The following is a 121896-nucleotide window of genomic DNA, read 5'->3' as shown; positions in this document are numbered from 1 at the left end:
CCTCTGCCACGCTTTGTGTGTCTAATGATACTGATACCACAGACACTGTTAATAACCAACACATAACAATAAACATTGCATCCTGTATCCATTTCCTGTTTCCCATGCTCTGTGTTAAAACAGTTTTACGATCACGTTAATATCAACTAGTTTATTTCTTATGACAGCAATAGTGCACATTCTTTGAGTATTACATGGTGTCTGTACTACTATGTAAAGACTAGGATGTAATATATCCTAATCTACAGTTTGCTATACATGGCACAACATATGCTAGATGTTATGAATGTAATGTTCTGGGTTTTTACCATATAACCGAAGACCTTTCCAGCCTAAACATTTGTCAAAATGATTTGTAAACCTTGTCCCTTTTTTTCTCCAAAGTCAGAAAACTATCACTTGAAAGTGACAAGGTGAAAAATACATTGCCAAGACTTGTTTACATTGGTGTGTATGTGTGTGAGTTTGTGTGCAAGCTCCTCTGTAAGTGTGTGTGTGTGTGTGTGTGTGTGTGTGTGTGTGTGTGTGTGTGTGTGTGTGTGTGTGTGTGTGTGTGTGTGTGTGTGTGTGTGTGTGTGTGTGTGTGTGTGTGTGTGTGTGTGTGTGTGTGTGTGTGTGTGTGTGTGTGTGTGTGTGTGTGTGTGTGTGTGTGTGTGTGTGTGTGTGTGTGTGTGTGTGTGTATATATGTGTGTGTGTGTGTGTGTGTGTGTGCGTGAAGTGCCTCAGCCTGTGCCAAAGTGCTCACCTCCACAGACGTACAGACAGACGTGCAGGCAGACGCTGTGTTTACACAGACACAGGCCCAGGGTATGATAATGGAGAGAGCGAACGCTCCTGCACGCCCAAACATTGCCTTTTAAGGTCCCCTCTCATTTCTCCCCATCTCCTTAAATCATCTAGACAGGAAGCGTGAGGAGGGTGGGGGAGGCCTCCCCCTCTCTCTCTCTCTCTCCCTCATTCCTTCTTTTCTACTCTCAATCCCTTCCTCTCTCTCTCTCTCTCCTCTGCCTGCTCTCTCTGTATACCACGGTAGATGAATCAGATGTGTAGTTGATGAAGCCCAGGCCTTTCTAGTACCGCTGAGCTACAACACTGACTCAGCCTCTCTCTATCTCGCTCGCTTTCTCTCTCTCTCTCTCTCTCTCTCTCACTGATGTGGCGAGGCAAAGACCAGAGGAGACAGAGTAAGAAATGAATGTCATAGCAGAGGTTAATGAGTCGTCGTGGTAAACCTTCACGTGGGTCTTACTTTGTTAAACATACAATGAGACATTATGGTCAGAGTAGTATTTGACAGCTCTTAGGAGGAGCAGAAATTTATGGGAGAAACTTTACAACTTGCATCCCTGAATAACTCTAAGAGTCCATCCTTTCGTGCCAAAACCATCCAGAGGCTTATTAACTGTATAATGAATGCACTGATGACTAAGCTACAGTCAAATAAGCTGTGAAATCAAAGGCTGTCAGTCTGTCGCTTACATAATTGAACTTTCTACTAAAAGATCATTTCTACCTTTGGGGCCCGGCCTTGTTTGGACAGTACATGCCCCATCTTCACCAGGGTAAGTCTAGATCAAAGCGTCTGTGTGCTGTGGCTCTAATCCTATCACAGATCCAGGACAGCAGAGATCCGTGGAACCCCCTCAGGGCACCCCACGCCTGATCCCACAACGCTCCCTCCGAGATGCCTTCCATAAACATAGGATTCCCAGCACTTTTGGAATTTGGGCTGGATGTGTTTCTCAGGATCAAGAGATCGTTTCTGAGAAAGAATGCGTCTCTTATCCCAACGGGCCAAGGACGGTTGTGTGAGTGTGAGTGTGTGTGTGTGTTGGCATGTGTGTAGGCTCGATAGTGAACTGTACATTCTTTTTGGAATAGCCAGAAAATAAAACTAAGAGGGCCAAGAACTATAATGAATGAACCCTTAAAAACACTTCTAACGAATAATACATTTACTGATTTATAACCGTTCTTCTTACACTGAGGCTGAATTTGCTGCTGATACTCTTTAGTCATATCATTGACGAACAAATTCAGCAATAATTGAGCAATTTCTTCTACCAGGTGTCAAAGGTTATGAATAAAAGACACACGAGGAAATAACAGAACGAAGTAACGAACAGTGAGCATGAAATTGTCAGTCTTTTTCTAAAATGTATGTTGCAGTCATAACGGACAAGATGGATCAGAGTTTTCTAAAAGACACAAATTAGCATTTCTTTTTATGAGTCAGATAAGACCAGCTGGAGCATTTTCTTTACAACCCGGAGAGGAAGTGACAAAACGGCTGAAGCATTCCCAGAACGCTGAGAGAGAGAGATGGAATCTGGAATGTGAGGCTGTAGCTACGGAAACTTAGCTTGCACCACTATAGCAGCCAAAGGATCATGAGACAAAGTGTGGGGAGAAATTCACCCATCTATAAGGACATATAATATACTAGAGAGCCAAACAAACTCTATTGTGTGTGTATTTGTGCATGCATGCATGTGTGTTCCAGAGAGAGAGAGAGAGAGAGAGAGAGAGAGAGAGAGAGAGAGAGAGAGAGAGAGAGAGAGAGAGAGAGAGAGAGAGAGAGAGAGAGAGAGAGAGAGAGAGAGAGAGAGAGAGAGAGAGAGAGAGAGAGAGAGAGAGAGAGAGAGAGAGAGAGAGAGAGAGTGTATGTATCTATGATCAGGGCCCTCAGCGGGCTGTCTGTCCTCCTTTGGCCATGTGAACAGAGGACTATATCAGTCTCTGAGGAGTTAACTCCCCCTTTCCCCTCCCCTCCCCTCCCACCCCGACCCCCACCCCACCCTACCCTACCCTGGCGTTCATGTGGAAGTGACCCTGGGAACGGGGGTCCCTTGGGCACTGGGGAGGAGGAGAGTGACGCAAAGGACAGGCCAGAGAGCCAGGGCCACCAAAGGGTCATGTGAAAAGGCTTCGCGGTTTGATAGCTTCCAAACTTTTCACTCCTTTCAAAATAAATACAGCGTTTCCTCTCCCTCCACCTCTGTCTCCATCCCCATAACTCTCCCCTCCATCCCTCCTCATTTAATCTATCCATACCATCCATCCAATCATCCATCCATCCACTGATATGATGTACTGCGTTATTAATACACTCGAAGGACACTGACAAGACATGGTCAAAAATACCAAGAGAAACATACAAGAAATGATTAACCACATAACTAAAACTAAAAAGAGTAGAGGCCCAAATCTGAATGTGAAATATATTGTATCTTCAAGTTAAGATGTGAAGGAAGGTCCTGACAGCTGATGCCATGATGATTCATAATGTATGATGATGTACATGTGTCAACTCATATGGACTGCAGGCCTTGCTGTTTCCTCTGAATGAACACTGCACTTGTACTAGGTGCATTTATGATCTCTGGACTCATAGCTGATCATTCCCAATCAACTCTCATGAGAAAACCACAATTTTGCAAGAGAGAGAGATTTTTCGTATTAAAGGTTGGTGTGTGTGCGTGGTGGGGCACGTCCATACCCGCGCACGAGGTAGCCAACACTGACCCCGAGGCACCCAACAGCTGGCTACATCTGCTGCCTCTTTGTTTGTTAGAAGGCTCTGCTGTTAGTGGTAGGAAGAGGAGAGGAGAAGAAGAGGCAGGGAAGGAACACGAGACAAAGAGGGAAAGTGGGTGGGGGGATGGGTGTGTGTTCACATTTCCCATGTCATACCCTGATGAAATATAACTTGAAGCAGCTAGAGCATTGTATTTATTTGTGCAAACATTTTGTAAAATGTCACAGTGTTAATGACTATCATCCCTGTTTATTGAACTGCTTGGCTGCTTATGACCCCTAAGTGCTGTGTGGATCCGTCATTGTGCTGTCTATTTGCGTAATGTCCAAAAACCTAACCAACATGATGAAATGCTACGTCAATCGAGATCTTTCACACAGTGTATCAAAGTAAAAGGAGCAACAGAGGAGAGCAACAGATACATCTTGAACTAAATTTGGAATTTCTAAGCAAGCTGAGGTAATATGAAGCAGAAAACACATAATTTCTAGTTTCCGTGGTGAGTTAGATTTAGGCTGTATAGCGAGCCACTTTGATGTAAAGCAATAGAGTTAAGCAACTGTCACAGCAGCAGAAAGGGACTGCCATTGCTGACTCTCAGGTGATGGTACTTTATGACATCAGCCCTCAACCTTGACCTCTCTCTCTCTCTCTCTCTCTCTCTCTCTCTCTCTCTCAAGCAGACACATAATTGAAATAGCAGAGGTGAAAAGTGATTACACGTTTCCATGACCCAAGCAAAAGGAAAACAGATACTGTAAATAATGCTTGTTTAGCCTGAAATGATTACGATGAAGAATTGCGGGACAAATCTGATCAACAACCAAAATAGCACTGTTGCAGGAATCATAGGCAATCTATACGTATGTACAGTGGCAGAATTTACACAAGATCAACATGTACAGAATGTAGAAATGTCATCATTCATTGTTAGCAGTGCTTGTCTGTCTCCATTACGTTCAGATGAGTTGCTGTGTCACTATATGCAAATGTGGGTGGGATGAGCTTAGAAAAAGTAGTCAATGAAGAAGCCTAATGCAATCCTGCCCCACACTAACTCAACAAACCATTGTCTTGCTGGCAGCAGCACCAAGGTTCAAACACCTACTAGGAGTAACACTGGAGTGACACTGCTCTGTGTCCCAGTGAGAGCCGTCATCTCATCTGCAGCCTGCCCATCAGCTCAGTGTCACCCTGGCCTGCTGTCTGTCTGTCTACCGTCAATGACACACTAGACATATCTCCGCCGCCACGGACGTGCTCGGCAGACAAATACACCCTGACCCCAGGTCAGCCAGACCTCAGCCTCCAGCACAGACAGGCGAAGATGACGGATGACAATGCACTCTTTATTAGTCACCATCAACCCTGTACTCTGTCGACCGACTGCCTGCCCACCACAACAAGCCTACCTACGAGCAAATATTAGGGTTTAAAATGACCAAAGTATATTACATTACAGTTCACAGATGGCTGGTATAATTTCCACTTTGGGTGAGTGAACCCTGTCAATTGACGAGTGTGAAATCTCTAACGATGTATGTAAGGGTGTGTAGCGGAGGCATACATACCTGTGTGCTGCTATCTCTGTGGCCTTGGTCCTCGGTGGCTCCTATGTTGCTGTCTGTGCGGGCCTCGGCCCCGCGGCTGGCTGCCGGCTGGCTGGGATGATGCTGGCAGCGCTGAGTGGTGAGGTCTGGGTAGGGGGTGGGCAGTGGTCATGTGGGGTGGGGTGAGGTGGGGGGCTCCTCAACACTGCTACCATGACCGCTCTCTGTATGAGCCCTAATGTCTGAAGGGGGTTCCCGGTGCAAAGCTCCCTTTTGAAGCACAGCTGGCTTAGGAAGCAAAGTCTTTTCTTTTACCTTATATGAGCCGAGGGGCCGGCCCAACGCGAGAGCGGCATGTGAGGGAAAGCCCCCCGAGCTCTGTGATTGGCTAGCATGAGGGCCCCCGTGACCTCAGCCTGTGACCTGCAGCGTCTGAGGAGGAGAATCTCTGGGGGAGGGAGGGGTCAGGGTGGAGGGGGGGCTGGGCCTGTCTCCCTTGCAAAGGAAGCCGCATTATACCATTTTCATATTTCTTCTAAATTTGGAGTTTTCTGCCCGTGCTGGAGGCTTGGCCGCCCACTCCAGAGTTCCATGTGGAAACCATTAAGGAGGAGAGAGGGCTCCTTGCCATTCCTGCCTGCTCTAACCGGGCTGGGCCTGGGAACATGGGGCCTCAGACACAGTTATTTGGAATAATTATCTTCCTCTCAAAAAGGGCTCACTGCCCCATATGGGAAAGCATTCACTGAATGCAAGCTGGGAATCCTATACTGAAAGGTCACGGAAAAAAGAGGAGGGAATACGAAAGAACAGAGGGGAAATACGTTTTGTTTGCTTTTATAAGAGGGTAGTGGGAGAAGAGTGGGGATGGAGATGAATTTCTCAGAGATCATACTACACTCTTACCTAGTGACTAATTCTCTCTCACACACAATCTAACCTACACATAAGCCAGCGGACGGACGGACGGACCCCCCCCCACACACACACACACATACACACACACACACAGAATGAAGCTAAGCATCGGGGTAAGATTACTGTAAAGAGAGCTCACTTGAGAGAGGCAGAGTTAGATGAAGACAATTTATAAAAACCGACCACATGTACTGAAAAATCCAGGCAGGTTTGGCTCGTGTCAAATGATGGCGGTGAGGTAAGGAGGACGTTCCAGTTTATTTTTTATCTCTTTGGTACTATTTTTTAAAGCTCTTAGTACAAAACTCCAAATTCCTAATACAAAAATCCAAACTCCAAATTGGTAACACTTCAAAACTTTTCATTGTGCATTCATTTTGTTTGTAGACATCTTTCACCACACAACCATTGATCCAAAATATAAGTTTACTGTGAAATATAATGATTTAATTACCAAAACACAACATAATGATATCTTCTCAGTTTAGTTATTTTAAAAACCAGTTAATCCAATAACAAAACATGTAAGATACATGTTTCAACATTTCCGTTTCAATGTAGTATGCTACAGTACTGTAAATTACAGTACATTACACTGTTTTCACATTAGGCAATACACTTGCACTACCCGTTTTTTAAATTGATTTGACCTTAATTTCAACAGTCCCGTTGAGACCAAAATCTCTTTTACAAGGGAGCCCTGCATTTGATCATTTACACATTTTATAGAACACAAGCAACAGTTAAAATACACCAAAAAATCTAAAATACAATCATAAATAAAATCTACATCTCTCAGATACTAGGTCTTCAATCAATACCCTTAACTGTCAGAGCGGCACCAGAACATCCCCTTTCAATGAGATCTGCCGATTGTTCCAGCGGCGGGGCGCATCAAAACTAAAAGCGGATCGATCTACCCGATTTGGTGGAGATCCGAGGAACCTCGACGACGTGTTTGGTAACTCACGTCTTTATGCTTCATGGAAGCTTGCGCAGTAGAGCTTCAAATTGACTGAACGTCACATTTCCATCATTTCCATCCCGTGTGATTATAGGTGTGGTCATTGAAGAGATCTTTCAAGATGTAATCAAATTAAAGAAATTAAAGTAACAATGTTTAGCAAGCACTCGATTGCATCAAGCCGGACTTGGCCATAGGTTCCCATCGAAATTGCAGTAAATGTCCTCCATTGTTCATGCAAAAACATTTTGGCATGGCAAATCCAAGCCTGACAGGTCTGGATTGAAATCATTGCATGCCTCATCCATGGCCTGAAGGTGGGTGGCACTCCTTATGGGGATGGCAGTCATACATTTTCCACCTGTATTGTAATCGTGTATTGTATTTTACAGTATTGTATTTTACATATGTATTGTAGTGGTCCTGTATGTGGCTAAGTTCATAAGAGCATGGCAGTAGCAACACCAGAGTCGTGGGTTCAATTCCCACTGGGGTCACACACCAAAATGTGTCTGCTACGTAAATGGCATGTAGTACAATATTGCTGTACTGTATTGTCCAACGGCAACACGTTGTTTACGCTATAGGGGATGCATTTCTTTCTTGTTTTGGACTTTCTGGATGATTTGCATATTGGTATTGTATTGTATACAAATATTTGCACCTGGTGTAAAATCTGTGTACATGACCAACAAACTTTGATTCGATTTTTTAAAAACGTACTGTGAAGTAAAATCATCATCATAGTAGTACGTACATTCGAGTACATGTCATACTTTTTATGTTTCTACTTTACAGACATACATTTTCATGATGTAGTTCTCAGAAACTGTAGCAGACAAACCTGTTGACATGTAAAATCTATAGGTTTACCAAATGTTTAAGTGATCATCTAAAACAAAAGAAAATCACATCAAAAGTATTTTCAGCATTGCTTTTTGAAATGTAATTACTTTATATGAAAATGTATTGCAATGTGAAACATGTATTTCTAGATGAAACACTAAGTTTGGTGAAAAAGTGACTGCAAGATTTTGTGTGTTGTACTTTTAGTCAATTAAAAATGTGCTTAGAGTTTTGAAACAACTGCCTTTTTGATGATCTGTTCTAAGTTTTGTACTAAGAGTTGATCAAATGTACAACATACTGGTGAGAATTGCACCAAAGCGATAAAAAAAACGGTAAATGACAGAACGCTATGGGAGCTGCATGGGAGCAAGAGCAACAGGAAGTGTGACTGGCCAAGAGATCAGCTCATCAAGGTAATTGACTACAGAGAGTACATCGCATATCCTGTGGCTGCTGAGAGAGAGAGAGAGAAGGAGAGAGATATATGGAGAAAGAGATTGAGAGAGAGAGAGCGAGAGAGAGAGATGAGACATGCCAAAGCAGCTGGTGTTACTCCGATATGAGAAGACACAGTGAGTGGTGAGTGAGACTAGCAATCATCTTCTAACTTATGTCACTGTTTGTAGGGGAGGCCATGGTGAGGAGCTTTGGGTGCAAGTTAGGGACCTGTGGGTTACGCAAGCCCTCACCTCAGACGCCATCAGAATCCCCTTTATTCGCCAAGTTAATTTACACATACTCAGAATTGTACTTGGTGATATGGTTCTGCTAGTGATTGCCACCATTTAGAGACAGAATACAGACAGCTGAGTTTAAACAAAGTTGAAACGTTATACACAACCAAGTATAGTGAGCATAGAGCTATAAGAGAATAAGCAAATATACAAATATACAGTGGGTATACGGTTGATGTACAGTGGATGTACAAATTTACTGTATCAGTATGAATATACCTAAATGCAGGGAGATGAACAGAGTGAAAATGCAGCATAGTGCAGTTATTTTGTGTAGAATTCAGAGATTTCTTCATACGGTGTGCAGCATAAAGTGAGTGCATAGTCCTTTATTCAGTAGTGGAAAAAGTACCCATTTTCATACTTGAGTAAAAGTAAGGATACCTTAATAGAAAATGACTCAAGTAAAAGTAAAAGTCACCCAGTAAAATCCTATTTGAGTAAAAGTCAAAAAGTATTTGGTTTTAAATATAGTTAAATATCAAAAGTAAATGTAATTGCTAAAATATACTTAAAAGTATCAAAAGTAAATATAAAAGTATACATTGTTTCAAATTCCTTATATCAAGCAAACCAGACGGCACAGTTTTCTTGTTTTTTTTAATTTACGGAAAGCCAGGGGCACACTCAAACACTCAGACATAATTGACAAACTAAGCATTTGTGTTTAGTGAGTCCGCCAGATCAGATGCAGTAAGGATGACCAGGGATTTTCACTTTAAGTGTGTGAATTAGATCATTTTCCTGTCCTGCTAAGCATTCAAAATGTAACGAGTACTTTTGGGTGCTCAGTTTTTCACAATTCCTGACATTTAATCCTAGTAAAGATTCCCTGTTTTAGGTCAGTTAGGATCACCACTTTATTTTAAGAATGTGAAATGTCAGAATAATAGTAGAGAGAATTATTTATTTCAGCTTTTAATTCTTTCAAAACATTCGCAGTGGGTCAGAAGTTTACATACACTCAATTAGTATTTGGTAGCATTGCCTTTAAATTGTTTAACTTGGGTCGAACGTTTTGGGTAGCCTTCTACAAGCTTACCACAATAAGTTGGTTGAATTTTGGCCCATTCCTCCTGACAGAGCTGGTGTAACTGAGTCAGGTTTGTAGGCCTCCTTGCTCGCACACGCTTTTTCAGTTCTGCCCACAAATGTTCTATAGGATTGAGGTCAGGGCTTTGTGATGGCCACTCCAATACCTTGACTTTGTTGTCCTTAAGCCATTTTGCCACAACTTCAGAAGTATGCTTGGGGTCATTGTCCATTTGGAAGACCCATTTCCGACCAAGCTTTAACTTCCCGACTGATGTCTTGAGATGTTGCTTCAATATATCCACATCATTTTCCTCCCTCATGATGCCATGTATTTTGTGAAGTGCACCAGTCCCTCCTGCAGCAAAGCACCCCCACCACATGACGCTGCCACCCCCGTGCTTCACGGTTGGGATGGTGTTCTTCGGCTTAGAAGCCTCCCCCTTTTTTCTCCAAACATAACAATGGTTATTATGGCCAAACAGTTATATTTTTGTTTCGTCAGACCAGAGGAGATTTCTCCAAAAAGTACGATCTTTGTCCCCATGTGCAGTTGCAAACCGTTGCCTGGCTTTTTTATGGCGGTTTTGGAGCAGTGGCTTCTTCCTTGCTGAGCGGCCTTTCAGGTTATGTCGATATAGGACTCGTTTTACTGTGGATATAGATACTTTTGTGCCCGTTTCCTCCAGCATCTTCACAAGGTCCTTTGCTGTTGTTCTGGGATTGATTTGCACTTATCGCACAAAAGTAAGTTCATCTCTAGGAGACAGAACGCGTCTCCTTCCTGAGCGGTATGACGGCTGCGTGGTCCCATGGTGTTTATACTTGCGTACTATTGTTTGTACAGATGAACGTGATACCGTCAGGCGTTTGGAAATTGCTACCAAGGATGAACCAGACTTGTGGAGGTCTTGGCTGATTTCTTTTGATTTTCCAATGATGTCAAGCAAAGAGGCACTGAGTTTGAAGGTTGGCCTTGAAATACATCCACAGGTACACCTCCATTTGACTCAAATTATGTCAATTAGCCGATCAGAAGCTTCTAAAGCCATGACATCATTTAATGAAATTTTCCAAGCTGTTTAAAGGCACAGTCAACTTAGCGTATCTAAACTTCTGACCCACTGGAATTGTGATACAGTGAGTTATAAGTGAAATAATCTGTCTGTAAACAATTGTTGGGAAAAAATGAATTGTGTCATGCACAAAGTAGATGTCCTAATCGACTTGCCAAAACTATAGTTTGTTAACAAGACATTTGTGGAGTGGTTGAAAAATGAGTTTTAATGACTCCAACCTAAGTGTGTGTAAATTTCCGACTTCAACTGTAAGTACCTTACACCATTGCCTTTAGTCTCTATGGAACAGATGGTTGCCGCGTTCAAAGCCAATCCCTTAGCAGCACTTCATGACAACTTCTTCAACTGATGTGTATACAAAATTGCATCCATACAGTAAATATGCACTAAATCCTACTTTCAGGAACATTTAGCTATACCTTCAACACTGTCATATACAGTGGGGAGAACAAGTATTTGATACACTGCCGATTTTGCAGGTTTTCCTACTTACAAAGCATGTAGAGGTCTGTAATTTTTATCATAGGTACACTTCAACTGTGAGAGACGGAATCTAAAACAAAAATCCCGAAAATCACATTGTATGATTTTTAAGTAATTAATTAGCATTTTATTGCAAGACATAAGTATTTGATACATCAGAAAAGCAGAACTTAATATTTGGTACTGAATCCTTTGTTTGCAATTACAGAGATCATACGTTTCCTGTAGTTCTTGACCAGGTTTGCACACACTGCAGCAGGGATTTTGGCCCACTCCTCCATACAGACCTTCTCCAGATCCTTCAGGTTTCGGGGCTGTCGCTGGGCAATACGGACTTTCAGCTCCCTCCAAAGATTTTTTATTGGGTTCAGGTCTGGAGACTGGCTAGGCCACTCCAGGACCTTGAGATACTTCTTACGGAGCCACTCCTTAGTTGCCCTGGCTGTGTGTTTCGGGTCGTTGTCATGCTGGAAGACCCAGCCACGACCCATCATCAATGCTCTTACTGAGGGAAGGAGGTTGTTGGCTAAGATCTCGCAATACATGGCCCCATCCATCCTCCCCTCAATACGGTGCAGTCGTCCTGTTCCCTTTGCAGAAAAGCATCCCCAAAGAATGATGTTTCCACCTCCATGCTTCACGGTTGGGATGGTGTTCTTGGGGTTGTACTCATCCTTCTTCTTCCTCCAAACACGGCGAGTGGAGTTTAGACCAAAAAGCTCTATTTTTGAATCATCAGACCACATGACCTTCTCCCATTCCTCCTCTGGATCATCCAGATGGTCATTGGCAAACTTCAGACGGGCCTGGACATGCGCCTGCTTGAGCAGGGGGACCTTGTGTGCGCTGCAGGATTTTAATCCATGACGGCGTAGTGTGTTACTAATGGTTTTCTTTGAGACTGTGGTCCCAGCTCTCTTCAGGTCATTGACCAGGTCCTGCCATGTAGTTCTGGGCTGATCCCTCACCTTCCTCATGATCATTGATGCCCCACGAGGTGAGATCTTGCATGGAGCCCCAGACCGAGGGTGATTGACCATCATCTTGAACTTCTTCTATTTTCTTCTATTTTCTAATAATTGCGCCAACAGTTGTTGCCTTCTCACCAAGCTGCTTGCCTATTGTCCTGTAGCCCATCCCAGCCTTGTGCAGGTCTACAATTTTATCCTTGATGTCCTTACACAGCTCTCTGGTCTTGGCCATTGTGGAGAGGTTGGAGTCTGTTTGATTGAGTGTGTGGACAGGTGTCTTTTATACAGGTAACGAGTTCAAACAGGTGCAGTTAATACAGGTAATGAGTGGAGAACAGGAGGGCTTCTTAAAGAAAAACTAACAGGTCTATGAGAGCCGGAATTCTTACTGGTTGGTAGGTGATCAAATACTTATGTCATGCAATAAAATGCAAATTAATTACTTAAAAATCATACAATGTGATTTTCTGGATTTTTGTTTTAGATTCCGTCTCTCACAGTTGAAGTGTACCTATGATAAAAATTACAGACCTCTACATGCTTTGTAAGTAGGAAAACCTGCAAAATCGGCAGTGTATCAAATACTTGTTCTCCCCACTGTATTGTGGTGACCGGACATTCTGCTCAACAAGCCGAGTCAGCCGACATCTAAGTAGACTGATCAGTGTATAGAAGAACTGGGGCACAAAGCCATGACCTTGTTGCTCACACCCTGCCAGATAAATGTTCCTCCTGGGCGCCTACAGCTGTGGGGGTCAAATAAACAGAATAGACAGCGGTCTCGTGGGGGTGGGGGGAGTGCCCCGCCATGTCTGTGAAATGTCACTCATTCTGGGTAAACCACTCCGCACTGACCCCTCGACTCGCATCCCCCACCCTCCAGGCCCTCAGAACCTGGGTGCTGCTGTCGCCTCCTGAGGTACTGCCTGGCTGGAAAAGACTACATTTAGACAGAGGGGGGACTGCCCTGGAGGGGAACAAACTGAAAACAGTAAAACAAATGAGGGAATGTTGGTTGGCACTCTGGCTGGGGGGGGGCGGACCCTTCATTAGGGTAGTGAAGTGCAGAGAGCTAGGGTCACCCCCGTGCCTGCTCCCTTCCAGAGAGGCCTTAAAAAGGCAATGTTTGGAGAAGATCCTGTGTTTACATCTGGAGAAACGGGGGCCATTAAAGACGGCAGCCAACCAGTGCCTCACGGCTTGGCAGCTCCAAACCCTAATAGCCCGGGCCGATATGGCCCTTTTTTTCTTCTTGTAAATCGCATGCTTCATGTGTGTGCACCTTTTCCCTCATATGGAGAGGACCAATGACTTATGGGCTCCCCCCTAAAGAATTGTATATATGGTGTCTTGCCATATAGCGTAGTGATTTTACCCCAAGAATAGAAAGTACTTTTATGCTAAAATATTATATTTTTCTTATACAGATCCATCTTTCTCCAGAGGCCCAAATGTGTTTTTTTATGTTCTTTTAATTAATTTATTTTCAACTGAGCTAAGTTCAAATAATTGATGGATATGATTAAGACAACTTTGAGGAAATAGAGACCCAAATGAACTGTGATAAACACCAAAAGGGGTGATACATTATCCGCTTTACTCAGACCTTGACACATTCTACAGCTTGTGAAGATTTGCAGCATACATATACAGAGATATACACTTTTACACACCCCACTTTGCCTCCAGAACAGCCTGAATTCTTAGGGGCAAGGAAACTTTGCTCAACTGGTATCAAGGGACCTAACGTGTGCCAGGAAAACATTCCCCACACCATTATCCACCGCGACCAGCATGTACCACTGACGCCAGGCAGGATGGGACGATGGACTGACTCATGACGCAACAGGTACAGGGATACATAGGACCAGACAATATTTTTCCACTCCTCAATTGTCCAGTGTTGGTGATTGAGTACCCAATGGAGCCTCTTCTTCTTGTTTTTAGCTGATAGGAGTGGAACCCGGTGTGGACCTCTGATACTATAGCCCATCCGTGACAAAAATCGACGAGTTTTGCATTCTGAGATTCCATTCTGCACACCACTGTTGTACTTCACCGTTATTTGCCTGTTTGTGGCCCGCTTGTTAGCTTGCACGATTCTTGCCATTCTCTTTCGACCTCTCATCAACTAGCTGCTTTCGGCCACAGGACTGAGACTGCTGGCACCGACAATCAGACCACGCTAAAAGTCGCTTAGGTCACTCGTTTCACCCATGCTAACATTAAATTGAACCGTAACTAAATGCCTCAATGCCTGTCTGCCTGCTTTATATAGCAAGCCAATGCCATGTGACTCACTGCCACGTGACTCACGTGACTCACGTGGTAGGAGCGAACCATTTTTGTGAATGGGGTGGTGTACCTAATAAACTGGCCACTAAGTGTGTATGAGTAGCACTGTAGACAAACATTCACCTTTATTCAAATAACCCACTGGGCACAGACGTCAATTCAACGTAAATTCCATGTTGGTTCAACATATTTTCAATGTGTATTCAACAAGTGTGTGCCCAGTGGGAACCTGTGTCAAGAAACTTAGAAAATCTATGTCTTTTGATCCCATTGTCCATTCAGTACCTCTAAAACTCAGGTTTGTGGTGTTTTACCTTTCTATCTCTCTCAAACTGTTATTTCACACCACTCAGTTATGTGTGTGAATTGGAGTCTGACAATTGGCATCCTGAATCCATCTTAATGGAATAGGGAGCAGAAGCACAGGAAGAAACACAAGAAATACTATGTTTCTCAGTTTTCTGTATTTCATTTGAATCCAAACATTTGTCCTTGAAGGGATATTTAGTAGCAGTGAGATGCTGGGTCATTAATAGGGAATTTTGTATAAGTCTAAGTCTAGGAGGGTGCTTGTGTTGTTAATGACTTAAATGTCTTCAGCATTACAGTGAGGGAAAAAAGTATTTGATCCCCTGCTGATTTTGTTCGTTTGCCCACTGACAATGAAATGATCAGTCTGTAATTTTAATGGTATGTTTATTTGAACAGTGAGAGACAGAATATCAACAAAAAAATCCAGAAAAACGCATGTCAAAAATGTTATAAATTGATTTGCATTTTAATGAGGGAAATAAGTATTTGACCCCTCTGCAAAACATGACTTAGTACTTGGTGGCAAAACCCTTGTTGGCAATCACAGAGGTCAGATGTTTCTTGTAGTTGGCCACCAGGTTTGCACACATCTCAGGAGGGATTTTGTCCCAATCCTCTTTGCAGATCTTCTTCAAGTCATTAAGATTTCGAGGCTGACGTTTGGCAACTCGAACCTTCAGCTCCCTCCACAGATTTTCTATGGGATTAAGGTCTGGAGACTGGCTAGGCCACTCCAGGACCTTAATGTGCTTTTTCTTGAGCCACTCCTTTGTTGCCTTGGCCGTGTGTTTTGGGTCATTGTCATGCTGGAATACCCATCCACGACCCATTTTCAATGCCCTGGCTGAGGGAAGGAGGTTTTCACCCAAGATTTGACGGTACATGGCCCCGTCCATCGTCCCTTTGATGCGGTGAAGTTGTCCTGTCCCCTTAGCAGAAAAACACCCCCAAAGCATAATGTTTCCACCTCCATGTTTGACGGTGGGGATGGTTTCTTGGGGTCATAGGCAGCATTCCTCCTCCTCCAAATACGGCAAGTTGAGTTGATGCCAAAGAACTCCACTTTGGTCTCGTCTGACCACAACACGTTCACCCAGTTGTCCTCTGAATCATTCAGATGTTCATTGGCAAACTTCAGACGGGTATGTATATGAGCTTTCTTGAGCAGGGGGACCTTGCGGGCGCTGCAGGATTTCAGTCCTTCACGGCGTAGTGTGTTACCAATTGTTTTCTTGGTGACTATGGTCCCAGCTGCCTTGAGATCATTGACAAGATCCTCCTGTTTAGTTCTGGGCAGATTCCTCACCATTCTCATGATCATTGCAACTCCACGAGGTGAGATCTTGCATGGAGCCCTAGGCCAAGGGAGTTTGACAGTTGTTTTTTTTTCTTCCATTTGCGAATAATCGCACCAACTGTTGTCACCTTCTCACCAAGCTGCTTGGCAATGGTCTTGTAGCCCATTCCAGCCTTGTGTAGATCTACAATCTTGTCCCTGACATCCTTGGAGAGCTCTTTGGTCTTGGCCATGGTGGAGAGTTTGGAATCTGATTGATTGATTGCTTCTGTGGACAGGTGTCTTTTATACAGGTAAGAAACTGAGATTAGGAGCACTCCCTTTAAGAGTGTGCTCCTAATCTCAGCTCGTTACCTGTATGAAAGACACCTGGGAGCCAGAAATCTTTCTGATTGAGAGGGGGTCAAATACTTATTTCCCTCATTAAAATGCAAATCAATTTATAACATTTTTGACATGCGTTTTTCTGGATATTTTTGTTGTTATTCTGTCTCTCACTGTTCAAATAAACCTACCATTAAAATTATAGACTGATCATTTCTTTGTCAGTGGGCAAACGTACAAAATCAGCAGGGGATCAAATACTTTTTTCCCTCACTGTATGTAATACCCAGTGATGTAGCACAGTTTCGTAGGGCCCCCCACAAGGTAGAGCAACCCCTCAAAAAAGTAGTATTTTGATTGTTTAATTCTAACATAAGATCAATGTGGTACTGGTACTCCCTGTATATACAGTAGCTCCTTTCTTGTGTATTTTATTTTATTCCTATTGCTATTTTATTTGTAATATGATTTTTACACCGGTTCTATTCGGTGCATGTAACAAATACATTTTGATTTGAGATTATTTAAATATGTAATACAAATCTCCAAACATTTTGTTTTGTTTTATAGCACTATTAATTGCTCTAGGGCTAATTTATTTAGCATTTTGTCATGTTTTTCTAGATTTAGAACATAAAACAACATTTATAAAGCAAAGATTATTCCTTAGGTCTAGCACAGCAAATACTTCAATTGTTTAAGCATATGTTGCTGAACATAAATATATTTTCAGAACATTGTAAAAATAAATTGGTCTTAAGGGGGTTAGCCATCAGCGACGGAGTTGACCAGCCACTGACAGAGTTGACAACAGATACTGAAAACAGACATATTTTTGACTCTAAAAATCTAAGTTCAATACAAACATTTGTAAAATATGTAAAATTATTCATTTCAAAATCCTCAATAAAAACATATCCATTCTATCAGATCTTTCAGCCCTCTGACGGAGTTGACGTTGTACAAAAGTAATAGAGTTTTTGTTTTATGGAGTTGACAAAAATCACATTTTCTTCTTCATTCAAGTGCAATACACAGTAGCAATTCTTTTTTCTTCTCAATTGCTTTATGAGTCTAAATTGTAATTAAATGTAACATATTGTATTTGAACCAAAATTCATATTCTATCTTAATCTATCAGGCAGATGGAGTTGACAGTTTATGGTTGTGATGGTGATTCCAACATTGTTTGTTTAAATCTATCAAAAGTAGATAACTTTACAGACCATGGGGTGGTCTTGTTACACTACATGTAATGAGGACATGAATAAGGGGTCCTTATGGTATAGCTGACCCTGCTCATTCCTGATTAATTTAGGATTTTAGACAAATCTGACAGAATTAACCAAATCTCCTGACACATCTTTTAGGAATCACAGTTTTGAGATAAATATTCTTTGAAGTCACAGGGGGCTATTGCAAGAAATGACATAAGATAATATTTCAGTTAATATCCATTATTGCCATTTTTTTAAACATTTTAAACACTTTTTGGGAGAGTTTGAAATTGCAATCCTTTGCTTCGGACGAGGACATATCCAGGCATAGAGACATGGAAATAATATTGAAAGTATTTTGAAAATTCCAAAAACAAATATATATTTTCTTTATAAAAATTCCCCTAAAGTACATTTAAGCAAAAATATGCAAAAAGTATAAGTATAAAGTTTCCCTGCCGGACAAGGATTGTTCCGATGTTCAAGAATCCCTGAGCTAATTTCGTCTATTCTTCAGATTTTGCCATGACGCTGAAAGAAAATGTAGCAGTTTCAAGGTAATTTCCTGTAATTAGTAAAAATAAATTATGACGTGTTCATATGCTTTCTGGGGGGGCCGACCTCCGGGGGGACCCCAACCCTGCGGGGGTGCGTGCTACGGCAGTGGTAATACCCCTGGGCTTAGAGATTTTTTTCCACATGCAACACAAATACATAAAACACACAAACCAATGGGAATTCCCACCAAGTCCCTCATTCACTGTATCAATGTATGTCACCAACCAACCCTCTCTAGACGCAATAACAGTATGCTGTTATTGGAAGGATTGAGTCATTTCAACAGAGAAGTGATCTTAAAAACACAAAGGGTTTGGGTAATAGGAGAAATACACTTGAATGACCTTGGTTACTATAGTATGGTTTGACAAGAAGCAGATTTGTGTCTCTACATTCAAAGAAATATAGCTATATATCCTAATCCTCTACCTTTATGTACTGAGCAGGGAGGTGAGCCAATGTGCTAAAGATATAACTTTGGCCTGTCATGTCAGAATAAGTTTCTACCACAACAGGATCCACTCCGCGCACAGTCTGCCTGCCTGGGGGAGGGATGACAGAAACCATACAGCCCAGGCAGGAGGATATAGCAGCAACAGAAGATGGAGAGGAGAAAGGCACAGATCCTGTTTGGCTGACAGTCCGAACTCTGGATGTATGAGTGAGACAAGTAGTGGGAAGGTGGGTGGGGGTATGGGTGGTTGTGAACTTAGTAGCCATTCCTTACCCATTGCATTTATGGAACCAAACGGGTCCTTCAATTTGGGAGTCTTGAGTCTTCACTGCTGCTGGAACAAAGAGATGGCAGGACTATATAAGGAAGTGGTTTTCAAAATCAACACTGACGGCCCTTGTTCATTTGCCTTTCTCTGAATTAGCTCTCTTTACCAGCCTAGCGCTTCGGCTGTCTTGCACAACTACCAGTGTGTTCCAAAGATAAAAGAAATGTAGAAAGGAGAATTGCATCATTTCCTTCAGCCAGTCAGACCAATTACAGCTGAAGAATGTAGGGAGAGAAAAAGGGAGTAAAAACACAAACAGGGGACAATAATAATTAACATGACTGGGATTCAGCAGAAAGACAACAGGGTCTCAGCCAGGAAACGACAGTCATGGACACTGGAATGGCTAGGGCACCTTCATCACTCTTACTGGTTTGAGTCACCCCTCTTTCAACTATCTACACATCACACGGATAGTGAGCCTGTTAGCCATTCAAATTAAATATAGCCTTGCCTCCGACATAGCTTGCCTGTTTTGGTCATATTTGTTTGAAAAGCCTGAAAATATCTAGCGTCTACACTCTGCTGTGTCTACGTCTGAAAAGTATCAACAATAGGAAATTATGTTTATACATCATGAACAAAGTGAGGAGACATTTCACAACGGGTCAATTATAACACAATAATTTGTTCTGGTGGAAATTAAGATATGAATAATGGAGCGGAGCGCTAACATAGATAACACTAATAGCCTAGGGTTGAGGAGGCGGATGCAGAAAGGGTCTTGCAAGATGTGTGCATCCCAAATGGTGCCCTATTCCCTTCATAGTGGAGTACTTACTTACTTAATAGGGTGCCATTTGGGATGCATACATGGTATACATGTGTGTGGATTGTCGTTTTTCACAGACACAGGCAGCTTTGGACACATCAACAGGAAAGAGTCAGGATGTGAGGCTTGGTAATTAGGAAGGTGGGTGTGGGCACCAGATCCTGCTCAGGGACATACTTCACCTTGTTTTCTGTATGCCAGGCCTACCCCCACTAAAGTATTTAATATGCAATCTGGGCACAATTAAAGGAGTGTGTGTGAGGTGTTCTGTTGAACATGTTGCTGTACCAGACTTAATACATCTTCAATTACACATCAGTACTTTATTACATTAGGTTGTTACTATTTCAGTGTACAACATTCTTAAACCTTTTGCTAAATTGAAGAATGATCAACAAATCCTAGCTCTTTTTGGGAATGGTATATGGATGTGAATTTGGCCAAAGCTCTGTCACACAGACATACTGCAGGTCCAACATCCCCTCCACAGGAACCAGAGTAGATTATTACACTATCTCCACAAATCTTCTCCTCTTCCTGCTTAGACAAGGGAAACGGGGACAACTGGCCTAGAACATTACACACCTATTCTGTGTCAGAACATATAAATAGTGTGACAAAGACTTACTCCAGACCAGCCACACAACCTTTCTTACAGGACTTGTCTTGAGTCCACTTAAACTATACTTTTTTTTACTGCAGCAAGGAAATGGATTATCCAGATGTAGAGCAGCATTACACTTTCTAATTGAAAAGCTGGCAATCTAACTCCACTTGGAAGACATCTGCTCATCTCTGCAAAACCAGGTGTTTTAGGCCTCTTAATGAAAAAACACCTTAACCCCCATTTAGTGCACTACTTTTGAACAGGGCACTATATAGGGATCAGGGTGCCATTTGGGAGGCACACTCACAATATATAGTCTCTTTTTAGATCTCACAATTTACGGTGAACTGGTCGGTCTCAATAAAAGAGAAGAGGCTTCAGTCCATTATCTGTGCACCCCACACACACTAAAAAAAAATGTTCACACCTGCATATGACATCACTGCCAGACAAAGCATGACACACACACACACAGTGGTGCTCCACTTGATTCAGTTCTCCCTTTTTATTATGTGAAATAGTTTTTTTTATATAAACATATAAAACAAATCTTGGAAGATCCATTAAATACAGCACATCTGTACACGGGTTTTTGTACACAGGTTTTCTGCAGAGCTTAGCGTGTTTCTAGATTAACTTCACAAGCATTAGTAGCCTGGCTTTGGAAGAGGAGGGTGGAGGGAGTCACCCAGACAAGAGAAAAAAGTAGAGCAGCAAGAAGGGGGTTATCACACTTTAAAAGGCTTTTTTTTTTTATCCGACTCTTAAAGTGCCCTTCAAAAATGTATTTCCTCGACTAACAGGAACACTGGGTTCTTTCACAGTTAACAGATTCAGCATTGCGTGCGTAGTTAAGACAAAATGCGTGTTTGTTTGCATACACCATCTGACTTCCTGTCGAAGAGCCTGTGTGAAACTCAAACATCCAAAGGGTAGGAGAGACTAGGGAACATCGAAGTGTCTTATTCACTAATCCAGAGACCTAGAAAATAAGCCTCAGAACATATGGTACATTCCTTGTACTGTTCTTTCTCCTACTTCCTTCTGTGTTCCAGTGTGATGCACATACATGAACAAAACTTGGTTGTGCTTCCTAAAGAGAAGTATTCTTATACCACATAAGACACACTGCGGTGCTCATGTGTTGAAGGTCATCTTGCTTGGATACTGTCTGCATGCTTGCAGTCATCTAGAGATGAACGAGGCATGCTTTTACGACCCTCACTAGCCATGACCCATATTCAAAACAACCAGCCAGTGCCATTCTTGAAGTCTCTAGAAATGTGGGTTCAATTAGAGGTGGGGAGAATTCTTAAATTATTGTATGCATGAAAGATGCTTAACAATGAATGCCATTTATTTTTTTCTTTAGGAACCGCTTACAGGAGAATTGGCGGGGGGAATTAATTGGTAACAAATTTCTTTTGATACCGCCGCAGTTCTCTCTCGCTCTCGTTTTACCAAGTCGTGAGGTAAACAGAACTTAGCAAGACACAGACCAGTCATAATGCACACCTACTGAACCTACCACCCCCCCCCCCAACAACAACAGACCTCAGGAACAGAGGTGAAGGACTAAAACATAGAAAATACAAATTAAAACAAAGCATAAATAAATTAGCCAAAAAACTATTGGGAAACCGAAGCTTTTTTTTCTTTTTTTTAACAAACAAATCTAAGGGCACTTCTAGCATCTAGCTTGAGGGTGCTTCTCTAAAGCTTGTGTCTTAGTCAGCACCAGAGGTAGGTGAAAACACCAAACTCACGAAAACTGATATTCCTCCATTCCAGTGGAAATCTTGACAAAAACACAAAAAAGGGAATTCAAACCCTCAAGAAAAATAACATCTTGGTGAAAACAGAATACTAAGCGCTGCCCTTTCAATTCTCCAAGCTCAGGTACGTGGTTCTCTCTCGGTGCAGATCTCAGATTTATACAATAACATAGGCATACACACTTCCCTGGGTGCTTTAACATATACGCCGGTCCCCACACATAGTTTCAACATCACCTATACGGCGAGGTAGTGCATGGAAAGATCAACATAGCGTATCTATGAGTACGAATGGCAGGCAAGAGCAGAGCTTTAACTCCTCTAAGGTCAAGGAGCTGTCATTCCCCCACTGAGAAAAACCCTAAGCAATGGCTGTGAGAAGATAACCAACCCACTGAGCAGCCTCTCGCTCTCCCTTCATGTAAGGTCAGAAAATACAAAACAAGGCAACTCGAGACAGACACTCCAGTACCCCCTCCCTGGAGCTCCATTGAAAAATCTGTCAAGCACTGGTTCTCAACATTGGGTGGGTGGGTGCAATGGTCACAGTAGGAGCCTGGCAGGCAGACACCAGGGGTGCTGGGTCTCCACTCCAGACCTCCTCCCCTCCCTCTCAGGTCTCTCCCCAAGTCCAGGACAAAACAGGAGGCACTAGATGTAGTCATCGTCCACAGGTTCACCCCGTACGTCACAGTAGTGGATGAAGACCACCACCACACGCTGGAAGACCCCGCGCCGCGTCTGGCGCCGCTCCGAGATCTCCTCACCGATGGTCTCCATGCAGATGTCTGCCGAGAGCTGGCCCTTCCTCCGCGGGGCGTAGATGGTGGCTGCAGGAGAGACACGGGAGAGGATGGTTGGTACCATAGCAATTGAATGAGTAGAACGGGCTAGAAACCTTTCACCATGGCAATTTGACTGGTAAACTCATGGGTACACTCAAAATGGATGCCAGTCCACCCATTATGGCATCATTGAATGTGGCTAGCACCTTATGATTGACAAACAGACTCAAGAGTGCTACCGAGAAGGTACCTATCAGGGAAGTAGGCCCTAAAAACTGCATTCCATTCTATTCATTTTAATGCCTCAAGAGACAGATCACAGTTCTCATTACACAACTGACAATGATCCTAGAAATAAGGGAGCAGGTTTGCTAGTCACTGCGGCCAGGTTGAGCACATGTGTATAGCAGGTAGGTAAAGATGGTGACAACTGGACAGGAGAGATGGTCACTCACTGCTCTCGTCATCCTCAAAGTCATAGCGTGCGTAGCTGTTGGGATCAGCTGTCCGTAGGGTACGGAGCCAGGGGAAGTCTGTGATCATGGAGTAGGGCGCTTCATCTACCAGTCCTACAGATAGTAAGCACACACACACACGAGAGACAGAGAAAGAGCGACAAGCTACATCAGACAGGGAAGAGTAGCTACCACCCCAAAATTGCAAGGGTAAAGTGAAGAAACACAATGTAGGTCTTGAATCATGAAAGCCAGAGGGGGACAATGAATGAAGCATGGAAAAACACTAAAGCCGGTTGTACACTACGCAAGTTTGAGATCGGAGACAAAAATCCCCATGTTGTTGCCTACTTGGAGCCGACGCACGTTTAATGCGAGTGGGTCGGAGACGCAATTTGAGGGCTACCGATCCAGTCTTCGAGCAGTCCCAGACGTCCCGATATTTTCAAACGTTTGATTTTATCGGCACAAAATCTGCAACGCTCTGGTAGCGGTAGATATGCAATGACAAGATTTGAAAACGGTGATCAGCAATAGCCAATAAAAGCTCTCCAGAGGAGCAGCCAGTGAGATGATGACGTATCACATCACCCAGAATGTGTACTCTCGAGCAGGAGCGATGACTACTACTAGCATGCGTATACTTGTAACCGTGAACGTCTGACTGAAAACGTTTATGAGGCTGCTTTGAGCCATCAGCTCGTCCTAGCTATCGTATCACATTCTTGTTTTAGCGAGACAGGGTGGTATCGAGAATCCTCATGACCAAGTGAAGAATCATTTATTGTGTGACTCCACAGCTGGCCTTAATTGGACTGTAGAGATCCCAGTAGACCAGCACTATTCACATGGTTTATTAATAGAACTGATGTAGAATAGAGTGACTGTAGAGAAGGATGTAGCTATGCTGTGAAGAGACCGAGACCCAGTCTCAAAGGGTTTTAGACAGGACTTCCTCTCACCCTCCAAGGTGTAAATGTCTCGGCCCCAGGGGTAGCTGGGATACTTCTTTATATCCTCTTCCGTCCGCGTAGCTTCGGGGAAGAACTCGTACTTGATGAGTTCCCTGTTGATTAAATGAAAGTGGTTATTCATGTTGGGTTTTTAGATGAAGGAAGGAAATGGGCATTGGTCCTTGATCACCAGCCCAACAGTCTAGTACAGTATGGCTGAATAGGGTCAGGAGAGAATCAACAGCGCCGCCTGCTGGCTGTAGTGAGAATGACACCAGGCCATCTATTGGAGGAAACAGACTGGCAGCAACCCACTAAATATTCTACTGGATTACATCGAAAAACTATTAGAAATTGAAACATCTAAAAGATATTATCAAGAAATATCTGTGACTCACTGGCTGATGTTGGCGATGGTGTCCATCCAGCTGCGTACTCTGACCTTGTTCCTGACATTAGGAGGGTTGCTGAACTCGTGGATGATGGCAATGTGGTAGGGGTACGGCCCACGGAACAGCTTCCTCTCCAGGGCCAGAGAGTCAATCTAGGACAAGGTCAGAGTAGGACAAGGTTTACAAACCATATCGGCAGGTAGCCTAGTGGTTAGAGCGTTGGACTAGTAACCGAAAGGTTGCAAGATCGAATCCCCGAGCTGACAAGGTAAAAATCTGTCGTTCTACCCCTGAACAAGGCAGTTAACCCACTGTTCCTCGGCCGTCATTGAAAATAAGAATTTGTTCTTAACTGACTTGCTTAGTTAAATAAAAGGTACATTTTTTAAATTTAAACTGGGGATACTTCTGCTAGGATTTAGTGAGAAATCATGCTCACATTTCCTGTGGAAGTCATACCTATTGTGCAGAATAACTGTAGTCAGACATATCTGAACTAGGTTAAATGTTTTTAATCCAGTGTAAATTTCATTTGGAAATGAACAGGTTCCAGATAGGAAGTCTGTGGTTCTGACTGACCTGCTGCATGGGGCGCATGTAGATGATGCGGTTTCTCTCCGGGGGCATCCGGAGGATCTGATCCAGGACCTGCTCCATGTCCAGCTTCTTACACTGGGCGTAGTCAAAGCGGTTCACTATGGGGGCACTCTCCACTTTCAGGTGCTTCAGCACTCTGCAGCGCGTGGCTGGAGGGACACATAGAGAGGGACGGCAGAGGGCAATTTAAATGGCCAAATAGGGCCATTTGGGATTTAGCCTCTGTATGACAGAACGGCCCACTAATTATGTTCATTATCAAGCCTTGATCATATATCGAGGGAGAATATAGAAGGGAAACCTACCATGAACAAACATCATCTTGGGGCAGTCCTTCAGCACCAGGTCAGTGATGCCACAGTTTGTAAGGGTGATTCCCACTAGGTTTTTGGACTTCAGCGTCAGCACCTGGACGGCAATAGGGAGGGATAAACAAAGGAAGGATGCTGCATTTAATAGAGATTCATAAATTTTACCATGAACGGCTTCGTTCCAAAATGGCAACCTGGCCTATTTCCTATGTACTGGTAATAAGGTGTCCGATCTATTTCTGTGCCGCTTTGCTCAGGAACAGTGGGTCTCGTCCCAGTATGTGTAGTGGTCCTACCTGTACATGGTCGTCCTCAGTGACCGGGTCGCTGGTGCTGGTGGACTTGTCTGCTGTGCGTTTCCTCTTTACAGTGACCCGAGGCTTGGAATTGGACAACTCTGCATGACAAAACAATAGGAACTCTATGAGAAACTCATTTTTCACAGGCTTTCCTACACCATCAAAGCCATGACAATATGGCCTACATTTCAAATGATCAGCATCACAATGCGTTTCATGCTCTGACAGAGGGAGTGCTTATCCCCTGTCTAACCTGACTCAGACACCAGAGGTACAGCTGACAGTCTGCTGCGGGCGCGGGTGACAGGTCGCCTGGGGAAGCCATCTCTTAACCCTCTGGGCTGGGGCTCTACGCTGGCCTCCCTGGAGCTCTGACCCAACATCCTCTCACCACGGTGACCCTCAGGCACGCCCCTCGCCAGGCTCTCTTCAGCAGGGTCCCTGGCCTCCAGCCCCTCTGCGCCTGCTCCCTCCCCCAGATCCTGCCTCCTCTCTGGGGTTCTGTCCCCTCCTCCTGCCCCTCCAGAGGCTGGGTGGATGGGCCCACTTCGAGTCCTTCCCTCTGGGCCGGGGCGAGCCCTACTGCAGGTGCAGCGAGTCCTGACTGTCCCCTCGTCCCCTGCTCGGGCTCTGGACTGTTCCTCCTGGTTAGCAGAGTCTTCTCTCCAGTGGACAGAGCAGACACAGCCCCCCGTGGTACAGCCTGCCCCCCCAGCAGCAGGCTCCTTGGAGTTCTTGTCTTTGTCAGGGACCTCAGTGGCAGCCTTCATGTCAGCTTTGATCTGCTCACTGGTGACCTGGCAACCCTTCTCACAGCTGGGCTCCTGCAGGGGTGGCCCTCGTCGACGCAGGGGCGTCTTCCCTTTATCTGCAACACATAAACACAGCACAGAACTCACAATAAAATGTAAATATAAGCCTTAGAAGCCATTTTGAGTTTTATGGCAAGGATAGAAAGTTACTTTTCATCGTCAGCAATCAGGTTCTTATGATCTCTTACAACCCATCATAATTGAAAGAGCTTATTTTTGATGTGTGGAGTAGGGATGAGCATTTGAAATGATTTCACTATTCAAATAATATCCTGAAATTCTTTCAGATATCCAGATAATCCAAATAAAATAAAACAATTGCTTGATGAATCAGAATGGCACAATTGCAGAGGGCAGAGATACCACAACAGTGGACAGGCTGCTATTCTCCTGTATTTTTAGCTAACAACAACAGTGAAAGAGAAGTATGATGCTCGCCATGATAGAAGAGATTCTGTTTCAAGACAGTATTCTGGTAAGTGTTTTGCATTGATCTGTGCCAGGTCTCGTGAAACCTCCCTTAGGTGTGCTTGTCATCGCTATTTGAAGAGGGGAAAATAGAATACCGTTGTCAGGGCTGATTGGAGGGCTAAACACACAGCAGTAGCTCAACTATATTTAAAAAAAGTTTGTTTAAAAAAGAATTTTAAATGTCATGGTATGTCCTTGTATGTAACAATGTCACATAGATCATTTAATTTAGACAACTTTTACATTATAATTTTTTTGGCCTATATTAACAATCTAAAATTGAAAACTCACAACTTAAAACACCACCGTCAGTTCAGATATTTTGAATAACCGTTCCCATCTCTACATTTGAGAGACTCACTAATGTGTGTGGCTGCCTCCTCAGCAGTGGCAGTCTTGCCAGTGGGCTGCGGTGGTTCAGGAGGATAAGTGGTCAATTGTTGCTGCTGCTGCTGCTGGGGCTGGCCTGGAACCTGGGTTCTGGCAGGGCCCTCCTCATCCTCACTGTCCGAGTCGAAAATCACCACCGGAGGTTTCTTCACCACACACTGAACACCACTGGGACCTACAGGGGGACGGGGGGGGGGACGGAGAGAGATAGGGTGCGGTGGAGAAAGACAGAAAAAAAAGAACGGGGGGCAAGATTGTCTGTTTATCTCTGACTGAGGAAACGAGCAATAGAGAAAATAGTGGAGAGAAAAATATATAAAAATGAGAAAACTCGCTGAAATATGTGCCACTGTAGTGGAGTTAGTTCCGTCCAGACCTGCTTGCTCCTCGTCTGCGTTGTCTGGCCGAGGGTTGGCAGCAGGCTGACTGGGACCAGGGGGTTGCATCTCGTCTGCAGGCCAGGCCTGGACCACGGCCTCAGCCTCAATGTTCTCATCCTGCAACATCCCGTTCACCTCAGGAAGCTCTGGAGGAGTGGAACAGTAGTAAGGTCATGAGTTTGTACACTAGAGGTACATTACGCAGCTAAGATCCCCCATGTCAGCAATAGTAGCAATGTTGACGATGTCATTACAACTTTGTAACAATAATGTAGCAATGTTATAACACTGTCATGTAGTAACGTTGTAACAATGCGAGCAGCAGGGTACCCTCAGCCCTGTGTTGTGGTTGAGGCACGACAGCTGCACCCTCCTCGTTGTCATTGTTGTGCGGTGGGATGTTGGGTGCATCGTTGTTGTTGTTCTGGTGGTTGTTGTTGTTGTTATTGTCATTGTTAGAGTTCTGGTTGCTGACCAGGGCAGAGGAGACTCCTATCCCAGTGCCAGCACTCAGACCCACACGAGCACAGCCCTGAGGGAGAAACAGAGGGAACACACTAAATGTATTGGGTAAAGTGTTATAGAATGTCATGTAATATTTAGCATTTTATGTAACTGCCTTAATGTTGCTGGACCCCAGTAAGTGTAGTAATGGGGATACTTAATAAATACAAAAAAGATCAAAGACCATTATGACCGATTATTTCTTGAGCAGATGGTCAGGGGGCCGGGAACATAATTACAAATAATTTGTAGACTGCAAATTGACCACAAGAAGCCCAAACAGATACTTCCTAAAACATAATTTCAAACCTTGTTTACATTTGTATAAACTCACATACACTGAGTATACAAAACATTAGGAACACCATCCTAATATTGAGTTGCATCCCCTTTTGCCCTGAAAAAAAGCCTAAATTCTACAAGGTGTCAAAAGCGTTTCACAGGGATGTTGGCCCAAGTTGACTCCAATGCTTCCCACAGTTGTGTCAAGTTGGCTGGATGTTTTTTGGGTGGTGGACCATTCTTGATACACACGTGAAACTGTTGAGCATGACAAACTCAGCAGCGATGCAGTTCTTGACACACTCAAACCAGTGTGCCTGGCACCTACTACCATACCTCGTTCAAAGGCACTTAAATCTTTTGTCTTGCCCATTCACCCTCTGAATGGCACACAGACAATTGAGACATGGATTGCGTATAAAGGCCTCTTTAACCTGTCACCTCCCCTTCATCTGCACCAATTGAAGTGGATTTACAAGTCACATTAATAAGGGATCATAGCTTTCACTTGGATAGTCGGTCATGGAAAGAGCAGGTGTTCCTAATGTTTAGTACACTGTGTATATCGCTTTATTAGGCATGGGAATACTTTGGAACAGATTTCCAAAATTAAAATCACATGGAGCTAATTTGCTGGTGTTTTTAATGTCTTTCATGACCAACAATACAATTAAAATAAATAATGTTTTGGGGGAACCCTGACCTATGAGGTGTTAACATTATAGTCCAGTCTGGACTAAGCATAGAACTTCATATTGAGTCACAATCCCTGTGTTGTTAGATCACTTCCAAGGTGGTTAATATTATATATCTGGTCCTCTAGTCTATAGCTCATTTGGTAGCGCATGGCTTGCAACGCCAGGATAGTGGGGTTTGATTTCAAACACCCGTATGAAAGAAAAATGTACACATGCATCACATAGTCGCTTTATAGAAAACCGACTGCTAAATGGCATAATTAGGGCAAAATACCTGGCTATAGGGTCTATGCCAGGGATGGGAAACTGGCAGCATGCATTTTGAAAGCCTCCGGATAAATTTCCCAAAATATCAGGTGGGATCTCAACTTACTGTTTGTTGCAAGCTGCACCTTGTGTAGATTTCGAAATGTTGTTTTGCATCAGCAGTTTTCTTGTTATGTCAGTCACTTAGCCCATGTCAGGTAACATTCTTTAAATTATTAAATTAGTTTAGCGGCCAGCTATCTAAACTTGTTATCATGGTCGAATTACTGGCCGGGGGTCCCCACTGATTTTGTTAGTCAGTCTCACATAGATATATTAAAAACTACAAACATTTATCTACATCCCATGGAAAATGTATAGAATTCCAGTAAATTAGCTGTAAAACAGCTCATTTTCCTCTCCAACCCATGGCAAAACGTGTAGAAATGCACAAAATGAACTCAAAAACGTAAACATTTTCTCTCCGCTGTCATGAGGGGGCCCCGGTGCAGTGGACTTACCTTGGGTGGCTCTCTGAACATCTGGTCCAGGGAGATGAACTCCAGGCTGGGAAGCAGCTCAATGAACTGGCTGAATGACTCCAGCTTGATGGCATGGCAACGCACCAGAGTCAGGTCCACCAAGCGACTCCACCGCGAGTGGTCTGATGACAACACAGACACAGTTCTCAGGGTCCTCTAAGCTTTCAATGTTCATGAGCCTGCCATAGTCATTTAAGTAAAAACCATAAAATTATCTGTTTCATCAAAGCTAAGAATGCATACTGCTTCAGGCAAGATACTAAAAAGGTAAAAAAAAACAAGACTTTAAAAACCGCAAACAGATGATTTGGTCCGTTACCTGTAATCCACTTGTGTGGGTTGTGGAGGTGGGGGCAGTTGTATATGACCAGATACTTGATGGAGGAGAACACCTCGTTGACAGCCTTCATCCCGATGTCTGTGATGATACCTGGGTTTTCAATGACGTCAGCCAGGCCATACTTCACTAGCTCAGAGTGACTCATTTTACCTAACCAAGAAAATACATTACAATCAATACATCTTATGTAATAGCGTAACCATCACCTACAGTTAAAAGGCTAGACTTTTTATTTTTTTGGAGCATCGTCCTACTTAGCTACATATTTTTTATTTAAACAGTTTCAGAAAGTAGATTATGGGGTACAGTAGTAGAGGGGAGGAAAGCAGGAAAGTGTAAGGGGTGGTATTCATATCCTTTGCCCATAGACAATGTGTTTTGTAGGCAGGTTTCCGCAAAATTGGCTATATCCGAAAAGTTCACGAGAGGAAAAAAAAACATTGGTTTTTGGTCTTAATTTAAGGTTAGGCATTAGGGTTAGTGATATGGTTACGGTTAGGTTTAAAAATCTGATTTTAGGACTGTTGCCATACCAGCTAGTGACCACTCCGCAGAGCGTTTTGCACTTCCTAACGTTTAATCGAACAGTAACTGAATACCGATGCCTGCTTTATATAGCAAGCCATGGCCACATGACTCACTGTCTGTAGGAGCGAACCATTTTCGTGAACGGGGTGGTGTACCTAATAAACTGGCCACAGTGTATATAACTATAAAATATGATACGTTTTATATAACAACTTAGGCCTTAACTGACTCACACTGCAATAGGAACTCATCGACGTATCCGAGGTGCAAAGTCTCAAACTGGGGAAACTCCAGTTCAGCCATCTTCAGTGCAGAGAACACCCCGTCTTTGGTTAGGGAAGGCTGGATTCGAACTTCATGTAATCTAGATAAATGAAAAATAAATAAAGCACTAGCTAAATCTCACTATTCATCACGTTTATCCATTTGCTTAACTCAATCGGTGAGTTCTTTGCTTACCTGCGTGCAGCAGTGATGATGAGGTAGCCCAGGTCAACTTCAAGTGCATTCTTACAGGCACCAAATACAATAGTGTGCAAATTGCGAAATCCACCTGGGGCACAAAGGGTAGGTATAGCAATTTCATCTAGCATGTTCATGGAATGCATTTTGATGTGCAACATGTCAAAAAAGGATCCAGAATAATCCAATATATTTTTGGCTCTAGAGATTAATTTGCCTGCATGTTTATTTATATTTTTGCATATTGGCCTAAGCTATGCTTGGAAACTCAGAACACATTAGTACCTCTTTGAGGGGTGACCTAGCTAGCTAGCTACTGTTTGTACGTTAGCCGATGATGGCGGTTGCCTGAAGCATGATTCTATCATGACCAGATTAGCAAAATAATGCTGTTTTATTGACAGTAACCTGGTAACGTTACTTGCTCATGTCTAATAGGTCCTTGGGACGTCCAACTGATGTCACCCCATTTTACTTTCAAATTTTAGTCTTTAAAATTGTCAGAAAAACGCTACCTTCGTGTACCACCTGAGAAAGTGGGAACTCAAAACACATTAGCTAGATTGCTAACTCTAAATATGACATTGTTGCTAGCCATGGAATTGATCTAACAGTAAATGTAATGTCCTACAAAAACTTTCCATTGGTTGGCCTATGTAGGCTACTTGATGCAATCATCGCAAATGGCGCATCATCTCAATTACATACTCCGCTTGTAAAGTGGTGTTATTTCTTCTATTGACAGTTGAGAAATAATTGTTATGCTCGCAAAGTTGAGACTCCTGTTTTTTAACAGTAACGGTAGTTGTTTTAATTGTTTCCTGCAATTAGCCTACATTTTCAAAATGTTGCTCGACTGTCAGTATGCTTGCGCTTATCAAAATGCATCTTTCCCTTCACTCCGTGTGCAAAATGAAGGAGCAGGAGTGCGAGCCAGCAGCGAAACAGGAACAGGGCAAATACTTTCATTGCAGGAAGCAGGTTAATGCACATTACTGTTGACTAAATAATGGTTTTAGAACACAAACATCTGCAGGGACGTTGTATAGCCTAATCACTGACATAAGCAAAATTGCGTCGGTAAGAGGAAGGCAATGTCGGTGTCTGTAATTTTCGGTTTATTGTCCCAGGTCTAGTTAGTGTTGTCGTCTATCAAATTGTATAAGCTACCTAACTTGCTCTCTCCTCTGGCAACGGCACGAATCGCACTGGCACACGCACAGAGCCGCACATGTGGTTGGATAACTAACATCTTTAAAGTTTTTTTTAGCCGCAGTGGCAACAATTAGGCAGCGGCACAATATAATGGAAAAACTGTAGTCATCGTCACATTTTTTAAGACCTTTGAGAACTGAATTTAAGACATTTTAAGACTCAGGGCCTTTAAATCAGATAAATTAATGTAAGACGTTAAGGAACCGTGGACACCCTGATACTTATTGGACTGGTTTCCCAGACACAGATTTAGCCTAGTGCTGGACTAAAAATACCTGCTATTAAGGTCCCCTATTGACCATGTTTTTAGTCCTGACTAGTCTTAATCTGGGTCAGGGAAACTGGCCCATTGAGCATGACACACACACCTCCAGATGTACTGAATTAAATATAATTATGATGGTCCATCCTTCCTTACCTGACCTCCAGCTGTCCTCCACCACATGCTGGATGAGCCCCCCCAGGAAGGGCACTCTGACCAACTCCAGCTGCTCCAGGTTGCGGGCCGAGGCAAGGCCCGTCACCAGGGGCACGTACTTCAGAGAGTTGGTGGGGCCAGCGCAGTTCCTCATCACAAAGGTCCGCAGGCTGACACACAGGAAGTCTTTGAAGGGCTGGGGCTTGGTGAGGCGAACCCACTTCAGGTACAGGTGTCTTAGCATGGAGACGCACGGGATCTCTGGCACATTCACTCCTGGGATGTAAGAGAGGAGTACATTGAGTTAGTACACTGTGGATAGTGTCGTTAGTCTGGTAATTATTAATTATGCCATTGAGCACAACAGAGGAGTTGGCGAATGCCCACACAGATCTGCTACCAGTCTAGGGTGCCATGACCTAAACATATTAGGAGATATATGCCTAGTCCTTGATACACTCACCGACAAGATGCAGGGTTTGTATTTTGGCTGCGATTGGGATGGTGAGCTTGTTTTCAGGGGGAATGGGGAACGCCCCGTTGCGGTTGCGGAACTTCCCCAGGATGTGGACCTGAGGCATGTAGTTCCAGATTGCCTCCACCAACTCCAGATGAGACGTCTCCACTCCCTGCAGATAGACAAAGACATCTTAGTGTAGACAAACCTAGCAAAACATCTTTAGGAGTAATACAGTATCATAGCAATGGTATAACTCAAAATGGATCACATCAATATAAAGATATTTATGTCAACCTAAAAGGCTTTCAAGATCACCTCACCTATTTTCTGAATTGAAAAACATGACAGTCACAATTGTTCCTGGCCCGGTCTGTTAGACCCAGACTCACCAGCAGGTTGGGGCAGGCCTGAAGAGCCTCCAGTACTCCTGGGATACTGAAGGCCTCGTAGCCCCGGACTCTGCGGCGCTCCAGGTAGCGGGGGTGAAGCCCATACAGCTGCTCCAGGTCTGGCATCTTCTTCAGCAGCATGAGGAAACTGCAGTCTGTGAATCCTGCTCCATGGCACCAGGCCAAAACAGTTTCAGAGGGTTAACTAAAGAGTGCATTGACACTTTTCTGTAAGCCCACAATCATTCAATATCACAGAGTATGTACATATTACCTACAATCTTAGCTGCTTTAGACTTTAAGGTTCATTTATGTTTGACAGTGCTTCAAAATCGAAGATCACCTATTCTGTACCCTAAAGGTTGATATGCATCATCAATATCCTCCTGCTAATTTCCAAACATGCCATGTACCTCTCTGCCTACCTGAGGGCATGTACTCCCACCAACGGCTAGCACACAGGTCCACCACCTTCACCACCCGCAGGTACAGTGTCACCGCTTCACGAAGCTTCCGAGACAGGCACTCCATACACATGATGTCCTGCATGGGCAGATACCTGCATGGAGGGGGGATAAAGGAGGGAAATATTTACAGCTACCCTATCCTGGTCATTGTGGCAGAGTATCACCTTTGAGGCTCAAAAAAATCAAATATTAAATTGTAAAATAATCCGATTTTGTAAAAGCACATTGAGATTTACAGTCCAAGCAAGGACCAATGATGACATCACATTGTTATGTCAGAGGGTGAACAGCAACAAAGAACCCTTATGTCCCAAATCGCACCATATTCCCTATATAGTGCTCTACTTTTGATCATATGGGTCCTGGTCAAAGTGAGTGCACTATAAAGGGAATGGGGTGCCTTTTGGGGGACACCCCCATTGAATTATGTTCTTTGACACTCACTGACCGGAATATGTGGCAGAGGACCTCATGGGAGAGTTCATTGATGTAGTCCTTGGGCTCCTCCAGTCTGAAAGGATTGGCAGCTCCCCCACTGGCGAGCTGTGTCTTGGTGGACTTCCGCCTCGGGCCCATCATGTCCAGGGCAGTGAGATATTCACCCAGAGAAGGTAACAAACTCACTCCCTCTCACGCGGGCCCTGTTATTCAGGCATGCACACACAAGGACACGCAAACTCTCTCACTGATGACACTTCTGCAAGAGAACATTTTTTTTCCTCAGTCTGGGATAAAGATGCTGTACATTGTGGACCAAAAGTGAAAGATACTCAAGTCACCAAGCATTACTTGAACAAAAATATAGTAATAAGTAAACATGACAAAGTTTGCTGACTCAACGATTTACGATGGAGTTAATTGGCGACTAGTTTGGGCTGACTGGAGCACTGACGTCACATAAAAGTTTGTATAAATGCGGGCTATTCTTTGGGTGCTGAAATACAGAGTTTAAGATAAAAATATATTTGACATCGGAACTCCAGTCCACCCACACTAGTCACTGCCATCTTAAATCATGGAGTTAAGTTTAGGTGGCTATAGCAGCCTGGTTTCATAGACTAGATGTAACATAGTAAATGTAAATCTGAGACACTCAAATTAGTATGATGTGTTACATTTGGTATGGTTGGTCGGGGTGGATGTGTGGGCATATAATGTGAAAGTCTAGCAAGCCAAAGCTTGTGAGTTCGAATCTCATCACGGACAACTTTAGAAAATGTTCAATTACTTTCCACTTAGCATGTTACTTAACCCTTCCCCTAACCCTTTTACCTAACTCTTAAGCTTAACCCTAACCCCTAGCCTAGCTAACGAAATGGGTGATGGACATCCATAAACTTAATACACACCATACGAAACGTAACATATCATACTAAATGGAGTGTCTTGGATTTACGTGCCGAATAATACGAAATGCTCTGAGACCAGGTTGGCTATAGGGACCCATGACTGACAAGCCATCTGTCAGGAATGAGCTCATACTAACTTTTTCATGTCAAATGCTAGCTACATATAGCTCACATGCAATAAGCTTTTCACTTAGCCACATGCGATCTATTGAAGAGTTATTGTAATTTCATAATGAGATCGTCACTACAGCAATACAACTAGCCAATCAGTGAACCAGAATCTGGCCTTACAGGAGATGTTGCATATGGCGATTCTCCTTTATTAAGCACAGGAAGATTGTTATCCAATCTGGCTAGTTGAATGGCTGCTTCCTGGGCTAAAAGGAGAGTCGCCATATTCAACGTCTCATGTAAAGCCAGATTCTGGTTCAGACAATCAGTAGCTTAACTATTGAGTTCATTCAACAGAGTACCACAGTATGAGTCACAATACCCATAAAACCTAGAGGTCAAACAGGGAGATAGTTCCAATAATTTTTTCCACCATAGGGGATTTTAGAAAAACCTTAAAATAAGTGCTGTTTCTCATGTACATCGCATGACGTTTTGATAACCGTGTAAATATCTCTAGGACAAGGTGACTTTTATCAATATATTCGCCTGCAATTATCCCAAAATTAATTAGTTGCTAATGTGGCTATTATAAAGAACTACAAATGCCATGAGGCTCTGGATGAGACTCATGAGGCAAAGGTGTTAAGAATCTCTGGATTAACTATCCAATGTTAGCCAAATGTAATAAACTGGCTACATTTATTTAAAATGGACAATTCTGTGAACTGTCTTGTGTAAGTTTTAAATTGACACAATACCTGGTAGCAAAGGTGTCCACTAGAGATGACATGCAGGAGCTTGCAGGGATTTGTAGTTTTGCATTTGTCTACTTTGATGCTTATTAGCATTTTAGAATCAGTAAATAGAGCAGAATATACTGATAAAAGTCACCTTGTCCTAGAGAGATTTACATGGTTATCAAAAAGTCATTCCAGGGTAAGCCTACATGAAACACAGCCCTTATTTTAAGTGTCTAAAAATTCCTAATGGGAAAAATGAATGGTGGAAAAACGGTTGGAACCATTTCCCTGTTGGACTACTAGGTTTTATGGGTATTATGACACCTCCACTGTGGGGCTCTATAGGCTGCTTAACACACCAATTAACACAATAGCCAGGTAGCTAATGCTAACTTAACTAGCTAGCAAGCTACTGTGTTCATTACAGTATTTCTGCATAAACTGAAAGCCAAAAAAAGCCACCAAGGCTTCCTATTACATGACAGCATTTTAGAAGACTAAATACATCTCCAGCAAACGAACGAAACCCACTAAAAAGTGAGACAATGGACATAAATAACGCAAAGTAACAATTAACAAACACGGGCCACCCCAAAACACAAACAGTTAGCAATGACTAGCTATTGCCAGCTAGCTTTGTAGCATGTTTTGCTAAGTAACATTCACCTTTCAGGCTAGTGAGAATTCACGAAGAGAGGGCTGAGGAACATTTGATTCTTCCCAAGTTCTATACAGGTTTTCGTCAGTTGGCTTGCAAGCAAGTTGACTCTTCTTTGAAGCTTTCAATCGCTCAATACAGGTTGACTCAGACAGCTGGCTGGCTAGCTAGCTGGCTGGCTAACAACATCCCCACCCGACACCCGTGGAAGTAACTTAAAGCCTTTTGCGGCAGTGGCAAGCACTGAAAAACAGTTTTAGTTATCCGGTGGTTCTATCTGAACCAACCCTTGTCTGAGGACTTGGACCGGGCCTCTCTGTCTGTCTCCAGGAGGTCCGATAAACACAGCATATGAAAGATGAACTCGCACCTCGATATCTGCGCTCAGATCAGAGACGTACTTCCGCCATACACGCGTACCTCGATTTCTGCGCTCAGATCAGAGACGTGCTTCCGCCATACAAAACGCTCCGCCCTACGGTGAATGTACACTAGATAGCGGAAAATTGCCGCGTGCGGCTAAGGCCGCCCATTGTGACTCGCTTGTGGGCGTGCTGGCAGCATATGGCAGCATATAGCAGCATGTTCGATTGTGCGTCAATAATTCAGCATAGCAAGTTTGTATGAAGGTCTAGTTATTAATTAGTACATAGTTCAATAGTAATATCCTCGAAAACGCTCTGGTGACAAACAAACTTTGCTGCCCTGTTTCCAATTGTCCACATGGCTGGACAATTCAAGTAAGTAAATACATTTCGAAAATAAAAAACGATGTATTATTAGCTACTAACTACAGTGCAGGCTAACTCAAATGAGCTATCTAGATGAGCTAACTTCACATACTGTATAGATAGCTAACTAAGTGAATGAAATATCACCATCTACCTAACTTCATATTAGCTAGCTATCTTGATGCATTTATCACTGTAAAAAAACAAACTCCAAATTAATTTGTAGGTAGCTAGCTAACAGCCATGGAGGTGATAGGATAGCTGCCCCAACTGTGAGTAGGCTATTCTGGATAGGGCAGGTACTTTTGTGTAGTTCCTGTCTCTAGAAGTGAGGATGGAGATAATAGTAACATAATATTCAGTGCGGTGTAATTTGACTATAATGAAGTCTGTTTCTTGTGAGGTTTTCTGTCCTCAGATAGAGGGCTATGAAAGCCTGTCTACATATGAAGTGCAGTGGATCTCAGTCCTGGTCCTGGGGACTTAAAGGGGTGCACATTTTTGTTTTTGCCTTAACACTGAGCAGCTGATTCAAATAATCAACTTATCAAGCTTCAAGTGGTATTTATGTATTCATTTGTGATGCTATCCTTGATATGGTCCTGTTATTGTCACATGCACATGTGTGCCCATGCATCTATCAATCCAATCTTATAATAATTTATCAGGGATATTATACTTTTGTAATCCACAATGACCTGGTGATGTAAAAGTCTAATAATTACATTGTCTTCCATATTCCTACAGATACCTTGTAACTGGAGATTCCTTCAAAATGAGTGCCTACAGTTAAAGTGTAGGGCAATGCAAGGTTGGGTGACCAGGAGGGCCATCTGGGACTGCCTCCTGGAGGAATTCAGGTGTGTGTGAAGGCTACCTGTGTCCTGCATAACTTCATAAGGATGGACACGAGGACCGGGAGGGGATCTGCAGCTCGCTGCCGTCTGCCAGAGGAGAAGTCTGCTGCTCTGCAGGATGTTTCAAGGATGGGGTCCAACAATGGAGCAAGAGGCAATCCATGTGCGGGAGATCTTCACCTCCTACTTCTTCAAAGAGGGTGCTGTTCCCTGGCAATACCATAGACTACACGATGCACAACCAAAGGCTCTTTTAAGAGTCATTCACATTGCAATAAGAATATTCTTCCATGTCAACTGCAGTTATTCAATTCCCAGTTTCTCTCCCTTTGATTTCTACTTCTCAGGTGAGGGTGCTGTTATTAAGGTAAGTGTGTGATGTCTGTACAAAAACAAAACAGGCTATTTTAAATCACCCATATAGAAAAAATTTAGAACAATTAGACACCTTATAACCCACACATTCATGTATCAATCTGATTAATGGATTGTGTTGTGCAGTAAGCAGGCTCAGGTGTATAACTGTGGCTCCTTCCACCTTCAAAGAATAGGCAAGAGGGCCAACCATGGAGAATAGTAAGACACTTCATTATTTCTATAACTACGCTATATTGTTTTTCCACGTGTGTCCGTTCATGTTTTTCAGCATAAAGTACTCTGCTGCCACTTAGTGTGGTGTGGACACCAGGTGAGGCCACACACACAGATTCCTGTTGAACAATGTGTCTAACTACCTTAATTTCTCAATAAGTCTCTCTCCTTCACTTCATCCCTCTCTCCTCTTCTCCCTAAATCCTCTAGGTTATATCAGCTGTGTTGGTGAACCCCTCCCTCATCTGAACTGGCTACATGGAGGGCACAGCATGATCATAGATGAGAGGTCACTTGGTCAGGTCAACAGGAAGTATTATTAAAGAGATGCTTTACATTGAAATACAGATAGAGATGCAGTAGTCCCAGAGTTAATGATCCAAGGTCAGTTTTGCATTTCACCTCCTGATTAGTATAATGACTAACAAGGTTAGAATAAAACATTTAAACACAAGGCTTAAACATGCATCTGTCTCTAGTCTGCAGATATGTTTTGACGTGAGAGAGGATGCTAACCCCCAGTCCCACCATTGCCACCTCACCCGCTTTAAGATAACCTTTGGACTGACTAGTTTCACTATTATGTAATTGTGATGAACTGAGAGAATATTTGGGTTGCACTGTGATTCATTAGTCATATGCTGCCTTCCCTGCCCCTATGTCTTAACTCTTTCCCTTTCTGTCTTTTACACCTCTCTCGCCACCTCTTTCTTCCTGTTTTTATAATGTACAACAGATGTGCATTGAAGTACAGATTGAACTTGTATTTATAATATGACAATTATATTTATAATGCATGTATTTATAACACTTGGATAATGAACTTCTTTCAATAAAGTGTTTCACATTCTCTACTGGTTGAAATTAAGTCTCCCATTTGATGAAATACTACACATATCCTGTATATCAGGTCAATGCAGATGAAGGGCATTGAGATGAACTGGTTTTCGAGTATTTACATGATGCATAGAAAGTGTACTGTTTAAAAATATATATATGAATTACAAATCAATCTTTAACTAGTTAAATCCTGTTTCTAGTCTTAGTTACAATGTGTAACCATTGATGTCCCAGGACCAAGATTGGTAAACACTGTTGAAGTGTATAATTGTAATACATGCATGCAGATACAGCATCTTTCAAAGCCTGGAATTTGATACTTCTGGTATTGGATATGACTGAAAAATTATCTCGAAGACATTCATACCTGACCTGCACCTTTATTTGCCAAGGTAGAGTACATGATCAGTGAATATATTAAATGTACAGGCTACAATGTGGGGATCTTATGGATGGTAATAACTACATGTATATACGACTTGCATCCTTGGCAAAGTTATATTCTACTCAATCCATAGGCTTCATTAATGTAATTCAGACTGTTTTGAAGTTGATACAACTGGCTATGATAGCTGAGATTCATAACTAGGTTCTGAACTAATTTGTATACCAAACGTTGGGGTCCATACACAGATGGGGCTAGAGAGCTAGCTACACATCCATAGGCATACAGGTATTTTTATCCTCCACTGCACAATATGCAAAGACGAATAACGTAGCGGCAAATATCAGCTAGGGAAGCGTACAGAATTGTACATTCAATTTGCAGTAAATGCTTTAGCTAGCTAGATTCTTTACACCCACTGTTTCACAAGACGACAGCCTGGTTTGCTGGTTGTTTCAGGAGTCCCTAAAACATTAAACAACCATAATTACAATTTCATACTCATGTCACAACACCCATAAAGCTAGCTGGCTAATGTTAGCTAGTCAGCTAGCGTGCTAAATCGCTATTTTCGTAAATTAACTTTATTATTTAAAAAATGCATAATCGTTTGTCTTTACATGAACTAACATATTCCTGTCAACTGTAAATTTTTCCATTGTTATTTTATAATCACTTACATTTGCTTCCAACCTAGTATTTTTGTCAGCCATCTTTGCAGAAGAAATTTTCCAGCCTTGGATCGCATAGCGTCAAATTCGTCATGGGAACCACTCGATATGATTGGTCATCCCCCAGCGGTCGCCGCTGGTGATTTACATAAAGTTGGGAAAAGTTTATCTTCTTCACCGCCTCCCACGCCACAGCCGCACCGCCCAAAGGTCCCCCGCCCTCTGCGCTTCTCACCGCTTTCCTTCCATTGAAATTAATGGGAAGCGGTGTTCCACCGCGCGGCAACCTGTGCTAGTGTGTCATGACGGTTCCTACCTCACGCTCATCTCCAGGGAGGAGGAGTCATTGGGAGGGGTTACAAAGGCACTTTGCGGAGGTTGCATTGCTTTGTAGTAAAACTGTGTAATAGTGTAAAAACAACACAGCATATCACGTTATGACACTAGATTAGAGCTCGTGCATTCATTACACTGCAATCATATCAGGGAATGTACATGTATCATCATGTACATTTGAAATGTTGGATGTTTTTCTGTTCAATCTATGGCGCTAGTATACCACTAGATGGCGGAAAAAAAAAACACAATTTGAGGATTTTATGCATGGTGTGAAACAGCCAAACTCCTTGGCCTTTTCATTGAAGCTATATAGATAGATACATTGATTTAATCGGTAACCCGAATATGTTAATTCACTAAAATAATGTTTTGTGACCATTTCGTCATCTTAGAGAGAGAAAAAATACAACCAACAAACTAACTGGGCAGGTAGCCTAACGGTTAAGTGCATTGGGAAGGTAACCAAATGGTTGCTAGTTTAAATCCCCAAGATGACTATGTAAAATAATTATGTTCATGTTCCCTTGAACAAGGCACTTAACCCTAAATGTTCCTTTCAATCTCGCTGGATTAGAGTGTCTGCTAAATTATTAAAATATAGTGGAAGGAAGTGACATAAGGTAACTGGGTTTGACCAGTGGTGTAAAAATACTTTAAATTATTACTTAAGTCGTTTTTGGGGGTATCTGTACATTACATCACTATTTATATTTTTAACAACTTTTACTATTACTTCACTACATTCCCAAAGAAAATAATGTACTTTTTACTCCATACATTTTCCCTCGCACATATCAAGAGAACATCTCTGGTCATCCCTACTGTTTCTGATCTGGCTGACTCACTAAACACAAATGCTTAATTTGTAAATTATGTCTGAGTGTTGCCCCTGGCAGCTGTAATATATATATATATTTTTTAATAACATATTTGTGCAGTCTGGTTTGCTTTTAATAAGGAATTTGAAATTATGTATACTTTTACTTTTGATACTTAAGTATATTTTAGCAATTACATTGACTTTTGATACTTTCACTTGTACTTTTACTCAAGTATGACAATTGAGTACTTTTCCAACACTGGGTTTCACAAATGTCTGGTGTTCCAGTGATGATTTGCAGTTACAGTCTTCCAGCGAGAAACTGAGGAAGTAGCCCTGTGCACTGTGTCTGTGTAACCCTACCCTCATATTAATACGTATCAAATCTTATTAGGAATATTTATTTCCTGGCCTGGTGTTGAACGCACAACTTGATTTTCCCAAAGCATTCCAGAGGATGTTAAACTAACAGTGGATGGAGGCCTTTCTGGGGAGTGTAAAGTAGCAAGTCAACATGGACCAGAATGGCACTCTGTTTAAATTTTTTAATAAAAACACATTTCATATGTAAACGTCCTCATCGAAATAGATTTTGCAAACACTACACGAAAAGTATAGAAACCATTTTTATTACAAAAATATTATTGTACAGTACTAAATTTACATGAGCACCAGTGTGAGTTTGCATCATGCAATGTTTCAGAGTAATTGCATAAGATTAACGTGGCAATTGTAAAACACTTGGGTACTAGATTTATGACTACTTGAGGGTAGGGTGAATGACTGAAATATATAAAGCATATGGTCAGGTTCTTAATAAAATATGAGACAACTAGGCCAGTAAAATCTGTAATTCAACTTAACAATACAATCAACACTTGTCATATTTTTGTCTAAATGACCCAATCCAATCTGGAATAAGAATATAAGCCATTTAGGAGACACTTTTATCCAAAGCAACTTACAGTCATGCGTGTATACATTTTACATATGGGTAGTCCCAAGAATCAAACCCAATAGCCTGGCGTTACAAGCGTCATGCGCTACCTACTGAGCTACAGAAGAGTAATGTAGGTTACGAATAAATATAGAACAATAAAATAAAAACACAGCTAAATAGCTTTTTTGTGAGTTTTAAAACCATTAGACAAAAGGTACAGTACAATACTTGTCCTACCTTATACAACAATATACCTCACAAGAATTGTAAGTAATATACACATCTATAGCGCTGCAAAAGAACTTGGCATCTGACAGACACTGTACAGAGTAAATAATAGTATTACTGCATTTTTCAGGCACAGTTGGATACATATTATACAATATCTGAATAAAAAAAATACTTTTTTTCACCTCATCCATTCATCCATCCATCTAATTTCCCTGATGAGTTGTACTTTCCTACATGAAACACACACATTACAAAACCTCTTTAAAAAAATACAAATAATACCACTTATTTCAAAACAGAGGACACCACAGTTTGTGTTAATATTATGAGAATATAAAAGCTCGGAACACATTGTAAACATTTTGGCTAGATTTTGATTTGTCACAGTTACATTTTCAATTTTTTTAAAAAGCTTATAAATCTTGAATTTTCCAATTTAGACCAGCTTAAAAGTTCCTCATATTACTTTATGCTTTGAAAGTTTGGACACAGGTACATATTTAGATGAGTGTTAATTATTGTTTTGAATAGGGTTGGGGTCAATTCTATTAGAAACGCTAATTTGTGTAAATTGGATGTCCTTTACCTAAATTGAACCTAACCCTGATACTTCTCCCATTAACTAATGAATGATTTCTCCAGGGCTACGTGCATCCAAACATACATCTAAATATTTATGTTTTAAATTGAGTGCTCTGCATTTGGTTGTTTATATAGACATTATCATTTGTCCATTCCTTTCCATCCTTTAAAATACAATTCGCGTTTAATCTTAGTTGTCTGATATTTTGTCTGATATTTATAGTTGTCTGATAAAAATAAAATAAAATACTCGATAGCAAACATGGGAGGGTTTCCCTGCCCTGAGACATCTCAATGAAGCGGTATTAGCAGGCAGCTTAGTAACATTTGTCCATGCCTATCCCAGGATCCAACCCGGTAGGGCTTCTGCCACTGTATGGTGTGTTAACACTGCTTATCATGGGAGGTGTAGTTCATATGAACTACAAGCCTTTCCTTGGTTCCATCTACCCGGCTCATTGTCCCTTGCTCATAGTCCATTGTTGGGTCAGAATAGCAGCAGTGGCTAGGAGACAAGGCCGTAGGTATGGGGTGGGATGAGAAGGGGCTGGTTAGCACTGGTAGTGGAAGTGCTGGTGTTGATGGACCTTACCATCCACATGGGCGTGTGTGTGTGTGTGCGTGTGCATGTCTGTGTAAACCTTGGAGTAGATCTTAGGGGGCCCACTGAGGCCGGGGGTTCCCAGGCCCACCAGTCTCTGGCTGGGGTAGTCAGGGCTAGTCAGGGCACTACAGGGGGTGGTGGTGCTGGGCTCTTTGTCCGAGATGTGGTGGTCTCTGTGGACTACAGGTATGTGCCGGGGAGCCAGGGTGTTGTGGAGCCGACGGCTGTGGCACAGCCAGAGTACGATAGTGCCTACGATGAGGAGGGCTGCTGCAGGGATGCCGATGATCAGAGGCCAGGGCAGGCCGGAGCTCAGGTGGGGAGGCGTCACTGTGTTCTCCACCTGAGGGTCTGGACAGAGAGACAAATCACAGTGATATGAGAGACAGCTCTACAGATGTAAGCCTCCATCCCATCCCGTGAATGGCTGTACTCACCTGGTAGCACAGTAAGGTAAGCACTGCGAAAGCTGTAGCCCATAGTGTTGGCTCCCAGGCAGATGTACATGCCAGCATCCTCATCGCGGGCCTTGACAATAGCCAACTTGTTGAGGTAGGAGCCGTCAGGCCGGGACCACACATCCCCTGTGGGCAGAACCACAAAATGCTGCCCTCCGACCTCCAAGGTGGAGTTATAGCGGTCCTGTGTGCCTGGGTCCACCCTCTTCAGCCACTGGACCACAGGCTTCACGTCACTGTGGACCTTACACTGGAAGGAGGCGGTGCCGCCATACTCCACGGTGGTGTTGACCGGGTGGGTGCCGGTCAGAACAGGCTTGCAATGAGAGCGCTCTGTAGGGAGAAGGACAGGAGTTTATAAGCATGTGAATCATAATGACAATAACACAATTCATTTGGCAACATATGGGAGGTCTGGGTATAAATGAAATTGGAGTGTGATGGAGGAAACTGAAAAATTATTTGTTGTGGTGTCGGTGGTGTTACCGATGACATCCAGCTTGTAGGTGGCATTGATGTGCCCTGCTGGGTTAGAGACGTGGCAAGTGTACTTGGCACTGTCCTGGGGCTGCAGGTTCTTCAGGGTGAGGGTCCACCGCGGGCGCTTGCCCTGGCGCGGGGGTGGCAGAGGGGTCTGGTCTTTCCACCAGGTAAAGACAGGGGGAGGGGTGCCCGTGGCCTGGCACTTGAGCCTCACCGAGCTGCCCACCGGCTTGTACAGCACCCGCCTTCGCATCTTAGTGGGCTGGCTGAACCGAGGCTTCACTGCAGAGATAATACATCATGGAGGTTAGGTAACACAGATGTCAATAGCATTTAGATGACAACGTGTAGGAGTATTATAATGTAGTGAAGTGAAGCAGTGTGCTGCTCACCCCAGGGCTCTCTTGTAGGGTCAGGCTGGGTGAGCTCAGCGTTGGGTTCCAATACGGCAGGTGGAGCGTCAGTCTGGGTCGCTGCAGTGTCATCTGAAAAACACAAAAGTCATTGACTGAGGGTTAGCCTCTGTCACTCACAAACACACCCATGCAGGGAGTATGAAGATTGTTTCATAGTAACCCGACCCGTTTCATTTCCACCCAACTTTTCACCTAAATCCAATGAAATGGTGACATTTTTTGTTGGTTTCACATTGAAGTCAACCAAACGTAAATCCAAATTAGACGTTGAACTGACGTCTGTGCCCAGAGAGAAGTCTGATCGTAGGACTGTGAAAGACGATGCATTACTCTAGTATCTAAAAAACAACATCAAAGCAAAAAAGGTTAGGGTTTATGTAGTCTTTCAAAAAACGGAATATTGCAGAAAGATGATGTACTCTCACGCTACAGAGCAAAGACAATATAAAACCAATGGGTCAAAGAAAAGGGAGTTCTCCTACCCCCTGCCATTACTACAAAGTATCGTTTAGATATTGCCACATAAATCTAGCGGTCAGTTATCGTTTCAGTGATGTGAGGTATTTCACCCAAGACCCAAGTCTTAATGTCTGAAAATGGCGTCATGTAAATCACACGGGGGTCTAGGGATGAGTGCAAACTGCTGAAGGATCTCTCAGATTTATTTGCCTTGCTTTGAGCTCCAACAGGACCCCTCTGTGTGACGCAGGATGAATGATTCTGCTTGGGAGATCAGTGGACTGTGAGGTGTGTAAAACGACTGCGTGTTTTGCTTTCAGAGCGTATGAAGTTTTACAACTCTATGGGAACGATAACCAGGCAAAACGCTGGTATTATTCTAACTGGCTCTGTGAGGCAGGGGTGAGCAAACAGTGCCATATTATTGTTGCTTCTCTCAAGTTTCCACACTGTTTAAAACAAGACGGCATGTTGACTTAACCCTGAGCTGGAAACCAATTAGCTGCCTTTAACCTAAACTGTGCAGGCAGGTCAGCAGGCAGGCAGTCAGACAGGCAGACGGACAGGGCTGAAAGAAAGTGCTGCTTTGTTTGGGCACGACCCACAGGAATGCACAGAGAACCTATTCTAACCCTGAGTCCACTGCTGACTGAGCTAACACACACACACACACACACACACACACACACACACACACACACACACACACACACACACACACACACACACACACACACACACACACACACACACACACACACACACACACACACACACACACACACACACACACGAGTACCAGTCAAAACTTTGGACACCTACTCATTCAATGGTTTTTCTTTATTTTTACTATTTTCTACATTGTAGAATAATAGTGAAGATATCAAAACTATGAAATAACACATATGGAATCATGTAGTAACCAAAAAAGTGTTCTTCAAAGTAGCCACCCTTGATGACAGCTTCGCACACTCTTGGCATTCTCTCAACCAGCTTCACCTGGAATGCTTTCCCAACAGTCTTGAAGGAGTTCCCACATATGCTGAGCACTTGTTGGCTGCTTTTCCTTCACTCTGCGGTCCAACTCATCCCAAACCATCTCAATTAGGTTGAGGTCAGGTGATTGTGGAGGCCAGGTCATCTGATGCAGCACTCCATCACTCTCCTTCTTGGTCAAATAGCCCTTACACAGCCTGGAGGTGGTGTTGAGTCATTGTTCTGTTGAAAAACAAATGATAGTACCACTAAGTGCAAACCAGATGGGCTGGCGTATCTCTGCAGAATGCTGTGGTAGTCATGCTGGTTAAGTGTGCCTTGAATTCTAGAGTTCCTCAGTGGAGATGGGAGAACCTTCCAGAAGGACAATCATCCCTGCAGCACTCCACCAATCAGGCCTTTATGGTAGACTGGCCAGACAGAAGCCACTCCTCAGTAAAAGGCACACGACAGACCACTTGGAGTTTGCCAAAAGGCACCTAAAGGACTCGCAGCGCCGTAAGAAACAAGATTCTCTGGTCTGTGTACTAAGCTGATTGTCCACAATGTCTGCTCTGCCTAGCCGTGTCTTATGCCAACATCACTGTTGCCTGATGGAACCTCAGGTCACCAGGTATGAAGGGTCAAAGTCAGGTGTGTGTGCGCTTGTGTGTGTGTGGATACTGTTCTTTGTCCTGATTTAATCCTGGTGTTCTTGTCCAGAGGGCCATATGACAGCCAGAGGGCCGCGCCCTGCTTAACACTGCGTAGTGAGGTACAGGAGAGCCCAAAGCCAGCACCAAGTGTTTTTTTGCTAGCCCCCATTGTTGCTATTGGCCCAGGGTTCTGGGAGAGTAAGCCTGGGTGTAGCAACGGTTCCCTCTGGCACGGGAGAGGTGGCTATTCAGCAACACCGAGGTGGAATTAGGGGGGCATTATCTTTTCGAAAGAGGTCTTAGCCAGGGCTCATTCCTTTACTCTCTGTGTGCTGATGTTCTCTCGAAACAGGTGCAGAGGGACAGAACAGAGGTTTCCCTTATGCAGCATTATTAGGAGAACATTGGACCATTTTCTATGTACTGGATATGAAATTTTTCTGATACTATCTCTATACATTAAATATACATGATGCAATCTCTGACCAGTTTAAATTATTCGTTGGAAAAGTGACTGGTTGATAAAGATTATCCAGTTCAAGAAAGTACGTCATACTTTCAGGCAGCTGTCAGTGGAATGGCCTGATGTAATGACTGAGGTAAAGCATGGCTTTACCTTACGGCTGGGCAAACTGTGCCAGCTCTGGCTCCTGTGTGTAGTGAAGCAGTGGAAAGGAAAGTGGTGCTGGACTGGTGTAGCGCTAGGCTGAAGGACAGGGGACCCCTTTTCCTCTGCTCCAGTCCAGAACCACAGAAACACACACAGAGGGGCAGTGAGGGAGGGCGGAGGTGGAAACGGCAGGTCTGGGCGAGAGAGAGGGCGAAGGAGGGCAGCCCCAGTCCCAGCCCTGAAGCTCCCCTAACCCTAACACTCTTCATGTGGAAGGCGTGTTTATAAGGTCCCATATTATTCTTTCCTACTGGGAGAACTTTAAAGGGTCACCCCTCAAAAAGGCCCATTCTTCATTCCTACCGGGTACCCGTGTTCAAACATACGTGCCACTGTGTCTCAGGGAGCACTCTCCATCTGAACACGGGCCCATATCGAATGCAAAACAAACATGGTTTCACAGTGATTTTCATTAGTGACGGCACAGCTGACTTTTGAAGATGACGGAACAGTTAGTCGTTCAATTGATCTTAGAAATTGAAAGAATAGAGTATTACGTGGCAGTTCCATTTCACACACCATGGTGGTGGTGAACTATTACCAAAACAATAATGTTAATGAAGAGAAAATGAAGCAGAGGTGTTTTACCTTCCTTTCACAGGTCATAAGATTTCAGCAGTGATATGGACCTGAATGACATATACATTAGTTCAACTTGAGCAAAGCAATTCACAGACTAGAAAATAATCATAGAACTTGTCAAGAACATTAAAAGCAGTTCGGAAGTTCAGAAGATTTGAGGTTCAGATTTTAAATATAACAAAGCTTATTGTTCGATGTACAGTGCATTCGGAAAGTATTCAGACCCCTTGACTTTTTCCAAATTTTGTTACGTTACAGCCTTATTTTAAAATTGATTAAAATAAAAAATTTCCTCATCAATCTACACACAATACCCCAGAATGACAAAGCAAAAACAGGTTTATAGAAATTTTATCAAATGAATTAAACATAAAAAACAGAATTACCTTATTTACATAAGTATTCAGACCCTTTGCTATGAGACTCAAAATTGAGCTCAAGTGCATCCTGTTTCCCGTGGTCTGTGGTAAATTCAATTGATTGGACATGATTTGAAAAGGCACACATCTGTCTATATAAGGTCCCACAGTTGACAGCACATGTCAGAGCAAAAGCCAAGCCATGAGGTTGGGTCAGTCTGTTATATCTGGAGTATTTTGCCTGTCTTATCCGGTGTCCTGTGTGAATTTAAGTATGCTCTCTCTAATTCTCTCTCTTTCTTTCTTTCTCTTTCTTTCTCTTTCTCTCGGAGGACCTGAGCCCTAGGACCATGCCTCAGGACTACCTGACTCCTTACTGTCCCCAGTCCACCTGGTCGTGCTGCTGCTCCAGTTTCAACTGTTCTGTCTGCGGCTATGGAACCCTGACCTGTTCACCGGACGTGCTACCTGTCTCAGACCTGCTGTTTTCAACTATCTAGAGACAGCAGGAGCGGTAGAGCTACTTTGAATGATCGGCTATGAAAAGCCAACTGACATTTACTCCTGAAGTGCTGACCTGTTGCACCCTCTACAACCACTGATTATTATTTGACCCTGCTGGTCATCTATGAACATTTGAACATCTTGGCTATGTTCTGTTATAATCTCCACCCGGCACAGCCAGAAGAGGACTGGCCACCCCTCATAACCTGGTTCCTCTCTAGGTTTCTTCCTAGGTTCTGGCCTTTCTAGGGAGTTTTTCCTAGCCACCGTGCTTCTACACCTGCATTGCTTGCTGTTTGGGATTTTAGGCTGGGTTTCTGTACAGCACTTTGTGACATCAGCTGATGTCACAAATTTGATTGAAATTTGATGAGTTTGATGGAATTGTCCGTAGAGCTCCAGAACATGATTGTGTTGAGGCACAGATCTGGGGAAGGGTACCAAAAAATATCTGCAGCATTGAAGGTCCTCAAAAACACAGTGGACTCCATCATTCTTAAATGGAGGAAGTTTGGAACCACCAAGACTCTTCCTAGAGCTGGCCACCTGGCCAAACTGAGCAATTGGGGGAGAAGGGCCTTGGTCAGGGAGGTGACCAAGAACCCGATGGTCACTCTGACAGAGCTCTAGAGTTCCTCTGTGGAGATGGGAAAACCTTCCAGAAGGACAACCCTCTCTGCAGCACTCCACCAACCAGGCCTTTATGGTGGAGTGGCCAGATAAAAGCCACTCCGCAGTAAAAAGCAAATGACAGCCTGCTTGGAGTTTGCCAAAAGGCATCTAAAGACTCTCAGACCATGACAAACAAGATTCTCTGGTCTGATGAAACCAAGATTGAACTCTTTGGGCCTGAATGCCAAGCGTCACGTCTGGAGGAAACCTGGCACCATCCTTACTGTGAAGCATGGTGGTGGCAGCATCATGCTGTGGGGATGTTTTTCAGCGGCAGGGACTGGGAGACTAGTCAGGATCGAGGGAAAGATGAACGGAGCAAAGTACAGAGAGATCCTTGATGAGATCCTCCCTGCTTTATAGCACTCAGGACCTCAGACTGGGGTGAAGGTTCAACTTCCAACAGGACAACGACCCTAAGCACACGGCCAAGACAATGCCGGAGTGGCTTTGGGACAAGTCTCTGAATGTCCTTTAGTGCCCACCCAGAGCCCGGAATTGAACCCGATCGAACATCTCTAGAGAGACCTGAAAATAGCTGTACAGCGACGCTCCCCATCCAACCTGACAGAGCTTGAGAGGATCTGCAGAGAAGAATGGGAGAAATTTCCCAAATACAGGTGTGCCAAGCTTGTAGTGTCATACCCAAGAAGACTCGAGGCTGTAATCAAAGGTGCTCCAACAAAGTACTGAGTAAAGGGTCTGAATATTTCACATTTACATTTTTTATAAATTGGCAAACATTTCTAAAAACCTGTTTTTGCTTTGTCATTTATGGGGTATTCTGTGTAGACTGAAAAAAAACAATTGAATCCATTTTAGAAAAAGGCTGTACAGTAACAAAATGTGGAAAAAGTAAGGGGTCTGAATACTTTCTGAATGCACTGTATGACTCTCAAGTTCATCAATTATCAAGACTCAATTACAAATCTCATTGAGCCATGTTTCTTTCAACGTGAAATTGACATACAGTATTTAGGTGCGAGTGTAACGGATGTGAAATGCCTAGCTAGTTAGCGGGTACGCGCTAGTAGCGTTTCAATCAGTTACGTCACTTGCTCTGAAACCTAGAAGTAGTGTTGCACCTTGCTCTGCAAGGGCCGTGGCCTTTGTGGAGCGATGGGTAACGATGCTTCGTGGGCGACCGTTGTTGATGTGTGCAGAGGGTCCCTGGTTCGCGCCCGTGTCAGGGCGAGGGGACGGTCTAAAGTTATACTGTTACACGAATACCTATCTCCAGCAGGACACCGAGTGTCTGTTCTGGCTCACGTCAATTGAAACCAGAGAGTTAGAGAGGCAAGCAGAACGGCAGTCAGGCAAATTAGAAAGCATCGTCAGCGTCCCTCCACACAGCATGAGAGGAAAGGCTAATTAGAAGTCTCCTGGTATCTTTTATAGAGCTATAAGCGTTTTGCAGCAGCAGGCGCATGGCGACTCCATAGGAAATTACCCCCACCTAATGTGCCTTTTCTTTTCTTCTCTGTTGTGCCTGGCTGATGGGCGAGGTGGGGCGTGGAGGGGGAGAAGGGGCGGGCCCCGGTGCATCCTGCCTGTTAAGGTCCCAGCCCAGGCCCCCAGTGAGTCAACCACCATGAAAATCTGGATGAAAGCTGCTTTAATGTGGCGACCCCGTCAAGGTGGCTAATTTGCATCCTTCCAGTTTAATTAAACCCTTGGATCAAACCCTTGGATCTAACAGTAGAGAAGCAGAGGCTGGCAGGGTTCTGTTGGGTCATGGAGGGCCTAGCTAGCCACCCAGGGCCTGGGGGATGTGGGGGAGGCTTGAGGCCCACTGGTTAGAGATTAGGGGACAAGGGTCTGAAAGTGAGGGGTTATATTGGAGTAATGTTGACTTTAAGCTGAAACGCTACACTTGTAAGCAGAATGATTATGGATCTGGACAGCATCTGTTCTGAGCTGTTCTCACTAACATTAAATGAAAACAGATAACAGTGTAAGGGTGTCTTTGGTACAGAGAGCACATTAATGGTCGCACAATGATAAGTGCACCATATTACGTATTGTACTGGATCTCCCCCCCAAAAAAGTAACTTTTACATTATCGTGCAGTTTATCAATAAAATGGTCCGACGGTCATATATTCTGAAAGAAAGGATCTCACTACAATACATTTTAATAGAAAGTTAGCCAAATAAAATAAGATTGTGCTACCATGGAAAGGACAACACCGATCTATTTGTGGTAAATCACCATGATTAATTATTTTGTCATATCCCTGTTTATTTATTTACTCATGGCCCCGCCTACACTTAACGACTTGTTTTTTTAAATTATATGAGCAAAAAATATTCCACTTTATTTGGAAAGGCAAGGCAAACAAAATTAAATGAGCCTGTTTATATGATGAATATTAATTTGGAGAGCAGAAATTATTAAATATTAAAGCATTGGACCTCTCACTAAAGGCTTCAATCATACAAAAAATATACTTAAATCCGAACTGGTTCTCTAGTAGATCAGTAAGAATGTCTCACCCAGGGTTAAAAAAATTGCCTTTTCCCCTTCATTCAGATTACAACCTCTCACTTTCGGTTACTTGAAAATGAAATAATCTCCAATACATCGCCAGTTCTAAAACAAGCAATAGAAAGCTGGTTGCAATTTCAATTTAATCCACCAGAAAAGACAGAACAAATATAACAACAAATATTATGCATTTTGGTACTGTCCATATGTAGCTTGTTAAGGTCGCAGGTTCAGAATGGCTGAAATAAATTCAACATTTACTTGGAGCCAACTCTCCATATAGCACTGCTGGGTGATTTGATAAATCATAGTCAATCGATCAATAATCTAATAATACACCAAGCAAAGTTGTTTATCTTTAATTTACAATCTGTAGGAACTATGAGAATAGAAAGGTTCAGAATTTTTGTGAAACTGTATGGCAGCTAGAAATCAAAACTGGATGGTCTTCAGAGATAGATTGGAGGGAATCTGAAGGCTAGGACTAAAACAAACAAAAGATAACTAATGTAAAATATACTGTCTGTGAAATGTATAAACTGGAAGTGGAAGCCTAATTATTGTTTGATCACTCCAATAAGGGGATTTTTTTTACCTTTATTTAACTAGGCAAGTTAGTAAAGAACAAATTCTTATTTTCAATGATGGCCTAGGAACAGTGGGTTAACTGCCTTGTTCAGGGGCAGAATGACAGATATTTTCCTTGTTAGCTTGGGGATTTGATCTTGCAACCTTTTGGTTACTAGTCCAATGCTCTAACCACTAGGCTACCTGCCACCCCAGGTTAGTAGGGTTAGTGGAAAAAAATAAAGGAAAATATATTTTTAAAATATATATATTTCAAATATTATATATGAGGGATTGGAAATGATGCAGACAATTACATTGATAGAAGCCACAATCTGCAATATTAAAGCTGATCTTTTTAAATTATTGCACAATGAAAATTCCTTGTATTGCAAATTGCAATTAAAATGTGGTATTGTTTTGACTAATACTAATGTTAACCTTGACCATGAACCCTTCTGGCTCTCAGCCAAACCCTCTCCTAGCCTTACTATTAACCTTTAACGTATTTACATACTTAACCTAAACCTCACCCACATCCTGGCACTATCTTTAACCCTAACCTCCCTATGGCATTTGCCCTTGCCCTAGGTCTCAAAAGTCTAGACAGAACTGACTCCCTCACTGCTTGTCCTGCTACCCACACTTATTTACAACGGAGAACTCTTTCTCTGTGTCTCTCTTTGTTCAGCTTAATTTCATATGAGACCAAATGGTTTCAATTTCATCAAACATCCTTTAATCTTTCCCCCTTTTTTTGCCCCAACAAAGGCCTTTCTTCCACTACTCACAAGCATGGATTCATTTGTGTCCATATGTGTTTGTGCTTTGAACTTGCCTCAACTTCCCTACAATGAATGAGGGAAAAAACAAACATGTTCTAGGAGGCCCGGGTGGGTCGGGTTGTCGTGGGGTTCGGTGTTACACTAGCAGTAATCACAATTAGAAATTAGATCATTGTCACGTCAGTGGAAACATGATCAAAGGGGCGACCCTCTCCCTCACGCGCATATTTCACTGTTCGGATGAGTTAATGTAACGCCTCCAGTTTCAACTGTAGCACTGAAACCACTACTCACTGTCAAGAGCTTTTTATCTCTCAACATGTTAACAACTCACAAATCTTACCTCACCGATAGTTCACGGGCCGTTAAGAGAGACAAGAAACAGGGAGCTGCCTGGAAAAATACGTGTAAATCATTCTCTCTCCAAATATTGCCTGGCTTGGAAAGAACAGGGAGGGAAAAGAGAGAAAAGCCGTAGATTTAAAAGGCAACGGATAGGGGTTTGTGGTGGTAACTGTTGAGTCACTCTATTTCCAGGAGTATGGTCAGTTAGGTGGAGGGAGGAAACTGGTGGAGGGTGTGTTCAGTTTTAACCACACTGAGTAATTTATTAACACTGGTGGCTGTGACTCCTGGCAACTAACCCCCCTTTTTCCTTTTACATGGCACAACCCAAAGTGTGCCTGCATTTCTGACAAACTTCACTGTGGCCGCAGCAGACTGAACCACCCCGCCTGCCTAATACCCCCCCCCCTGCCGTCCGTTCGTCTCGTAAAGCATTCTAGAGCTGGGCCTGCCAGTATAATTTCGATACAATTATCCATTTAGGTGAGGGAGGCGTGGGCTAAACTGCAACACATGTAACTCACCGCCTGCAAACAAAGAACAAAAGGTCTGGGGCTGGAGCTGCTCCACCAGGCCCTCTATAAAACCTTCAGCCCTAACTCACTGACCGACTGTCAGACCGCACTCGCCTCCCGTCTGACCAGAATCCAGTCTCATAGTCATAGAATAGAATGCCTCTCTCTCTCCTACCATGTGTGGTTGTTTGGAGTCAACATTTACACAGGGCATATATAGAACAGCAAGGTCATGCAAGCCAAATAGACTAATCTGCCTAGTATCGAACTCTACATGACTGCTCTTCCATTTCTGTTTCAGTGGGTCTGGTAGACCTCCGTTGCCTCTTGTATTGGTATGGTATGTGACCCAGAACTGGGGCAACAACTGTTACCGACTCCATCCCTGATTTACAACTGTCGAGGGAGAGCTTCAGTCCTTTCCTGCAGAATTCCCAAGCGAGGCACTAGTGCTGAGCATTAACAATGTTGGCTGCGTGCGGCCTGGCCCTAAAACAACAGGGTTACACAGCAGGGGACTGTATTCCTGCAGACTAAGGGACCACCAAGGCTACAGCCAGGGGTGCAGCCAGTGGTAGGCTACAGCTAGGAATAGGGGTACAGCCAGTGATAGGGGTACAGCCAGCCAGGCCCTGGGGGAGATGGAGGGGCCTTGGGGCCTGGGTGCTGTGAGTGGGACACTGGGGACTAGGGAGGGAAATGGAGTGATGAAGGATTTGTCCCCCTGCCGGACAGGATATCCAGAGTGAGTGGTGGGAAGGTCACTAGAGGTCAGGGTCAAGCTTTACCTCTCCTGAACTCTGACAGCTTCCAAATGTTTTAAACATCCCCTGACAACATAACACTTTTACTACCATGGAGGTAAAAAGAGGGAGACATTGTAAATCCTTGTTTTTGCAAAGGAGCAGCACATAACGCAGCAGCAACAACCCAGCAGTACTTACCCAGCAGTGTGAGATTGGACCTGTGTTTACGATGCCATTAAAACATATCATGCAGCTGCAAAAATGCAGGTCAAGAGCACAACTAATACCTATGGGGTAATTTCCTGCTGCCACTATTGTGGGAAAAACATGTTTCTATTTACACTTGTGTGCAGAAAAGCACAAAGAAAAAGTACTTCAGTGAGAACTGTGGTCTATGTGTTAAAAAATAGTTTTAAAATTACTGTTACCTCACTCGGGTTTACAGCCAAATTATCACACCGAGGCATCAAGAGCCAAGAACAGAATATCAGCTACAGGGATAAAATTACATTTTTATGACAAGTATACTCTACTCAGTGTGTTGCAGGATTGCAGCAGTCATTAAAAAAAAGGGATGGGAACTTGAGGTTAGACTTGCCTCTCTGGCCGTGCTTGCTATGAGGAGGAGTTGATAAGATTGGAGACATGTTGACAACAAGTGTTATTAAATGTCACCAAATACACTATATACAAATGTATGAAGACACCCTTTCAAATTAGTGGATTCGGCTATTTCAGCCACACCCGTTGCTGACAGGTGCATAGAATTGAGCTCACAGCCATTCAATCTCCATAGACAAACATTGGCAATAGAATGGCCTTACTGAAGAGCTCAGTGACTTTCAACATGGCACCGTCATAGGTTTCCAACAAGTCAGTTCATCAAATTTCTGCCCAGCTGGAGCTGCCCCGGTCAACTGTAAGTGCCACTATTGTGAAGTGGAAACGTCTAGGAGCAACAACGGCTCATCCGCAAAGTGGTAGGCCACACAAACTCACAGAACGGGACCGCTGAGTGCTGAAGGTTGTAACACTCACTACCGAGTTCCAAATCTGGAAGCAATGTCAGCACAATAACTGTTTGTTGGGAGCTTCATTAAAAGGGTTTCCAAGGCTGAGCAGCTGCACACAAGCCAAAGATCACCACGTCAGCTGGAGTGGTGTAAAGCTAGCCGCCATTGGACTCTGGAGCAGTGGAAACGTGTTCTCTGGAGTGATGAATCCCACTTCACCATCTGGCAGTCCAACGGATAAATCTGGGTTTGGCAGATGCCAGGACAACGCTACCTGCCTGAGTGCATAGTGCCAACTGTAAAGTTTGGTGGAGGAATAACGGTCTGGGGCTGTTTTTCATGGTTCGGGCTAAGCCCCTTAGTTCCAGTGAAGGGAAATCTTAACGCTACAGCATACAATAACATTCTAGACGATTCTGTGCTTCCAACTTTGTGGAAGGACTTTTCCTGTTTCAGCAGAACAATGATCCCCATGCACAAAGCGAGGTCCATACAGAAATGGTTTGTCGAGATCGGTGGAAGAACTTGACTGGCCTGCACAGAGCCCTAACCTCAACCATAAGACTCCTGAACAGGTGTCCCGCCACCTGCCAACCCCCTCTTTTACACTGCTGCTACTCTGGCTATGCATAGACGATAAACACTTTAACTATACCTACATGTACATATTACCCCAATTAGCCCGACTAACCCGTGCCCCCGCACATTGACTTTGTACCACCTGTATATAGCCTCGCTACTGTCATTTTACTGTTCTTTTTATTTTGTATTTCTTTACTTATCTATTGTTTACCTAATGCCTACTTTTTACTTAACAATTGCACTGTTGGTTAGTGCTTGTAAGTAAGTATTTCACTGTAAGGTCTACACCCGTTGTATTCGGGGCATGTGACAAACTTTGATTTGAACCCCATCGAACACCTTTGGGATGAATTGGAATGCCGACAGCGAGCGAGGCCTAATCGCCCAACATCAGTGCCCGACCTCACTAATGCTCGTGGCTAAATGGAAGCAAGTCCCAGCAGCATTGTTCCAACATCTAGTGGAAAGCCTTCCTAGAAGAGTGGAGGCAGTTAAAGCAGCAAAGGGGGGACCAACTCCATATTATTGCCCATGATTTTTTACTTTTGGTCATATAGTGTACCTCTGTGTTGAATACTTAAATGGGAAGTGCACACACTGATTTAGACTCGTTCTTTGGCATGCTCCTCAAGAAATGCTGGCGGCCATGACAGAAGCCAAACACGAGTTGGCTTAGAGGTGTGGCTTGATGTGGTTATTTCTTGGGTGTGCCCTTGTCACCACCAAGACACACCCATCTGTCAGAACCTTGCCTACAGCCATTTCCCCTTCTTCGATGAGGTTTAACAGCGGTTGGCATCCAATAAATGTTGCATTGCTGCCACCAACTAGACTGGAATATAACTCCCTTATACCTTGCTTGAAAAAGTAAATCAACAAATGCCCTACCATCTAACCCTACACTCATTAAAAACCCACCACCCTACTCCACTATTTAAACCTATCTAGTCCTACCTCAGGCCAACAGTCTGAAAGGACGGGACACCACCACTCAACACACCCTGTAAGTCTTCTGATGTCAAATCTTGTACACCCAAATATTTCTCTGCAGTTGCCACCACTACCTCTATTTTCTGCAATTTAAGTTCCATCCCTACAGTACAGTTGATAACCATTGCTATGAATGCTAAATAGCCAATCACATATCACTCTTTGGCCTTTCCCTCTGTACTGATACAGATCTAGTACACACACGACTCCCCCTAGAACCATCTTCTTCAACTTTCTTCACTGCCTCAGCATACGACACCCCCTGCCTTACTCTAACCCTGGTATCCTCAACCTGCCTCTCTCGCAGCGGACACTTCAGATTCACAACCCTACAGGCACCCCTACAATTAACACATACCGCTTCTTTCCCCAATGCTACACATTCGTTTGTCTCCCTTCTGCACACCTTGGAACCTCCCTCCTGCACACTGCTGCCACATTCCCATAAGCTTGACACCTGTAACAATGTAATGTATTTGGCACATAAGCTTGTACGGGATAACTGAAATATCCAAACATTAATTTTGTCGGGCAGGGACTCAACATCAAAACTCAATGACTCTTGTGTTTCACCACTCATGCCACCCTTTCTGTGTCACACCAAATTACAAGCATCACAAACACTGGGAATCTTCCCCTTCAGTTGATCCACTTTCACAGTAATCACTCCTTTCAATTTGCTCGAGAGCGAAACAAGTCACATCTCTTGTCCCAATTAACACCAAACCACTTCAGGTTACCTTCACTGATTCCATAGCACCCAATCGTTTTCACCCACCCTGAAATCACAAAAGGCAGGGGTCCACCTTCTACAAAAATGTCACAGACTCATCTTTATCCTCTGAGGATTTCACCACACCTGCTACCTCCGATAATCCGCCCTCAATTCCATTTCTCCTCCAGACCTCGATCCGGAATTCGACTCATTCTGCTTACACTTTCTACCATTCTTCTTCGACAAACGATCTGCCTTTTTTCTAAAAATGTTACCCGACTCAAGCTCACCCTCTTCCTCCCTCTCTTCGACTTCCTCTGCCTATATGTCTCCTTATGATAATATTGTACTTCTCCTAACATACATTTCATTTTTGCCCTCTCAAGGGACACCATTTCAGCTGTTTTCCCCCACTCAACCACAACAAACAAACCTCCTGCACGTTGAGTTCAATAACTACAGGCAGATAGATGTATGGTGAGATGTCAGAGGAAGCTTTGAATAGGTCAGTAGCCCACAGAGTAATATGAGAATGCAATTGCTGAATAAACAACCCTTTACATAATACAATAGTAGCAGTGTTCAGCTAATGTAACAATGTGCACCTTTCATTGTCATTCCCAGCTGATACAGATACTGTTCCATCTCCCTCCCCATATTGACAGATACCATTCAATTCTATAATACAAAAGACAATACAAGTCAAAGTTGTGTCTAGTAAACATTTTATGCCAAGTGCAAGGTCTCTCTCCATTTACAGACATCAGTTTCAAGCCCGTCTGTCAGTCTGGACATCACATCATCTTGCAAGTCTCCATGTGTTGGCTCCATAGACGTTTCTGTGAACACATAGTCACTGTTCTATTAACAGTGGTAGTTAGGATAGGCAATATCTGACACACAAACAGGTACTATGTTGAAGTTTGAACAGGTCAGACTAAACATACCTCATTATGGTCTCCCCATCACGATGGTTGGTGAGCAGGCAAGAGGTGAGGCCTTTGCCAGTGCCCCATTGATGGGCATGGCAGCGCAGATCAGCTCCTGGCCCCTCATCAAAGATACTGGTCGGTCACACACACAGAGCACTGATTACGTTATTAATGGTTGTTATGATTAGCCTGGTGGAACCAACCTGATCACTGCATTCACCTTTGGTGAATGCAGCGATCCGGTTGGTTCCAACAGGCTAGATTATGAAGGTGAATTGGGAAAAAACTCGAAACTGTTTTGACCTTCGACCAGGTCAAATTTCACCAACCTGATTCAATTTATAGGAAAGCGCACAGCGAGGGCATGTCTACGTGATGCTGAGAGTTCCCTTGCTGGACTTTTCTATGTTGCATGTTCGGCTGCAAACTGGACATCTCTCGAACAACTGCAGCAGGCAAACCTTTTAAACACCACCTCATCTTATGAGGTGGTGTTGACTGGGAGGGCCTGTGACATGGGGACAGCCAAGTGCAAAGGTTTTTTGATAATGCACTTCACTACCAAAATGACTCTACAATTTGTATCTGCTTGGCTGGGCAATTAACCTACTAGTTCATCAAACCAGGTATTTTCTCACACAACACACATTAACATTGTTGACGAAGCCGTCTGTGTCATCAGGGCAGTAACTCGGGTCAAGCTAATTCTAGGTCGTCACTAGTTACCACAGCCACAAAGTCCCAAAGCCTGCCTATTTCTACAATTTCTCTTCTTAAAATGTGATTTTAAACCTAACCATATTTACCCTATCCTTAGTCAGACTGCTAAAATTATGCCTAACCCTAACCTTAAATTAGGGGTATCAAACATACGCCCCGCGAGGGTGTCCAATCCAGCCTGCGGGTGGTTTGAATTATTATAAAAAATGACAATGTAGAATAATAGTGAAGACAAAAAAACTATGAAATAATACATATGGAATCATGTAGTAACCACAACAAGTGTTCTCCAAAGTAGCCACCCTTTGCCTTGATGACAGCTTTGCACTCTTGGCATTCTCTCAACCAGCTTCACCTGGAATGCTTTTCCAACAGTCTTGAAGGAGTTCCCACATATGCTGAGCCCTTGTTGGCTGCTTTTCCTTCACTCTGCCTTAAATTAAGACCAAAAAACAAATTTTGTATAAAACTTTGACGATATAGCCAATTTTGAGTTTGTGGCTGTGGTAACTAGTGGGCACGCTAATTGTATGCTTTACAGGTGTAGACTGACTAGCTCCAGATTGGATTAGATACAGGCCGGTGACGCCATTACGGTTTGTTGCTCCTAGTTCACTGTATTAGTCAGACGCAGTCATGAGTTAGTTACCATCATAGCTGCATCGATTATTTCGTTTTGCCCGATACAATACAAAATGTACTTGTATGAGTTACGAATTAACTTGCAAATCCGACTTGTAGGATAACGTTAGCTAGCATTATAACATTTTAACGTCACATAACCAGCAGTATCTACACAAATGTATGAGCTACGACCTAATTAAATTGTAATGAGTACGCCCACTACTCATTCTCGCTTTATTAAAAGATAGCTACTTACATAAATCAGCAATAACGTTAGCAAAATTATACCAGAGAGGTCATTATATTCCAGTATCTCTGGCTATACTCACCACCACCGGTCGTTGCACACCAAACTAGCGTTACTGGTGCGGACTTGGGGACCGACGAACTCCAAGCACATATTCCACATACTAGGGTTCTTCGGCCGGGCATGCATACCATAAAACTTTGGCAGTGAAGGCATGTTCAATCCGTATAGGTTCCGTGATCCTTTGAAAGCGTTGGGGGTGATGAAACAATTATGCCCCATTCAATGAAGGGAAGCGGAGGGGCGATTTGCACGTGGAGCTTGGCAAAAGGGGGCATGAATTGTTGACAATTGTAATCCAAACTCATCCTTAATTTACTCGTTGTGACGCACTGAGGTTCCAAACTCAGTTTTACACTGTATTACCAAAATTATCCTATTTCCACTTTGTAGTCAATTTTGACCCCAAAAAAGAAATGTTTCTGACTTATATCGATGCCACATATACCATTTTCAAAGGGAGTAGTTGCTTTTTAGGGGCAGTTGCTCTTTAAATCTGGCTTGAGTTGCCCTTTCGGTCTGTCTGTCTGTCGTACTACAGCCTGACATGCAGTACCAGTCAAAAGTTTGGACACATTTACTCATTCCAGAGTTTTCCTTAATTTTTTTTACATTTTCTACATTGTAGAATAATAGCGAAGACTTCAAAACTATGAAATAACACATGTAGTAACCAAAAAAGTGTTAAACAAATCAACATATATTTTATATTTGAGATTCTTCAAAGTAGCCACCCTTTGCCTTGATGACAGCTTTGCACACTCTTGGCATTCTCTCAACCAGCTTCATGAGTTAGTCATCTGGAATGCATTTCAATTAACAGGTGTGCCTTGTTAAAAGTTAATTTGTGGAATTTCTTTCTTTCTTAATGTGTTTGAGCCAATCAGTTGTGTTGTGACAAGGTAGGGGTGGTATACAGAAGATAGCCCTATTTGGTAAAAGACCAAGTCCATATCATGGCAAGAACAGCTCAAGTAACAGACACATCTCCACATCAACTGTTCAGAGGAGACTGAATCAGGCCTTCATGGTCGAATTACTACAAAGAAACCACTACTAAAGGACACCAATAATAATAAGAGACTTGCTTGGGCCAAGAAACATGAGGAATGGACATTACACCGGTGGAGTCCAAATTTGAGATTTTTGGTTGCAACCGCCATGTCTTTGTGAGACTCAGAGTAGGTGAACGGATGATCTTTACATGTGTGGTTCCCACCGTGAAGCATGGAGGAGGTGTGATGGTGTGGGGGTGCTTTGCTGGTGACACTGTCAGTGATTTATTTAGAATTCAAGGCACACTTAACCAGCATGGCTACCACAGCATTCTGCAGCGATACGCCATCCAATCTGGTTTGGGCTTAGTGGGACTATCAGGACAATGACACAACACACCTCCAGGCTGTGTAAGGGCTATTTGACCAAGAAGGAGAGTGATGGAGTGCTGCATCAGATGACCTGGCCTCCACAATCACTCAACCTCAACCCGATGGTTTGGGATGAGTTGGACCGCAGAGTGAAGGAAAAGCAGCCATCAAGTGCTCAGCATATGTGGGAACTCCTTTAAGATTGTTGGAAAAGCATTCCAGGTGAAGCTGGTTGAGAGAATGCCAAGAGTGTGCAAAGCTGTCATCAAGGCAAAGGGTGGCTACTTTTAAGAATATAAAATATATTTTGATTTGTTTAACACGTTTTTGGTTACTACATGATTCCAGATATGTTATTTTGTAGTTTTGAGGTCTTCACTATTATTGTACAATGTAGGAAATAGTAAAAATAAAGAAAAAAAGTAGGTGTCCAAACTTTTGACTGGTACTGTATCTCTGCATCAGTGGAGTCTCCTCAGAGGAGGAAAGGGAGGACCATTCTCCTCAGTGAATTTCATAAAACTATAAATAGTAAAACATTTAAAAAGTTGTCCTTTTTAGATAAAACTATACTAAACATATTCACGTGACCAAATAATTGATTTAAACACACTGTTTTACAATGAAGGTCTACAGTAGTCTCAACAGCACTCTATAGGATAGCACCATAGTGTAGCCGGAGGACAGCTAGCTTCCGTCCTCCTCTGGGAATATTGACTTCAATACAAAACCTTGGAGGCTCATGGTTCTCACTCCCCTTCCATTGACTTACACAGTAATTATGACAGCTTCCGGAGGACGTCCTCCAACCTATCAGAGATCTTGCAGCATGAACTGACATGTTATCCACCCAATCAAAGGATCAGAGAATGAATCTAGTACTGAAAGCATAAGCTACAGCTATATACAGTGGGGAGAACAAGTATTTGATACACTGCCGATTTTGCAGGTTTTCCTACTTACAAAGCATGTAGAGGTCTGTAATTTTTATCATAGGTACACTTCAACTGTGAGAGACGGAATCTAAAACAAAAATCCAGAAAATCACATTGTATGATTTTTAAGTAATTAATTTGCATTTTATTGCATGACATAAGTATTTGATCACCTACCAACCAGTAAGAATTCCGGCTCTCACAGACCTGTTAGTTTTACTTTAAGAAGCCCTCCTGTTCTCCACTCATTACCTGTATTAACTGCACCTGTTTGAACTCATTACCTGTATAAAAGACACCTGTCCACACACTCAATCAAACAGACTCCAACCTCTCCACAATGGCCAAGACCAGAAAGCTGTGTAAGGACATCAGGGATAAAATTGTAGACCTGCACAAGGCTGGGATGGGCTACAGGACAATAGGCAAGCAGCTTGGTGAGAAGGCAACAACTGTTGGCACAATTATTAGAAAATGGAAGAAGTTCAAGATGACGGTCAATCACCCTCGGTCTGGGGCTCCATGCAAGATCTCACCTCGTGGGGCATCAATGATCATGAGGAAGGTGAGGGATCAGCCCAGAACTACACGGCAGGACCTGGTCAATGACCTGAAGAGAGCTGGGACCACAGTCTCAAAGAAAACCATTAGTAACACATTACGCCGTCATGGATTAAAATACTGCAGCGCACGCAAGGTCCCCCTGCTCAAGCCAGCGCATGTCCAGGCCCGTCTGAAGTTTGCCAATGACCATCTGGATGATCCAGAGGAGGAATGGGTGAAGGTCATGTGGTCTGATGAGACAAAAATAGAGCTTTTTGGTCTAAACTCCACTCGCCGTGTTTGGAGGAAGAAGAAGGATGAGTACAGCCCCAAGAACACCATCCCAATCGTGAAGCATGGAGGTGGAAACATCATTCTTTGGGGATGCTTTTCTGCAAAGGGGACAGGACGACTGCACCGTATTGAGGGGAGGATGGATGGGGCCATGTATCGCGAGATCTTGGCCAACAACCTCCTTCCCTCAGTAAGAGCATTGAAGATGGGTCGTGGCTGGGTCTTCCAGCATGACAACGACCCGCAACACACAGCCAGGGCAACTAAGGAGAAGCATCTCAAGGTCCCGGAGTGGCCTAGCCAGTCTCCAGACCTGAACCCAATAGAAAATCTTTGGAGGGAGCTGAAAGTCCGTATTGCCCAGCGACAGCCCCGAAACCTGAAGGATCTGGAGAAGGTCTGTATGGAGGAGTGGGCCAAAATCCCTGCTGCAGTGTGTGCAAACCTGGTCAAGAACTACAGGAAACGTATGATCTCTGTAATTGCAAACAAAGGTTTCTGTACTAAATATTAAGTTCTGCTTTTCTGATGTATCAAATACTTATGTCATGCAATAAAATGCTAATTAATTACTTAAAAATCATACAATGTGATTTTCTGGATTTTTGTTTTAGATTCCGTCTCTCACAGTTGAAGTGTACCTATGATAAAAATTACAGACCTCTACATGCTTTGTAAGTAGGAAAACCTGCAATATCGGCAGTGTATCAAATACTTGTTCTCCCCACTGTAGCACTGCAGTGCATACAATATGGTGAGTAGTTGACTCAAAGAGAGAGAAAGACAGTAGTTTAACAGTTTTGAACAAATTAACTTCTTCAAAAATGAAGGAAAAGCAAGAGAGAGATAGCTATATTTCATAATTTTTTCACTTTCACTTACTTTGCCACCAAATGCAGCTAGCTGGTTTAGCCTACTCAAACACCCGGCTCAAACAGAGGGAAGCTATGTTAGCTAGCTGGCTATGACTATCCAACACAACACTGGAACTCTTCCAAGTCAAGGTAAGCTTTTGTTTTACTAATTTATTGCCACCGGGACCTGCCGGTGTAACTGCTAAAGTGCTTACTGAACTGCTTACTGATTGTACACTGTAACGTTACTCCATGATTGTAGCGGGTTTACTAACGCGTTAGTTATATTAGCTATGAAGATGTGGATGTCACTTAAGGCAGCCCTCTGTACCTTTCTGATTCAGAGGGGTTGGGTTAAATGCGGAAGACACATTTCAGTTGAATGCAGTTGTACAACTGACTAGGAATCCCCCTTTCTTTCTTTCTTTCTTTCTTTCTTTCTTTAGCTAATATGGTGACAACGATGTAGGCTGTGTGTAGCGGTTATGATATGATTTGGCATGGAAAGTTTTTTTTCTCGCCTGCTCACACACAGCTGATGTGTTGTGCATTGAAGTCCACAAGTGGAAGGAAAAGGTGAGAGGAGGTGAGTGCATAGATGAGAGAAGGAATGCAATGTGGCTGTTATGAAAGTGAACTGTGTTTACGTGTGATCAGGGGTGTATTCAATCCGCCGATTCTGTTGAAAAACCTTTCTTAAACGGAAGCAAACGAAACGGGGATAAACATACCTGAATTTGTCCAATATAAACTCTCGTTTGCAACTGTTGGACTAATGATTACACCCTAGATCAGCTAGATGCAGGCAAGAGTGTGCAAGGCAGTATTGAATGTGTCACTATCTGTCCATGTGTCACTGTCTGTTACCTCATATTTTTCTCTCGACCTGTGTGCACCTACGTTCTAAACTTTCATTCGTAGGCTAGTTGTAGCAACCTCATGATGGGTATAGTGAAAATTTGAGTATCATTTAGTAGCCTAAACCTATCGATGTTACATTGAACTGGGTGAATGGAATATGAATGACAGTCATTCAATATGATGTAATAGAAATAAAGCCATGCTCATAAAAAATAATGTGGGTTCTCCCTCATCTTAAACGGCAGCGACCGCCACTGATCTGATCAGTGTTTTTTGTTGCAGGGGAGGCCCTGAGTGGTACCAGTCAGGGACCTCGGAAGGGTCACTAGAGTTTTTTCATACCCCGTTTAAACTTAATTCAACAGATCGAATTTGGCAAAGTCACAACCCTTGCTTTGTGTCACAAACTTACAACAATCATAAACCATCAGCCCATATCCTTCACAAATTGCCCTGAGCCTCTGTATTAAACACAGACTGAAACTACATATTTTAGCCTGTTTTGTTCCAGGGCTGTTCTAGGGCTATTGTTAGTTAATGACTTCAGTAAGACTTCAGCACAGTGAGTCCCAGAGAGAGCAAGGCCACTATAACTCACAGTTCCACATTACTCCAGGGGACCAAACAGGAAAGCAGCAGGCTACCTTCACTCCCCACGCAGGGAGGCTGGAGGGAGGGGAGGCCCTGTTCAGAGTTCTAACATGACGAGGAGGACACAGAGGACGAGGTCCGTGGAGGTCGATCAGGGCCAGTTCAGCCACCTCAGTCATCAACAGAGTAATTACCCTCCCTCCTCCTCTATATCCTCCACACACACACACACACACAAACACACACACACACACACACACACACACACACACACACACACACACACACACACACACACCAAGGCCAGCACAGGAAGGGCTGGGGGCTCCGTCCCGCTCAGCGCTCCTCACAACTTCTCAGTCTTTCAGCATCACTGGACCGGAGCAGATTTATAGTGGTGCAGGCGGCAGGACGTCTATTTCAGCGGTCTCCTTGACGAGTGCTTTGGCAGAGAATGCCCGGTCTACAGTCCCCCAGCAGCCATCCCTCCTCAATCTCAACCAGAACTATTTCGCAAAAGCTACACTGCCAAAACCCTCTACCCCCCCCCCCCCCCCCCCCCTCCAACCACCTTCCAGACAGAGTTCATTCTTTTACCACACAACCTCACACACTGATACACACACGCAACATTAATTTCTCATTGTGTCAGAGGGGGGTGAAACCCCCGACAGTGTGTGTAAAATAAGGAACACTGGATTAAATTACCGGCACCATAAACAAGCACCAGGGTGTAGTGTGACAGGAGCAGCCGGTAAAGAATCCTCTCTTTGTTCTCCTGAGGTTTGATATGAAACCTGACAGAAGAGCTGCTGGGGTTCTGTAATGCTAACAAGTCATAAATTGGCATTGTTACAATGCTCACTTGTACATTTTCATTTTGCATCGGTTACGTAAATGAAACCATATTCTTTTAATAACGCCAGGGCTGCCAGTCATGTCGGTTCTGTCAAATATAATCACATCTAGGGGCTAACGTGGGGCCAGTAGGCCTCCTGTATTACAATCCCTCTTAATGTGAACTGTGACTGTAGAATCAAGGCTAGGTCACACTACTAGACCAAGGTACTGGGGAAATGTTGCCGTCATTTTATATGGACACGTCTTAGTAACATTTCAGGGAGTATGTCTGATATGGGACAGGTTTGGAGTTATTCAGTTAACTGACTAAGGTATGAGAGAATATAGAGAGGTACGTATTCATTAAAGGAGTCAAAAGAGAATTAAAGCATAAGGCATGTGTGTATGTAATGTGTGTTTACATGATGTGTATGAAATGTAAGTGTGTGGACATTGACTAGGGATGAGATCAGACGCTCCTTGGCCCTACCGATGACGATGAGGGTGTAGTTGAGGGCAATGCTTCCGAAGCCGTTTGTGACACGGCACATATACACCCCCGCGTCCCCCAGCTCCACCTCTTTGATCTTCAGGCTCTGTTTCAGCACCCGGTAGCGGCTCCAGCCCGGGTGTACGTTACGCCCGTCCTTCACCCACAGGATCAGAGGAGGAGGGTCACCCTCTACGGGGCACGCCAGCCGCACCGTCTGCCCCAACCTCGCTGTCTGGCGCTCCTCCACCTGACGACTCACCCACGGGGGACCTGAGAGAGGGGCAGACAACGATCACATCATTTTTTTCCTCTACAGCTTTTTTATTCAAAAATATCCGAATCAGAATCATCTTTATTCGCCAAGTTCATTTACACATACTCCGAATTTTACTTGGTGATACGGTGCTGCTAGTGATAGGCAAGGTACGGTGAACATAGAGCTGTAAGAGAATGAGCAGTGGATAAACAAATATACAGTTTTAGCTCCAGTATCAATATACATCAATCTAATTGCAGAGAGAGGAACAGAGTGCAAATGGAGTATAGTGCCGTTATTTTGTGTACAGTACACCCTTTGTCACGTTGGATCATGACGTCGTGGTGTATAATCACAGACACAAATGATAGTTTCTCCTACAGGTACATTGTTTTGTGGATTACTTATTCAGAGGAGTTAGTCGCCAGACCTGGGCATCTGGTAAGACATACTAACGTTCTGCTAAGGAAAATAGCCTGCAGTGGACGAGGGTCCATGTTTGAATCATGCTCCAATGGCCTTGATGCTGGACAAGCAGTTCAATTCATACAGCAAAGATTGTCATTGGAATCATAGCATAGTTTCCTTTCATAATTCCCTACATTTTTCATTACATTTCCATGTTATTCTATCAATGGGCCTTGCATAGCCTATTTGCTGGTTAAATCATTTAAATGAACTGACTATAATTCCACCATTCAAGAATATTCAGTACTGTATGTTTCATTTGCAGTTTAATTCAAACTCACATTGATGTTTTTCTGCACCTTGTAAATAAAACACCTTCGTCTATCATATGACACATTCTATTCATTCTGTTGCTGCTGGCGACACAGGGTCTAATGACCTTGGGCAGGTGAGCCAGATGAACCATGGAAAATAAAATGGAATTAGAGAGGCAGACCGGAGACCTGCTTCCCCCTAACTAACACTAAGCCTGTCTCTGAGTCAACTACTGTCTGACTCGGTGAGGGGGGCCCTGTGTCAACTTCACTCCACACACATGCATGCACGCACCCACACACACACTGTACGTGCCCAGGCCCTCAGACACAGATGTGTAAGTAGGTGTGTATAGAACCGGGTTAGGCTACCCCAAGGGATCTTTCCTATCAGCAAAACAAACCAACTTGTGTACGCCTAAAGTCCACTCAAAAACATAAACCTTCTCAAGAAGAGCGAGGGGCAACTTTGGGGGCTTTTACTCAACTATTTGAGGGGGATTCTCTTTTTTTTTTTATACGGTCCTTGCGTGCACAAGGCTCTTTTCATCCTGTTCATTCAGACCTCCGAGACTCCCATGAGAGCTCCCTTTCCATTTCCTCTGGCCCTCCTGAGCTGCCTCAGCACTGGGGCCCGGGTGTGTGTGTGTTGGACGGCAGTGGGCCGGGGTGTGTGTGTGTGTTGGACGGCAGTTAGCCGGTGTGTGTGCGTGTCTGTGTGTATGTAAGCGTGTGTGTGCGTTGGACGGCACCGCTCATTCATGCCTGGTACTGTCACATCCTGTAGCAGTACCAGCAGCTGCTGTGAGAACTGCCAAGATTATAGGAATCTAAAAACAAAACTCCCTCCTCCAAAATAAAGTATCTCTCTCTTTCTCTCTCTTTCTCTCTCTTTCTCTCTCTCTCTGCGCTACACATCTCTGTGGAGGAGTGAAGTGTTTTCACCTGGTGTCTACTGGTTGCCATCCAGGAAAGTGCCAGAAGAAAAAGCGGCAGAAAAAGTAAAGATTGTTTTGGTGCTGGAATTAAATTACAGCACATTCCATAACGTTAGGCCGAGATGGTTTCACTGACTGCACCAAGTATGGAATAAAATTCCTCCGTCTCCATGAATAGAACATAAAGGTAGAGCATAAAGACCTATTCCAGCCGGTTTGAATGTTAACACAGCATTCTCTCATAAACGGATCATTACATTGACCTTCGCTAATTCACCTCACTGGGAAAAATGTTGGCTTCAAGGCATTCATACTGTATGTGAGATTTGGCTTAGTATTGGCAGTCTAAACGCAGGTTGGGTGGATCCATGGAGGCCTCATTGAAACAGCCTGGCTGCCAGTAAGTCAGCACCAGATGAGTGAGACAGAGAGGCTGAAGTAAAGAGCCTCCTTCTCCCCAATCTCACCCACCAGGCTGCTCCCTCGGACGTGGCGCACCTCACTCACAGTCACATATAACCGGGGAGAGGTGGAATGAAAGACAGGAGAGGAGGAGGAGAGTAGAGGGGGTACACAAAAGCATGACTGTCTGTTTGTCAGTTAGGCTGGTTGGTGCTGTTGTGGAGGTGTCTGGTTGTCACACAAGTTGGCTCAGAGACTGGCGGATCGGCGTTGAAGTGGCCTGGGGAGCTGAGAGAACGGTGGAGAGTGGCGTTGGGCCGCTCTTGGGTGCTAACACACACTACACCCCACTGTAGACACACCGAGGCTGGGGAATGGATGGGGGATGGAGGGGTGGACAGACAGAGACCCCTACTACCACTCTGTGAGCCTCACACACACACACACACACACACACACACACACACACACACACACACACACACACACACACACACACACACACACACACACACACACACACACACACACACACACACACACACACACACACACACACTGCTGGGTGCTGAGAGAGATCAGAGACAAGTGCTCTAATGTAACAGGCCTGGGGGGATCGTAGGGCAGTGTGGGAGTGATATGACTGTCTGAGACTTGGGCAGGGCCCCCCTAATGTGTTGTGTGTGTGTGTGTGTGTGTGTGTGTGTGTGTGTGTGTGTGTGTGTGTGTGTGTGTGTGTGTGTGTGTGTGTGTGTGTGTGTGTGTGTGTGTGTGTGTGTGTGTGTGTGTGTGTGTGAGAGAGAGAGAGAAAGAGAACAAGAGAGAGAAAGAGAGAACCTCCACTAATACGCCCACCCAAGTCCCATCCTGCAACCTAAGAGGCATTCACCAGATGCTCAGCATGCTCTGCTTAAACCTAATGGTCTGAGCCTAAACCACACGGATAACAACAGTGAACACTATGGAACACAAAGCTTTGACTATCTCATGCTGGAATATACAAGGTCTGAGGTCATCTGTCTTTGGCCTAAAGAGCAGAAACCCAGACCACCAAAATACAGACATTGTCATCCTACAAGAAACATGGTATATAGGTTGCCCTCTAGTTTACAAGGAGTAGGTAGTCCCATCCACCAAACTACTAGGTGTGAAACAGGGTAGAGACTGAGACTGTTAATTTGGTATAGAGCAGACCTAACCCACTCTATTAAATTAAACAAAACAGGAGCATTTTACATCTGGTTAGAAATAAATAAGGAAATGATCTCAAAATAGAAAAATGTAGCCATGTGTGCTATCTACATCCCCCCAAAAGAATCCCCATACATTAACGATGACAGCTTCTCCATCTTAGAGGGGGAGATCAACCACTTCCAGGCCCAGGGACATGTACTAGTCTGTGGCGACCTAAATGCCAGAACTGGACAAGAAACTGACACTGTCAGCACTCAGGGGGACAAACACCTACCTGGAGCCACAACTCCTGTAGCTCTGTCGCATGCTGGGTCTGTACATAGTCAATGGTAGTCTTTGAGGGGACAGCTACGGTAGGTACACCTACAGCTCATCCCTTGGCAGTAGTACTGTAGATTACTTTATCACCAACCTCAACCCAGAGTCTCTCAGAGCATTCACTGTCAGCCCACTGAGACCCCTATTAGATCACAACAAAATCACAGTCTTCTTGAACAGAGAAATACTGAATCATGAGGCATCAAAGCCGAACAAACTGCATACTATTAAGAAATGCTATACATGGAAGCAAAGTAGAGTAGAAACATACCAAAAAACTATTGGGCAACAACAATTTCAATCCCTTTCAGACAACTTCCTGGACAGAAAGTTTCACTGCAATAGTGAAGGTGTAAACTTGGCAGTAGAAAGCCAAAACAGTATATATGACCTTTCAGCTTCCCTATCAAATGTAAAAATGTCAAACAGACAACCTCAGAAAATGAACAACAATGAAAAATGGTTTGATGAAGAATGTAAAAACCTAAGAAAGAAATTGAGAAACCTATCCAACCAAAAACACAGAGACCAAGAAAACCTGAGCCTTCACTATGGTGAAACACTAAAACAGTACAGAAATACATTAAGAAAAAAGAAGAAACAGCACTTCAGAAACCAGCTCAATGTAATCCATAGAATCTAACCACTTATGGGAAAAGTGGAACACACTAACCAAACAACAACACAAAGAGCTAACTATTCAAAATTTAGATGTATGGATAAACCACTTCTCCAATCGTTGTGGCCCTATAAAAAAGAACAAACAGCAAAAACATGATCAATTACAAATCAGTTATTAACACTACCAAAACCCACTGGATTCTCCAATTACATTGAATGAACTATAGGACAAAATACAAACATTTTGATGGTATCCTAAATTAAATTATAAAATATCCAGACCACAAATTCCAATTGGAATTAAACTCTTTAACATTTTCCTCAGCTCTGGCATTTTCCCCAATATTTGGAACCAAGGACTGATCACCCTAATCCACAAAAGTGGAAACAAATTTGACCCCAATAACTACCGTGGGATCTGCGTCAACAGCAATCTCTGGAAAATTCTGGTAGTTTACTCCTCTGTAAATTGGTCATCTCTGTATACCCGTTGCAAGACCCACTGGTTGATGCTCATTTATAAAACCCTCTTAGGCCTCACTCCCCCCTATCTCAGATACCTACTGCAGTCCTCATCCTCCACATACTACACCCAGCTGTCAGTCACATTCTGTTAAAGGTCCCCAAAACACACAGATCCCTGGGTCGCTCGTCTTTTCAGTTCGCTGCAGCTAGCGACTGGAACGAGCTGCAGAAAAACACTCAAACTGGACTGATTTATCTCTTCATTCAAAGACTCAATCATGGACACTCTTACTGACAGTTGTGGCTGCTTCGCGTGATGTAATGTTGTCTCTACCTTCTTGCCCTTTGTGCCCAATAATGTTTGTACCATGTTGTGCTGCTGCCATGTTGTGTTGCTACCATGTTGTTGTCATGTTGTGTTGCTGCAATGCTGTGTTTTCATGTGTTGCTGCCATGCTATGTTGTTGTCTTAGGTCTCTCTGTAAGTAGTGTTCTGGTGTCTCTCTATTTTATATTTGATCCCAGTCCCCGTCCCCGCAGGAGGGCTTTTGCTTTTTGGTAGGCCGTAATTGTAAATAATATTTTTTTCTTTACTGACTTGCCTAGTTAAATAAATGTTGAATAAAATTTAAATAAACAGCAGACTCCTACATTCCGTCAGTGAAAATGACATCCTGAGCAAATATAAATGTTGCTTTCTATCAAATGAGGGCCTACAGCATCACCTAGATCTTCTGCACAGATTGTCAGACCTGGGCCCTGACAGTGAATCTCAGTAGGACAAAAATAATGGTGTTCCAAAAAAGGTCCAGTTGCCAGGACCACAAATACAAATTCCAACTAGACATTGTTACCCTAGAGCACACAAAAAACTAGACCTACCTCAGCCTACATATCAGCACCACAGGTAACTTCCACAAAGCTGTTAACAATCTAAGAGACAGGGCAAGAAGGGCCTTCTACGCCATCAAAAGGAACATAAAATTCTACATCCCAATTAGAATCTGGCAGAAAATACTTGAATCGGTAATAAAACCCATTGCCCTCTACACTTGTGAGGTCTGGGGTCCACTCACCAATCAAGAATTCACAAAATGGGACAAACACAAAATGTTTACTCTGCATGCAGAATTCTACAAAACCATCTTCCGTGTACAGCGTAAAACACCAAATAATGCATGTAGAGCAGAATTAGGTCAATACCCACTACTGATTAAAATCAAGAAAAGATACGTTAAATTCTATAACCACCTAAAAGGAAGTTATTCACAAACCTTCCATAACAAAGCCATTACTGGGGTGCCTTGTGAGAATTAGCCAGCGAGTAGGTAAACCACCACTACCCTCCATATTATTGGCCAATGTGCAATCATTGGAAAATAAACTGGACGATCTACGATTAAGACTATCCTACCAACGGGACATAAAAAAATGTAATATCTTATGTTTCACCGAGACGTGGCTGAACGACGACATGGATGATATAGAGCTGGCTGGGTTTTCCGTGCATCGGCAGGATAGAGAAGCTACGTCTGGTAAGACGAGGGGCAGGGGTGTGTGTCTATTTGTCAATAATTGCTGGTGCGCGATGTCCAATATTAAAGAAGTCTCGAGGTATTGCTCGCCTGAGGTAGAATACTTCATGGTAAGATGTAGATCACACTATCTACTAAGGGAGTTCTCATCTATATTATTTGTAGCCGTCTATTTACCACCACAAACCGATGCTGGCACTAAGACCGCACTCAACGAGCTGTATAAGGCCATAAGCAAAGAAGAAAATGCTCATACAGAAGTGGCGCTCCTAGTGGCCGGATACTTTAATGCAGGCAAACTTATTCCAATCAGAAGCCATGGATTACAGGCAACATCCGCACCGAGATAAAGGCTAGAGTTGCCGCTTTCAAGGAGCAGGACACTAATCCGGACGCTTATAAGAAATCCCACGATGCCCTCAGACAAACCATCAAAAAGGCAAAGTGTCAATACAGGACTAAGATTGAATCGAACTACATCGGTTCTGACACTCATCGGATGGGGTAGGGCTTGCAAACTATTATGGACTACAAAAGGAAACCCCGCCGCGAGCTGCCCAGTGACGCGAGCCTACCAGATGAGCTAAATGCCTTTTATGCTCACTTCGAGGCAAGCAACACTGAAGCATGTATCAGACCACCAAGCTGTTCCGGAAGTTAACATACACTAAGTTGACTGTGCCTTTAAACAGCTTGGAAAATTCCAGAAAATGATGTCATGGCTTTAGAAGCTTCTGATAGGCTAATTGACATCATTTGAGTCAAGTGGAGATGTACCTGTGGATGTATTTCAAGTCCTACCTTCAAACTCAGTGCCTCTTTGCTTGACATCATGGGAAAATCAAAAGAAATCATCCAAGACCTCAGAAAAAAAATTGTACACCTCCACAAGTCAGGTTCATCCTTGGGAGCAATTTCCAAACACCTGAAGGTACCATGTTCATCTGTACAAACAATGGTACGCAAGTATAAACACCATGGGACCACGTAGCCGTCATACCGGTCAGGAAAGAGACGCGTTCTGTCTCCTAGAGATGAACGTACTTTGGTGCTAAAAGTGCAAATCAATCCCAGAACAACAGCAAAGGACCTTGTGAAGATGCTGGAGGAAACAGGTCCAAAAGTATCTATATCCACAGTAAAAACGAGTCCTATATCGACAACCTGAAAGGCCGCTCAGCAAGGAAGAGGCCACTGCTCCAAAACCGCCATAAAAAAACCAGACTACATGGGGACAAGATCGTACTTTTTGGAGAAATGTCCTCTGGTCTGATGAAACAAAAATAGAACTGTTTGGTCATAATGACCATCGCCATGTTTGGAAGAATGAGGGGGAGGCTTGCAAGCTGAAGAACACCATCCCAACCGTGAAGCACGGGGGTGGCAGCATCATGTTGTGGGGGTGCTTTGCTGCAGGAGGGACTGGTGCACTTCACAAAATAGATGGCATCATGAGGTAGGAAAATTATGTGGATATATTGAAGCAACATCTCAAGACATCAGTCAAGAAGTTAAAGCTTGGTCGCAAATGGGTCTTCCAAATGGACAATGACCCCAAGCATACTTCCAAAGTTGTGGAAAAATGGCTTAAGGACAACAAAGTCAAGGTATTGGAGTGGCCATCACAAAGCCCTGACCTCAATCCTATAGAACATTTGTGGGCAGAACTGAAAAAGCGTGTGCGAGCAAGGAGGCCTACAAACCTGACTCAGTTACACCAGCTCTGTCAGGAGGAATGGGCCAAAATTCACCCAAATTATTGTGGTAAGCTTGTGAAAGGCTACCCGAATAGTTTGACCCAAGTTAAACAATTTAAAGGCAATGCTACCAAATACTAATTGAGTGTATGTACATTTCTGACCCACTGGGAATGTGATGAAAGAAATAAAAGCTGAAATAAATCATTCTCTCTACTATTATTCTGACATTTCACATTCTTAAAATAAAGTGGTGATCCTAACTGACCTAAGACAGAGAATTGTTACTAGGATTAAATGTCAGGAATTGTGAAAAACTGAGTTTAAATGTATTTGGCTAAGGTGTATGTAAACTTCCGACTTGAACTGTATATACTAGGCGGTGTCATAGGAAGGCCCAAAAAATTGTCGAAGACTCCAGTCACCCAAGTCATAGTAAGCATTTCACACCTGTTATATTCAGCGCATGTGACAAATACAATTCGATTAACTTAGAGAAGAGTCCCCTCAAGCAAGCTGGTCCTGGGGCTCTGTTCACAAACACAAACATATCCCACAGAGCTCAGGACAGAAACGCAATTAGACCCACACAAATCATGAGAGAACTGGACACATTTCAAAGAACAAACCAAAAAACAAAAAAAATGTAAACCTGTTTCCCCTGCGGATAAAGCCTTTTGAATTGAATTGAGCTAGAGAATGGGGGGGGGGGGGGGGGGAGCAACCCGTTTACTGAGATAAGGAATAAGGGCAGTGTGGTGTGTGAGAGGAGGGGATGTTGTCTTTTTTACACATATACACATTTGCCATACTTTTAAAATTATGTTTCACATAAATTCTGAACCTGTCTAATCGCATAGTATCTACAGTTGTAAGTTAAATCTTTTTACTAAAAGTATTTTTATATTGTTGATTGATTGACTATGCTTTACCAAATCTCCAGTGCTATCTTTATGGCAAATTTTTTAGATAAATGTTGTGATTTTTCAGCCATTCCTGAACCTGTGACCAGGAAGACGCTCCATAGAGGCAATACCAAAATAATTGATCTAATGATTCTGTCTCTTCATAGCAAAATCTGCAGAGCTGACATGGTTGTATGCCCCATAGACATAATGTTCTGTTTGTGGCACCAATTTTGTATAATAATTTAAATTGAAAAACTCTTAAGTTTTGAATCAAGTGTTGTTTTGCATATCAGTTCATAAACCACGTGCCACGGAATCGGCACATCGAAAATCTCTTCCCAACTATTTTGCAACCTGTATTGTGCCGCGGTCAACATTTTGGTCCTCAAGTAAAACTGATATATTTTTTTATTTATGAAAAGAATATTGTTGTCAATTTTGGTCTTTAATAAAGGGCAAACAAGTTCCCTACCTTCTCCCCTTTCCACTTGCCTCCTCCATTTTTGCGGTAATGCTGCAATCAGTTGGTTGTAATTTTGGATAGAGCAAACATTTCCATATACTATATGTTTGTTAACTGCACGTGACATAACTCCACCTTTTCTATTCATAATATCATTAACAAAGATAATTCCCCCCCAAAAAAGAATAAATTACTATATTTGAATTTAACCATATTATTTGTTCTTGTAACGCTCGTCGGAAGAAGTGGACCAAGGTGCAGCGTTGTACGTGTTCATGCTTCTTTATTAAATCCGAACACCAAACAAAACAACAACAAACGTCACGTTCTGAAGGCTACACAGAGCTAACAAAAAAAAACGACCGTGAAGCTTAACAGGGCTATAGTGCCACTAACAAAGATAACTACCCACAAACACCAAAGGAAAAAAGTCTGCCTAAGTATGATTCCCAATCAGAGACAACGATAGACCGCTGTCCCTGATTGAGAACCATACCCGGCCAAAATAGAAATTGAATATTTCATAGAAATAAAGAAACTAGAATGCCCACCCTAGTCACACTGTCTTTTCTGGAGGATGAAACTGGAATTTCAACCAGCTTTGTATGGCTTGTTTTATAAAAGAGCTGTAAGGGGTGCGTACTGGCGGCAGAGAAGTCAGGCGCAGGAGAGCAAAAACTGTGTTTACAACGGAGCAGTTTCATTTTTTTTAAACACCGGAATCAGAACAAACAATCAATGGGTACAAAACCCGTCGCACACCAGATAAACGTGCCGGACAAGAAACAATTCTGGACAAGGACATGGGGGGAACAGAGGGTTAAATACACAACATGTAATGATGGAATTGAAACCAGGTGTGTGGGAAGACAAGACAAAACAAATGGAAAATGAAAAGTGGATCGATGATGGCTAGAAGACCGGCGACGCCGACTGCCGAACGCCGCCTGAACAAGGAGAGGAACCAACTTTGGCGGAAGTCATGACAAGGGCGATATTTTGAAAAAGTTTTCAATTAACTGAAAGTGAGAGGTTGTAATCTGGATAAAGGGAAAAAGGCCATTTTTGAACAAGGGATGAGCAATTTTGATTAATCTACTGGAGAACCAGTTTGGGTTTAAGTATAACTTTTGTATGACTGATGCTTTTATTGAGAGGTTTAATGCTTTAATATTTAATAATTTTAGCCCCCCGAACTCATATTCAATATATAAATAAGCACATTTTATTTTGTCTGGCTTGCCATTCCAAATAAAGTTAAATCGTTTTTGCACAAATAATTTCAAATGCAAATAGTTCTTCATGGCAGGGCAATAAGTAAATAGGTAAACTGGGATATGACTAAAGAATTAATCAGGGTGATTTTTCCACAAATAGACAGTATTTACCTTTCCATGGTAGCAAGATTGTATCTATTTTTGCTAACTTTCTGTAAAAAAAAATTGTAGTAGGTTTCTTTATTGCTCCAGCTGGACTGAGACTCAGAGAGTGACCTGACTGACCACTGGCTCCTTCCTTCTATAGAGCCCTGCTCCTAGACCCCTGCTCATAGAACCATGTTCCTAGACCCCTGCTTATAGACTCCTGCTCCTAGACCACTGCTCATAGAGCCCTGTTCCTAGACCCCTGCTCCAGCTCTGGAAATAATATAAACAGTCCACTTCTTGCTTTCTGAACTTAAACACACTGCAGGGTGTTCTCTGTCCAGGGCAGTGTAAGCGTGGAAGGAGCATGGAGTGACACACACACACAGACACACACAAACACACACTCACACAGATGCGTAGCAGCATTGATCTGAAATTAATGTCAGGCTTGACCTCTCTCTTCTTTCCTCATTTGTCTTGTTAAATTTCCTCTGAAAGTCTTCCCCGGTTGCTTTAATCTAAGTTTAAGGGATCCACAGACGGACCTGTATATGCTGGTTGTTGAGCTGACGAGCTGAGAACCCTAACTCCAACCGCAGATGGGACTTTGAATGGCAAATGCCCTGACAGACAGACCTCCCAGTGCCACGACCTACAGCATACAACAGCATATTATTCCAAACAAGTAACGGCATCAATAAAAACAAAGGCGATTTCAATTTATATTTTACATTGACATTTTAGTCATTTAGCAGACGCTCTTATACAGAGCGACTTACAGTTAGTGCATTCATCTTAAGATAGCTAGGTGGGACAACCACATATCACAGGCATAGAAAGTATTTTTCCTCAATAAAGTAGCTATCGGTAGAGTCAGAGCTAGGGGGGATCAAGTGCAATTTTTTGGGGGGGGGTTGGGGAGTCGAGGGGAGTCAGATTATTTAAGATACTCTTTGAAGAGATAGGGTTTTAGATGTTTTCAGAAGATGGGCAGGGACCCTGCTGTCCTAGCTTCTGGGGGAAGCTGGTTCCACCATTGGAGTGCCAGGACAGAGAAGAGCTTAGACTGGGTGAGCGGCAGCTGCCCTCCCATAGGGGTGGGAGGGCCAAGGGACCTGAGGTGGCAGAATGGAGTGCTCGGGTTGGGGTGTAGGGTTAGAGCATAGACTAAAGGTAGGGAGGGGAAGTTCCGTAGGTAAGCACCATGGTCTTGTAGTGCAGTTCAGGGGAATCTAATCACAACAGCTGGAACCATCCAAGACATTTAACCTATGTAAGACAGAGGGAGGACCCCTAACCTATGGATAACCAGGGATCACTGTAAAGCGTCGCTGTGCTTGTCCGCTCGTGGCCCACTCTGTTTTAGACATCTTGATAGAGGTTTTTGATTTCAAGGAGGATTTATGGGGAAGGGTGTCCTCCCCAGAACCGCAGCCCCAGAAGAGCTTTGAAGCTGAGGCAGCCTCGCCAGAGTCACGAGGAACAGTGCTGGGCTGGTGTCGTACGGAGAGCTTCAAACGGACCTTGACAGCGCTCTGCCTAGATAAATTATTATGGTAAAATAAGTAGCAGAGCTTTGAGATGAGGGGGAGAGAGAGAGAGAGAGAGAGAGAGAGAGAGAGAGAGAGAGAGAGAGAGAGAGAGAGAGAGAGAGAGAGAGAGAGAGAGAGAGAGACACAGAGAGAGAAAGAGAGAGAGAGAGGACACACTAAAACAGAAATACACTAAGAAAAAAGAAGGAACAGCATGTCAGAAAACAGCTCAATGTGATTGAAGAATCCATAGAATCAAATCACTTCTGGGAAAATTGGAACACACTAAACAAACCACAAGGCAGTCGTCAGTGAACAGGGAGTAGAGGAGCGGACTAAGCACACACCCCTGAGGGGCCCCAGTGTTGATAGTCAGCGTGGCGGATGTGTTGTTGCCTACCCTCACCACCTGGGGCCGGCCCATCAGGAAGTCCAGGATCCAGTTGCAGAGGGAGGTGTTCAGTCCGAAGGTCCTAAGCTTGGTGATGAGCTTGGAGGGAACTATGTTGTTGAATGCTGAGCTGTAGTCAATGAACAGCATTCTTACATACGTATTCCCTTTGTCCAGGTGGGTGAGGTCAGTGTGGAGTGCAATACAGATTGCATCAGCTGTGGATCTGTTGGGACGGTATGCGGATTGGAGTGGGTCCAGGGTGTCTGGGAGAATGGTGTTGATGAAAGCATTTCATGGCTATAGATGTGTGTGCTATTGGGCGATAGTCATTTAGGCAGGTTAACTTGGCATTCTTGGGCACAGGGACTATGGTGGTCTGCTTAAAACAAGTTGGTATTACAGAACGGGTCAAGGATAGGTTGAAAATGTCAGTGAAGGCTGGGCCTCCCGAGAGGCGCAGCAGTCTAAGGCACTGCACCGCAATGCTAGAGGCGTCACTACAGACCCGGGTTCGATCCCGGGCTGTATCACAACCGTCTGTGTTCAGGAGTCCTATTGTGCGGCCCACATATGGCCCAGCGTCGTCCGGGTTAAGGGAAGGTTTGGCCGGGGGGCTTTACTTGGCTCATAGTGCTCTAGCGACACCTTGTGTCGGGCCGAGCACCTGCGGGCTGAACTCGGTCGTCAGGTGAACAGTGTTTCCTCCGACATATTGGTGCGGCTTACTTCCGGGTTAAGCGGTCGGGTGTTAAGAAGCGTGGTTTTGGCGGGTCATGTTTCGGAGGACGCATGACTCGACCTTTGCCTCCCGAGCCCGTTGGGGAGTTGCAGAAATGAAACAAGATTGAAATTGGGGAGGAAAAGGAGGTAAATAAAAAAAATAAAAAAAATAATGTCAGTGAAGACACTTGCCAGCTGGTCAGTGAATGCTCTGAGCACTCATCCTGGTATTCCGTCTTGAACTCAAATAAGTTCCTGCCAAGGTGCCCTCCATCTTGAGTTTGATCTGTAGCTATTAACTAATTCAGAGAGCAACCCTGCTTATCTCTGTACTCATATCCTGGCATGGCAGGGGGGGGGGGGGCGTTAGACCAAACAATGCCAGATCTCGGTCTAGTGTGTGGAATTCAGGTTCCTTATCACCAATGAGAGATTACGCAGTTGGAGTCAGATGAGACAAGAGGAGGGCTTGGTAAACAGAGCTAAGTAAACAATCCCCCTGTTTACCTCTGGTTTACCCCAGTGTTTCTCACTCCCACTCTTCTCAATCAAACACCCACCCAGTGACTCGTCACTAGTAGTGACCCCTGCATGCATTCCTGCTGTCCTCCTACCTAACTCTTAATCAGGCTATTCATGACGTTAAGGTCCCATATCCACTTCCCATAGGTCTTCTTCAGTCACTCTGATAACTTTCTCATCTCTATTGAGTGACATCTACCTGAATACTTCTTCAATCCTACACTTGGCGAAAAGGGTCAATATCAGGGGATCTATATATTTCCGGATATCTGACATTTTATTTGATAAAATGAGTAGACATGCTCCAGATACGCATGCTCTTAATTTCATATATGGAGCTAGGATATTCTCTGTAATGGGACAGTTTCTACATCCACATCCGGCTTCTTCACCTGTGGGATGATCTGAGACCAGACCAGACAGCTGATTAATATGTGGTTTTGCACAACCAAAAAATGTCTGCACAACTGTCAGAAACCGTCTCAGGGAAGCTCATCTGCATGCTCGTCGTCCTCAGCAAGGTCTTGACTTGACTGCAGTTTGGCTATTAACCGACTTCAGTGGGCAAATGCTCACCTTTGATGGCTACTGGCACGCTGGAGAAGTGTGCTCTTCACAGATGAATCCCAGTATCAACTGTACCGGGAAGATGTCAGACACCGTGTATGGCGTCGTGTGCGCAAGCGGTTTGCTGATGTCAACATTGTGAACAGAGTGCCCCATGGTGGCAGTGGGGTTATGGTATAGGCAGGCATAAGCTACCATCAACGAACACAATAACATTTTATTGATGGCAATTTGATACAGTGACGAGATCCTGAGGCCCATTGTCGTAACATGCATCCGCTGCAATCACCTCATGTTTCAGCATGATAATGCACGGCCCCATGTCGCAAGGATCTGTACGCTATTCCTGGAAGCTGAAAATGGCCCAGTTAGGGCCTCCCGGGTGGCGCAGTGGTCTAAGGCACTGCATCGCAGTGCTAGCTGTGCCACCAGAGACTCTGGGTTCGAGCCCAGGCTCTGTCGCAGCCGGCCGCGACCGGGAGGTCCATGGGGCGACGCACAATTGGCCTAGCGTCGTCCGGGTTAGGGAGGGTTTGGCCAGTAGGGATATCATTGTCTCACTGGTGACTCCTGTGGCGGGCTGGGCGCAGTGCAGCCAAATGGTTGTGACTGTTTTTTTGATCCACGCCCCTACCATATTTTATAAGGTAACATATGACCAACATTTGCATATATGTATTCCCAGTAATATGATATCCATAGGGCCTAAGTAATTTTTTTCAATTGACTGATTTCCTTATATCAACTGTAACTCAGTAAAATCTTTGAAATTGTTGCATGTTGCGTTTATATTTTTGTTCAGTGTATATGAAAGCAAGCTTTACTTTAATACTTCCAACACCATCAGGCTTGATTGAGTGAGCTGTTTCGTGTTGCCTGCCTGTATGTCCATAAACCTTTATATATTTCATAACATCTTTCTTGGTCAGTAGGTACCTAACATAACAAAAGGAAGTGGTGTTTTCGACACAGTCACTCATATAGATATAGAGGTCTATAGAGCATCCCTGTGGAATGCTTTCGACACCTTGTAGAGTCCATTCCCTGACGAATTGAAGCTGTTCTGAGGGCAAAAGGGGGGGGGGCGGGGTTGCAACTCAATATTAGGAAGGTGAATATATATTATTTTAATAGCAGGACACTGTAAAGTCCATTATTCCTCTGAAGAGTATGAATTAGGCTGTTTGAGAAGGTTTGAATCTTAAGCAAGCTGCCTACATATTGTTGGAAGACAGTAGAGGCTGCTGAGGGGAGGACGGATCATAATAATGGCTGGTGTATTTGATAACATTCCACCAATTCCGCTCCAGCCATTACCACGAGCCCGTCCTCCCCAATTAAGGTGCCGCCAACCTCCTGTGTTGGAAGTACATAAGACCAACATAGCTACTGTAGTAGGTCAAAGCTGTGTGCTGGAAAACCTTGGTAGAGTATGGGTGAAGTTCCTTTCTTTTTTGTCTTCAAACCAATGCTGCCTTTTTAAGTTGTCATGGTTTTTACACCGGAAGGTGATTATACAACTATCACGTTTCAGGAGAAGACCCAGATTCAGACAGTGTCGAAGTAACAAACGTTTATTACTAGAACAGGGGGCAGGCAAAAAGACAGGTCAAGGGCAGGCAGAGGTCAGTAATCCAGATCAGATTCCATTAGGTACAGAACAGCAGGCAGTCTCGGGGTCAGGGCAGCAGAGGTCAATAATCCAGGGTGGTGTGACAAGGTACAGAACGGCAGGCAGGCTCAAGGTCAGTGCAGGCAGAATGGTCAAAACTAGAATACAGGAACTAGAAAAAGACAGGAGCAAGGGGGAAAACGGTGGTAGGCTTGACAAACTAAACAGACAGAACACAGGTATAAATACACTGGGGGTAATGGGGAAGATGGGCGACACCTGGAGGGGGGTGGAGACAAGCACAAAGACAGGTGAAACAGATCAGGGTGTGACAGTACACCACCCCCCCCCTCTAGGGGCGCCACCTGGCGTCCTACCTGAACGCATACCTGGTTGACCGGGGTGCCGGCGTTGGAAATCAGCGACATCCAGAATGTCCTGGCGGGGACCCAGAACCTCTCCTCCAGGCCATAACTCTCCCAGTCAACAGGTACTGGAATCCCCTGCCCCAAGGTTGAACCTTCAGGAGACGCCTCACCGTGTACTCCGGTTGGCCGTCAATGAAACGGGGGAGAGGGGTGGGCGTGGAAACAGGAGAGAAAGGGCTGTGAGACATTGGTTTGATCCTAGACACATGAAAAGTGGGATGTATACGGAGGGTACGGGGCAACAGAAGATGAACAGCAGAGGGGCTAATGATCTTGTAGATGGGGAAAGGGCCGATAAACCGGGGGAAAGTTTGCGGGACTCGGGTGGACAGCCATATCCTCTGCCCGAGACGATACCGGGGAGCCGGGGTCCGGTGGCGGTCCGCTTGTCGTTGATACCTGGAGGTGGTCTTGAGAAGAGCCGACCGGACTGTCTTCCAGGTACGACGACAGCAGTGGACAAACATCTGGGCCGAGGGTATGCCGACCTCTTCCTCTTGCTCCGGGAAGAGCGGGGGCTGATAATCTAGGAAACACTCAAAGGGTGAGAGGAAGGGTGTTGCGGGCATATTCGACACTAGTTGCTGGCTCCAGGTGGTGGGGTTGGCGGAGACCAGGTAGCGAAGAGTCGTCTCCAGGTCTTGGTTGGCTCGCTCCGACTGGCCGTTGGAGTGGGGGTGGAACCCAGAGGACAGGCTGGCCGACAACCCAATGAGTGTGCAGAACGCCTTCCATAACAGGGACGACAACTGAGGACCCCGGTCGGAGACCATGTCCACTGGGAGTCCATGGATCTGGAAGACATGCTGCACCATGAGATGGTCCGTCTCTTCGGCAGAGGGTAGCTTGGGGAGAGGAATGAAGTGGGCGGCTTTGGAAAACCGGTCCACTACTGTCAGGATGGCGGTGTTGCCATCAGACGGGGGAAGACCCGTGACAAAGTCCAGGGATATGTGTGACCAGGGATGGTGAGGAACAGGCAGAGGTTGAAGGAGATCAGCCGGAGCTTGCCGGGGAGTCTTGTTCTGCGCACAGATTGTGCATGCTGCGACGAATGCGGAGATGTCAGGAACCATGGTAGGCCACCAAAAGCATTGTCACACAAATGCCAGGGTCCGACGGGAGCCTGGGTGGCAGGCAAGCTTGGAGAAGTGGGCCCACTCCAGGACCGAGGAGCGGACAGCGCCAGGAACAAACATCTGGTTATCTGGGTCCCCCCCTTGGGTTTGGCTGGGAACTCTGCACCTCACGAACATGCTTCCCTATTCCCCAGCTGAGTGCCGTCAGCAGGCACGAGGTGGGAAGGATGGCCTCGGGTTCCGTGGGTGTAGCCGCGGGGCTATAACGGCGTGACAGCGCATCCGGATTGACATTCTTGGATCCCGGTCGGTATGAGAGGGAGAAGTTGAACCAGGTGAAAAGCAGGGCCCACATAGCTTCACTGGAATTGAGACGCTTGGCGGTGTGGAGATATTCCAGGTTCTTGTGGTCTGTCCACACAATGAACAGATGTTCTGTCCCCTCCAGCCAGTGCCCTCCACTCCTCCAATGCCATCTTCACCGCGAGAAGCTCACGATTCCCCACATCGTAGTTCCTCTCCGTGGCATTGAGGCGATGGGAGAAGAAGGCGCAGGGATGTAACTTGAGATCCAGGTCAGAACGCTGGGACAGTACAGCCCCCTCTCTGACATCCGAAGCATCAGCCTGTGCAGACAGGGGGGAAGCCAGGGTGCTGTAACCCCGGATAAAGCGGCGATAAAAGTTGACAAATCCCAGGAAATGTTGCAGTTGCATTCTGGACATAGGCTGGGGCCAATCCACCACCGCTCTCACCTTCCCGGGATCAATCTGTACACTCTCTGCAGCAATGATGTAACCTAGGAAGGGGATGGTGGAGCAATGGAATTCATACTTCTCTGCTTGCACAAAAAGCTGGTTCTCCAGGTATTGGGAGAACCTGTCGGATGTGGAGCACGTGTTCTTGGGCAGAGCGGGAGCAAACAAGGAAGTCGTCAAAGTAGACGAAGATGAACCATTCAACATGTCGCGGAGAACATCATTCAACAGAGCCTAGAATATAGCAGGGGCATTGGTAAGACCAAATGGCATGCCAGATACTCGTAGTGACCGCTGGCCGTGTTGAAGGCAGTCTTCCACTCATACCCTTCCCGTATCCACACCAGGTGGTAGGCATTCCGTAGGTCCAGCTTAGAGAACACGGTGGCCCCCTGGAGCGGCTCGAAGGCCAAGGAGATGAGTAGTAGCGGGTAGCGGTTCTTCACCGTGATGTCGTTGAGGCCCAGGTAGTCAATGCACGGGCGCAGGGGAAGCAGAAGGAGGGATGAACCCTGGAGCTAGGGAGTCCTCAGAGAGTACAGTTCCCGGGGTGGAGTGGTGCCTGAGAGAAGGTTGATCCCGCTATCATAGGATCGGTGCGGCGGAAGCGAAGTGTCCCGGGCCTTACTAAACACCTCCTGGAGGTCCTGGTATTCAGCGGTAATGGCGGAGAAGTCCTGGGTAACTTTCCGAGCCCCCAGGAAGACATCCTGGGGCAGGCTATGCTGACTTCAGGCAATGAGCATGGCAGAATGGGCTCCAGCCCATGATGGCACCAGAAGACCAGTCAATAAGGGGATTGTGTCGCTGGAGCCAAGATAATCCCAATACCACGGGAACCTGAGGGGACTTAATAAGCAGGAATTAGATCATCGCACTGTGGTTCCCTGACACACGTAGGTTGATGGGGGTGGTATTGTGGGTGACCCGGCCTATAGAGCGCCTGTCCAGCATTCTAACATCCATGGAAATGGACAGGGGCTGAGTGGGGAAGTCCAGATCGGATACCAGGGTAGTGTCCATAAAACTCTCATCGGCCCCAGAGTTGATGAGTACCCGGAGAGATTGTGACTGGTTCCCCCACAGCAAGATGGCATGAAAAGGAATGCCAGTAAGGAGAGAGGAAAAGTTATCCGTATGGCCCACCAGAGTACTCGCTCCTACCGGTGAGCCTGGTCTTTTAGTGGACAGGTGGCCACGAAATGACCAGTAGTCCCGCAATACAGGCAACTCTTCGTGTGAAGCCTGTATAGCCGTTCGGCTGGGGACAGCCTAGCTCTGCCTAGTTGTATTGGTTCGGGAAGAGGTGAATTGGCAGACTTCGGAGACTCTGGGGGGAACTCGGGTAGCCTCGGGTTCTCTCGGCAATGGAGCCGTCGGGGACTTCCAGGATGTCTCGGAGGCGAGGTGGAAGCCTTGGGCAGGCGAGTGAAATCGAACCTCCTCTCCTTCCCTTGCTCCCGTAGTCGCCCATCGATCCGAATGGTCAAGGAGATGAGCGAGTGGAGATCCGTCGATAGTTCCCGGGCTGCAAGCTCGTCCTTTACTTCCTCCAATACTCCGTGCAGGAACATGTCAAACAGCGCTTCCGGGTTCCAGGCACTGTCAGCTGCCAACGTGCGGAAATCCACACTCAGCCCCTAGTCTGCCACACTGCGGGAGTCTTACCGAAGCTGGAGTAACTTCCGGGCAGCCTCTCTCCCGGACAATGGAGCATCGAAAACTTTCTTCACCTCCACGATGAACTCCTCCAGACTGAAACATACGGCCAACTGCTGTTCCCATACTGCCGTAGCCCAGGCGAGAGTCCTCCCGGACATCAGCGTGATGAGGTATGCTATCATCTTACAGCGGTCCGAGGGGAAGGAGGAGGGCTGCAGCTCGATGATGAGGGAACACTGAGCGAGAAACGTCCGACAGGTGCCCGACTCTCCATCGAAGCGTTCCGGGGGAGGTAAGCAGGGTTCACGGGAAACCGGGGTGGCGGCGCTGCTAACAGCCGGGTTACTGAGGGGCTCTGAATTGCTCCAGCAATGTGTCCAACACTTGGTCATGGTGTTCGGCCAAGGTCTGGAACCCTTCCACAAGACCATGAAGCAACTCCTCGTGCCTTCCGTTGGTGGCTCCTTGGGAGGAGATGGTGTTGCGGAGCTGGTCCGAGTCTGCTGGGTCAGTCATGGCCAGTTCGTACTATCACGTTTTTTAGATGCAGACAGTGTCGAAGTAACAAAAGTTTATTACTAGAACAGGGGCAGGCAAAACGACAAGTCAAGGGCAGGCAGAGGTCAGTAATCCAGATCAGAGTCCATAAGGTACAGAACGGCAGGCAGTCTCGGGGTCAGGGCAGGCAGAGATCAATAATCGAGGGTGGTGTGACAAGGTACAGAACGGCAGGCAGGCTCAGGGTCAGGGCAGGCAGAATGGTCAAAACCGGGAAAACTAGAAAACAGGAACTAGAAACAGACAGGAGCTAGGGGAAACCCGTTGGTAGGCTTGAAAAATAAAACAAACAGGCAACAGACAAACAGAGAACACAGGTATAAATACACTGGGGATAATGGGGGAGATAGGTGACATCTGGAGGGGGGTGGAAACAAGCACAAAGACAGATGAAACAGATCAGGGTGTGACAACAACATTATAATACAGCAAAACAAAGCAATAAATGTAAAGTAAAAGTACACAATAATGATGAATGGCAACAGAAATAATGTCGTTATTAGCATTTATTTTATATTAACAGCTGATTTTTCAGAGGGAATCGAAAAACCAGAAACCCATTTAAGCTAATATGAGGTAAACAGAATTGTTTTTCTCTACCCATGTTCTTAACTGACTTGCCTAGTTAAATAAATAAACAAATGCATAAATATATATATATAACTATTTACATGAAAATACACTTTAAAGTTTACTGAGGAAAGGCCTTCTACTACATTACCTGTAAACAACAGTGAGTTATTACAAAATATACAATTTAGAATCAAACATACATTCATCAGATATAGTAAACTACATACAATTCAGGGATGGCCACAATTGCTTTTGAAGAGCCACAGGGTTCTGCAGGCTTTCTTGTTGAAGCCCAGTTCTACCACACCTGATCTTACTGTTCACGGTCTCAATGAACAGCTGAGGTCTTGATGAACAGCTGAGTAGTAGAATCAGGTTTGGTAGCACTGGGCTTCAACAAAAAAGCCTGCCTAACCCTGTGGCTCAGCTTGTCATTAGCCATTTTGGTAACTCCTGATACAAAAACTCTGTGACAAATGACAAACTGCAGAGAACCACCTGTAAAATACAAAGTCCTTAGACAAGTACAAAACACTTTTAAGAATAAATATTTACAAATCTGACATTGGATAGGTGCTCTAAATCTTTTAGCTACAAATGTCCTTAGAAATGCTCTACACACTTGTTCAAATCCAGTAAAAGAGCACACATTCCCACATTTATAAATGGCAGTATAAATATGAAAGCAGATGGGAGTACTCACAGATTTGGAACAGAACATAAATAAGTACTACTGATAGTGTGCGATGTCTGGTGCGCATATGAATAAGCGTAAGTCGTTTGTCAGCTCCACGTGGGCCGGTTTAACAAATTTCTTCGCTTCTGAAAATAAGAAATGTTTACAACCTGTCAACTTATCGTGTACTGTAGGGATGGCGTGCATCTGACGGATGAGGGCAACGACGTCGTCCTTGAAAGTTTGAGAGATGGTCTCTCCAAATTCTCTCCTCCGTAGTAGCAAGATGCGAGCACTAGTACTAATTGCCACTCAATGAACCCATAGGCGCTTTTAAGAGACAACTAATACATTAAAATAAGCACACGCCGTGCGTGTGCGCATCAGTGTGTGTGTTTGGAAAGAGGTGTCAAAAACGATACATGACAGAGAATGGTCAAAATATCCCCTCTGGTAGACCTTCAAATCTTAGGGCGGTAACTCTAACCATTGCGCCACAAACCCTGTTATAGATATGGCAACTTGACACTATTTAAATGGACAGTCTGATGATGACAGCACACGTTTGTTCCAAAATGTTTTGTTCATTCACTCAGTACTGATTGAATGTTTATTTCTCTTGCTTGGTAAAAATGTTTTGTCTAAAAACAGTTGCGTTGAAAACAGTTTCATTTCATTACATAGCTAACCAAGTTAGCAAGCATGGTGTTTTCATTTGACTGGCAGAGGTTGCGCAAGCAAGCAATGATCATTATGATCAACACATCTGTTCTGGTGTGTGCATTTATTATAAATTAGCAGCGTGACAGTTTTCACAAAGTTCCCAAACTTTGGTGTACCTAACTGGTTATAAAAGCAGCCAAGGACGTTCGCTATCTTATTTGTTTGTGCTCTGATTACACACAAGTGTCCAGATCAGCAGTTTACACAGATGACTTCAGCCATATGAAAAACCTTCCATAGAAAATGATCCCTACCTACTAGCTAGCTACCTTCCTTTTCTATCTACTAGCTAGCTGTTACTGTTGAGGAGCAACTGAGTTACACCTGGTTTAAGAACTCTTGAGATTTGTATATTGGGCAGAAATGTGCACGTGAGAGCGGTAAAATTGTGAATTTAATAAAAACCAGGGCATAAAATTAACTTTTTGGTCCAGCAGCCAAAATATATATTTTTTGCAAAAATTACACAAAAAAAAAAACAGATTAGCATGATTGGTAATGTTTCTAAAATGCATGTATTACTAATAAGAAGTAATATGTTATATTGTTTACTTTCATTTTTTGTAAAGTGAGCATTTTAACCAAAATATCAAAAATGTCACCTGTCCTTTAACGGTGGGAGGTTACGACTGTGGTAATGCAAATCGAGTCACATTTGTGCCTGTGAGATTGAGTCTGACTAGTACATAGAGTAGTTGTCTTCTCTACCGTAGCAGTTGAAACTCAAACATAGAAAAATAACCTAGCTTGTGAACCAAAGATGCCGCTGAAGAACATGGCTGACGTTTTACATTATCCCAACCAATTGTGCAATTTAGTTGTTTTTTTGCGTTTTGGGTAACTTATATTTTTGACTTCTTGTGTACATAATGTTGCTGCTACCGTCTCTTATGACCGAAAATAACTTCTGGATATCAGAAAAGCGATTACTCACTGCGGACTAGAAGAAACGTTTTCCTTTAACGAATCTGACGAGAAAGATATCCTGCTTTCACTGGAACAGGCCCAGATCCACACCTTTTGCGTGAAGAAAAGACGCCAGAAAAGAGGACGCAGATCGGAGATCCTTCTGAGAAGCCGGAGGCTAGCAAGTAAACTCCCAATGCCTTCCATTCTCCTTGCTAATGTGCAATTGTTAGAAAATAAAATTGATGACCTACTATTAAGATTATCCTACCAACGGGACATTAAAAACTGTAACATCTTATGTTTCACCGAGACGTGGCTGAACGAAGAAACGGACAATATAGAGCTATCGGGATTTTCCATGCACCGGCAGAACAGAGACGCTACCTCTGGTAAGACGAGGGGTGGGGGTGTGTGTCTTTTGTTAATAACAGCTGGTATGCGATGTCCAATATTAAAGAAGTCTCGAGGCATTGCTCGCCTGAGGTAGAGTACTTCACGATAAGCTGTCGACCACACTATCTATCAAGAGAGTTCCCATCTGTATTATTCGTAGCCGTCTATTTACCACCACAAAGTGATGCTGGCACTAAAGACTGCTCTCAACCAACTCTATAAGGCCATAAGCAAAGAAGAAAATGCTCACCCAGAAGCGGCGCTCCTAGTGGCCGGGTACTTTAATGCAGGCAAACTTAAATCAGTTTTACAAAAATTTTACCAGCATGTCACATATGCAACCAGGGGGGAAAAAATCATAGACCACCTTTACTCCACACACAGAGATGCATACAAAGCTATCCCTTGCCCTCGATTTGGCAAATCTTACCACAATTATATCCTCCTGATTCCTGCTTACAAGCAAAAACTAAAGCAGGAAGTACCAGTAACTCACTCAATACGGAAGTGGTCAGATGACGCGGATGCTACACTACAGGACTGTTTTGCTTGCACAGACTGGAATATGTTCCGGGATTCATCCAATGGCATTGAGGAATACACCACCTCAGTCACGGCTTCATCAATAAGTGCATCGATGATGTCGTCCCCACAGTGACTGTACGTACATATCCCAACCAGAAGCCATGGATTACAGGCAACATCCACACCGAGCTAAAGGCTAGAGCTGCCGCTTTCAAGGAGCGAGAGACTAATCTGGACACTTATAAGAAATCCCTCTATGCCCTCAGACGAACCATCAAACAAGCAAAGCGTCAATACAGGATTAAGATTGAATCCTACTACACCGGCTCTGTTGCTCGTCGGATGTGGTATGGCTTGAAACTGAAACTTGAAACCCAGATGCGAGCTGCCCAGTGACGCGAGCCTACCAGACAAGCTAAATGCCTTTTATGCTCTTTTCGAGGCAAGCAACACTGAAGCATGCACGAGAGCACCAGCTGTTCTGGATGACTGTGTGATAATGCTCTCGGTAGCCGATGTGAACAAAACCTTTAAACAGGTCAACATTCACAAAGCCGCTGGGCCAGACGGATTACCAGGACGTATACTCAAAACATGCACGGACCGACTGTCAAGTGTCTTCACTGACATTTTCAACCTCTCCCTGACCGAGTCTGTAATACCTACATGTTTCAAGTAGACCACCATAGTCCCTGTGCCCAAGGAAGCGAAGGTAACCTGCCTAAATGATTACCGCCCCATGGCACTCACCTCGGTAGCTATGAAGTGCTTTGAAAGGCTAGTCATGGCTCACATCAACAGCATCCTCCCAGACACTCTAGACCCACTCCAATTCGCATACCGCCCCAACAGATCCACAGATGACGCAATCTCAATCGCACTCCACACTGCCCTTTCTCACCTGGACTAAAGGAACACCTATGTGAGAATGCCATTCATCGACTACAGCTCAGCGTTCAACACCATAGTGCCCACGAAGCTCATCACTAAGCTAATGACTCTGGGACTAAACACCTCCCTCTGCAACTGGATCCTGGACTTCCTGACGGGCCGCCCCCAGGTGGTAAGAGTAGGCAACAACACGTCTGCCACGCTGATCCTTAACACTGGGCCCCCTCAGGAGTGTGTACTTAATCAGCATCTGACCGTAAGGCGCTACAGAGGGTAGTGGGAATGGCCCAGTACATCACTGGGGCCAAGCTTCCTGCCATCCAGGACCTATATAATAGGCGGTGTCAGAGGAAAGCCCATAATATTGTCAGACTCCAGTCACCCAAGTTATAGACTGTTTTCTCTGCTACCGCACGGCAAGCAGTACTGGAGCGCCAAGTCTAGGACCAAAAGGCTCCTCAATAGCTTCTACCCCCAAGCCATTAGACTGCTGAACAATTCGCCACCAGACAATTTACATTGAAACCACCCTCACCTCCACCCTCTTGTACACTGCTGCTACTCTCTGTTGGTTTGTTACCTATGCATAGTCATTTCGCCCCCACCTACATGTACAGATTACCTCAACTAGCCTGTACCTCTGCACTCTGACTCGGTACCGGTGCCCCCTGTATATAGTCTCGTTATTGTTATTCTTATTGTGTTACTTTTTATTATTACTTTTTACTTTAGCCTACTTGGTAAATATTTTCTTCTTCTTGAACTGCACTGTTGGTTAAGGGCTTGTAAGTAAGCATTTCACGGTAAAGTCTACACTTGTTGTATTTCGTTTCAAGTAAATTAGACCAAGTTTTGTGCCTGTGCGCAGCGCTTCTAAAAATGTATCTTTCACTCAGCTTATCACAGCCCCCAGCCAGGTAATTTTGCAGCACGAGGATGAATCGGCTATATAGGATTCGTAGTTCTTTGACTTTGTGCGATTCATTTACCAGCTATGAAACAAAACAACAGAAATACTTTGAAAACAGCTACTGCAGAATTTATTCCTGACCAAAGTCCTGACCAAAAATAGAAATAGATATCTTACCCGCCACTGCCTAAATCTACCCGCATCTGACAGGTGACAGTGTTAATTTTAGGCCCTGATAAAAACTGTTGCACCTACAAACTTGCGTAGAGGGCAGGTCACTGTTTTCTGGGCTTCCAGCTTCATTTAACTCACTCACTCTTCTTCCACTCCACCGTGTGGATGTAGCTGTGGATATAAATGCCTAGCAGAGTGTGTGTCTGTCATTCTTTCATTGGCTCCATGTCCATCCATCCACCTCACCCCGCTAGAGCTCATCCAAGCCCCCAGCTGTCTCTCAGACAGACATCATAGAACACCGTCTTGGAATCTTGGAAGAACACTCTCTCCCCTACCTTAGAAAAACATACAGAAACCTGGTCATTCCTCAAATGCAAACCATTTAACATTTCAGGAGGGTGACGTCGAGTGTCTGCCTCTTTTTAGCGCTGGCATGTTGTTGGAGCAAAGGCTATGCCCGCTCCACCTCCACTGGTGCAGAAGCTGGAGAGGGCACAAGGCCTGACTGTTGGCCCTGACGCCAGGCCTATGTGGGTAGCTGGGTGTTTGGGTTGGTGTGGGGGCAATGATGTACCCACCTCTGACTCTCCTCTCCATACCACTGGCCCTAACACACTCTCACTGGAGCAGATGTAAATGTTAATCTCTTATTTCAGTGTGAATGGAATTCATGTGAGTCACAGGAGGGAGTTTTGGGCACTGGGCGCTCTATATACACACTCTATCTGAATCATAGAGGCTCAGATTCCCTAGTTGTGTTGTTTCCCATCAAATTTGGGAACACTGCTCTCCTCTGCTGTGAGGGTAAGACAACCCAACCAACAGCCTTGGCCTGTAGTCACCCAGTGGTGGTGGTATGGGAGCCCCATGTATCTGTTCACCCACAGGTTGGACCACCAGCAGCTCAGACCACACAAACAGAGCCACAGCTCCACAGGGATTCTGGGTAATGTTGTAGAACGCCGGCCCTGTCACAAATAACGAGCACCTGCTTATTAAGCACAACCCTTTGTGTCAACAGTCCACACCGACAGACAGCTATTATCTCACGCATGGTTCCTAATTCTGGTTTGGCTCTCGCTCTACACAGTATGTAATGTTTACATGTTCGGCTGTGGCTCACACTCACAGACCCAGCAAGCTACTGCTTGGTCTGTCTGTCACTGCTGAATGTGCGTGCCAGAGCAGAGCAGACTAGGCAAGGAGGGCAGGGCAGCTTGCATAAAAATCACCCAGACAAGACCGTACAGCACAGGTCCAAGGAGGACCAAGCCAGGTGGTGATACTGATCAGTGGCTCACCCTCACTCTCACCACTGCTTTACCCAAACCTGCTGCTGCTGTCGGCTCAGAGTAGGGCCGGGTGGGCGCTCCATCTCGCTCTTTCATCAGGGTACACTTTAAGCTCTATGTATGGCCCCTTATTGGTAGCAGACTGAAGAGAGGCCTGTCTTCCTTGTTGGAGAGCATGTTTTCTTTGCTGCTTAGTCCCAGAACATTGTGTGACCTATGGCGCTGAACCAGGGCCAGGCAGAAGTGGGCCCTGCCATTGAATGGGTGAGGCAGCAGCAGAGCCGGGGATGAAAGCCATTAAGGAGGCCCTTCCGTTGAGCCACAGGTTCTAAATGCCTGGAATGTCGGTGTTCTGAGAAAACCACAGGATTCTAAAGAGAAGCCGTCCACTGCCCTGAGTCAATGGGACAAATGCACGGAATGGGCATATTCACTGCATTTTGACATTTTAAAATGCCCAGAGTGTAGGGGTATGAGGAGTGGTGATGGTTGGAAGGGTCCTGTAATCCCCCTAGTTAAAGGTTAAAGGCTGTGTAATCCCACCTTTACCCAGGGACAAAGAGACTGCAACAAAGCAAGCTTCCATTAGGAAGAGGGGCCCCACATCAAGAACAAATTGCTCGTGACGAACACTCAGCCTCACTGGTCTTGTATGAGCACACTGCTCCGACAAGCTAAGTCCACGGAACGGAGAGAACAATTCACTCCAAGGTGCCCTCTCCCACCTGTGCAAACAGTGCAGTTCCGGGCTCAAGTAGGTAAAGAGCACACAAACAGGGTCCACGCAAGATGACATCTCGCTGACCTCCAGCGGAGTGGGGCCTTTATCTATACCAGGGTGAGGAATGTTTGAACGCCCGCCGCTATCCTTTGTGTTTTTATGTCTCCACTATAAATACCAACACTTCTCTAATAGCCGTGCTCAAGCAATACGTTTCAACCCAAATGCAGCTCATTAACTGCCTTGTTTACGTAAAGTTCCGTTCCCCTCACGCGAAACACCACAGACTTGTTTTAAGTGCACACGTTTAACAGAGATCACAACTACAAAGAAGACTGGGACCTACTTCAAAACAAACATTTAAAAAATATGGAGTGAGAGATACAAAATGGGGTTTGGCAAGCTGTATTCATGTGGACTTGTAAGAGCCGGATGTTAACACATTGGTTTGTGCACCACACACTCTGAGATCTGCCACAATGAAAATCATGTTCAAATCTAATAACAAAGCTTTATGGAGCCAGAGAACACACACAGTCAGGAGCATCAGCCAAGCTGTCGGTTCCCAGGCCAAAAAATAAGTACATTAAAATACAATCGCAAACGAGGTGGGCTTGTGTTAACTTTGAATGGGAGCATATGTGTTGTAAAATGTAACTGTGTAACACCTGACAAATCCTTTAGCAGTGTCATCATGGTGGACAACATGCTTGTATAGGCCAGGCCCACAGTAATGGTTTGAGTTCCCTCCATCTACAAAATTGACAACAACAAAAAACAGTTTTCTTCTATGCTTGACCCATGAAACATAATTTAAAACATCAGCCACATTAGCATTATATTATATCCTTGCTGGCATCAGTCGTTGTAGGGTTGCAATGCTACCAGTAATTTACCAAAGTTACCGGAATCTTCAGTAATTTTTGTAATTAACAGAAAATAAAATTTTGGAAATGTATACTTTAATAACTTAAAAGAACATTGATTAATATACAGTATTAATTTATTATATATGTGTCCATATTGTCCATGAGTTTCTAGTAGATAGACCATATGGTTCAAATGAAAATAGCCAAATTTATGAAAAAAGCATTTAATCAACAATGGCATTATTTTCATTTAACTCTGCAACTTCCAACTATTGGAACTACTTCCAACTGCCACCAGTTTGACGCCAAAACATTCACAACAAATACATATTGAAATAGTCAAATAAATCTTAGTTTGTAAAAAAAAATATGTAGAAAGGATATTTCATGCTGAAACCCTCATATTAAACACCAATGGTATTCACTGTTTATGGTTTATATTTAGGACAGTGTTTTACAGCTTTGTAAGTCTATTTTTTATTTTAAAATCATGTTATTTAATTATTTCATATATGTTATATGTGATAAATCCACACAGAGGGCCAGAGATTATAACAGACACCTGTGATAATCTGAAGTAACCAAAAGGGCCACTAGATGTCTTGTGATAGATTACATAAAATCTCATAGTTTACAGGTAAATTTGAACATTTTCATTAATATACTCTCCCTTTGCAACCCTAATCGTTCTTCTGGAACAGTCAAGTCCTTGGTGTGAAGACTGGACGGGCATCTGATACTGTTTAACTGTGTGCACACGTTCAAAGCAGGACCCTGCACAGAATCAGACATCCAGCTGGAAGAGGTACTAGCAAATAGCACTCAGATGGATCAGGAAAGAGATGAACACTGATGATGTTCTGAAGATAAGGGAACTACAGAGGAAATCTGACAGAACACTGTGGACTCATAACAGATATAATTGCAATTGTACTCAACAAGTGGAATTGTGCCAGACTGAGCTGCTGTCCATCAGAGGCTGCAGAGGCCAACCCAGTCTCCAGTTAGTCCCCATTGCTCCAGCAGAGGCTGTGTATAATCAGCAGCCAGGCTTTGTGATAAGCAGGAGGCCTGCAGTGCCACATTATCCACCATTATCTGCCTAATGAGCTGGAGGAGCATGACACCTGGTGAGAGAGGCCCACAGCAGTGATAGAGAGCTCTGCTTAGTACTTATACAGCCCCAGAAGACTTCATCACTGAGTGTACTAAGTAGTAGACTACTGCTTATTGCAGCATTGACAGGATGGATGACCTGAACTGGAAATAAACAGCCACAAGCCAGGCTTAATTTCCTGGCCTATCAGTTGAATCCAATAATCTCATATTTATTAAGTTGTTACAAGGTTGTTTAGGGATATTGAGTGGCCAGGGGCCATGGGCCATGACACAAAAACTCCCTCGCCGTGTAGTATGCAGCATGTTACTATGTCTCATTCAACACCAAATAGACTCCTCAAAACCATTTTTCAGATTGAAAGGCTTAAGCGCAAGGCGGATTCTTTGATGTATGTCCAAGAAAGGAAAAAGGAAAAAGAAGAAGCATGTGGCTGTCGCTGAGTCTGAGATAGAAACACTGTTTCTTCAGAGAGTTTTGTACTGCTGAGTGGAAGTACATAAATCAAACGGCTTCCTACTTATTATCTTTCGGATGCGGACTGCTTGACTTGGTCCTTCAAATCGGCTCAGAGCCAAGCCAGCAATCACCAGGCCCATCTGAGCATGCACGTCTGGCAGACGGCTGGCTGGTCCTGGAGCTGTGATAGCCCGGCAGAGCCATGACGCTGGGTGAGAGAATAGGTAAGCACCGGGGGGGGGGGGGGGCTGAACTGGGCTGAACTGCATTGGGTTGGCAGATAGGCTAGCTAGAGCCTTAGCACCTGTGGGAGGCTCACTCACAGTCAATGTGGGCCACTTCTCTCCAATTCAAATGTCAAAATGACCCAGTGAGGAACAGGAACTATGTGACGGCATGAGGGAGAGAGAGGAGCCAGAACATTCCGCAAACTGGCTGTGTTCGCACTTTATCTCCGTTGGTGGGTGTGTGGAGCGTATCTATGGTATCCTATCCAGGGATGCGCCTAGCTCCTGCATCACTCTTCATTCATTGAGGGCCAGCCAGCATGAACTTGGTTTTTATCAGCGGCAAATGGCATGCATGGTGCCTGGACTTGCTCTCGCGAGCCCTGCTTCTAGCACTCTTGGGAGTCATAACTTTGAATAGTTGAGTATTCCTACCGTGAAAATGGGAAAACTGAACTTTGGATTAAACCTTCATTACGAAACTGGAATCGCTGTATGATAACAGTTATGTCAAGCACACTCATGCAGATAAGTGGAAGCCCTTCAAAAAATGACTTTCTCTGCTGGGAGAAAAAAAATCTAAATGAAATTAGGATTGTCAACTTTTGATCTGACCCACCGGAATAACAAGAGGTATTTGTGTATCAGGCTAGCCCAGAACAATCCCTAAAACTGAGAAGAAACCCAATAGGCTGCATCTCTCACCTGGATCACAAGCAACACTTTACAATGCACCCATTCCAGACCCAGACCTCCCGCATGACACCTTTTATCTACATTGCCAGAGAGACACACACTGCATAACGTCCTGGGCTCTGACATGGCATTCCTAGGATAACTCCGACAAGGCAGAAAGGAAAGGAGCAATCCAAGGACAACACAGATTGTGTGTGTGTATTTCCTTCTACCACCCACCCACTCCAGCACACGTACACACACACAGCCACACAATGTGAAAGAAGTGCAGTGAGCAGATACGAGGGTCAACAGAGAAAACAATGGACTGATTACTCAAACAGAGTAAGGTCAAGATCTATCTGATTTGCCCAGCAGTCTTGTGGTGGTGGTGGCCTCTCTGAATGTGATCAGGTAGCTTTAGTTACAGCCCACCTGGATGATGATAGACTAAAACCATGAGACACAATAGTTTGAGAATTCTACAGTAGGGGCCAGTATGTCAACTTTTAAAACATATCACAGGTGTCATAGTGAACTGAATAAAATGTTTTTTTTTAAACGGTCAAGAAATCCTTGTACCTGATTTCGAAACATTTGCATCACACTCAAATCTACATAGTCAATTAATTTCCATATTAACATCCAAAGGGAATTCCAGTAGAATATATATATATATATATATATATAATTACAATACAAAATAAAATGTTGTTTCAAATCAAACAAACAATAGCCATTCCCCTTGGACTGGGCTTGTTGCATGTTGAATGCAGTTTCTATTTCCTGCCACTATGGGGACATGGGACACACTCTTTTCATGCCACTTCGATTCAAAGTGATTTTCGTAGCAGGTTAGGAGAGCATTTTCGCTAACCCTAACCCATTTCCTCACCTTAACCTCAGTCTCCTAACCTGCTACAAAAAACTCACTTCGGTATCGAAGTGGTGTGAAAAGAGTGTTTCCCATGGGGACATTGCAATGCCAGTGAGCCTGAGTCTAGTAGTCAGCAGGGTATAATAGAGGCTCACAGAGGCCTGGCAAACAGCTCCTCTCCGCATAAAGCAAGACTTCTTCCCCTGGTTTACGCACACAGCCCAGTAGGTGTCATCAGCCCTGCTTTGATGTACGTTAACTGCTCTTCAACTTGGCAGGAGATACAAACTTATGCACCTCTAAATTCCTGCAACGATTCCAAGAAAAGGCATGCTTGTTTGGTTTCTGACGGCCTCCCTCCGCTGATGCAAACTGGGCTTCTTCAAAAGCCACATTTATGTGCAGCCCCATGGTCTGTGTTTTGTCTGTAAACACGGCACAGGGCCACTCTCTCTGGGTGCGCAGTTAATCATTAAACACATTACCACTGAGAGGATTTTTTGTTTCTGTTGACCTTAGGGCAAATTTGAATGTGGGGTTGGAAGCCAAGTAGAGTTCACAGAATTGTTAAATAAATTCCTGTGAATTAAACATGTGATAGAAGAGGTCACTCTAGGTGGAGTGTAGACTCTGTCTCTCAGTGTTGCAGACACAAACATTCTCAAACAAATTCCCTGACCATAGTCTGTGGAAACAGACTAAGGTGCCAAAAATAACGTTTAAATATGATGTTATCTGTCAAAAATGTGTAGTCACACATGTATTATTCAGATTTTCATATGGATATCCATTTTCATAAGTATTTGTACATCAATGAGGACAGACGAAACATGATAATTCTTTCCACATTTCATTAGGTTATTTGCGGGACTGCTACAATGTAGTATCACTACAGTAAGATAATAAGCAGTTTATCTTACCTCTAGCCTCGCTTGATGTTAGAATCATTAATATCACTGTACACACAGCCAGACATCCATCCTTAGAGAACATTTTCAGCAAACTGCAGTTTGTGTCTGTTCTGAAGAAAATTGACAAAATAGAGAATTCAATGCAAAAGTACCGTATAACATCAAGAGACTTGATTGAGTTGACCCAATGACGTTTAAATTACATAGCCACACTGACATAATTTAATGATCATACACAGGCAATTTGAGTGAAGAGCGCAGATTAGTGGGCATACTCACATGTTGTCCTCTGCCAGGCAGATGCTTTCCACAAAATGTATGTAAACACAATGGTTCACTGTAAAGTCTGACGTATTAATCAAATGTATTGTACAATAAAGTATACTGGTATTCAGGTTATCCTCCACGCGGGAAATGTAAATCAAATTTACTTCAATATCATATCAATGACATCGCGGCAAAATACTCTGATAAAACGTTTAACAAAAAATCAGTTCCCGCAAAAAAAGGTAAATAACAGGTAGGCCTAATGGTCAAGTTTTCGGGTTTACTTCTTTTTCGGGCTTACTTCTCTCACCTCATCCCTGGTGTGCCCTTCTGCATCCTTTTGCCATGAGGAGCAGTATAGAAATTTCCAAGAACAGATGTGGAATTCCATTGGCCAATCGTGGACCGGCTCGAGCTCGAGCTCTGCTCCTCATGGACAACGTTGCGCTGCAGCAAAGCACGGGCGCCCCCCTCCGGGTCGCGTCGATTCATGTACAGCACACATGACCTCTACAGTCCTGGCCAAAAGTTTTGAGATTGACACAAATATTAATTTTCAAAGTCTGCTGCCTCAGTTTGTATGATGGCAATTTGCATATACTCCAGAATGTTATTTAGAGTGATCAGATGAATTGCAATTAATTGCAAAGTCCCTCTTTGCCATGCAAAGGAACTGAATCCCCAAAAAACATTTCCACTGCATTTCAGCCCTGCCACAAAAGGACCAGCTGACATCATATCAGTGATTCTCACGTTAATGCAGGTGTGAGTGTTGATGAGGACAAGGCTGGAGATCACTCTGTCATGCTGATTGAGTTCGAATAACAGACTGGAAGCTTCAAAAGGAGGGTGGTGCTTGGAATCATTGTTCTTCCTCTGTCAACCATGGTTACCTGCAAGGAATATTGGCAAGGATATTGCTGCCAGTAAGATTGCACCTAAATCAACCATTTATCGGATCATCAAGAACTTCAAGGAGAGCGGTTCAATTGTTGTGAAGAAGGCTTCTGGGCGCCCAAGAAAGTACAGCAAGCGCCAAGACCGTCTCCTAAAGTTGATTCAGCTGCGGGATCGGGGCACTACCAGTACAGAGCTTGCTCAGGAATGGCAGCAGGCAGGTGTGAGTGCATCTGCACGCACAGTGAGGCGAAGACTTTTGGAGGATGGCCTGGTGTCAAGAAGGGCAGCAAAGAAGCCACTTCTCTCTAGGAAAAACATCAGGGACAGTCTGCTATTCTGCAAAAGGTACGGGGAATGGACTGCTGAGTACTGGGGTAAAGTCAGTTTCTCTGATGAATCCCCTTTCCGTTTGTTTGGGGCATCCGGAAAAAAGCTTGTCCGGAGAAGACAAGGTGAGCGCTACCATCAGTCCTGTGTCATGCCAACAGTAAAGCATCCTGAGACCATTCATGTGTGGGGTTGCTTCTTTTTGCCTAAGAACACAGCCATGAATATAGAATAGTACCAACACATCCTCCGAGAGCAACTTCTCCCAACCATCCAGGAACAGTTTGGTGACGAACAATGCCTTTTCCAGCATGATGGAGCACCTTGCCATAAGGCAAAAGTGATAACTAAGTGGCTCAGGGAACAAAACATCGATATTTTGGGTCCATGGCCAGGAAACTCCCCAGACCTTAATCCCATTGAGAACTTGTGGTCAATCCCCTTTAGGCGGGAGGACAAACAAAAACCCACAAATTCTGACAAACTCCAAGCATTGATTATGCAAGAATGGGCTGCCATCAGTCAGGATGTGGCCCAGAAGTTAATTGACAGCATGCCAGGGCGGATTGCAGAGGTCTTGAAAAAGAAGGGTCGAAACTGCAAATATTGACTCTTTGCATCAACTTCATATAATTGTCAATAAAAGCCTTTGACACGTATGAAATGCTTGTAATTATACTGCAGTATTCCATAGTAACATCTGACAAAAATATCTAAAGACACTGAGGTAGCAGATTTGTGAAAATTAATACTTGTGTCATTCTCAAAACTTTTGGCCACGACTGTACACACGGTATCAAATCAAAATATATTGGTCGTATATACATATTTTGCAGGATGTTATCGCAGGTGCAGCGAAATGCTTATGTTTATAGCTCCAACAGTGCAGTAACACCTAACAATACAAGACAAAACACAAAAATGAAAAGAAAGAATTGAAGAAATATCAGAACAAGCAATGTCAGAGTCCAGAATATAAATATATACAGTATATATGTAAATAATGGTGTGTATAGACAGTATATGAATAGAAAAGGTGTGTACTGCAGTAGTTATATAGGATCAGCCTTGACTAGAATACAGTATATATACTGAACAAAAATATAAATGCAACATGTAAAGTGTTGGTCACATGTTTCATGAGCTGAAATTAAAGATCCCAGAAATGTTCCATTCGCACAAAAATGTGTCTATATCCCTGTTAGTGAGCATTTCTCCTTTGTCAAGATAATCCATCCTCCTGACAGGTGTGACATACCAAGAAGCTGATTAAACAGCATGATCTTCACACATGTCCACCTTGTGCTGGGGACAATAAAAGGTCACTCTAAACTGTGCAGTTTTGTCACACAACACAATGCCACAGATGTCTCAAGTTGAGGGAGCGTGCAATTGGCATGCTGACTGCAGGAATATCCAATAGAGCTGTTGCCAGATAATTTAATGTTAATTTCTCTACCATAAGCCGCCTCAACATTTCAGAGAATTTGCCAGTACCTTCAACCGGCCTCACAACTGCAGACCAAGTGTACGCTGCCCAGGACCTCCACATCTGGCTTCTTCACCTGCGAGATCGTCTGAGGAAGGGGTGTGCTGCTGAGAAGTATTTGTCTCATAAAGCTATTTTGTGGGGAGAAACTCATTCTAACTGGCTGGGTCTGGCTCCCCAGTGGGTGGGCCTGTAACCCAAGTGGATGGGCCTATTCCCTCCCAGGCCCACCCATGGTTGCGCCACTGCCCAGTCTTGTCAAATCCATAGATTAGGGCCTAATGGTTATATTTCAATCGACTGATTTCCTTCTATGAAATGTAACTCGGTAAAATCTTTGAAATTGTTGCATTTATATTTTTGTTCAGTATATATAGGAAGTGGGTAAACTATGTAAACATAATTAAAGTGAACAGTGTTCAATGACTATGCGCAAATATAGGGCAGCAGTTTTTAAAGGTGCAGGGTAGAGTACCGGGTGTCAGCCGGCTAGTAACAATGTCCAGGGCAGGCTAGCAGCGGTGACTAACATTCTGATGGCCTGGAGTGCGTTTTTTTCCTGTCTCTTGGTTCCAGCTTTGATGCACCTGTACCGTCTCCACCTTTTATAGTTGCCGGGTGAACAAGCCACCAGTGATGCGTTGGGCTGACCACACCACCCTCTGGAGAGCCCTGCAGTTGGGGACGGTGCAAACTCCGTACTAGGCGGCAACACAGCCAAACAGGATGCTCTCAACAGTGCATCTGTAGAAGCCCCTAAGGGTTTGAGCGGCGGTCTACATTTCTGCCGCCTGAGTTTGGAAACCGTTGTACCTTCACCACACCGTCTGTGTGGATGGACCATTTCAGGTCGTCAGGGATGTGCACACCTAGGAACATGATGCTTTTCACCCTCGATGTAGATGAGGGCGTGCTCTCGCTGCTGTTTCCCAAAGTCGACAATCAGCTCTTTTGTTTAATTGATGTTAAGGTTATTTCCTGGCACCACTCCGCCAGTCCTCAACGCCTACCTGTAAGTAATCTCGTTGGTATTCAGGCTTACCAGTTAAACATCCACAAGGTGGACATTTGAGTTGCACTCTCAAATATACTTAGAATGAAAGTTCTGTACAACTTCACTATATATATATATATTTTTTTTAAGTCTACATTCTCCCTCCCCCAGATAGGGAAACAATGCAGGCAATTTAGATTGACAAAGCAGGGGGTAAATGTGGGAACTTCAGAACAGTCCATTCAGCTGCAACTAGTCCACGTAGAAAACATGCCTCAGACATGCAGAATAAGCAATCACATCAGCATCACCCATTAAAATTATCTGCAAAAGTCAGTTACTCAACACGGCCCTGGTTTGGTTATATAACAAACTGCCACCAATGTAAGAACTACAGTTCTACACTATAACCAGTCAAATCCCCACAGCCTGTTTGTGAAAAGCTCATTTGGTTACCAGTTAACATTTCAATAGTCTTCCAATAAAAACAAAATAAATTCACAAAGGTCAATTTTATTCTTCACTGATTGACAAGGTTCCAATGTGTATGCAGTCGGGACCATATATTCAATTCATTATGTGGTACATTTGTTCAGAAACCACTGACATTGCAAGACAAGAGGACTATGCAATGACACTCCAGGGTTAGATGTGTCAAAGGGACAAGTGTACACAGCTGGTGGTGGCTGAGCCTGTGGCCTGGAGTTTAGTGAATCATCTGCAGGATGTAACGTTCTGTCCCACACCCAAGTCCAGAAAGAAACAATCCTGTGGCATCCTGTTGACACATCAATATGCATTCAACATATTGCAAATGCTAGCATCTCAGCTCTACCAGTCAGATTGTTGTAGATTAACTACTTTAACTTAAGTCCTGTTCTATTCTCGCAGAAAAAAAAATATATAAACTGCCTGAAGATGTTGTAGGTACATTAAGATTAACTAAAGTTCAGGCATCAATTATTGTCCAAGCAGCTTCCTGCTTTTTGTCTGTCTTTGGAAGACAAATCAGAAAGAATAAGCAATATACACACACGAGAATGTAGACAGTTAGCAATTCAGGAAAGAACTGTGCTCAGGGTTACAAAGATTCTGCACTAAACAATAAGTAGGTGATAATTGGTTAACTTCACAGTACATGTTTGTCATTTAGCTGCACAAAATCTGATCCAGCCTCACCTTCAATGGAGTTGTCGCATTCCATACAATCTGCATGTCTACCAGAAATAAAGGAAGCCAATTAGTCCTAAGTAAACACCATGTAGACAGTAACTGCCATTACGAAATTGTGCTCAGAGTTTAAAAGTCGTCACCAACAGTAAGAAAGCTGGGTTAAAGCTATTAAGCTCTCATCAATGCACAGTACAATATCATGTAATACTTGCGTTCAAAAATTCAATTCAGATGTTTGTGCATTACCTTGCATCGACGAGATGAAACATCAACCCAGTCAAAGCATCGCCATGTCGTCTACCTTATCCCAGTGGAGGACAGAGAATGCATATGAGCAACATATACATAACAGGAAGCGAGCCATTCAGAACTGTGCTCAATGTTCTGCAGGCTCTTCACTATACAATAAGTAGGTGATATAAAAAAAAACTCACTGCAAGTACATGTTTATTTTGTTAAGATACAATTCGAATCCATCCTCACCTATGCATCAAACCCATTGAATGTCAAACAATCAGCATGTATTCCTGAAATGCAAAGACAGGAAGTTAGGAATAATCTTAGTCCATATAGTATACAAATACAGTTTAGAGGCCATAACAGCCATTACAAAATGTGCTCAGAGTTAGAACATAATGTCTTCACCAACAGTAAGAAAGCTGGGTTAAAGCTATAAAGCTCTCATCACTGCACAGTGCATTTTCATGATAGCACTAGGGTTTAAAAATCAATGTAGATGTTATAGTACATTACATACAATGTATACAGTAACAGACATTGTGGCTGTGCAAGTAATCTCAGTTTAAAGTCAACAGTAAAGCTGGGTTAAAGCGATAAAGCTCTGTGCACAGCACATGTTTTTGTAGCTATAATAATAATAATAATAATTCAGAATCATCTTCAATGGAGTTTACCTGGATACTTTTTTCCTGAAATGCAAGCAGTCCACCAAAGTGTTTTTTCCTGAAATACAAATAAATTAAGAAAATGACAAAAGGCCCAACAGCGAGCCATGTAGGACTACAATGTAAATATTAGCAATTTTACATTGTGCTCAGAGTTTAAAAGTCTTCACCAACAGTAAGAAAGCTGGGTTAAAGCTATAAAGCTCTCATCAGTGCACAGTACATGTTTAGGGTGTTTAGTTATAACAATTCTCACCTTCAATACCCTTTTCATTTAACCATCAATCAGTCCCAGCAGTTCCATGCTTAGTCTACATTAGAGGAATAAGAACCCTGGTGAGCAGTACATAAATACAGTGTAGACAATACCAGCCATCAGAAATTGTGCTCAGAGTTAGAACATAATGTCTTCACCAACAGTAAGAAAGCTGGGTTAAAGCTATAACGCTCTCATCAACGCACAGTACATGTTCATGCCGTTAAACGATAACTACTGAGCCATCCTCACCTTCAAACGCATTGAATAGAGTTGAATCACCTTCAATGGAGTAGAATGGAACATGCTTTCCTGAAATGTAAAGGAAATGCTGAACATACAATACCTGAAGCCATGTAAAACATTTAGTAAACAGTAACAGGCTTTAAAAATAGTGCTCAGTTTTTTTTATGAAGTATCTTCACCATACAATAAGAATGATGTGTTAAATAAGCATCATGGCACAGTACATCACATTTGTAAAAACAAAGTTCTTATTTATGCTCACCTTAAGAGTTGATGCAATTCATTAAGTCCACAAGCTTGCATGAAATGCAAAGGAAATGTCATTAAAGTCAGGATTTAAAATAAAGTATATACACTCATGTGGATTGCTTTAATTGTATATTTGTTAGCCCTTCTACTAGGGCTGCCCCAGTGTGTAGGTGCAGACCACTCTCAGAAGGGCACAGTTCTGCTACAGCTCAGCACCAACAGCCACTAAAACAGTATCTGCTGGACCAGGCCACATTAGCAGCGCCTTCCTCTTCCAGCAGTGTAACACTAGTTCAGGCATTGGCTGGCCTGTACAGCTGACTACCGCTGGATTAATAAAACAACCCAATCATGAAAACCTAATTAACTCTACATTTGGAATGTAAGGATGTGGGAGACAACTACCTTGGAAGGGGATCATCATTCCCATTTGCAGCCCTCCCATATCTGAAGACCTGAATAGTGGCACAACCTGTGAGGGTAAAGACGAGGTATGCATTAGTTGTGACAACGTTATTGCATTAAAACAAAATGGTATCCATCTCGGTTTTACACACTGGCTAGCCAACTTGGCTACAGTAACTAACTAGGCCCATCTTTTGCACGCCACCACGTGTCATCTAGGCCGTGCCAGTCATTTTACAGGCTAGTTAGCCTTGGCAACTTATCGCCAAAACTAGTAAATGGCAGCCAATGCAACACAACTGTTAGCTGAACGAGTTAGCAGGACGTAATTTTAAATTATTTATCTAGACATATTTTAGCCAGTGCTAGAGGCAGCATTGGTTCAGCATTTTTGTGTCTATGGTTTAGTTAGGAGCTTCCTTACCACTTAATGTTATAGCCATTTGTCTTGCCTGACGACTAAAACTCAATTCTTCCGATCATCTGTTCACTAGGTAACGTTAAATAGCTACTTCATTGCGGAAAGAAACTAATCGCCGTAGCGTTTGGCCGGAGCAAGGCTAGCCAGCCAACAATATATCAATACAGGCCCCATTCCAAGTTCCATAAACGCAAGCAACTATTGCCATAGCCGAAAACAGACCTCCTTTCATCCTCATGTCTGCAAAGAGACCGCTATACGGGCACTTGCCAATTTATAGTCCTCCTCGGCACCATAGAATACAGGTTCCGGAGTGAATTGTGGGATAGGTCTATACCTCCAAGAAATGTGGGCTATTACTGCGTTCATGTAATAATCGGAACAAGGAAACTCGAAATGTCCAACTTTCTAACTGGTCCACATTTCCGTGGACTATTGGTACGTCCAAGACAACTGGGATTTGGGAAAATAAGAGCTCAAATCATGACGTCAGTGATCTTCAAATCGGAAAGTTGGAGCTCTAAAAAGAGTCGAATTCCCGAGTTGGAGCTCGTTTTTTCCCGTGTTCCCAGTTGTCTTGAACGCACTGAAGTCAGAGATTTCCGAGTTCAAAACAACTAGGAACTCGGGAAAAAACGAGCGCCGAATGGGAAAAATCTTTTGAACGGACATCCAACCCTGAACGCCCCATAGCATATAGGCCTACCTCCAATAAATGTAGCTAGGTTTCGAGCCAATTGGCAATAGATTTTCATGCAAATATTCTAAAATCCACATAAAAATAATATGCTGCAGAGATAGGTTTCCATCAAATTACTTGTTGTAGATAAAAGGCTGTGCGTGATGTACAAATGCAAAATACATTTTCAACTCTGATGGTTTTCTCACAAAAATATGGTATTATATACACTGAACAAAAATATAAACTCAACATGTAAAGTGTTGGTCCCTTGTTTCATGAGCTGAAATAAAAGATTCCAGAAATGTTCCATACTCACAAAAAGCATATTTATCTTAAATGTTGTGCACAAATTTGATTACATCCCTGTTAGTGCGCATTTCTCCTTTGCCAAGATAATCCATCCACCAGACAGGTGTGGTATATTATTAAACTGATTAAACAAACGCACCTTGTGCTGGGGACAATAAAAGGCCACTAAAATGTGTCACACAACACAATGCCACAGATATCTCAAGTTTTGAGGGAGCGTGCAATTGTGCCCCATGGTGGTGGTGGGGTTATGGTATGGGCAGGCATAAACTACAGACAATGAACACAATTGCATTTTATCGAAGGAAAGTTTAATGCACAGAGATACAGTGACAAGATCCTGATGCCCATTGCCGTGTTATTCATCCCCCGCCATCACCTCATGGTTCAGCATGATAATGCAAGGCCCCATGTCGCAATGATCTCTGCACAATTGCTGGAAGCTTAAAATGTCCTAATTCTTCTATGGCCTGCATACTCACCAGACATGTCACCCACTGAGCATGTTTGGGATGCTCTGGATCGACGTGTACGACAGCGTGTTCCAGTTCCCGCCAATAACAAGCAACTTCACACAGCAAAAAAGGAGTGGGACAACATTCCACAGGTCACAATCAACAGCCTGATCAGCTGTATGCAAAGGAGATGTGTCGCGCTGCATGAGGCAAATAGAGACCCACAGTGAAGGTGTCATAATACCTATGAAACCTAGCAGACAAACGGAAATGGTTCCAATTGTTTTTCCACCATTCATTTTTCCAATAAGGGATTTTAGAAACACTTAAAATAAGGGCTGTTTCGTGTAGGCTTACTGTGACGTTTTGATAACCATGTATATCTCTCTCGACGGACCTCCCGAGTGGCGCTGTGCCACTAGAGATTCTGGGTTCGAGCCCAGGCTCTGTCGCAGCCGGCCACGACTGAGAGACCCATGGGGCGGTGCACAATTGGCCCAGTGTCGTCCGGGTTAGGGGAGGGATGTCCTTGTCCCATTGCGCACTAGCAACTCCTGTAGCGGGCCGGGCGCAGTGTAAGCTGATACGTGTGTTATACAGTGTTTCCTCCAACACATTGGTGCAGCTAGCTTCTGGGTTAAGTGGGCATTGTGTCAGGAAGCAATGTGGCTTAGTTGGGTTGTGTTTCGGAGGACGCACCTCCTTCGCTCTCCCGAGTCCGTACGGGAGTTGCAGCAATGAAACAAGACTGTAACGTGGATACCATGAAATTGGGGTAAAAAATTAAAATCTCTCGGACAAGGTGACTTTTATCAACATACACGTCTCTATTTACTCTCAGATTCAAAAATGCTAATTAGCACAAATGTAGACATCATGTAAGACTACAAATCCCTGCACGTCACCTCTAGCTGACACCAATATAAAACTTGCACAGAATTGTCCATCGTACTCAATTTATTCACAACTACATTTAGCTAACATTATTCCAGAGATTCTTACCTTTGCCTCGATTCGGCTCTCACCCAGATCATGGCATTTGTAGTTCTTTATGATAGCCATATTATCAGCATTTCATTTTTGTGGTGTAAATACAGGCAAATATAAGTAACCTTGTCCTAGAGAGATTTACGCGGTTATCAAAACGTCACTTTTTGTGTAAGGCTACACAAAACACAGCCCTTATTTTAAGTGTTTCTAAAATCCCCTATGGGAAAAATTGTGAAGAAACGATTGGACAGCAAGGTTTTAATGGGTAGTATGACTCGTACTCTATAGTCACACCAGATTCTGACTGATTTTCTGATCCATGCCCCTACTTTTTTTTTTTAAGGTTTCTGTGACCAACAGATGCATATCTGTATTCCCAGTCATGTGAAATCCATAGATTAGGGCCTAATGAATTTATTTCAATTTGAATGATTTTCTTATATGAAAAATAACATCTTTGAAATTGTTGCGTTTATATTTTTGTTCAGTGTAGTTTAACTTTCTTTGGCTTTTACAAACCAACAGTCTATCATGCTAGATAGCTAGCGAGTTAACTTAGGTGGTGAAGCAAGGTGTTCTTATGTTTGTATCTGTGGGTGAGGGGTAGGTAGCCTATTTCAAGTACTACTTGACTTGTAGCTACTTTAGCTAGTTGTATTATTTTGGTCTGGCTTTTTGAGAGGTTTCAGAGATCAACTGATTTGTATCCTCTCTTGAGTCAAGAGTGTGCTTACTGTACTATGGGAAGACATTGATCTGTTTTCTGTTACCCTCTGGACAGCAGATCATTAGTATAGCTAGTAGGCAAGGTTATGTAACCTTATTTAGTCCTACCTCCTATGGTGGGTTTTAAATTAAATGGTATTCACTTTTTTGGGGGGGGGTACAATTACTGTTACGTTATTGATGCCAAATTGCAAACCTTAGTTGCACCTTCTGTATTCAAGAACCAATAAGTGTGCCTGTCTTATCACCTCTTAACTAGGTAAACTGTTTCAACCTGGAACAATTTTCTTTGGCTTTGGTCTGTTTCAGTCATTGAGTGTATGAAGGGTTTTGTTCCTGCCCATCTCTAACACCTGACTTAAATAATCAACATAATTAATCACGGCGATAGGCTATGATTTGTAATCATGTATGAGATGGGCTGGAACAAAAGCTTCAGATCTTCTCCATGTGTAGGCTATTGTACTGGCCTGTGTGGTGCAGTCTTTCATATGTGTAGTAGTTTGTTGCATCGTATTTCTTAGTTTTCCATTTGTGTCAACTTTAAACTCAATCTAAGCCACAGACTAACTTCCTCCATTTTGTACTTGATCTTTATAGACACAGACCCGAAGACATTCAAGCAGCAAGCATCCCAAGTCTCTAATGGTCCCAGTACTGGTTGATATGCAGGCCTAAGTGACCACACACTCAAATGGACCTACAGCTGTTGGTTGGGGTAAGATTCTTCCATCATTCACACACAGTAGACATAGTGTAAACCACCATGTTGTCAACAAAATGCTGTCCTCAATTCTTAATTTGTATTGTGTAAGGCTCAATTTGTTAAAATGCTGTGATCACTCATCTTTAATGTTGCGATTCAGACACACGATGAGCATGATTTGAATGCTGCAACTGAGACTGAATGACACGCGCTGAGACCCCGTGTGATTGGAAATGGGCCAGATATTTGTGACAACGACCTACAAGGGGTGAAAAAGCACAGCAGCAACCACTTTTTTATGTTTATTCCATCCCTCTAGCTACCCCTTATTCCACACTATGCCTTTTATGTTCCCTCAACTTCGGACTCTTTGGAACTCTCCATCTTCCCTCAATAAACCCACCCTACCGTCACCCATTTTCCCTATACTGGTTCCTTCACTTGTTCTTCCCCTCATTTGATAACATCTAGACTCAGTAACACATTTCAGTGTTGTGGTGTACTGTTTTTGCAAGCTTTTTTTCCACCTGTGTAATGCTGTCCTGCTTATTCTGGGGTTCAGACTGAATGCAGTGGTAAATGTGCTTCTCACAATTGACAGCAGCAACATGGACCTGTTAAATTGACAAGATGAGTGTTGACATTACTTTAGGCATGGCTTCCATGTTCTGAATATGTTAGATGATTTTCTCATTCTGCTGGAGTTGATCTAGTACTTTTTTTTAAATTAAACCTACCTTAAATTAAGCATCCAGTTGTTTTTTCCGTTTGTAACTCACCCACCAAAAATCACAATATGCTGTTTTACATTTTGTGTTATTTGTGGTCTAATTCCTAAAAATGAAAAGCAGAAGAATCTGTCAGCTCTCGCATAGTAATAATAGATAATATGGTGCTTTTCGATGTCACAGGTTTGTGACGTTGATTAATAATTTAATCTTTACTTCAAGTCAGATGTTTATACAGTATGTTATCTATACATTGTTTGCTATTTCGATTTTTTTTAAACAATGCAATTGTTGGAGTTCAGAAGTTTGACATGATTGCTGGATGACTAGGTGCATTCTTGTCAAATAAATATGCTTATTTATTCATGAATATAGATCTGCAATGCGTTAATCTGGCTTTGAATCTGCAACAGAACATGTCAACAAATTAGTTCAGGAATTAATACAGCAGTGCATTCCCGATTACATGACTTGAAATGGATTTCATGTCGTTCATATAATATATAGTTGGCAGAAATTATAAGGGATTAAATATAGAAGATCTGGTCAAATAAATAAAGATATGTTGCTAATATCTAGGTAGCTAACGTTAGCTTGCTAGCTTCTATGCAAAAACTAACCTAGTATTCGTGGCAAATTGTACATATCTGGCTGCTACTAGGACAGTATTTTGTACAAGACACAAAACCAATTGCATAAAAAAGCTAAGAAATATTAGCTTAATAAAATATTTTACAGTAAATTAAAATGTTCTATATCTTTTAGTTTTGGATCAAGGTAGCTATTAGCTAGATAGCTGACAGCAAAGGTGTCGGCTAGAGATGATGCAGGAGTTTGCAGTCTTGCGTGATGTCTACTTTGATGCTAATGACCTTTTTTATAATCTGAGAGTAAATAGAGCCATATATATTTGATAAAAGTCACCTTGTCCGAGAGAGAAGTGGTTCTAAAATGAGTGTTAAAAACACCCGATTGGCACCATTTTGTGTTTGACCGCTAGGTTTTATGGGTATTATTTTATTTGTCACATGAGCTGAATACAACTGGTGTAGACTTTACTGTGAAATGCTTGCTTACAGCCCCTTCCCAACGATGCAGAGTTTAAAAATAAAATAGTAAAACAAGGAATAAAATACACAAGAATGGAGCTATATACAGGGAGTACCAGGTGGCATCCTATGATGGTGCCATGTTGAAAGTCACTGAGTTCTTCAGTAAGGCCATTCTACTGCCAATGTTCGGCTATGGCGATTGCATGGCTGTGTGTTCGATTTTATACACGTGTCAGCAACGGGGGTCGCTGAAATAGCGGAATCCACTAACTTGAAGGGGTGTCCACATACGTTTGTATATATAGTGTATGTACATGAAGGGTAAAGTGACTAGGCATCAGGATAGATAATGTGAATAAAATAAACAACCGAGTAGCAGCAGCAAATGATGCGTGTAAAAGTGTGTGTGTGAGTAATGTGTATGTATTTGTGTTGTGTTGTTATGCATGTGTGTGTAACAGTATAACTTTAACCCGTACCCTCGCCCCGACACGGGCGCGAACCAGGGACCTTCTGCACACATCAACAACGGTCGCCCACGAAGCATCGTTATCCATCGCTCCACAAAAGCCGCGGCCCTTGCAGAGCAAGGGGAAACCCTACTTCAAGTCTCAGAGCAAGTGACGTAACCGATTGAAACGCTATTAGCGCGTACCCGCTAACTAGCTAGCCATTTCACATCCGTTACACTCACCCCCCTTTCGACCTCCTCCTTTTCCGCAGCAACCAGTGATCCGGGTCACGGCACCAATGTAACAGTATAACTTTATGGCGTCCCCTCGCCTCAACACGGGCGCTAACCAGGGACCCTCTGCACACATCAACAACAGTCACCCACGAAGCAACGTTACTCATCACTCCACAAAGGCCGCGGCACTTGCAGAGCAAGGGGAAACCCTACTTCAAGTCTCAGAGCAAGTGACGTAACCGATTGAAACGCTATTAGCGCGTACCCGCTAACTAGCTAGCCATTTCACATCCGTTACATGTGTTATGTGGGAGTGTCAATGTACTGTAGTGTGTGTGTGAGTGTGTACTATGGTGTGTGTGTGTGTATGTATGTGTATATATACACTGCTCAAAAAAATAAAGGGAACACTTAAACAACACAATGTAACTCCAAGTCAATCACACTTCTGTGAAATCAAACTGTCCACTTAGGAAGCAACACTGATTAACAATAAATTTCACATGCTGTTGTGCAAATGGAATAGACAAAAGGTGGAAATTATAGGCAATTAGCAAGACACCCCCAATAAAGGAGTGGTTCTGCAGGTGGTGACCACAGACCACTTCTCAGTTCCTATGCTTCCTGGCTGATGTTTTGGTCACTTTTGAATGCTGGCGGTGCTTTCACTCTAGTGGTAGCATTAGACGGAGTCTACAACCCACACAAGTGGCTCAGGTAGTGCAGCTCATCCAGGATGGCACATCAATGCGAGCTGTGGCAAAAAGGTTTGCTGTGTCTGTCAGCGTAGTGTCCAGAGCATGGAGGCGCTACCAGGAGACAGGCCAGTACATCAGGAGACGTGGAGGAGGCCGTAGGAGGGCAACAACCCAGCAGCAGGACCGCTACCTCCGCCTTTGTGTGAGGAGAAGCAGATGGAGCACTGCCAGAGCCCTGCAAAATGACCTCCAGCAGGCCACAAATGTGCTTGTGTCTGCTCAAACGGTCAGAAACAGACTCCATGAGGGTGGTATGAGGGCCCGACGTCCACAGGTGGGGGTTGTGCTTACAGCCCAACACCGTGCAGGACGTTTGGCATTTGCCAGAGAACACCAAGATTGGCAAATTCGCCACTGGCGCCCTGTGCTCTTCACAGATGAAAGCAGGTTCACACTGAGCACATGTGACAGATGTGACAGAGTCTGGAGACGCCGTGGAGAACGTTCTGCTGCCTGCAACATCCTCCAGCATGACCGGTTTGGCGGTGGGTCAGTCATGGTGTGGGGTGGCATTTCTTTGGGGGGCCGCACAGCCCTCCATGTGCTCACCAGAGGTAGCCTGACTGCCATTAGGTACCGAGATGAGATCCTCAGACCCCTTGTGAGACCATATGCTGGTGCGGTTGGCCCTGGGTTCCTCCTAATGCAAGACAATGCTAGACCTCATGTGGCTGGAGTGTGTCAGCAGTTCCTGCAAGAGGAAGGCATTGATGCTATGGACTGCCCCGCCCGTTCCCCAGACCTGAATCCAATTGAGCACATCTGGGACATCATGTCTCGCTCCATCCACCAACGCCACGTTGCACCACAGACTGTCCAGGAGTTGGCGGATGCTTTAGTCCAGGTCTGGGAGGAGATCCCTCAGGAGACCATCCGCCACCTCATCAGGAGCATGCCCAGGCGTTGTAGGGAGGTCATACAGGCACGTGGAGGCCTCATTTTGACTTGTTTTAAGGACTTTACATCAAAGTTGGATCAGCCTGTAGTGTGGTTTTCCACTTTAATTTTGAATGTGATTCCAAATCCAGAAAGTATTTAATAAGAATATTTCATTCATTCAGATCTAGGATGTGTTATTTTAGTGTTCCCTTTATTTTTTTGAGCAGTGTATATATATATATATATATATATATATATATATATAGTGAGTGTGTGCAGGATCAGTGCAAGATGGAGTCAGTTTAGCTAGTTTGGGTACCATAAATTGACTTTTTAGCAATGTGGTTATTTAGTAATCTTATGGCTTGGGGGTAGAAGCTGTCTCGGAGCCTGTTGGTCCGAGAGCCGATGCTACGGTACCATTTACCGGATGGTAGCAGAGTGAACATACGGCTTGGTTGATGGAGTCTTTGGCAGATTTTCGGGCTTTCCTCTGACACCGCCTGGATAGAGGTTCTGGATAGTAGGTAGCTCGGCCCCAGTGATGTACTGCGCTGTCTGCATCACCCTCTGTGGATCCCAAAAACTGGACTTGGATCTGCATTAAGTAGTAATGATATCTTACACCACTATTGTCTTACAATACAACAGATTGTTCGAACCAGTCATGATAATTCAACAATACATAATTTTCAAGTTTCTTTCCAGCAAATGTCTTAGTTACATGATTGTATAAATAGCAAAGGAGTTTTGAAGTTGATCAATGAGGACGAAAACAATCATAGTTCAGCTAGCCAGCTAGTTATACAAGGAATACCGGGGAAAAACTTTGGGACAGCAAATAGCTGTCAGATTTGAACATTCATAGTAAGACACTTTAGTCATCACCTTAGCGCACAAAACATCAATTGAATTATTAAAATAATTATTGCTAAGGACGATTTTTTCCCAATCACACACAGCTAAAGATAATGTCATCAATGCTCCCTGTGCACGTGATGTTGGTCCATATAAACTAGATGCAAGCCGGATATACACTTTCCATGAATCGGCATATGCAAACGTCAGTAGATTACACTGAGTTATAAAAACTGGAGACTGTGTCCAAGATGTCCACCCGTTGTTTTGAAGGTAATATACCCATATGCTGATTCATGGACAGCCTATATCCTGGTTGCATCCGGTTTATATGCATCACATACGCGCTAGCACTCACAGGGAGCAGTGCAAAGAGCAATGCATCCCCCAAAAAACATGGCAGACCATGGATGAATATAAAATGTTAATCTCTTCGGCCGTGAATGAAAAAACATTTGGCCTCAGCAACAAATATTTGAATAATTCAATGGATGTTTTGTGCACAAAAGCTGATGACTAAAGGGTCTTATTACAGTATATATATTTTATAATCTGGCCATGTAGGGAAATGCTCTTTCCAGGCTGGGTGTCAGTTAATCTGCAGTACTGAAGCAAAACTGTAGGAGCAGTCACAACTGTGCTTCTAGACCGGAACCGCTGGGCCCTTGGTGATTACATTGAAAACGGTTGGACATCTTGGACGCAATCTCCCGTTCTTATTATACTTCAGTGGTTTTATGCCCAGAAGCAAATACATCAGATTACATATTTGAGAGCGAATCCAAATACAATCCTGAAGTCAGCTGTAACTGTAAGTAGTAAAACAAAGCTTAAAAGAATGTTTGAGTGAACCTGAATACAGAAAATGGTGAAGTCACTTCCGGGCATGGTAGACTTCTCGTCACCATGATTGCCAAAGGCTCAATTTCCTAATTTAAAAGGAGACCAACACAAAACCACTTGAAATTTAGAATTTTATTAGAAAAATGAGCAACGGTAAATGAGACCCCACATTTTCACTCAAATATATTCCCCAAACAACCTCCAGGCTCACAAACCCACCACAGACTTATTTATTTTTACCTCTTCCACTGCTGTCAACTTTGTCTGATGGCAGCATTTCACACAGAACAGTTTATGGCAAAACAAAATCTCTGGGGGAATGACTTACACATCTCACTTTGTTAAGAATGTTACTAATGTGCATCCTCATCCAATTACACTCATTGGTATAGTCCACATTACCAATGTAAAAACATGTATCATATGTAGATGTTTCTATTTGTATGCAAAGTATTCTCTCCCAGTTCAGACCCATGATAATGTCAAGAAGAATGAGTCAACTCTGGGCTCCTCTGTACTGAAAGGAATATCAGCATTTAAGGATTCAAATGTCTAACAGAAATAAAATGATACATCTTTAACCATACCTATGTGGTTTTACTCATATCACTGTACATATATACTCTAACTGTTTTCATAGAGCAGATAGACTTGATAAAACAGGATGAAGCTAGAGAATATTCAAGCTTCTTTATTGCATTTCCACTGGAGTCGTCAGTTGACCGGCAAGAAGCAGAGCTACATGTACAAATTAAACCCAAATGGCATCACGGTACGACAAACAAATAATTGCTATTAACACAGATGCAAATAAATGTTTTTAAAATGGACAGGATATATTTTTTTTGACAATTACAAAGGGGTGGAAGAACATACATTATTATACTGTATATTTTACTGCAAAAACACAGTATGTGAGAATGACTTGAAGGCAATAGCCGCCGTTCAGAACACGTCTACGCTCCCAAGCCCAACAGTTCATGTTCCCATTGTCTCCATGACAATCGCAAAGGTTTTACTGCTGGCCTTCCTTCTTCTCTCCAGCTCCACCTTCAGACGATGATGATGATCCAGAGCTGTTGCCGCTGCTGCCGCCTTCCCTCTCTGATGCCATCTAGGAAGAAATGGACAAATATTCAATTAATAAATAAGTAATATTTCAATTTACCCATTGTAAAAAAAGTTTGTTGGGCTCTTGATTGACAAGCTAAGCAAACAATCCAGGCATATTCCAGGTTATTCCAACTCTGTTAGAACTGCAAGTTAAGGAAAAAAGATTTGACAATATTGGGGTGTTGAAACAATTACCTTCTTGTAAGCAATTTCAAAGAGTTTGAGTGATGCCTGCTGGAGGGTGGTGGCAGCCTGTTTGATATTCTCGCCAGTCTCTTCGTCCTTCCGTGACAGCAAGTCTCTCACTTTGGTAATCTCTTCCTTCAGTTTGTTGCACTGAAAGATGAGGAAAGAAAGTCAAATACTGGGACTATGGAATCTTCTGATATTTGGTTTCAGATGCATATCTGTTCTTGTCAATTTTGTTGTTCAGTGTCTAGGTTTTTTGAAAAGCCCTTTAAAACCAATGTATTAATATAATAAAATGTCCGACATACCTCATCAGCAGGGAGCTGATCCTTGAACTCTTCCATCTTGGACTCAGTGTCATGGACGATGCCCTCGGCCTGGTTAACAGCCTCAACACGG

The 121896-nt window shown here is 43.7% G+C and overlaps 3 protein-coding genes, 5 long non-coding RNA genes and 1 other non-coding gene across 19 annotated transcripts in view; 2 read left to right on the top strand and 7 right to left on the bottom strand.

Annotated features, from left to right (window-relative positions):
* Nucleotides 1–20758: 20758 nt before the first annotated feature.
* Nucleotides 20759–37711, bottom strand: fbxo38 (F-box protein 38). Of its 6 annotated transcripts, none has more exons than XM_071398213.1 (21): nucleotides 37324–37711; nucleotides 34903–35151; nucleotides 34401–34546; nucleotides 33988–34151; nucleotides 33602–33767; nucleotides 33139–33414; nucleotides 31503–31596; nucleotides 31277–31407; nucleotides 30495–30665; nucleotides 30155–30297; nucleotides 28234–28435; nucleotides 27900–28049; nucleotides 27495–27698; nucleotides 26104–26718; nucleotides 25848–25948; nucleotides 25546–25648; nucleotides 25223–25389; nucleotides 24650–24795; nucleotides 24261–24364; nucleotides 23299–23412; nucleotides 20759–22888 (listed from the first exon to the last, which is right to left on the bottom strand). In XM_071398213.1, the coding sequence occupies exons 2-21, from the start codon at nucleotides 35031–35033 to the stop codon at nucleotides 22710–22712; spliced, it is 3507 nt and encodes a 1168-aa protein (XP_071254314.1). In that variant the 5' UTR covers nucleotides 35034–35151; nucleotides 37324–37711; the 3' UTR covers nucleotides 20759–22709. The 6 variants fall into 6 exon arrangements, with proteins under 6 accessions (XP_071254314.1, XP_071254317.1, XP_071254318.1 ...); XM_071398216.1 differs by having other exon boundaries at nucleotides 33988–34154; nucleotides 34413–34546; XM_071398217.1 differs by having other exon boundaries at nucleotides 34413–34546.
* A 99-nt stretch (nucleotides 37712–37810) lies between these two features.
* LOC139574070 (uncharacterized) lies at nucleotides 37811–40344 on the top strand. The gene is made up of 2 exons (XR_011674713.1): nucleotides 37811–39591; nucleotides 39705–40344. It is a non-coding gene; the product is annotated as an uncharacterized lncRNA (long non-coding RNA).
* A 354-nt stretch (nucleotides 40345–40698) lies between these two features.
* LOC139574068 (uncharacterized) lies at nucleotides 40699–41710 on the bottom strand. Its single transcript, XR_011674712.1, has 2 exons — nucleotides 41400–41710; nucleotides 40699–41184 (listed from the first exon to the last, which is right to left on the bottom strand). It is a non-coding gene; the product is annotated as an uncharacterized lncRNA (long non-coding RNA).
* Nucleotides 41711–43162: 1452 nt separating this feature from the next.
* LOC139574064 (fibroblast growth factor receptor-like 1) lies at nucleotides 43163–103501 on the bottom strand. 3 transcript variants are annotated; one of them, XM_071398210.1, is made up of 7 exons: nucleotides 103169–103501; nucleotides 102899–102999; nucleotides 69244–69516; nucleotides 46240–46332; nucleotides 45851–46129; nucleotides 45344–45697; nucleotides 43163–45257 (listed from the first exon to the last, which is right to left on the bottom strand). In XM_071398210.1, the coding sequence occupies exons 2-7, from the start codon at nucleotides 102969–102971 to the stop codon at nucleotides 44854–44856; spliced, it is 1476 nt and encodes a 491-aa protein (XP_071254311.1). In that variant the 5' UTR covers nucleotides 102972–102999; nucleotides 103169–103501; the 3' UTR covers nucleotides 43163–44853. The 3 variants fall into 3 exon arrangements, with proteins under 3 accessions (XP_071254311.1, XP_071254312.1, XP_071254313.1); XM_071398211.1 differs by having other exon boundaries at nucleotides 102899–102994; XM_071398212.1 differs by lacking the exons at nucleotides 102899–102999; nucleotides 103169–103501 and adding an exon at nucleotides 85869–90760.
* Nucleotides 60711–64128, bottom strand: LOC139574066 (uncharacterized). The gene is made up of 4 exons (XR_011674710.1): nucleotides 62491–64128; nucleotides 61147–61970; nucleotides 60833–60949; nucleotides 60711–60724 (listed from the first exon to the last, which is right to left on the bottom strand). It is a non-coding gene; the product is annotated as an uncharacterized lncRNA (long non-coding RNA).
* Nucleotides 103502–107363: 3862 nt separating the features above from the next.
* Nucleotides 107364–116112, bottom strand: LOC139574062 (uncharacterized). 4 transcript variants are annotated; one of them, XR_011674707.1, is made up of 11 exons: nucleotides 116042–116112; nucleotides 115127–115223; nucleotides 110101–110167; nucleotides 109709–109742; nucleotides 109453–109512; nucleotides 109201–109255; nucleotides 108954–109002; nucleotides 108523–108566; nucleotides 108286–108340; nucleotides 108046–108083; nucleotides 107364–107644 (listed from the first exon to the last, which is right to left on the bottom strand). It is a non-coding gene; the product is annotated as an uncharacterized lncRNA (long non-coding RNA). The 4 variants fall into 4 exon arrangements; XR_011674708.1 differs by lacking the exons at nucleotides 115127–115223; nucleotides 116042–116112 and adding an exon at nucleotides 111995–112018; XR_011674705.1 differs by lacking the exons at nucleotides 115127–115223; nucleotides 116042–116112 and adding an exon at nucleotides 110525–110773.
* On the bottom strand, nucleotides 109828–110027 carry LOC139574886 (small nucleolar RNA SNORA74). The gene has a single exon (XR_011674844.1). It is a non-coding gene; the product is annotated as a small nucleolar RNA SNORA74 (small nucleolar RNA).
* LOC139574063 (uncharacterized) lies at nucleotides 112381–115136 on the top strand. Its single transcript, XR_011674709.1, has 3 exons — nucleotides 112381–112742; nucleotides 114284–114401; nucleotides 114550–115136. It is a non-coding gene; the product is annotated as an uncharacterized lncRNA (long non-coding RNA).
* A 4200-nt stretch (nucleotides 116113–120312) lies between the features above and the next one.
* LOC139574061 (stress-70 protein, mitochondrial-like) overlaps nucleotides 120313–121896 on the bottom strand; it is an 11841-nt gene continuing 10257 nt past the window's right edge. Inside the window, exons 15-17 of the mRNA XM_071398209.1 lie at nucleotides 121806–121896; nucleotides 121504–121644; nucleotides 120313–121309 (exon numbers count right to left, since the gene is read on the bottom strand). The exon at nucleotides 121806–121896 is cut by the window's right edge and continues 2 nt beyond it. Of these exons, the coding sequence (XP_071254310.1) occupies nucleotides 121211–121309; nucleotides 121504–121644; nucleotides 121806–121896 (331 nt within the window). The 3' untranslated portion in view covers nucleotides 120313–121210. The remainder of the gene's footprint in view (nucleotides 121310–121503; nucleotides 121645–121805) is intronic.

Source organism: Salvelinus alpinus, chromosome 4, assembly GCF_045679555.1.
Source record: "Salvelinus alpinus chromosome 4, SLU_Salpinus.1, whole genome shotgun sequence".
NCBI lineage: Eukaryota > Metazoa > Chordata > Actinopteri > Salmoniformes > Salmonidae > Salvelinus > Salvelinus alpinus.
This window is presented reverse-complemented; position numbering and strand designations above follow the sequence as displayed.

Bases quoted from the DNA above. Each gene is read 5' to 3' on its own strand.
- LOC139574064 (XM_071398210.1), bottom strand. From the start codon at position 102,971: ATGTTCTCTAAGGATGGATGTCTGGCTGTGTGTACAGTGATATTAATG. The intron at 46,130-46,239 runs GTGAGCAGCACA...TTATCTCTGCAG, and splicing joins CCCTACAAGAGAGCCCTGGG to TGAAGCCTCGGTTCAGCCAG. The intron at 45,258-45,343 runs GTGAGTACAGCC...CTCTCTGTCCAG, and splicing joins TTACCTTACTGTGCTACCAG to ACCCTCAGGTGGAGAACACA.
- fbxo38 (XM_071398213.1), bottom strand. From the start codon at position 35,033: ATGATGGGCCCGAGGCGGAAGTCCACCAAGACACAGCTCGCCAGTGGG. The intron at 33,415-33,601 runs GTGAGTGTATCA...CTTACATCCCAG, and splicing joins ACAAACCCTGCATCTTGTCG to GAGTGAATGTGCCAGAGATC. The intron at 23,413-24,260 runs GTGAGAGGAAGT...TACTATCTGTAG, and splicing joins AGACATTTACACCTTGGAGG to GACTGGTAGATGAAGCGCCC.